Raw genomic sequence first — 144,179 nt, 5'->3', positions numbered from 1 at the left:
CGCCACCATCACTCCCACATCCCCAAGACAAAGCAGTCCCACCTCCCACAGCAACAACCGTTTAAGGGTCTCCAAGGTGATCCAGATAAACTGATGCCGGCCTAGCCCTGGGCTGAGGTGGGAGGGGAGAACAGGTGGGGCGTGGGCTATTTTGAGAACAGTTGAGGTGGAATCCACGGGGGATTGGCTGGAGGTGGAGGCCAAGGGGACCCAAGAGCAATTTCAAGCTCCCGGCTCAGGCACTGAAAACCCAGGGCCCATGGGTGGGCATCCCTACCACCCGCTGGAGTTGGACCACCCCTGTGTCTCTGTGCTCTACAGCCACGTACAGGGCTAGGGTGGTGACTCATCTAGGAGGGGACAGTCTGGTGATAAGAGGTGGGGATTAATGTTGGTGTGAGCAGAAGGTGGCTCTGCCGTGTGCAGTGGAGCACAGGCGGTCAGGTGGAGTGGACATCTGCTGCAGGAGATGGGCGGGGCAGGGGGCGTTTCTGGGCTGCTTTGGGACCAGGTGGCACAGTATGGCACAGTGTCAAGTGACAGCTTGGGCATGTCCTGAGAAGCACAGGGGCATGGTCCCTGGCTCTCCTCTGAATGTCCTGATGGGGGAGGCTGTCTTTTGGGAGGTCCTGGGGTAGAATATCAAGCCACAGCTGGCCAGCAGGAAGATGAGAGCCTTCCCTGGTGACCTCCTGCAGGTCGAGCTCATGCACAGCTCCTTGGGGACATGGGTCAACCCAAGTCATGATGGTTAATTGTGCATGTCAACTTGAGTCCATGAAGTAATTCCTAGAGAACTGGTCGGCGTTACTTGTGGGTGCGTCTGGGAGGGCGTCCACAGGGGAGACTTGAGTGTGGGTGGGACCATCTGCCCTAACTGTGGCTCACCTGTCCCATCAGCTGCGGCCTGGATGGAATGAAAATGCAGTGGGAAGGATCCCTTTGTCTGTCCTGAAGCTGGGACACCTCTTGGGCCCTCAGACATCTCTGACCTTTGCACTCCAGGACTTGCACCATGACCTCTGGATTCTTGGGCCTTCAGCCTCAGTTTACACCATCAGCTTGCCTGGTTCCAAGGCCTCTGGCATCCAGGATCTGCAGCCTGCAGGCAGCCTGTGGGCTTCTCCGCCTCCACGACTGCATACTGAGCACATATCGACATACATCTTCCATCAGCCTGTGCCTCAGGAGAACCCTGACTCAGGCACCTGTCATTGGAGTGGGGATTGCAGGTCCTGTGGGTACAAGTGGGGCAGGAGGGGAGACTTTGGGGAACTGCTGTATGTTGTGATATTTGGCCAAGCACGGTCGTCGTAGCTACTCATACCAGCCAGACTGGTGTTACAGTTTGAATGACAGTGTCCTGGCAAAAATCTCTGTGCAAATCCAATCATCAATGTGATAACGTTAAGAAGTGGGCCTTTCGGAGGTGAGTAAGGACTGGGGATGCAGTTTGGTGGCAGAGCATTTGCCCAGCCTGTGTGAGGTCCTGGATTCCATCCCAACACGGAAAAAAAAATGGGGACGAGGTCACGAGAGCCTCGTGAGCAGGGTCAGCCTCTGATGTCGTGGTCTGTTCTGTGGATTTCTTCCATGGATCCTGGCTCATCACTCCCTGCCCGTGGCAGGTCATGGAAGCTGGAGTGGAAACAGTCTGCCTTCGCCTTTTGCTGTCCGTAAAAACATTTCCAACTCACCTCATCTGCCAGTTAGCTCGCAATATTCTTCTCATGGCCCAGTGCCCAGGAGGGAAGGATGCTGAAGCCCTCCCCCATCGATTGGCACCAGATGTCCCGCAAAGACTCCGTGAACCCCAAGGACAGCCTCGGGAGCTTCAGGAGAGCTGAACACAGGAGGTTCTGACCTGCACCCCCATGCTTTGCCCTAGGCCTCTCTATCCTCTGTAATGTGCTTTGAAATCAATGGGTAAAAAGAAGTGTTTCCTGAGTTCTGTGAGCCACTCCAGCAAATTGAGGGACCTGAAGAGGAGATGTTGGCACTCTCCATTTAGAGCCAGTGGGTTAGAAGCACAACCTGGGACTTGTGACCTGCTTCTGCAGGCGGGCAGTCTTGGGGCCTATGGGCTCTGACGCTGTTCCACGCAGATGGTGTCAGAACTGGCCTGGATCAGAGGACAGCAGGTGTCCGCTGCTGCAGGGTCACAGAGCTCTTCTGTGTTGACTGCAGCATGGAAACAGCTGGCAGAGTTTGGTTTTCCTAACACGGGGGGCCTTACAAAAGGGCTGGAGAGAGGATGTTCTGTTCCTCTCCCACACAAGGACACCCTCTAAAACAAGCTGCCATCTTGGAAGTGCCACCAGGCTCTCACCAGACACCCAACTTGCTGTACCTTGATCTTGGGACTGGGTGTCCCAGTCTCAGAACTCTAAGAAATGGGTTTCTGTTCTTTATAAGCTACCCAGTCTCAGGTATTTTGTTATAGCAGCATAAATGAACTAAGACAACACCTTGTCACATACAACTTGTACCTGAGTTCTCAGCCTCAACACTACTAATGTTTTGAGCAAATCATTCTTATTCTTTTTAAAATATCTTTATTTATTCATTTTTATGTGGTGCTGAGGATTGAACCCAATGCCTCACTCGTGCCAGGCAAGCTCTCTACCACTGAGCTATAACCCTAGCCCTCTTTTTTTTTCTTACATTTTAGCATGTTTTAAAATCGTGGTTAAACATGTATAACACAAAATTTACCATCTTGGGGCTGGGGTTGTGGCTCAGCAATGGAGTGCTCACCTAGTATGTGCAAGGCCCTGAGTTCCATCCTCAGCACCACATAAAAATAAAATAAATGAAGGTACCGTGTCAAACTACAACTAAAAAATAAATATTAAAAAAAATTACCATTTTCAGTGTAGAGTTCATTAGCATTAAGCATATTCACATGGTTGTGAAGCCATCTCCACCATCCACCTCCACAACTCCTTCATCTTCCCAAGCTGAAAACCTGTCCCCACTAAACAACTCCCTCTCCCCAGCCCCTGGCCACACACACACTCCCCTTTCTGTCTCTGTGAGTTCAACTGTTCTAGAGATCTCACACTCAGTGGAAGGATGGAATATCCATCTTTTGGGTCTGGCGTATTCCACCTTGTTTTCAAATCCCTCCATGCCATAGCATTGCCTATTTTGTGTTGCTGTAACAAAACACCACAGTCTGGGTAATCTTTTAAAAAACAGAAATCCATTCGTCACAGCCCTGGAGGCTGGGAAGTCCAGGGTGAAGGTACTGCAGGTTCCGAGTCTGGTGAGGGCTGCTCTCTCTTCCAAGATGGCTCCCTTTCATAAAGACAACCCCCTCCAGGAGAGGAGCTCTCGGACTTACGTCACCTCAGGCCCCACCTCTCGATACCGTCACAGTAGCCTTCAAGTTCCCACATCTGAACTTCGGAGGGACACATTCAAACCATTCTGTCCTCAGAATGTCCTTCCTTTCCAAGGCAGAGTGATATTCTGAGCAAATGATGCTTTGCTCTGAGCCGTCCTGGGTCCTGTAGCATGCCCAGCAGTGCCCCTGGGCTCTGCCCAATGGATGGGATGCCAGTTTCACCTGCCACCTCCCAATTATGACAACCAGAAATGTCCCCAGACTTTGCCAAATGCCCCTGGGGGACCAACTCTAGCCCTGGTTAAGAACACTGCTCTGCACACACATCTGTGAAATCCTGAGTCTCCCCTGGTGTGCCTCCTCTGGCACAGAGAACAGATCTCCAGCTCAGGGCTCAACCAGGGCCAGCGCAGTCCGTGACAGCCACACGCGTCTGCTGTCAGCAACACTTAACATTGTGGAAGATTTTCACATGGCCAAACACTAAGGTGGGTTTTTTCCCTTTAATTAAAACACACACACACACACACACACACACACACACACACACACACCTCTCTGAAATCCCCATTAAGCTTACAGCAAGACCCACGCAGGCTGCACCGTCTCCTGCAAGCCTGATGAGGCTTCTCAGTTTGTTCCTCACATCTGGGGAGACATAAATCCTACTTAGAGTCAAACCTCAGGAGATCCGTGAGGCATGTAAAAACCAAAGATAAACAGGCCTGCTTTGCCACTGCACACACGTGAGCTGGATTTTCTCCAGTAATCCAGGCCTTTCACAGAAAAGCCAAGAGCAAGGAACTCTCGGCACAATCCACAACACACAGCCAGACCCGCCAGACCAACGGCCACCGCCGCAACCCGGGCAGGGTTTCAGAGCCAGCCTCCTCCCAGGCGCTGCCATCCACGCACATCCCATGCAGCTCCTGGGGCTCTGCCGACTCCCGTAGCCCTCAGACTTTTTTTTTTAAATATTGTTTTAGTTGTGGTTGGACACAATACCTTTATTTTCTTTATTTATTTTTATGTGGTGCTGAGGATGGAACCCAGGGCCTCACACAGACGAGCGCTCCACCACTGAGCTGCAGCCCCAGCCCCCAGACTTGTTTATTTCCTAGTAAACCTTGGCGGTGGGAGGTGAATTTGTAGGGGACTCAGGAGTGAACAAGAGGGCCCCTCGGGTTACTGGGATGAACTAGATTCTGTTGGCTGGCCATTGATTGGGAGTCACAGAACTTCAGAATTGGAATCAGAGAAACTCACAGTAGGAAAACGTCCCCCTTCCTGGGGTAGGAGGAGCAGTGGCCATCCAGCTTCTTTTGGAACATTCCAGAAAAGCAGCAGATTTGACCCAGTTCTTTGCCCCCTCTTGGTGGCCCTGCTCTCTGTCTTGTGACTTGTGGCTTTTGCCACAGAGCTTGGACATCATCCCTGACCCCTCAGTGCAGGCCTGTCCACTCCTGTCCAGCCTTGAGACCTGCTGCGGCCCACAGACATCTACAGGGAATGAATCCGGAGCTTAGGAACGTGCTGGCTGGGCTGGGCTCCCCCTCGAGCCGCTGCTATTGCCTGCCCACGAGCCAGGACTTGAATCAGAGCCACTGGTGACCCATCGTTATTGTGCCAATATCTGCCCCTCCAAAATGTGGCCGAGCTGCACTCAGCCAGGTGGCCTCTGGGAGCTCCACATGCCCTCACATAGAACCAGCTGGCCAGCGCACAGGGGAGTGCTGCACCGGGCAGTACAGGCCCCGTCCTCTCTCAACGTTCTTTGTTTGTGGACCGTGACCTTTCCTGTTGGGCCAGCCTTTGCCTCCTTCTCACCAGGGTGTAGGTGGACTTGAGCCCTCCACAACCTAGAATAAGAGTAAGCAGGTCTGGGTTTGGTTGGCCTCAGCTGTGCTATGTAGCCCTGAGTCTCCCCAGATCTGCCTGAACTTGGGACCAAGGAGGCTCCAGACGAGGGGAAGACTTGGTCCTGGCACCAAGGAACAGTCAGGTCAGGGACAGGAGGGGTTTTGGCACCCAAGTGACCCCATAAACAGTGAGAGACAATCAAGCCTCATTGCAGGGAGAGCAACTGCCCTGCTGCTCTCCACTCACCCCTACTGCCCCTCCAGCCCTGCACCCCTCCAGAGGACAGGTCTTCCTGCCCTCCACACCTTTCCCCTTCTCGGCGCCCTCCCAAAGTGGCCAGTCCTGGACCCACGTGTGCCCACCCACGTTCACAACAGCACTCTGCACAACCACCCAGATGTCCTCCCATGGGTGACTGGACACACAGACTTGGCCCATCCACACGAGGGGATATCATCCAGCCTTAGAAAGAAAGGCAGGGCTGAGGTGCAGCTCAGGGGCAGAGCATTGGCCCTGGGTTCATCCTTAGCACTAAAAAAACAGTGTGTTTTAGGGACCTCTTAAGGAGGTCCCTAGACTCATCAAATTCATGAGACAGAAAGTAGAATGGGGGTTGCCAGGGCCTGGGGGAGGGAGAATGGGAGTCATATTCAATGGGAATGGATCTTTGGTTTGGGAAGATGGAAGAGTTCTGGAGGCAGGTTGTGGGGATGGTTCTGCACAGCAATGTAAATGTGCTTCAAGCCACAGAACTATACCCACAAAAGGGACTAAAATGTTAATTTTATGTAACATATATTTTGCTTTGTTTTTAAAAAGCGCCCTGTCCTGTTTTCCAGCTCCCCGAGTCTCTCATCAGGCCGTTGGCTCACCAGGTAGCTAAGTCTTGTGTGGCCAAAGGCATGTGATGTGCCTGTGTCCCCCACCGTGGGACTCTCCAGCGTCCTCATGGCTTTAGTCAAGGGAGATAAGGCAGCGTGACACCAGGCCTTGGGGCAGGCTGGAGAAACACTGGGGACAGAGAGTGGGCCCAGGCCTCCTGTTGCCTAGAAAAAGCCACCCACCCTGCTAGCGGCAGACCTGCTATTGCACACGCTCAGTGACAGGAGCCTTGGTCAGCTGGAAGGTGGGCACTTGAGCAGGGAGGATGTGTCAGGGAGAAGAAGGAGGGAAAGCCAGTGAGCAGAGACAGTGGAGGAGGACCAGGGGGCTGAGGGGCTCCTGCAGGAAGGTGGCTCTCCTGCCACCAGATGGCCTGGATGGGACTCACCTGTCCTGTGAGGTGCTCTGTGCACCTACCTGGGACCCAGACTCAGGGAGCCCTCTGTCCAGCAGCCTGGGGAGCAGGGTCCTGTCAGCAGCCACACACATGCACTTGGAGGAAGGGCCTGGCCCTTGGAGCCCTGGGATCACGTGGCCTCGTGAAGGGCTCAGGGCCAGAGGGACCCATGTCACACTAAGATTCTGATTGACCAAAACGGTGAGATGACAAGTAAAAATGTCTTGAGTCACTAAATTTGGGGACAGTCTGCTCCAGAGCCATGCACAGTGACTGCGGGCAGCAGTTTCTAAGCCGGCAAGACAGTTCTCTCCCGGAACCCCACCGACGTCTCGGGCAGACTCCTCGATGGCTCTCTCCATGAGTCCTCACGTTCTGCACCCACCCCACGCCCAGCCTCCGACTCGCAACACAGAGCCCACGTGCAGTGGGGCCTCGCCACTCTCCACCACTCTGCCCTTCCAGCAGGAGGGTCCCGAGCCTTCGCCACGAGAGCACCTGCTCCCCGCTCCTGCCCCACTCTCCTGCCGAGCCCAGCCTGCCTTTCCCTGGCTGCTGAAGTGAAGAAGTCGGCCACCTGCTCTGTTTGCTTCTGGGTACCCAGGAATCACAAGTGTGTGCTGCTGGCACGCTGTCTGGTCCCAGTTCCGCCTCTAATTTGGTCCCCAGGGGACAGGCAGTCTCATGGATTCCAGGGTCTTCCAGCTAAGTTTGGGCCCTGAGTGCCAAGGCTATGGGGGCGGGCACTGGGCCACATGGAGAGGGAGGAAAGCTGGGAAGGAGTCCTGGACCTGAGCTCAAGTCCAGTTCTGCCTGGACAGTGAGCCTCAGCCACAGTCCCTCCAGCGCCTTCTGTGAGAGGCTTACACTAGGTCATGCATGTGCAGCTGTGGATCTTTGGACCTCCCCCACTACTGGACAGAAGCACATGGCTCAGGTTCACCATTCAGTCTCTTGTGAGTGGGTTTTTATGATCTGGTTCCCCACAGCCTTAGCTCCCAAGGCCTGGGGGTGCGATCTGCAAGGCAAACAGCTGTCACACCATGCTGGCCCTCAGCCTGCGGGCACTTCCCAGCCTCATCCTCAGTGTTGAGGGAGACAGAAATTCTCCCACGGGCTTTCCCAGAACTGGGGATACATCCGACAGGGCTCAGCACTTAGCATCGGGCCCCGGGCTCCTGGGGCTCCTGGGGTGGGAGCTTTCCCAGAGCCTCGTTACCTGCAGTCACACCAACGCCCCCAACCAGCCACAGGTGTTTGTTACAGGTGCCCTGGCCTTTGCCCGTCCCCCAGCTACTATTGGGAGAAGAGGCTGAGGGTGAATTTCTGAGGAGAAAATAAGCTGCCCCCGGGTCATACAGGGGCCACACAACCCCCTGGGCTGGGATTTCTTTGAAAATCAAGGTCCCCTCTGTCCTCCAGTGCTTAGTCATGGGTCTGGCAGATGCATGTAGAATGGGTGGGTGGGGATGGAGGGATGAAGGATGGATGGACAGGTAGGGAATGGATGGTTGGGTAGGTGGATGAATGGTTGGGTAGGTGAATGAATGGGTGGGTAGGTGAATGAATGGTTGGGTAGGTGAATGAATGGGTGGATAGATGAATGAGTGAATGAGTGAGTCAGTACAGGGGTGAATGTGTGGATGGGTGGATGAATAGAAATGTGGATGGTTGAATGGGGCAGAGGGGTGATGAGTAGATGGATGGGTCAATGGATGGATTGGTGGATGGATGGATGGATGGATGAACAGATGCATAAAATAATGAGTAGATGAATCCATGGCCAAGAAGCAGAAATCCATGTCAGGGTCCCACCACTCACTAGTTTTGTAACTTATTTTGTTAAATGGAGTAGGGGTAGTTCTTTTTCTACTAATCCCATAAGACTGTTGTGAGAATAAAATTAGATGATATAAATAAAAGTTCTTTGACTACCTACCTAGAATCATACCAGCAAAAGGAGCCCTTGTCTTCCTTCAAACTCACACTCTGTTTTCAGGCAAGCTCATTGATTCACGAAATCTCTTGACGGATCCTCTAGAAGGAAGGGCACTTTCTGGGTTCTTCAGAGGTGGGAACAGAACAGCAGAGGCTCTGTTAGAGAAGCCGTCCCCGTAGCCAGGAGGTGATGGTCGCAGGCCTTCTTCTACAGGTCTCCTCGGAGCCACAGGGTCAGGGGCTGCCCCTGAGCTCTGGACCCTTGTCCTGGATGAGTGGGTCACAGATCCGCTTGAAGACCTGCTTCCCTGATTCAATCGAACAACCAAGTCAGAGCATTGAGGGGCTGTTGTCCACACAACTCTACAGAGAGAGGACAGTGCGGAAGTGACCGAGTGGAACTCTGGTCTGAACCGAGCCTTTCAACACGTCTGAACTGAGAGATTGACATCTGACTTGGTGCTTTACCCACCGAAGCCACGTTTTTAAGACACACTCCGGGTCTAGTTGACGGAGAGAAGGGAACAGGGAGAGAGGGGAACAGGGAGAGGGGGAGGGCAGGTGGGCTGCGGCCTCCTACCTCACCCTCCTAGGTGACACCATCCATAGGAAGCATCCGACCTGGTGACCACTGATGGAAGTGCCCTGGACAGCAGATTACTGGGTGATCACTGGGATTCAGGCCTGTCACTTGGTGACGCGGGAAGCAAGCCCCAGGGGCCCTTCCCCCTTTTCCTTTCTGGGCCTCCTCTCCCTTTGGATGGGGGCCAGGAGGTGGTAAGGGTGGGGCCAGCTGGAGGAGGAGCAGGAACCCATGCTCACAGGCCTCTGTCCCCTTCCCCCCTTCCCACGCTGGGCATCGTCCAGCCCGACCACAGCGGCCTGCAGCTGGAGGCAGAGTGCTGCATGTCCACCCAGCACAGAGCTGACCCCCGCCCCGGGATGGGGCTCAGGACCGGAAGGAAGGGGGTGACTGTCACAGCAAGCACCGCCCTGCCCCACGTGCCAGCAGGCCCCACTGCAGGGCTCACTGGAGGACAGGAGGTGGGGACACAGTGACAGCTCTATGAAAAGGGCATAGCATTTACTTCAGTGAACCTGAGACTGGGGATTGGTGAACTGACCAAAGTGGGTAAATATCAAGGGTTAAAAAACAGGTCCCCACTTCACCAGCCCTGAGGCTGAGTCGCATACATCACCTTTTAGAAAGGACAGGCACCGGGGATCAGCAGGGACTCAGTAGCCTTCAGAATCCTAATATCCCGGTTTCGCACTTTGGGAACGCCATGAGACAGTTCTATTTTAGCCTCCCACAGCTCCCAGGAGCTGGACCCCAAATGATCTCTAATTATTACAGAAATCTCTGATTTCTGGGCCAGTTTCCAAACCCATTATTGAGGCTGTTCATCAAAGGCAGCCAGAGCTGGGGACCCACGGACTGGACATCAGGCAAGTTAGACCCAGATGTCCAGTGAGGCCCCACTGTGGGCTCAGGACTCCCCACGCCCCTCTCCCTCCTCTCTCTGTATTGAACCCAGGGCCTCCCGCATGCTAGGCAATTGCTCTGCCACTGAGCCTCATCCCCAGTCCAGTACCCACTGTTCTCTCGAGGACGGGGGGAAGCCGTCCCCTTAGCTTGAGACGTTCAACACTCGGCTGAGCAGAGAAGCCAGGCAGAGCCTAGGGTCCTAGGTGGACGCCAGGCTTTCTGGCCCCTTCATGAATGCCTTTCACCCAGGAGAGCTCTGCACCCCCAGAAGTCATGCAGAAGTGGGGTGGCAGCTTGTTTTTGATTGTTACATGATGGGGACACTGCTGGTACTGAAGAGGGAGGGGCCGGGGTACCAAATGTCCCAGAAGGAGCAGACGGCACTACTGTTAGGGTTTATTTTGTGTGTCAACTTGGCCATGATATGGTACCTAGTTATTTGGTCAAAGAGCAATCTAGAAATTTACATGAAGGTGTTATTTAGATGAATTTAACTTAAGTCAGTAGATTGTGTAAAATGATCCCTTTCTGTGTGGGTGGGCCTCATCCAATCAGATGAAGCCCTGAAGAACAAAGACTGAGTTTCCCAGAAGAGGAAGGAATTCAGTTGGCATTCGATCTCAAGACTGAAACATCCACTTCTGCAGATCTGCCCTGCAGATCCAGACTTGCCAGCTCCGTGACCAGGTGCGCAGGTTCTTTTTAAGAAGACCCATCTGTGTGTTGCCAGCGCACTGTTTTTGATTTCTCTGGAGAACCCGGACTAATGCAGCCACTCTGCCTGACAAGCCACCAGGGTACCCCAGAGAGCCACAGAGTGGCTGGGATTGTCCTTCCCAGATCTCTTGCTTTCTGTCTAAAATGAAGGGACAGGATGGACAGAAGGCCACCCTACATGAAAATTCTGCGCTTTGACACTGAATGGCAGCACGTGAGAAAAGCCCCAACCCTTCTGGACTCGGAGTGGCCGTTGCATCCCTTCCCAAGCAGGTCTGTGTGCCTGCCCGCCTGCCTCGGCCTCCCAGACGTGACTCCCAGGCCTGGGGAGGCTCACACCTCCTGCTCATCAGGAGGCTGCCTTGTTTGGGACAACAGGAAACCGGGGACTGTGAGGCTCCCCAGAGGGGTCTGGCCTGTGTTTGCTGGCAAAGCCAAGCCTCAGGGCACGGCCTCAGTGAGAAGCTCAGGAGCATCTGGAGCAGGTGGAGTTCCCCGTTTGTGACTCCTGCCGAGAGACCTCAGGTGATAAGGCCTTGCAGCCACCTGGGTCCCAGCCCCTGACGTCCACTGAACAGGCCAGCCCTCCCTCCGGTCTGCAGAGCCTGGCCCTCCTGGTGGCTCCAGCCCTGACGCTAGGGAAAGTTAATGTTTTCCACTGAATAACGTGTAAATAACGTGTGCTGGGTTTTCCCACTGCAAGCTCCACGTTCCCTTATTCACCTACAGAATGAAGAGGGTGTGCCGTGGCCACGCCTGTAACCCCACGGACTCAGGAGGCTGAAGCGAGAGGATGGCAAGTTCAAGGCCAGTCCAGGCAATTTAGTAAGACCCTGCCTCAAAAGTAAATAAATCAATCGATGGATAAAGGGCTTGGGATGTAGGTCAGTGGAGCGGGCCTCCGGGTTCAACCCCCAGTTTAAAAAAATAAAAATTGACCTGGTGGCGCCTGACGGCAAGGAATCTACAGTCTGTTCACTGCTCATTACGGGAGGTAATTGCCCATAACCCTCCAGATTTAGATCACTTTCTCTCTGAGCTTTTCTCTGTGTTTAATATTTGTAGTTGTGGTTTTGAGACAGGGTCTTGCTATGTTGTCCAGGCTGGCCTTAAACCCCTGGACTGAAGCCATCCTCCTGCCTCAGCCTCCCACCTTTGCTCTGAGAGGTGGGGGGAGAGAGAGAGAGACAGACAGACAGACAGACACAGAGAGACAGAGAGAGATGGGGGGGGAGCAAGCGAGCTTGAGCTGTTGGACTGTGGCAAAGCTGCTTGTAGCAGCGTGAGTGTGGTAAATGCAGACGGGGTCTCAGACACAGAGGGCTGCAGGCCTCTCAGAGCAACAGCCGGAGGGTGGAGGGAACTGGGGCGGCAGCTGAGGCCCTGCAGACGGGCCTGGGTTCTTGACTTGGGACATTTGGGTGCTGGCCATTAACTTCCTTGTGGGTGTGGACCCACCTCCCTGCCTGGAAATGGAGGCATCTAGGTCTGGGTGATGGGGGACCCCCAAAGCCACTGCGATTCTGGTCTCCAGGGCTCTGCCCACTGCCCTGGAGCACACAGCCTCCGGTGCCCAGCCCTGCCCCACACGCCCTGCCCCACAAGACTCACCAGGACTGGACAAAAGCCTGGGTATGAGCAAGAAGGTGATCCCGGAGGCCAGACCCAGGACAGAGGTCCCAGTTAGAAGGTCATCCATGGAAGAACTAAAAACAGAGTAATAAACTGAATGAGCAAAGTCCTCATCGACCACTGCAGGGAGTCAACAGAACATTTCTTTTTTTTTTCCTTCTGTGGGACTGGGGATTGAATCCAGGTGCTCTGCCACCGAGCTGCATCTCCAGCCCTTTGCTTATTTATTTTTATTTTTGGAGCTGGGGATTGAACTCAGGCACACTCTATCATTAAGCTATGTCCCCAGCCTTTTTTATTTTATTTTGAGACAGAGTCTTGCTGAGTTGCCCAGGCTGACCTTGAACTTGTTATCCTCCTGCCTCAGCCTCCCATGTTACTGGGATCACAGGCACCATTCTTCCTTTTTAAGGCTGAGTAATATTCCATTGTATGGATTAACCACTTTCCCCCCACCCCTTTACTGACGTAGAACCCAAGGCTTCTTGCATGCTAGGCAAGTGCTCTGCCCCTGAGCTGTACCTCAGTCCTGGGAAGATGGCATTGTGTTTATCCACTCATCTGTCAGTGGACATTTGGGTTGCTTCCACCTTTTAGCTATTGGGAAGAGTCCTGCTGAGGACAGAGGTGTACAAGTGTTCTTGGAGGCGGTGCTTAGTGCTGGAAGCCTCAGTTGTTCATATAACTGCCCCCTCTTCTCAGGCCCCTAAAATCCTAAGCAGGTTTTTTGTCTGGTTTGGTAGCGGTGCTTCAGATAGAACCCAGGGCCCCATGAAGGCTGGGCTACATCCCAGCCCCCAAGTCGTTTTTGAATCCAGAGACCCCCTTGAGCCCTTAGTAAGCAGAATGAATGCATGTCAAGCCCTGCCCAGCAACAGTGCGGGAATGCAGCGGACCTGCCTGTGCCTTTCTACACGTGCCATCCGCGCTGTAGAAATGAGGAAACTGAGGCAGAGAGGGGGACAACCTTTGCTCAAGCCGTACAAGAAGTATCCAGCCGGCAAGTTCTGAACCTCTGATGCCGAGCCTGTGTTCTGATCCACGTGGCTTAATGTCTTCAGTGATCCTGGAAAAAGTGGAGGGGCAGGGGACACGTCACCGTGTGGACAGACTCAGGCCAGACGAGCTGAGCGGGTCTGAGGGCTGCAGGCTGCTCTGATTCCCGTCCGAGTCTTAGAGTTGACCAGCCATCCTCCTGTTTCCCCACCACCCTTCAGACGCGACGTCCCTGGACGCTTCCTCTCTCTGAATCCAGTTCCGTGCAGCCGGCCACGGCACAACCTCCCAATCACACAGAGGCAGGACGTCTGCTGATCCCTGAATGAATCAGACAAGGGAAAGGTTAGGAGCCAAGGGGAGCTAAAAGCCCCTACAAGTTTAATGAGATCCTGCCAAATGGGTGATTGGCTCCCACTGAGATTAGTTTTAATCAATTATTAAGCAATAGTTTAATATTTTAAGAGTTTGTGCAATCACAGAGAAATGAAAACATCTCATAATTTCCCCTTACCTGGTCAAAAAAAAAAAAAAACAAAAAAACTAAAACAAGTACAGCTAGGTGGCGTGGATTTTTTAAATATCCCTTTGTTGATGTAATTTTATGCCTTCATTTTTGTTTCATTTTCCCCACATTTTTTAAAAAATATTTTTAGTTGCAGATGGACACAATATCTCTATTTTATATATGTATTTTATGTGGTGCTGAGGATGGAGCCAGGCCTCACACGTGCTAGGGGAGTGCTCTACCGCTGAGCCACGACCCCAGCCCTTTTCACGTTTGTGTTTTACCCTGGACTTGTTTTCCCCGCCAAGCCCGAGCCTGTGCGCCAGAGCAGGTGCCTAGTGGACCCAGGGGCAGACTGAGCTTGGGGACCAGCGCAGGAGCGTGGGCTTGTTGGAGGGGCCGCGGGAGACCTCCTAGCCTTCCACACGGTTCCCGGCAACCATCCTCCTCGAAGCCTCTGCGCATGTGGGCAAGGCCTGGCCCCTCCTCTGTGGCCTCCACTGTCCATCTTCCATGGGTCTGGGAGAGTCCCTCTCCTTCCCGGCTCCTAAACCCAGTCTTTCCAGAGTCAGGAATTCAGGAGCTGGGGTACCTCCGGCAGGAGAGGTGAGGATCAAACAGGTCACCACCTACCTGAGCATCATTGAAACCACAGTGGTGACAGCCCCCACTGCATTCCGTGACCGACTCCACCACCGCAGTCTAACACACACGCCTGTCCCATCGGAGCGTCCCCCCGAGGGTCCACCCAAGGGTCCACATGCCCACCAGCCCTCTGCCAGGCCAGCGCCAGGCCAGGGAGAGGAGACAAACCTGCAGCCCTGCATGCCGCCCAAGGTGCTGGCTTCTAAACCTGAATATCCTCAAGGTTTGCCGGGCACAGAGGGAGACGGTGGCCTCTCCTCCGAGCAGGTCCTCACAGAGGGGCCTCTGTGCTCAGTCCAAGGAAGCCACACGGGCCCACAGCAGGACAGCTGGGATGTAGGTGTCACCGCTTAGATGTGGTGTCCCCAAAAGCTCACCTGTGAGACAACGCAGGAAGGTTTGGAGGAGGAATGATTGCGTTATAGCCTTAACCCAATCAGCTAATCAATCCTGATGGGATTAACTGGGTGGTGGCTGGAGGCAGCTGGGGTGTGGCTGGAGGAAGTGCTCCTCGGGGCGTCCCTCTGGGGCACATATTTTGTATCTGGTGAGTGGAGTCTGACTCTGCTTCCTGATCATCGTGTGAGCTGCTTCCCTCTGCCACACTCTTCCACCCTGATGTCCTGCCTCATCTAGAGCCCGAAGGAATGGAGCCTGCCTTCTGCAAACTGTGATCTCCAAAAGCAGAGCCCTGAAATAAACTTTCCTCCTCTACAGTTGTTCTGATCGGGTCCTTTTAGTCACAGCACTGAAAAGCTGACTCAACAGTGGGGTTGTGGCTCCAGACAGAGGCGCCCACCTGAGACGTGGGCCCTGGAGCCTCGTGTGGCCCTCGGTCCTGGCCCAGCACCCTGTACCCCCAGTACCCAGTTTCCAGCCTCTCCAGCTGCAGAAGGAAGTCACCTGCAAGGGGTCTGCTTGCTGGGAAGCCCCCAGCACTTCCTGCCTGCCCCTGCCCTCCAGGGGAGGCCCCTGGCGAAGGAGGTGGGGTCAGAGCATCAAGATACATCTGCAGACAATTCAAATCCGTTTGACATTTCTAGATCATGCCATGTCCTAATTAGTTCAGACCTTCAAGATTGTTCTGTGTTTGCAAAGTTTTCTGAAATGGGCCAGTGCTGTGGACTCCCACTGCCTCTGCCTCCCACCCAGCGTTCTCCCCGCCCACCGCAGCCCCCAGACACCTGCTCTGCTCACGGCGGAGGCCTGATACATAGCAGAAACCCAAGCGCCTGCTTTGGACTTGTCTGGACTCCAAGCCTCACTAACCAAGGGCATTTTATATTCCATCTGCCTGCATAAAATGCACAGGTGACGAAAACGCCCGAGAATTTCCAAGCCGCTCCCGGCTGCAGGTTCTGCGGTTCCAGGGTGGCTGCCGCCTGTATCAGTGGTGGCTGCGGCGTGGGCGGACTTGAGCCAAGCTGCAGCCACAGGAACACGCTTGGCAGAGCTGGGCTAAGCCTTTCCTGCTTCCACTGGGTTCAATAACAGGGTTTGCTTTAACTCTTCAGTCAGGGAAACTGTGTGTCCTAAAGACAGTATGTAAAATATTTATTAAGAAGAATATCTATTTTTAACCAGGGATGATTTCAGTTCTATTATTCATGCCGCCTCCCAGGGCAGGCTTCACGCTTGTCTGCTTGCAGGAGACGTGGAACAGAGCAGGGGCGAACCTGAAATCAGAGACCAAGGGCCTGCGGGGTGGCAGGGGGATTCCAGGCAGGAGGGGTGGGGAGCAGCACTGATGTCACTACCTCGTTTCAGCCAAACCTCCACAGCGGGTCACTCTGCCTATGGGAGTGAGTAAAAAGCTTTGGCCTCGTTTTAAAAACCAAGTGGTCGGCACCCCTGCCAACGCTTTCCAGCCTCCCTCTTCCGGAGAGATGGGTGCAGGCCGCGTGGGAATCATGCAAACACGGCCCCTTTCAACCTGCGAGCCCTGAGCCATCCCTGGACAGGACAGGGGTCTGTTTCCCTGGCAGGCCTCTGCTGACATGGTCTTGAAAAACAACGCTTGCCCCTGGTGTGAGTGACAAGGAGGGTCTCCAGGGTGTGACCCCTTGCCTGCATGGTGGGACTTACCCTGGATAACGTGTGTCGGGCAAGGTGCCCCAACTCCGCCAGTGGCTCACCTTGTCTCAGGTGTCCCTTCTTTTTCCTGAGATGGGACTAGTGGGGAGCTGTGCCTCAGATGGTCCTGGAGAAGCACGGGCACGCAAGGTGCCCAACCTGTCAGAACCCCAACAAGAGCATTCATTGCCCACTGAGCCAAGAGCAGGGCAGCAGGTGGCCAGCAAATGCACAAGGGTGATGACCACTGAGGGACAAGCTTGGGACACCTTCTGCTCCCCCTGCACAACTGGTCACCTGGAGGGCAGGCCCGGGGGGGCGCAGGCAGACCAAGTATGGGTCCTGGGCCCTTTGGAAGAGCTCTGGGACCCAGGGCCAGTTCCTTAGCTATTCTCAGGCTCGGTGCTCTTGACTGCAAATGGAGACCCCAACAGCCCCTGCTTCCCAGAGGTTTTAGAGTTCATGGAAGAGCCAGGCATGTCTGTAGTGGGCCCACGCTGTAAACTCCCACTGGCTCTGCCTCCCACCCAGCTCTCTCCCCTGCCCACTGCAGCCCCCAGACACCTGCCCTCCCTCTGCTCACAGTGGAGGTCTGATACATAGCAGAAACACAAGCGCCTGCTTTGTGCCCCACATCTGTGACCCCAGCAGCTTAGGAAGCGGAGGCAAAAGGATCGCGGGTTCCAGGCCAGCCTCAGCAATTTAGGAAGGCCCTAAGCTATTCAGCCAGACCCTGTCTCTAAATAAAATGTAAAAAGAGCTGGGGATGTGGCCCAGTGGTTAAGTGCCCCTGTATTCAATCCGAGAGAGAGAGAGAGAGAGAGAGAGAGAGAGAGAGAGAGAGAGATCATAGATACTGTGCCTGCGTGTCCTGTTCCTCTGTCCTGCACACTGGGAGGTGGCAGTGGTCAGGAAATGGACAGGCAGACAGATATTTTCATCGGGTGCCACTCCTTATGTGACACACGTTATCCAGGGTAAGTCCCCGGTCTCTACAGTTTCCAGTGTTGGTGCCACCATGCAGGCCATCCTGGAGACCCTCCTTCTCACCCACACCAGGGGCAAGCATCAGGGAGGAGGCTCCCTTCGGGTCAATGCTCATGGAGGCAATGGGACACCTTGTCTCAGGTGTCCCTTCTTTTTCCTGAGACGGGACAAGTGGGGAGCTGTGCCTCAGATGGTCGTGGAGAAGCACAGGCACGCAAGGTGCCCCAACTCCTCCACGCCTGCCTGTCCTGGCCAGTGGAATGGGACAGCTGATGGGGGTGGGAGGAAAGGGGGTGCAGGCTCTGGGGGGCAAGACCTTGGGGCGGACATGGGGAGGGGAGGGGGTTGGGACATGGAGTCCAGCGCCAGAGGCCTGTGTAAAACCCCATTAGATGTGCTGCTGGAAGGGAGCCGAGCATCCTCACGGCCTCGGGGAAGGTGGCCCGGACAGACTGGCTCTGGCCTGTGTCCCAGGCTCTTGCGACTCAGATCCTCTGATAGCCTCCCGGGTCCTTGACTCCATGGAGAAGCAGGAGGAAGGAGGGTCAGAGAGCCCCCTTTGTCTCAGCACTACCTAGGGAGGTAGAGGCACTTGACCTGTTCTGGGCACTGCAGGGCTGCCCCCCAAGTCCTGCTCCTCCCTGCTCTGTGCCTGGACAGCACACAACTGCTTGAGCAAACCCATGCACAGGGGAAACAAGCCCCAGCCCGGCCTGAGTCTGGGACATGAGGGACGAGGTCAGGATGGCTCCCTGCACCTCCCTCGCTGCTCCTCACTGTTGCCTGCACTGCCTTCTGTCCCGCAGCCCCCAAATTCCACCTGTGTCCTGGAGTGCCTTGGAGCCACAGGGTCACAACTGAGGGACCTTGGTGAATGTCTGTGCGGTTTCAACTGTTTTACATGGGCGTGTGTTCTGTTTTGTTTTATATTACTGGGGACTGAACCCAGGGGCGCTTCACCATCTAGCTGCACCCCACCCCTTTTTTAAATTCTATTTTTTTGAGCCAGGGTCTCATTAAGATGCTGGCAATAAACTCTCAATCCACTTGCCTCAGACTCATGAGTCACTGGTAATTACTGGTATACACCACCAGGCCCAACTTGCATTGTCTGTTTTTTTTTTTTTTTAAATTTGTTATTAAATAGTAATGAAAGTGTACCTGTAGGCCTTTTTTCTTTCTTTTTTTTTTAGAGAGAGAATTTTTAATATTTATTTTTTTTAGTTCTCGGCGGACACAACATCTTTGTTGGTATGTGGTGCTGAGGATCGAACCTGGTCCGCACGCATGCCAGGCGAGCGCGCTACGGCTTGAGCCACACCCCCAGCCCCTGTAGGCCTTTTTTCTAATGTATTTTTTACCTTTATTTTATATAGTTGTCAATGGACCTTTATTTGATTTATTTATTCTTTTTAATATTTTTTTTTATTTTTTAGTGGTAGTTGGACAAATACCTTTATTATATTTTTATGTGGTGTTGAGGATGGAACCCAGGGCCTCACACGTGCTAGACGAGCGCTCTACCCCTGAGCCACAACTCCAGCCCCTATTTGATTTATTTATATGCAATGCCAAGAATCGAACCCAGGGCCTCACACATGCAGGCAAGGGCTCCACCACTGAGCCCCAGCCCCAGCCCCACCCCCACCTGAAGGCCTTTTAAAGAAGGGAAGACAGAGGCCCAGGACTGGGTGAACAGTGTAGAAGAAGTGGCCTGGGCACTCAGGGTCTAATGAACCTCAGCTTGATGCCAGGTCCCAGGCACACCCCACTGCAGCTGCCCGGCTGCCCGGCGGCCCACCTCCGCATCCCTGCCTCTGCGGAGCTCTAGGTCTCCCTCCTGTCAGGAAATTAAATGCTCCGGAGCTTTGCAGGCAGGTCAAGGGTTCCCTCCCATCTCTGTCCTAAGGCGGCCAGGGGTCCCTCTGTGTTGGGGTGCAGGAAGGAGGGCCTCCGGGGCACAGGGCTGCACCTCTGTGCAGAACAATCCAGACAGGATGAAGCTGAGGGCTGCGTGCCCAAGACCCTGTGTCAGGGATTGTAGGCTGAATCTAGCTCCTCAGATCAGGGACAGCGCCGTCTCTGCTTGGCACATGGCATACTGAGGCTCAGAGGTCAGGGCAGCTGTCCAAGGCCCAGGCAGCGGGCAGACCCAGGACTGGAGCTAAGGTCGGTGCTCTCCCTCAGCTGCGGAACCTAACTTGGACATTCCATCCTGGGGCTGATGTGCAGCAGTGGGGGAGGAGGGAGGGTATGAAGCATGTTCTTGTCCACGTCACGTCTCCCTTGCCTCCCACTGTTTCTGTGTCCCTCCCAGGGCTGGCCCGCCCACTCCTTCCCTGGCACCAGGCTGGGCACATTCCCAGAGGGAAGAGGCACCTGACCACAGTGGGGAGCTTGAGTCTCAAGGGCTGCCTCGCAGAATGCCAGGTCCCGGATGGAAGCGCCACGTGGGCCTCCCGATGGCCAAGTTATTGCCTTTATTTATGTCCCTCTGAGGAGCCGCTTGAGGCTTCCCAGCAGCAAAACACTTTAAAGCAATCAAGAGAAGCCAAGATCCTGACCGCGGGCCGCCTGGAGGCCGAAGCCTCCAGAGCCCTCAGGGGGCCTGTGGAGAGGGTCTGCAAGGGCGGCAGGTGGGAGTAGAGGAGGGGTCTCCGGCAGAGGGCTGAGCAGGTGGCATGGAGGAAATGGAGCCCAGGGCCGTGGCTGCAGGGTTGCCGCACCTTGTTGGGGGCATGACCGGGGTGAGCTGAGTGGCTCCTGTGTGTGACACTGTGCCAGGCATTGTGCAGAATCCTCTCGGGCTTCCCAGATCCTTTGTGCACTGTCACGGCCACATCAAAGACATGCTCACTGGAATCTAGACAGGCCAATGTGCAGGGACCCGAAGCTGGGAATCGAGGTGTTAGGAGCCACATCCAGGCTTGGGGCAGAGGCAGGGGAAGACTGTGCCCTCGACCATTAGGCTACCTGGCCTTCGGGTGTGGAAGTTCCTTTAGCACTCCCCAACACACAGCCGCATCACTCCTTCTGCAGCGGCCTTCAGTCTCAGCCCCTGCGCCCCTGCCCACGCCTCCTGGCTGCGGCCCACAACCTGCGGATCACATTTCAACAGCTTCCTCCTCTGGCCAGGCTGTCGTGCAAAGAGCAAAATCTCCTTGGGGTGGACTTGGCAGAAGAAGAGCCTGGGAAGGGCACTGGTGGCCTTCAGATGAAGCAGAAGCTGATCTACGGTGCTTGGGCAGGACCCCAGTGGGCAGGCGTGGCACTGTCACAAAAAGCCCAGAGACAGCTGCTTTAACTGCAGCCTTGCTTTCTGGCTCCTTCCCACAACATGGTCACATGCCCCTCGGATCAGCAGGAGGCTGCTCAGGAGTAGACCTGGAAGGTGTTAAATGTTCCAGCCGGAAGTGACCAATTCTGTGGCTCCAGGGAGGGGTAGGGTCTGGAGACGGGGCTGCTCATCGAGGCCCTGGATTCTCCAGGTCTTGCTCTTGTCGTGGAGCCCAGGGAACCCTACAGGACAGGCTCAGAGCCGCAGGCTGTGGACACACCAGGTGCAGAGGAGGGCGAGGGAGCTGGGCGCCTCTGTGCCTCGGAGGTTCCTCAGTGGGTTCTTTGTAACCCGGCGGTGGCAGCTGGCACAGCTCTTCCCTGCGTCCTGTGGCCCATCCAGCAACCTGTGGAACCTGAGGAGGGGGCTGTGGGACCCCTCGACTTTCAGCCCAGTGACAACCTTGGATTTGCAACTGGGTCTAAAGTGAGGGTTCCTCTTGTCACAGAACAGAGCCCTCGATGGGAGGTCTGCAATGACTCCAGGGAGTTGGCGTCAGAATTAAGGGGACTGTGGGACACCCGGCTGGGGTCCCAAGAGGTGGAGAACTGGCTGGTGTAGGGGGGAAAGTCCACGTATTTGGTGACAGAAGTATGAATCAGAACAGTGCAGAATGGCGATGACACTCCCCTGGTGTCTCTGTCAAGGCTCACCTATTCCAGAGAACTTTCTGGAAGACCTAGAATGAATGGGCACAGAGAAGCTGGGGCAGGGGAAGGCCTGGGTCCAGCAACCAGCAGGCTTGGGTCAGAGGTGGCTGCTCCTCACTGGTGAGGCAGGGCTCCCAGGCAGGCCTCGGAGCCCTCCCGGACAGCCACGAGGTCTGCATCTGTGGAAAGTGGGGAGACTGTGGACCAGCAATTGTGCTCTGGAGGTTCACCTAAAAGAAGTGAAGCAGGGTCTCCCGTGTTCACAGAAGCCTAATCACAGTAGCCCAAAGTGGACGCACAGACAAGTTCTATAGGACTCCACTCACGAGGTCCCTGCAATAGTCCTAGTCTTGCAGACAGCATGGCGGCACACACCTCTAATCCCAGCAGTGCAGGAGCCTGAGGCAGGAGGATCAAAGCCAGCCTCAGCAACTTAGCAAGAGGCTGTCTCAAAATAAAAGAACAGAAAAGGGGAGGCGGGGGATGTGTCAGCGGTAAAGCACCCCTGGGTTCAAACCCTGGCACGGGAGGAGGAGGAGGAGGAGGAGGAGGAGGAGGAGGAGGAGGAGGAGGAGGAGGAGGAGGTCCAGCAGTTCATGATGAACAGGGACAGAGTTTCAGTTTGGGAAGGTGAAAGGTCTTGGGGATGGGTGGTGGGGATGGTGCACCTCCCTCTGTGCCTCTGGACCATCACTGAGACGTGAACAAGGGGGGAATTTTTATGCTTTATGAAATTTTAACTGAAATTCAGAGGGGGCTGGTCACGCCAGGGTCCAGCCTGTGGTGCTGCTCAGAGAGCCCTCTCTCCCTCCTTCCTCCTGGCTTGGCCCTGACAGCCCCCAGCCCTGGGACCACTGCCACTTGCCCCTGGTCACTCCCCTCTATCATTGCTAACCTTGGAGCCCCTGGGAACGGCAGTCATCATCGACCTGTACGAAGTGCTTCCTGGGGCCAGCACCGCCCTAAGAGCTTTGTGGAGCTGTGCACTTCACCCTCACCCTGGCCCAGAGAGGTGAAGTCACCAGTCCAGAGTCTCAGAGCAGCTGGTAGAGGACAGAGGCTGGGGTGGCTGCTCTTGCTGTAGAAAGGCACTGAATTTATCAAGACCTTTAAGAGAAAAAAGGAAATTATGAAAACTAAGTATTTAAGTATCCACTGGTCTACCAGGTGATGTCCCAAGTTTAATTAGGGTGACTCTCATGAAATTACCATTTCTAACTGTTAATATAGCAGTTACAAACTGGAAACGTCTCAATCTAATAATTGACAACTGAATCAGATTACATTTCCCATTATAAAGAAAGATAAACTAAAACACTGATTTTAATGAACAAGCTTTCCTTAAAATATGTTATCTCACATTTAGACCACAACATCTATGTTAATATCAACATCATAAAATCATTATACATTTGGGAGCAAAAATAATTAAGCAATTAGAAATATTAAAATGAAGAATCTTGGAAAAAAGGAGATAAATTATGTTTCCAGAAAGTCTATTATTTATCAAGCATTGTACTCTATACTGTGTCGAGTTTACCCTCAAGACTGGCAGGTAATTATTTTACCATTCATACAAATAAGTAAACTAAGTTTCAGAGTGTTTAAATGACTTGCCAAACATGAAGACTTTTTGTAACAACTCTATAGTCACAGCTACACTAAGAGTCATATACCATTCATCTAACACATCTTGGAAATCAGTTTGTTATTTCTTTTTGAAGCAGCCTTGCTTTTCCAAATGGCTATGACTGTGATTACTGTGTACCAACACCTGGCAAATCATCCTTCATTCTGGCAACTCAAACGTTCATGGAGATCACATAGAGACATTTAATCTTTGCTCTGAAAACTTTTTAAATTAGAAAAGCTATTTTATCACTATGCTGGTTTTATTCATCAATGGTTATCTCAAGTCAGAGCACAAAAAGTTTTTTTTTTCTTATTCAGTAGTAGGGACTGAACCCAGAACCACATGTATGTGAGGCAAGCACTCTGCCATTGAGCTACATCCACCATCCATTTTATTTTATTTCATTTTGAGAGTGGGTCCCATTCAGTTGCCCAGGCTGGTCCTGAAATTGCAATCCTCTTACCTTGGCCTCCCATAGTAGCTGGGATTACAGATGTGCACCACTATTTCCAGGTCTTAAATGTTTTTAAATATGCCTACTTAAAACTACCATGCATCAGATCTATGTGCATGGGCTTTAATATATTTTAAGTTGTAGAAACAAAAAATTTTATATGAAGCTCTAAAAAGATTAACACTTAAAATTCATGACATAAAGTATAAAAGTTAATAACAAACATCATTGTAATAAAAAAAAAAGCATGCCAGGCATGGTGGCATATGCCTGTAATTCCAGTGTCTTGGGATGCTGAGAAAGGAGGATCATGAGTTCAAAGCCAGCATCAGCAAGGGAAAGGTTCTAAGCAATTCCGTGAAACTATGTCTATAAATAAAATACAAAACAGGGCTGGGGATATAGCTCAGTGGTAGAGTGCCCGCCTAGCACATGTGGAGCACTGGGTTTGATTCTCAGAACCACATGAAAATAAAATAAATGTACTGTGTCCAAATAAACAAAAAATTAAAAAATAAAAACATTAATTGAAATCAAATTTCCCATTATTCTCACAAGTAGTATTACTGTCTTTAATCTTTTAAATATCCTCCAAACAGAAAAGAGACTCATTGTCCAAAATATGCCAACACAGAAAACCCTTTGAAAGCTTTTCCCATTATCTTAAAATGCAAAGGTTTTACCATGTAAATTAAAGTAATCCATGATCTTATCCCTGCTTACCTTACAGTATCACTGCTGACTAAAAACATATTCAAATCGTTAAACCTTCTATTTGGTATGATAGGTAGGTGTTCAGGGAATAAGTTGCAGGGAGGAATATAAAATGTATGAGATAAAAACATAAAATGTAATGTGGGTGACAGCTAAGAAAATGTTGCAGTAATTCAGTGACAAGCTAATTGGAAAAGGTTAAGTGTAGTAACTGGAGTTAATAATAATGGTTCACTGTTAAAAATATCATTTCACATGGAACAGATTTAGCATATTGGAATAGTAAAATAATGCTTTACAAGTTTTTGACATGGGAAGCTGGTGTTACAAGGACATGTATGAGACATCATTATAACAAAACTAGCAAGAGTAGCTTACCATATTTAGTAGCACTTCTATAATTACTTCTTTTGTCATTACAGTTACTATTGTTAACCTACTAGATATCAGGTTCTATACTACCTAGTACACACTGTATACCAGGTTGCATGCCATTCACTTCTATATATGGTCTATAAGCCACACAAATCTCTATAAAGAAGTTATGGAAGTTTAAACTCACTTTACAGAAAGAAATTATTTTACTGAAATTTTGCCCTATCTAGAAAGAATTGTGACCAGGAATCAAACCCACATTTTAAATTTCATAAAACTACAGAAAATATAAAACTAGAATTCAGCAGTGTTGAAAGCTAAAGAGACAGGATAAACAAAGGAATAAAGGTAGAGAAAGATGAACAGAAGATAAGGGAAAGGAGGAAAAACCAGAGATAGACATATTAGATTGAGTTTTCAAATAAGAATGGGTGATTAAGAAAATCATTAAAATATAATTGAAATATATTGCTTTCATTCTGTTACCATTAAACTATAGAGGGTCCACAAGATAAAGGGCTTACAAGTATAATAAAAGGTGTTAAAACTCTATTGAAATATTAAAGTATCTAATTTATACATATGTATTTCCATACTTGAATTTCTTTTCTCCAAATATTTTAGCACCCTCTTCAATATGTGTTCCTGTGTCTGCAGCATTGTTTTCTCTAATAATCTTATAATTTTTCATCCATGCCTAAATCAATTCTTTTTTTGATATCTTGCTATACAGACTTACCTAAATTTGGGGCAAGTCAAGTAATTGTTAATCTGACTGAATAAAATTAAAAAGGAAAAAAAATTGAAAACAGAGAAGGTGGTATCTTCAGAATTGTATTCTACTGTGAATTAATTCCTTCTCTGAATTCTCTGACATTTCAGTATTAACCACTTCCACTTATATGACCAAAGTATCAGAAATCACATTTCCAATTCTGGAGTTCCAATGAGTGGCAACCTTAGAGTAACAATATTAGGAGTATTTTACATACCTTAAAAGGTTTTATGCTTGACATACAATATATCGATAATTCTAAAAATAAATTTATAAAACTGTATACTCCCATTTTATACATAAGGAAACTGAAGGTTACATAAATAACCTACTTCCTCATAGTAAAAAAAAAACTGGTAAAGATAGAAGTTGGATTAAAATACTATTGTCTCTGACTTGAACTATATGCTCTAGGAAGAATTTACTGCAAAGTTTGCCTCTTGGCTATCCAAATATTAAAGACTAAATCCCTTATTTCGGGGCTGGGGATGTGGCTCAAGCGGTAGCGCACTTGCCTGGCATGCGTGCAGCCCGGGTTCGATCCTCAGCACCACATACCAACAAAGATGTTGTGTCCACCGAGAACTAAAAAATAAATATTAAAAAATTCTCTCTCTCTCTCTCTCTCTCTCTCTCTCTCTCTCTCTCTCTCCCCTCTCTCACTCTCTCTTTAAAAAAAATAAATCCCTTATTTCAAGGAAGTACTGGGAGGATGAGTTTTAATGATGTCTTCTTGAAGTAAGAATACAAACTTATACAGCTTAAAGGTATGCTTTCTCATAGAAGTGACATCTAGGCCACATCATTTAAAATTTTCTAGTAGCCACATTAAAATAATTAAAATGGATAAAATTAATTTTAAAATATTTTACCCAATGTAACAATAATATTATTTGAACATGCAATCAATATGAAATTTGAGATTTCACCTGCATCTAAATTCAGAATAGCCACAAATGCCTAGTGGATATTGTAAGGGACAGTGCAGAAAAGAAACAGTTACCTATACATGAAAAACTTTTGTTTTGGTACTTTGGGTTGAACCCAGGAATACTTATCCACTGAGCCATATCACCAGCAATTGTAAATTTTAATTTTGAGACAGGGCCTCACTAAATTCCTGAGGATGGTCTTAAAGTTGTGAACCTCCTGCCTCAGCCTTCATTCTCTACCACCTTTCCCAGTACTCACTTAGTCATTGTATATAGCAGCACATAATAATCACTAATTTTTGGAGGAAATTTTCTTTTTTATTTCTTTTCTTTAGAGAGAGAGAGAGAGAGAGAGAGAGAGAGAGAGAGAGAGAGAGAAGAGAGAATTTTAATATTTATTTTTCAGTTTTTGGCAGACACAACATCGTTGTTTGTATGTGGTGCTGAGGATCCAACCCGGGCCGCAGGCATGCCAGGTGATTGCGCTACCGCTTTATCCACATCCCCAGCCCTGGAGCAAATTTTCAAATATAATTTTCTAGCCTACTTTAAATCAAAAGGTTTAGATAAAGAAAACTAAAGTCGTATACAATAGTGAATAAAAGTCACTGGAGAAATGAAATGAAATTAGTATTTAACTGTTAAATAATCTACAAGTACAGAAAACACAAGGTTTTCATTTTAATAAAATTATTAACAAGCAATTATCTATAATACACCAATATCACTATTAACATATTGCACAACCCTAATTTAACTCTTTTTGGAAGAATGTTCTGAAAGTTACAAAATGAACACATTTTCTTTAGAACAGGGTCATCTATTCCACAAAACCATGTTTGTTTTTATGTTGTTTATGTGCTTGAAGTACCATGGGAAAATACCATATGTAATTTATAAGAAATAGTTAGGAAATATATCAAAGATGCCAATTATAGCCTATGTTGAAGAGATCACTAACAAGTCAATGTGAAATATTAGTAAGTAGGTTCACTATTCTTCTCCATTTTGTACTATGTACTTCATTATAAATAATGGCAAGTAAGAATATATGCAATGTGTAAGGACAGGCAGAAGAAAAAAATGAGGGCAGAATAAATTTCTAGGAAAATAAGAATAAAAAACTTGATTTAAAAAATAGCATCGTATCTCTGATTGTATATAAGGTATGCTGACACCAAATTCATGTCTTCATACATGTATTTTGTATAATGATTAGGGAAGAGTTATGAAAAATGGTGTTGTGAATGGATAATTGTAATAGTAATGCATTCAACTATTGTCATGTATGTAAGAAATAAAAACAAAATTAAAAATAAAAATAGCATCACTTGTTTCCTGATGGCAAAAAACGATAGTATTTAAAGACACTTTTACTATCAAATGGCCTGCACTTGTCATAAATCTCTACTCACCTATGGGATTTACACTCAGTATCTTCTCATTTTCTAAATTCATTTTTATACTGTTTTTTCATTTCACTTGCACTGATTAAACAAATTACCAAATAGAAGACTTCCTTTAGTACCTATTTTTTAAAACACAAAATTTTAACATTTTCTAAACTGATAAAATAATGTAAATCCAACATATTTAAGAACATGGTAAAGATTACATAATTCTATTTTGGGGGCTCACTGATGATTGAATTCAGGGGCACTCAACCACTGAACCACATCCTCATCCATGTTTTGTATTTTTTTTTTTTTTAGAGACAGGGCCTCACTGAGTTGCTTAATGCCTTTCTTTGCCTGAGGCTGGTTTTGAGCTTGTGATCCTCCTGCCTCAGCTTCCTGAGCCACTGGGATTACAGGCATACACCACTATGACAAGTTCAGTTCTATTTTTATGAGTTCAATTTATATTCCAAGAAACCACGAATAAATTAATTAACATTTGATTCAAATTTTCTCGACAAGTTTAACTATATGAAATACCACAAGATTTCAGTGTGTGGCAGTGCACCCTTTAAACTTGGAATTAAAACATACATTTTCTGTATGTATATATTTCAAGTTAAAGACATACACATATCCCAAATCTTTTAAGAATACCAAGCCCCAAAACCTGATGTTTTCATACACACACATACATAAATATGGGGAAGCTCTCTACCAATTACTTACAAGAACTACTCATTATTTTAAAGAAAGACTTTACAATTTTGTTTCTTGGGAATATATTTTAAAATATATTGCCAGATGTCAAATCTGAAGTAAGATTTCAAAATTTCTGGATATATTTTTTTAAAAAATAGTTTAAAGTACATAAGTGTTGTATACTGTTTAAGTCAAAAATTCTGGATATAAGTTCTTCCAGTAATTTGCAGTGATTACAGTTGCAGTGTGCTTATCTTTCAAAATAAAATGCAACAATTAGTGAAAAACTAACTTCAGAATTTTTTTTCATATACAATGACTTACTGTTAGATGTCATTCTAGGATAAAATGATATATGATGCTTCTAGGAACACAAAGATGAGCTGACTTTTTAATTCCTCAATACTCCTTAAGTCCATAGCTCTTTTCTCAAAATAAGAGTCTATGAAATTGTGAAACCAACACAAATACTGAGTATGCTAAAGTTATAAACATATGGTAAACCTTAGTGTAAGATGTTATCATATTATAGATTCAGAAATTAAGAAAACAGAAATATCATTATCTAAGTCTATTCGGAATAAACTGGCATATGTGATTCTATATAATCACTTTTCATTATAATTCCAAGCAACTCTGGATTTAGGGGAAAACTGAATCTTAAAATATGAATAAGAGGGCTGTGGTCATAGCTCAGAGAGCTTACCTAGCACAGGTGAGGCACTAGGTTCCATAATCAGCAACACAGAAAAATAAATAAAGGTATTGTGTCTGGCAACAACTAAAAATAATTTTTAAATGCATGTACACTGATTCAAACACATATGAACAAAAATAATCTGTAAACCAAAACATTTAGCCCTTTCCATGTCTAAGAATGCCACACACTGTTTAATTTCAGTATATTATAGGAAAGGGATAATGTGTTATATTTGTTATATGGTATATGTTGAGTTTTTTTAAACTAAAGTTATATTTTAAAGTGTTTCACTCTTGATGCAAATATAATCTATGAGATTTTTTCCTACAGAACCTTAGAAATAGAAATATAAAGCTCATAAAGAGAAATATAGAAATATAAAGCTCATAAAGCCTTTATATTTCAAAATCATTTTACATTCTTCATTTCATGCACCTCACAGGACAATTTTGAGGTAGTTTATTCTGCATTTCACACAATTAAATAGATTGAGAGAAGGTAGGTAATCAGTCCAAGGAGAGACAGCTGCTCAATGGAATAACCAAGGTTAAAATTCAGACCTAATAAATGAAGTAAAAGATTTTATAATATTCTTCATGAAAATTCTCTTTAGAGTTAATAGAGGGAAGCTTATTAAAGCATAGACTTCTATTGTTAAATCAAAATTTTAAGTACTGCTTATTGAACAACAAAATTATTTTAAAATATTATACAGAAGACATTGAGTTAGATAAATAAAATTATCAGGTTTTGCTTATTATCTATAACTTACTAAATTTGTTCTTATTAAGTAATTCTTTAGACAATGATAACCTTATGAAGAAATCAAGAATTCAGCCACACATTTGGTAGCAGCAAAGTAGTTGAAAGGATCAAGATTAAAACATTTTTAAATAAAAAAAGAAAAAAGAAAGGATAAAAAATCCCACATTCCCACTCTTCAAAGTAGATTTTTTTTTATTTAACAATCTTAAAATATTCTCAACTTCAAATTAAGAAAATGTATAGGGAAAACCCCTAAACCCTAGTTCTTTCATACTAATCTATAAAAGTTAATTTTCAATGAGGAAACAAGAGGTGGAAAAACATTAAGTTGGAAAATATTAAGGCTGAAATTGAATATTTTTTTTGTCTCCAATGTTCTTCCTGATATTTATCCGATAAATTACTCTGCCATTTTTGGAAGTCATTTTTTAAATAGAAAATTACATGTTTTTTAAAATATAAAATGACATTTTTGCATTCCCTGGCTCCAATCGTCCTTATCAGCAACATAAAATCACCCGGAAACACTCTAGGAGTGTAACGCAAAAGTTTAGAAATTATCCAAGTAGCACTATAGAAATTATCCAATAGCACTTATTTTTGAATTCCTATTTTCCCTTGACCTTTACTACTACATAAAAACAAAGTATATCTTCACACCTACTGAGATACTTAGGAATTAAATTAACCATAATGAAACGTCATTAAAGGCATACATAACAATAGTTAAATTTAGAACATATCTGCTGTGGGCCCTTTTTTAAAATGTATAAGGCGGCTTCCCAAAGAGTATCCCTTTAATAAAAACACTAAAATTTCTGGAAAACAACAGTAACAATTTAAAGTTAAAAACAGGTGGCAACGTTTCATCCTGACCGTCCTGACACACTGCATTGTTAATCACCTGTGGATCCTATGGATGCTGCTTATGCAGCCGGTTGGCACAAGGGCAAGAGGGAGATGGGAGACACAGACGACTGCAGAGCGGCTCTAAGCGCTTAAAAAATATCCTGCATCCTACAGCAAACTGATATATGCATCAAAACAAGGACCCCTTCCGTCCTGTTTCTTTGAGATTATATTTAATTTACCCAGACCCTTTTCCAGTGGAGGGACACAGGACAATCAGAGCGGGGCTGGGCGGTGGGCACGTATCTGACTCCCCATGAACGTGCTGCAATGCAGCCGCATGTTCTGGACTCCCAAGGCCCCCAGCCCCGAGACTCCTGGAAGGTGCCTGGGCTTCTCTGGGGGAAGGAAAAAGGTGGGGACCGTGTAGACCATCCTCCCAGAATTTCAGCCTCACGGAAACACACTTTGATCCTTCTCCAAAATTAAAACTCTTCTGCAAATATAACTCTTGATTCAAATATAATCTGCATCCCTGACAAAGCGCCCACGCCCACAAGCGCCCCGTCGGTGGGGAGAGGTCTTGGGAGAGGGGAAGCGCCAACCGCCTGCAGCACAGGGCCATGGGACAGGCCAGCCCGCTGGCGGGTTTGGATCAGGTGGCGCGCCCTGCCTGCCAGGACCCTGCGCCAGGACCCCGCCACATCCTCCATGCCCCTTTCCCCTCCCCACAGCGTGGTGTCCTCCGAGGAGGCTCCAGGACGGGGTCAGAGGACATGGTCTTCCCGAGCCTGCAAGCGGTGCCCAACATTACTGACCCCTAAGTCCCACCGCCACTAGCCCACGCGGGTGGGTTTGGAGGGGCCGAGAATCCCTGTCCACCGGCCAGGCCAGGACCCCGCCTCCTCCCCAGGTGCTGTGGCCTCTGAGGAGGGTCCGGAGCTCCGGGAGAGGGCAAGGTCTTCCTGGCCCTACAAGCCGTGCCCACTGTACTGACCCCTCAGTGTTGCCACCACTCCCCAGGTACCTGGTCGTCCGGCCTAGACCTGGCTCCTCAGCCTCGGCTGCCACCTCGGGCCACCAGGGCCCCTCTCACAGTTTTTGTATTCTTCTACCCAGTAAAGGCTGTGCACACAGTGGAGTTTATTGGCCAAGACACAGAGGTCCTCTGGTCAATCATAGCTGTGGAGCTAGTGTGCTGAAGGGAATTGGGGGGAGGGGCACAGCGGGGCACCTGCGCATTTGGCTCCTCACAGTGGAGGCACTGGGATTCCAGGAGCTCGGAATTGTTGGGACACTTGTCTGGATGAAACCTGGGCAGAACCTGGGATGGGAGCTAGGGCAAGGCTGCCTTGCCCCAGCTCACCCATTCTCTCCAGAAGGCGTTCAACAGACTCAGCTGAAGCCAGGGTTTTGGGCTTCCTGAGCGCCCAAATTTCGTTCTGAACTGCCAACTCTCCAGTTCCTTCTCTCAGTGTCCCATGCTCACTCCTTGGCTGTGTGAAGTTCCCGTGCTAAGAAGTTTCTCTTTGTGAATATCCACAACCGTTTGATATAGAAATAGTTCCCATTTCACAGATAAAGAGACTAAAACAAGCTTTGAAGTCCCTTGGCAAATTAGGCAGGTTGCTGGAATTCAAATGCACCCATACAGAATTTCAAGGCTGTGGTTCTCCACCATGCAGGCGGTTTTTGTATTGAAACAGTCTCCTGTGGCTGGTCTCTGTGACTTTTCCTCACAAGCTGTCTGATGGACAATGTTTGCGTGGTGTGTTGGTCTCTCCAAAACTAACTGCCTCCTCCCCTACCAGCTGGCTCTTTCTCCTGTCTTTAAACCTCACCATGCCTACATATCACCTCTAGTGCTACTATTTCTCTGCACAAAATAAAACACTCTTCACTAGTTTCTCATCAATTTCTGGAGTGTCAGAACCTCAGCTAAACTTTCAGGAACCGCAGTGAGGTTGAAGGCTTTCTGGCCATGTCTCTATGCTCTTTCCAGTACATACCCACCTTGACTCCAACCCACTTGCATCAAACACAGCTACATATGCTTCCCCATTTTCTTCATCATATCACCTTGAAATGGGTCTGCCCTACTCCATCTCTACCTGGTGCAATCCTATCCACGCCTCATGCTGCACCCACTTAGTCTTTATTCTGCCTCATAATTTTCATGATCTGTTTTCCTGTTCCCTGATTTCTCCCAGTACCACAGGCCCTGATCAAATTTTACCTAGTTTTATTTTATATGAGTCCCTGTCTGAACTCTTCTCCCTAACAAGAATGTAACCTTGATGAGGACAAGATTTGTCTCACTCATTATTATTGTGGTGCCTAAGAAATTGCCTCATCAACTTAATACACCCATGCAATGAATACATCTTGATACGAGTCCATAAAGGTTCTCAGCAGTTGGTAGTCTTCCCCATCATTTAGACAAGGGCGTCTGAATTAGCCTCATGGGTCATGTTTGCATGTTAAGATCACAGCTTCCCACTCAGTTTTATGATTTTTTTTAATCATCTGCAACCATCCTTTCTTCTCTCAGTCTCAATTCCATCAAGAGGCTATTTTTCCCCAACCCTCTATTCTTTTCATGTTTTTTCCTTCTCACTTGATTTCATTTCTTGACCCTTTCCTTCTTCCTTCCTGTGATCAACCTCCTTTTAAAGCCCTTCGAGGAGCTTTCACTTCCATCCTCATTTAGCATAAATACTAAGTACCAGTGTCATAGCCATGCTGTGTTGGGCAGATATCCTAAGATTTATTATATAAGAATAGGATATAGATACCATTTTTAAAAGAACATACAAAAAACTCTGTTTTAGCAAATCAACCCAAGAAGAACTCATAATGGAGTAAGAGGTTCATAGCACTACCCATGATGCCTGGCATCCTAGGACCCATCTTAGGGTACAGATGACCATTTAGGCCAAATAGTCAAATAGGAGATGGGGTTCTAGTTTCAACTTCCCCTCTAACAATATCTAAGAACTTCAGCCCCTCTCAGGTGTCTGTTTCTCCATAAGTAAAATTCAGAATTGGGGTTAGGTCAATAGTCCCCAAGGTATTTTCCAAAGAACACAAATTTTGCAGAAATTTAACAGATGTCATGCAAAAATGGGGTAGGGATTGTTCCATGTCCAAAATCTTGGGAAAACCTCTTTCAACAAACTTAAAAACTTTCTTTTCTCCTAACTCTTCACAATACTTTTATTAAACTATGCACCTTAAGACTCTTGGCGGACAAGGTAGGAAACAATGTGTTGACTGGTAATTCTCCTTTTAATTATAGAAATTATTTCCAGAAGCCATTTCTGTGCATATTGGAGACAATAAAGACGGATATATCAGAAGATTTTGAACAAGGAATAATCTACAAATTTATTTCCCCTTTCTAAAGCCTTATTGAAACTAACAATTTAGAAAATTTTAATGCATCAAAGATAAGGGAGGAACAAAGGAAGAAAAAACTTTCTAAAACTGAGTAAACCAGTTTGAGAAACATATTTTTGAGTAGAAGAATTTTGCAGGTGACACTGAATTTTAAGTAGGAATCTTGGAGAATAAGGTTATTCTCAAATACAGAAGAATTAACAAAAAATAAGAGGAAAATATATAAAAATACACTTAGAAATGTCATGTTTTCTAAAGAAATCTTAGTCAAATGGATATATAATAGGAGAGATTAATTTAATTGACTTTAAACTTAATTATATGGGCTAATTTAAAATGCAATGTCAGTCCATATTTTGATGTGTTAAACTGATTTCTCAATGGTTCTGTTGAAAATCAAAAGGAAACAAAATTAGTTCACACCATTAATTTGGCAATTTGGGGGTAAAATTCACTTTTTTAGCAGAGATACACAAAGCAATGTCGTGAAACATCCTCAAAAACGTGTTCCAACTGGAAAACATGCACGTATATTTATATATGTATGTATTCCAATAGAAGCATATATGTGCATTATATATGTGTGTGAAAATGTGTTTGTACACATACAGATGTCATGGACATGCACTGGGACTTAAGAGGTTAAGCAGTTATAATTTGAAATGGTGATTTTAAAATACTTTAAAGCATAAAAAGGGACCTATGTCAATAGGAAGGAAAAGACACAGAGTCTAGGGTATGCAAACTGCTATTCTCTTTGGTTGTTGAGTCAATATGTAGGCAAAGCTTTTATGTGGAACATTGTGCAAACATGAAACAAAGTGATTACTCCTTGGTTTGCCTTTGGACTGTACTATTGTCAGGGTTCAGAGAACACATTCTCCACACCCAGGGTTCTTTTATGAGTCTTAATTATGAACCCCTGAGGAACTCAGTGGAGCCTGGGGTTACTGGAGATGATGTCTTTCTTGGCATATTTATCATCTACAAATCATCTTCTATAAATATACCTCAGCAGGCTCATCATCAGGCCAGCTCAGGAACCTGTGATTTATGAAGGTTACAGGAAACAGTGTGAAGGCTGAAACACTTTATGAAGGGTAGCTTTCTTTTCTGATCCAGCCCTGCACTCTACTTGAATAGAAATGATCCTGAGAATGAGTGTTCTTTTCCATTTAGAATTAAGCCTTTTAAAATTCTCTTTGGATGTTATTCTTACATCACTGAGTTTTGACATTTAAGAATTTCTTAGAAACATCAAAATCACTATGTTAAAGGATAATGTGAGAAACCACTAAATGTAAAATAGAAGCATATTTAAACCTTACTTTTCTTTCATTTTTTTAAAGTACAAACTGTGCAAAGCATTTTTTCTTAATTTTTATTACATATCTATCATTAATCTGTATTTTTCTCTGGATAAAATAACAGAACTGACCAAAATGTTTTGTAGATACCATGATTTCAATCTCTGGAAGTTGAAATAAATAAAATGTGTACCTTCTTTGTATTGCTGAATGTTCTTTATTTTTTAAGAAAAATGTGTTTGTTTTATAGAGTTTGCCCTGAACATATAAACCATATATTCTTTGCACATTTGTTTCAATGAATTAAAATTGTTTTAATGAACCAAAAATGACACAAAACAAAAATGCCACCCAAGTTTCTCTCACTGGTGATTTGTTCCTGCAAATACTCTTAAAGCCAGCCAAGAAATGATTAACGTTTCCTTTGCAGGGTTTTTCTTTAAACACTTATCCTAGAAAAGAAAGCCTTGAAGAGGGTCATTCTATTAACATGTATTAAGAAGCAAAGGGCCAATTTTAATATTTCAAACCACTATGTTGTTTTCACTCAGCTGTTTTCACTCTAACATTTTAATAAAATATTTTTTTCTTGGCTACACAATCGCCCCAGGAGAGAGGAATAAAAGAATAAAAATGCAGAAGAGCAAGGAGACAAAATGATAGTAAATTGCTTTATTCAACTTTACCTGTGGCTCAAGCAACTCACCCTTAAGAAGACTCCACACTTGAAATGAATTACCCTTTATGGCCTCCTCCCACACATCACTGAACTATTTGAGCACTTGTTTTGCAAACCACCAATTGAGTCTACAAGCAGAGACATAGTAAGGAGTCCAATGATATTTTTGCAGCCCATATTTGAAGCTAGTTCAGCAAATACTTCAAGAGCCTACAGTTTAGGAGGCTAAATAAATAAATAATAAAATATGGGGCGGGGCAGTGGAAATTTATCTTTTCCTTCCCTCTTACATGGAGAATCAGGTCCTTCTCTTGGTTTTCCCAGGTTTCTTCCCACTTGTTCCCCAAGCTTGTTACTAGGGAAAACTTGAAAAAGAAAAAGATACATTAAGACCACAAAACAAAACAAAAGTTTAGATGTCACAACCATGATCCCATTCCCATGCAGAAATCAATGCAAGATTACCAACCTAGGTCTCTGCACTGCAGTCCCTACATAACCTGTACCGAACCTGAACAAATTAGATGTTAATTGTGTCCTTGCTGAGAAAAACTACTATTTCCAGGCCAAGACCCACAGCAATGGAAGCTGAGATATAGCCCCTTCTGCGCGGCCTGGATCAATTCTGAATCCTGATGCTGAAATGACGTGCTGAAAGACAGAGAAGGATGGTCAAGTCCAGCGTTTACTTCCCACCCTTCAGAGTCGCCTTCCCATTCACCATACGCTCCTCACCCCACCGGACCCCCGCCTCACAGTTTCTCTTACAGTTGGTCGCTGCCAGCCCGAGCGTAGGAACCAAGCACACAAAACATTCCCAGACGCAGAAACTACCCCTTTTGGCACTTGCCTGGGTTTGAGTAGTGGTGACCTGCAGGCATGGCCCTGGCTGGATCTCCATGGCACACTCCTCCAGCATGCTCCCTCTCTCACCGGCCCGCCCCTCTCCCTCTCTCTCCCCCTCGCCCCTCTCTCTTTGCCCGCCCCTCTCTCTCTTTGCCTGCCCCTCTCCCTCTCTCCAGCTCACCCCTCTCTCTCTCTCTTTGCCCACCCCCTTTCTCTCTCCCGCCTGCCCCTCTCCCTCCCGCCCCTCTCCCTCTCTCTCCCGCCCCTCTCCCTCTCTCTCCCGCTCGCCCCTCTTGCTCTCTTTGCCCGCCCCTCTCTCTCTCCCGCCCGCCCTTAGGGCCCTCCCTCTTCTCCCACCCAGCTGCTCTCCTCACATGCTCTCACACACACCCGCCCTCTGGAGACAGAGCTCCTAGAAGGTTCCCCAAACGCGCGGTGCACAAGGAGCCTCAGGCCAGCTTTTCGGCGCACAGACTGAGTGCTGGCAGCGGGTGCGGGCGCTCACTAGCACGCAGGGGGACATCTTGCGGGCGCGAGCTTGGGGAAGGGCAACTCTCTAGCGTGTACCCCGGGGAGATGGAGCGCAGCTCGCCAGCGCGCACAGCCAATACTGAGCTTTACCGTCTCTCAACGTCTCTCGCCTCCCTCCTCGCTGAGAATTCAAATAGCTTTCTGATATCACCAGCCAAAGATATTTTCCCCACCTCTCCTTAGTCACCTTTTGTCCATCAGTACTTATGGGAGATGGGTGGGAGGAGGTAGAGAGAGGAAAGCGGAAAGAGGGAAAAGCATAAGCTTGAGCCTTTCCATCCAACCAGGAGTACTCCTGTAATAAATCCACCAGCCCAACAAATCTGCCTCAGCAGCTGCCACCACCACCACTGGTCTCAGTGCTTTCTTTACTTCTTGGCTATTCGGTTTTGGGGGGGATAGATTTCGTAAAGCAAATCTTTGTTCTTAATCCACTTTCATTTTTTTTTTTTGTGTGTGTGTGTGTTTATTTGTTGAGAGATTTATATCTGTGCACAACTGGGAACATATCTGCCACTTAATGATATAAAAAAGCTAGGGTAGACTTAGGCCTTAGTCCAGCCTTAGACAGTATGCTACATAATTGAAACAAAAACATCAACAGCCAGTGTCACCCTGAGAAAAGCAAGATTGGGACCATTTATATGACACCCTAACTAAACAGTTTTCTGTGCTTTGTATTTTAATTTACATTGTGCTGTGAAAGGATCTACACGTTCATAAGTGCTAAGATCAGAGAAAAAGTGATAGTTGTCTATGTTCAGGCAAGGACCCCCATGGACTTTAACTCCTGGGATCAGGAGAGAGAAGTTAAATCTAAAAGAACTTGGCTTCTACCTTAATGAGTGTTCAGCAAACGAAGAGCTCCAATCTTGGGTTTTCCCCTGTAAAAATCACAAGACTGCCAATTATTTCCAGAAGGAAAAATTTTCATCACTGAATGTATTCTCTCTTAATAGCTTCTGTTCAATGAAAGAAACTAATTGTCTCACATAAAACAAAGATTCCCAACCTATGTGGCAAAAGAATAGTGAGAGGCTTAGGCTGAAGGACCCCAAATATAAAGCCATTTTAAATCCTCAAGCGCTGGGAGTAAGCTTACTGAACACGTGCAAATCTCCCCTAGATCACAACCCAGTCATTTCTCATTGCTGTACAAGTTTCTCAATGGGCTGCTAAAATCCCAAGCAATCGTGCAGAGAAGGTGTTATAAATAATACTTGCCCATTAATCCCCCAAAAGGTTTGTAACACACACTTTCTTTGGCTACATGACAGACTGAACTCTACAATCTTTCATCAGGGATTTGATACACAAGTCAAACAGTGGACAATTGTATACAAAGCACCATTGTTAAAATAACTTTTATCACCAGGCATGGTGGTGCATACCTATAATTCCAGCAGTTTAGAAGGCTGAGGCAGGAGAATTGAGAGTTCCAAGCCAGCCTCAGCAACAGTGAGGAACTAAGCAACTAAGTGAGACCATGTCTCTAAAGAAAATACAAAATAGATGTTGGGATGTGGCTCAGTGTTTAAGTGTCCCTGAGTTTATTTCTCAATAGCCTTCCCCCCAAAAGAGAGAGAACAGCTTTTGTCAATAATTTAATAATAACCAAGACTCAAGAAACTACGAATATGGGAAAAAGAAAGCCCTTGTACACTGTGGGTGAGAATGTAAGTTTAAAAATGTCATTTTTGAAAATAGTGTAAACTCTGAACCATTTAAAACACAACTAAATATAACATGCTTAAATTGATTCTGGGTGTAATTTCAAGGTATTAGAATCAGGAAGATAAAGAAACAACTGCATGCCAAATTTTATGTACCAGAATTGTCAGTAGTAAAAAAAAAAAAAAAGAAGAAATAAAGTTTCTTCAAATGAAGGTTGTACCAGGAGATTACTTGTAACTGCAGGGCATCTAACTACTCCCCTGTTAACCCTTACACCATATTTCAGACCATTTTCTCTTGGCAACAGAGGACACTGAGACTCAAATTAGCTAGACACTCCAAAGTATATAGACATGAGAGCTGTGGATAGCTCAGAAACCTCTGAGCCAAGAGAAAGTATAAAAGTGACACGAGGACACATCATTCTGTCAAGTCTACAATGGGGAATCCCCACTCAAAGACTTTCCAATAAGGTATCTGTATCTATGGAAGACAAAGAGGGGGCAGAAATGAGCATTGTTTTACAAATGAGCCAAGTGATCTTCTCTTTTTTTTCCCCTCTCATATAAAGTACAACAGAGAAAAATCCCATAAACAGTGCCATCTAGTGTTGGAGAAAATAGTTACACAATACTGTGTCTGTCTGAAATATAATAGGAGAAACTGTTTATTATACTGTGGAGTAATAAAGTTAGCATTAGGAATGTGAACAAGAAAATGAAAATATAGGATATATTCTGAGATACGAATATAAAGCTAAAGATCAGTTCCAGCATTCTGAATTTGATGTTCTGCTTCTCAGAAATTTCAGGAAGAAAAAACAACTCAATCACCTATATACCAGCAAAGCCTTATGCAAAGAAACAAAAATCACACCTGGATTTGGGATTCTCTCCTGAAAATCACAGCAATCATTAGCATACAGTCTGGGGAAATGCCAGGTTGCCAGAACAAAGCTATACACATGGGTTGGGGCCATGATTGAAGATACCATGAATGGAGAAAACAGAATTTCCAAAATTTCAGCTGCTGGTATATTTCCCACTTGATTTCCCAGAGGAAACTCAGAAATGAACTGCTCCATAGGAGGATTTATTTTGTCAGACACTAGAGACTAACTGTAATGGATCCACAATTTTTTTTCATATGTAAGACCATTTTATTTAAATGACCCATAGACACATTCCAAATGTTTCATTAAACTCCTTTGTCCTCCCTCCCCTTCCCCCCTACCTCATGATCCTGGAGATTGAATCCTGGGCCTTATGCTTACAAGGCAAACACTGTACAAGCTTAGCAATACCTCCAGGCCCATTTGAGGGAAGGAAACAAGGGAATGAAATCAGGGGCACTCCACTGTGAATGACTTTTGTTTTCATTTTTTTTTTTAGAGAGAGTGAGAGAGGAGAGAGGAGAGAGGAGAGAGAGAATTTTTAATATTTATTTTTTAGTTCTCGGCGGACACAACATCTTTGTTGGTATGTGGTGCTGAGGATCGAACCCGGGCCGCACGCATGCCAGGCGAGCGCGCTACCGCTGAGCCACATCTCCAGCCCTTGTTTTCATTTTTAATGTGAATAGTAGAAACTTCAAAATTATACTTATTGAGTCACTTTTTTTGAGGGGAGGAATATGGGAACATTGCTGACTCAGGGAATTACTAATGAGTTTAAATCTTAAGCTGTTTTTTATAAGAGCAGAGAACAGAAAAGTTAAATAATTTTTAATGTAACTGTGATATAATTTCCATAAATAAAAATATATACATATTTATTCACAAATTACTTTAACCATATATACAGTGATAAGTGTCAATGCACTTCTCTATGGGCTGAACTCTAGCAGCAGCTGGTCAGTCTCCTTGAATGCTGAGAGCCATTAGCCAAGTAGGTATGACGCATGGCAATTTCCTTGTCAGCATACCCCATGTTGCTTAGAAGGACTCTCCATTGTGGAAATGGGCTTGCCTTGGTCATTTGCAGTGACATTGCATGTAAGGTGACCTTGCTCAAGGACCAGGGCAGATCCGGGTTTAGGGCGGATTGGGGTTTAGGGCGGTTCCAGGTTTAAGGTTATTCCTGCTGGGAATAGGGCGTATCCTGCTGCCTGAGTTCCCGTTGAGTTCTCAAGGGATTCAGAGAGTGGAGGTGGAATTTGGCCAGAATGTGGATTTCCCCAGAATGTGTCTGTAGAGTGCCAGTGAGAGTTTCGAGAATAAAGAGTTGCTGTTTGAATCTACAAGGTGTGAGTGGCTCATGATTTTGTGCCCAGCCAGACTGTAGCACTTGAAGCCTCCATCCTGCTGCCCTCGTTTTCTTTTTAAAAAATATTTTGTTTTTTTAGTTGTTGATAGAACTTTATTTTTATTTATTTATATATGATGTTGAGAAACAAACACAGTGCTTCACACATGCTGGGCAATTGCTCTTCAACTGAACCATCACTCAACATCTCATTGTTTTCTTAAGTGAATGAAATTTGACACAATCAACCAGACCTTGTATTTTTTTTTTGTAACACATGTGATTTTATTTATTGCCCATTTATTTCATCTGGAATCTAAACTTGGTTTACCTGTTGATTTGTGTGATAAATTTCACAAGGCCTTAGTTGTCACTCCTGCTTTGTATGTAGTTCATTGATGGAAACCATTCTTATTTGCACTAGTACATAGATCTCGGATCTGAGACTAGAGATAATAGATACAAGATTTTGCTGAAACAACTAAAAAATCCATATTCATCTTTCTCTCTGACATATAGGACATATATCAGCATGTGGAAAAATAGGTTTTTGAGATGGTAAGCAATGGCAATTTTTTGTTCACCATCTGTACTCCTCTGGGGCTTCATCGGGTAGTTGGGGGAGGGGAAAAAAGGGTAAAATCTTTGGCTGCGCTCCTAGTTTTTTCCTCTACTTTGCATAATCAATTTCTACAACATAACATTTTCCCCTGCTTCATCTTCCCCATCCTTGTAGCTTTGATTCTCACTGACATTGCATTTCCTGTTGCTAAAGCCTGTTATTCTTTATTCCTGGCTTTCCTATACTGTTGGCCTGGAAGAAGGTACAAGGTTAGCCCAGCTGGAGAATGACTTGGTTTCTGGACATTTCCTCACACTAGGTTAGATTGTGTGGCCTCCTATGGAAAACTACTTGAGAACAACACAAGGTGTGATATATTTGAAACTTCTTTATGTGATACTAATCATCACTCACTATTACTGAGGTCTTCTATGTGCCAGGTGCTGGGCTAAGTGGCTTGCCGCAATGCTACTATCTTGGGTGAGGATCACAGCAGCCTTTAAAAGAGGCAAGCCCTGCCATTCCCATTTCATAACGGAGGGAAGCGAGGCTCCCAGAGGTGCAGTAACGGCCCAGGTAGCAAGGTAAAACCCCCTCACCTTGACTCACTGTGCTCTCCCTCTTTTGCCTGGGTAGTGCCCATTCATCTTTGGGAGATGTGTCCCCTCCCCTAGGCTGCCCTGGGAGCCTCAGACGCTGCACTGCGGTCACACACTGGAATCTCTGGGTTCAGTCTCAGTGCTTCTCAAGGCAAATCTGGCATACGTCACCAAGACTCGGGTCAGGTTCTTCAAACTAGACCACTGGACTGACTCGCGGCTCCCAGAAAAGAGGAGATATCAGCAAGCACCACAAGTCACTGCAAGCCAAGAACTTTTATGACAGGTGTGTGTGTGTGTGTGTGTGTGTGTGTGTGTGTGTGTGTGTCCGTGTGTGTGTGTGTGTTTGTTGGTGCACACACACTTGCTTGTGAGGGGTGCTCAGGGCATGGGGGAAGGGGCTGTCTAACCAAGAAAAGAGTAGTTTGCTCAAGTTGTGGGGAGGCCTCTTCCTTAAGGAATGGGGGAAGCAGGTGGGGGGCTTGGCTGTGGGTGGGAACATGGCTGGCACTCTCCCCAGGGCATCCCCCAGCCCAGGCCCCTCCTACCCTGGCCCCCACCCTTGACTCCCACTCTCCCCAGGGCTGAGTATCTTCACGGGAAGCATGGGGTGGACATGGAAGTCCAGGGGCCACAAGAAGCACAAGATGAGCAGCTCCTTATCTGCCTGGATTTGAACCACAAGGAGGTGCTGACCCTGAGGCTCCTGAACAGAGGAAACAAACCTGCTACCCTCAGTCACCTCTTTCCTCTCTGCTGGACACCCCAGTTTGCCTTCTACTATGGTGACCAGAAGCTGCCCTGTCTGCTGGGCCCTGGTGAGTAGCTTTCCAAAGGAAAGAACTCTGGTAGGCAGGGCTTGTCCTTGCAGGGCTGCAGCTTTGGAGCACACGCTGTGGCTGTCCAGTGGTCTCCTCTCAGGATGGGTCCGGCTGCGGAGTGTCGGGGTCAGCATGTTGGTGGGAGGGTCTCTTCCTTCCCTCCCCCATCCCATTCACTCAGCCTTCTTCCTGCAGGTGAATGCTATGAGTTGCATGTGCAATGTAAGACCAGCTTTGTGAGCTACTTCCCAGCCACGGTGCTCTGGGAGCTGCTGGGACCTAGGGAGTTGGGTTCAGAAGGAGCTGGCACTTTCTACATTTCCCGTTTCTTTGCTGCCATCGCCCACAGCCCTCTGGCTGCACAATTGAAGCCCACGACTCCCCTCAAGCGCACCTGGATCACTGGAAACCCTGTGTTGACCAACCAGATAGAGGAAGGAGAAAGACCTGACTTGTAAGCCCTCCGTCCAGACCTGATGGGTCTTGGCATGTCCTTATCACAACAGTGTGGGCCCTTGGGAAAAGCCCAGACCTGGGAACCAGGGGCCCCTTTATTCCCTCCTCTGGGCTCAGAAAAATTTTTCTGCCTAGGAAGCAAATTGCAGGAGAGTAGCAGGAACAAGGACAGTATGAAAACATATTTTAAGAAGTGTTTTCACTGTGTAATGAATTATCAGGCAGCCCATTATAGACAGACACACCTCTCTCTTTCTCTCTCTCTCTCTCTCTCTCTCTCTCTCTCTCTCTCTCTCTCTCTCTCTCATAGCATTGGGGATCAAAACCATGCATGCTAAGCCCATGTTCTACCCAGCCCCCTCTCTTCTGTTTTTAAATTAAAAAAAATGGTAGTACTGGGAATTGAAATCAGTAAAGTAACACTTTACCACTGAGTTAGAGTCCCAGTCCTTTTTATTTTGAGACAGGATCTTGCTACCTTGTTGAGACTGGCCTTTAACTTTTGATCCTTCTGTCTCAGCCTCCTGAGGTGCTGGGATTATTGGCATGCACCACCGCACCCAGATCTCTCTCTTTTTTAAAACAACTTTACTGAAATAATTCACATATCATACAGGTCAGTGATTTTTTTTAGTATGTTCACAGATATGTGCAACCATTATTACAGTCAGTTTTAGAACATTTTATTATGCCAAAGAAGAGAGACCCAATACCCTTCAGCTACCACCCTTTTATCACTCACCCACCTGCTCAGTGCTTAGCAGCCACTCACTCTGTCTCCATAAATTTCCCTATGCTGGACATGTCATGCGAATGGACTCATGTGTAAACATCTTTTCGACATAGTTAGCTAGTTACAAAATACTGTAGGACTTTCACAGTTAGATAATTGTTCACTTTTATTTAACAATATATAGGTGCCAGGTGCAGTGGCACATGCCTATAATCCCAGTGACTTAGGAGGCTGAGGCAGAAGAATTACAAGTTTGAAGCCAGTCTCAGCAACTTTGTGAGGCCCTACACAACTTACTGAGACCCTGTCTCAAAACCAAAATTAAAAAGGGCTGGCTGGGGATGTGGCTGAGTGGTAAAGTGCCCCTGGGTTCAATTTCTGGTACCCCAAAACAAAAACTATATATATATAAATTAACCTGGAAGCCTGAATACCCCCCAAAATTAACATTGGCTGTCTCAGGATGGTAAAAATGTTATAATATTTTGCCAGATTCTTTTTTAATAATGAAAATGTATTATAAATAATATTTTTAAATATTCCAAGTATTGGGCTTTCCAAAATTGGTCCAGCCATGGACCGAGCAGCCACATGAGCTAGTGAGCTTCATGTCCTTGGGCAGAGGCTGCCGACCACCCTTTGGCAATGGCATCACAGGGGTCCTTGTGCATCCTCCACGGAGGGGCATTCCCAGAGTCTTGAAGGTCACAAGTTCAATGTTTATGACAGCTTTCCCCCCACTTCTGCAGTGCTAAAGGCTATGACTTGAAGCTAAGTATGGAACTGGAGACCTACTACCTACCCCCACGCCTCAGGCAGCTGCTCCCCATCCTTCTTCAGGGAACAAGTATCTTCACTGCCTCAAAGGAGATTGCTGAGATCAAGTAAGTACCTCCCCTCGGTACCCCACTCCCATCTTCTCTCTCCCTGCTGGCCTCTGCCTGTTGCTTTGGATGTCTGTCCAGCCTCCCAGGCTCTATTATTTCACCCTTGCTGAGCATGCCCACTTGCCAGGTGCTGTTCCAAATGGGCCTTGCCCATTATGGTGGGGAACAGTGAGCACTGATCATTTCTTTTATTTTATCTTGTACATTCCATATTCTGGTGAGTGCTTTGAAGAACTCAAGTAATGCTAAAGTAAAACCAAAGCAGGACAAGAGGATGAATTGGTGATGTTTTACAGAGAGCAGTCAGTCCTGACCTCTTTGAGGAGGTGACATTTGAACAGAGAATGACTTTTGAATGAGGTTAGGGTGTGAGTCATGGAAGGAAGATCTGGGGGAGAATGTTTCCACCATAAGATCTACCGCGGATACTCAAGTCAGGTCTGAGGTTGGGTCAAGGACATCGGAGGAAGCAAGACTTGGGGCTCCCTTCTTCAAGGCCTCTGACCCAATCCATTTCTCTGTCCTTCTGGTCTTCTCTGATTCCTCGTGTGTTCCTAGTTGCAAATGGGAGAGGGTAGATGCTCCTGGTCATGGGGGTGCTTGACCTGTCCCTTTCCTGCCCTTCCCACTTCATCCCCCAACCATCACTGCCAGGGCCCAGCTGGAGACAGCCCTGACATGGAGGAACTATGAGGTGAAACTCTGACTGCTGCTGCACCTGGAGGAGCTGCAGATGGAGCACGACATCCAGCACTATGACCTGGAATCGGTGCCCATGACCTGGGACTCCATGGACCAGAACCCCAGGCTGCTCACTCTGGAGGTTGGGGCTCAGATCAGGTGCATGGAGGGCAGACTCAAGTCAGCCAACCTCTATAGGCCATTCCTAAATACAGGGCAAACTAGAAGGATAAAATGGTTCCTGTCACAGAGGGGCCAGCAAGGGGTAAGGTGGGCATCCCTTGCCGAAAATGGTGTCAGAGCAGGACATTGGGGTTTTAATCTAGACTTTGCTACTACTAGCTGTGTGATCTTGGGCAAGATCCTTGCTTTCTCTGAGCCATAGGTTCCTTATCTAAAAAGCATAGAGCTGGACTGGATAATTCTTGGGCCCCTTTCTAGCACACAGATTTTGAATGTGTGTACCTTAGACCATAATTACCCATGAGAATGAATTTCTCCACACAAATGCAGGTGGGAAGAGAGAACAAGGATGATCAGGGCAAGATGACTACAGGAGATGAGTTTTAACAAGATTTTAAAGGCAGAGTAGAACGGAGCTGGTGAGAGGGCAGCTGAGTAGAGTGGGAAGCGGCTGCCAGGCCTTAAACTAGCACCCTGGAGTTCTGCACCTGTGAGCAGCTGGGGAAGGTTGTCTCCTTCCTCTCCCCACAACTCCTGTCTGGTGGGAGAGGAAGGGGGACAGGGAAAACGCAGCTCTCTGAGTCTTGGGTTAGAAGGCCAGAGCCTCAGTTTTCATCCCTCAGAGGTCTGGAGAGCCTGGGGGTTGGGTCCTTCAGTGACCATGCTTGGGACAGAAGTTGGTTAAGTTCACACCCTGTAGGTTCCTGGTGTGACCGAGAGCCACCCCTCAGTGCTGCGGGGGGACCACCTGTTTTCCCTTCTGTCCTCTGAGACACACCAGGAGGACTCCATCACCTACAAGGGCTTCATGCACAAGGTGGAACTGGACCGTGTCAAACTGAGCTTTTCCATGAGGTGGGTGTTGGGGAAACCCTTCTTCAGTCTTCTCCCTCAGGCCAGGGGAGACGAGAGGCTTTCTCCTAAGATGAGTGGATCCCAACCACAGGGCAGGGGCTTTTCTTCCAGGGAACTCTGAGCTACTCCAGCAGCTACCTCTCCTAGGGAGCTTTTATGGAAGTCTTGGAAAGAGGGAGTGGAGCAGATTGAGGTGGAGGGAGGTCCTGGCTTTTTACTGTCTGGCCCATCTAACTGGAGCTCCTCTACCTTTCTCCCTATCCAAACCCTCCTGAGCCAATTTGTGGATGGGCTGACTTTCAAGGTGAACTTCACCTTCAACCGCCAGCCCTTGTGGGTCCAGCATCGGGCCCTGGAACTGACAGGGCGCAGGCTGCTGTGGTCCATGCTTTTTCGTGTGGCCTCCCGTGGGGTCCCGCTGCTGCCCTCAGATGTGAAGCTCAAGTGAGACGGAGGGCAGGGGACTCCAGTGCTGGTTGGAGTGTGGGGCTTGAGGATGGAGTCCTAGAGGCCTCTGGGATTCTGGATAAGTTGAAGTTCGGATTCCTATCCTCCCTGCCAGGCTGTATGACCGGAGTCTGTAGTCAAACCCAGAGCAGCTGCAGGCCTTAAAGCACATCGTTATGGACACCACACGTTCAGCCTCCTACATCATCTTTGGGCCTCCAGGCACTGGCAAGACTGTCACATTAGTGGAGGCCATTAAGCAGGTGAGGCTTGAGGATAAACCTAGGACCTATATCCTTGACTCCCCCAGATGGAGCTTTTTTCCCCAAATTCTGATTTCCTTCATCTCCCTGAAAGTTCTTGTTTCTCAGCAGCCATCAAAAGGAGGTGGGGAGGGCTGGGGCTGTAGCTCAGTGGCAGAGCACTTGCCTAGCATGGGTGAGGCACTGGGTTCAATCCTTAGCATCACATAAAAATAAACGGATAAAATAAAGGCATTCTGTCCATCTACAGCTACTTTTTTTTTTAAAGTGGGGAGCTAGAGTCAGTGTGGCTGTTGAGCACTGTTGAGTAGGTTGGGCACTGTGTGGCTCTTGCAGTGACTTTTTTCATTTCAGTATTCATAGACTTGTGTGTTTTATTGCAGTTGTTGTCCCACGTCAAAGTGCTAATTGGACTAGCAGGGCTCCAGGATAGAACTTGTCTTTTATATCACTGCCTCCCTTGGCTGTGGGAGGCAGATGCTGCACTGCCCCAGTGTGAGTCACCAGAGTTTGGGAAACTGCTTCCCACACTCTACCTGTCCGCATCTCAGGTGGTGAAGCACTTGCCCAAAGCTCACATCCTAGCCTGAGCTCCGTCCAACTCGGGTGCTGACCTTCTCTGTCAGTGGCTCTGGGTCCACCTTCCCAGCTCCATCTGCTGCCTCCTGGCCCCCAGTAGGGAGATCCGCATGGTACCTGAGGACATTAAGGTAAGGGAAGTGCAGAGGGTCAAGGGATGGCAGATGTCTGGGAGACTCTAAGGGTAAACCAGAAAACTAGGGAGACTTGGTTACTCACCTTTGGGTGGGTGAGAACCTTCCCTGGGCCTCAGTTTTCTTGTCTATAAAGTGGCCCAGTGCCAAAGTGAGGGGGGACATGGGTAGAACCAAGCTGATGCCTCATGTTGCTTCACAATCCATAGCCCTACTGTAACAGGGATGCGAAAAATGGGGAGTATGAGTTTCCTGCCAAGAAGGAACTGCAGGAATACTGAGTCTTAATTACCACTCATCATGGCCAGCAGGTGGGGAGTGTGTGTGTAAATAAAAGTGTAGTGGGCTGGGAAGATGGGGAAGGGTTCTCAGTGGGTGAGTGAGGGACCAGATTGGATGAGCATTCAGGTTTGGTAGTTGGGTGCCTGGGGATGACCCTGCCTGGCCTGACACCTCCCAGGTTGGTATCAGCCCAGTTTCCCATCCATCTCTTCACACACATCTTCATTGATGATGCTGGCCACTGCATGGAACCTGAGAGTCTGGTGGCCATAGCAGGGGAGTGGCTCAGGGTGGGGTGCAGGTGTGCCACCCTGCATGGGGAGATCCCATCATGTAGCTTTCTCCTCATTCCACCCATGCCTTCTAGGACTGATGGAAGTTAAGGAAACAGGCAATCCAGGAGGGAACTGGTGCTGGCTGGAGACCCTCGACAGCTGGGACCTGTGCTGCAGTCCCCACTGACACAGAAGTATGGGCTGGGGTACTCGCTGCTGGAACGGCTGCTCACCTACAATGCCCTGTACAAGAAGGGCCCTGATGGCTACGACCAAGTTCATCACCTCAGTTAATAACCAAGCTACTATGAAACTACAGGTATGCCCACACCCTCATCTCCCTCCACTCCTAGCCCATGCCTCCGCACCCACTGCGCAGGAGGCTCTGGTCTGCATTCCTGGTGCTCTGCGCCTCTGTGATGCAGAAATGACTGTAGACTGGAAGGTCGGAGGCCTCCTTTAGCTAGTGGTTTCATTCTGGACTAGTGAGATTATCTAGATATGGGGTGGTCAGACACCAGGATGTGTCTGATGTCTGTCTCAGATGGCATTTCCAGGCAATCCAAGGAGAAATGAGAAAATGAATAGTTTTTCATAAAAATATTATCAAATTAGAGGGCTAGGCAGGGTTGTTTGTTTTGCAGTGGTGGGGATTGAACCCAGGCTCTCACACATGCTAGGCAAAAATTCTACCACTGAGTTACATAGCCAGCCCTGTTTTGTTTTGTTTTTTTTTAAGAGTCTCTTTGTTGCCCAGGCTGGCCTCAGCCAGTCTCCTTTCTCAGCCTCCTGAATAGCTAGCTGGACCTACAAGCACACAGAGCCACACCCTGTTTATATACTTCTTTTAGTGAATAAGTTTAGACATTAAAAATGCTTGGATGAGGGCTGGGGATGTGGCTCAAGCGGTAGCGCGCTTGCCTGGCATGCGTGCGGCCCGGGTTCGATCCTCAGCACCACATACCAACAAAGATGTTGTGTCCGCCGAGAACTAGAAAATAAATATTAAAAAAAAATTCTCTCTCTCTCTCTCTCTCTCTCTCTCTCTCTCTCTCCTCTCTCACTCTCTCTTTAAAAAAAATGCTTGGATGAGTACCAATAGGACAGTTGCAGAAAGGAAATGTTATTGTGTTTTTACTACTTTTATTTTTGGATTTAACATATTATCTCAAATAAGGGTAATGGGAAGTGATACATTGTTTTCATACTGACCTTCCTTGGCAAAATTGAAAGCTGAGTCCCTAATTTCTTAGTTTTTTTTTCTTTCTTTTTTTTTTTGAGGGATGGGGTGTGCCAGGGATTGAACTGGGCACATGACCACTAAGCCACATCTCCAGGCCTATTTTGTATTTTTTAGAGACAGGGTCTTACTGGCTTTGAACTGGTCATCCTCCTGCCTCTGCCTCCAAAGCCACTGGGATTACAGGCATGCACCACCATACCTGGTAAATCTTAGTTTTTAAAAGTAATTTGAAAAAATAATAATAACTTCGCTGGTCACTGGATCCCTATGGACCCACAAGTTCTGCTTTATGTGGTGTGAAATGCCTGGCAGGAGAACTTGCAGGTGAATGTGTCCTGCTATGCAGGAAGCAGAAAGCAAGACGCTCGTGTGTGGGCCTAAAGCCTGTCCCCTCAGGGGACAAAAGTAATCCAGGCCTTGGTCTAGCTCTCCCTCCCTCCTGCCTCTCAGGTCCCATTCCACCATCCTGGACATTCCCAACCAACTCTACTACGATGGAGAGCTGCAGGCCTGTGCAGATGTGGTGGATAGAGAGTGCTTCTGCTACTAAGAGGGTCTGCCTCAACAGGTGAGGCTGGACAGAGCAGGACTCAGGCCCCCACCCCCATATCTTGATTGTTTACTGAAGGTAGGAAAAGGCTCGACTGGACACAAGGGGTCCCTCCAGTTGTCACCTTGGCCTAAGCTTCCTTATTGCTTGCAAGGGTTTTGGAGTGGGAGGGAAGGGAAGCAGGGAAGTCCAGCTGAGGGTTTCTTCTAACCCTGTGTCCAGGGATTTCCCATCATCTTTCATGGTGTGATGGGCAAAGATGAGCGTGAGTGCAATAGCCCATCCTTCTTCAACCCTGAAGAGGCTGCCATGGTGACCTCCTACCTGAATCTGCTCCTGGCCCCTTCCTCTAAGAAGGGGAAATCCCGCCTGAGCCAATGAAGCATTGGAGTCATCTCACCATACTGGAAGCAGGTAAGGCCCTCAGTTCCCAGCAAGGATGGGTCCTCCCCCAGGTGATACCTCTCGAACAGCCCTGGCCTCTGCTGGCCCTATATCTCAGAAGAGTGCAGAGGTCAGCCGCCTCCTCCCTCTTTGCTCCCCAGCTCTCTGGCCTCATTTCTGCCTGGTTCCTCTTGAATTGAGGTGACTGCATAAGAGAAAGATGCCTTTCCCTTCATTCCAGGTGGAAAAAATCCATTATTGCATCACCAAACTTGACAGGGAGCTTTGGAGACTGGATGACATAAAGGACTTGAAGGTGACACACTACTTCACATTCACTCTCACCTTCTTTGTACCCTTCTTTTTCCCAAATCAGAGACCTCAGCTCCTGTGCCACTGCTTCAGTCTGGCCCATGTCTGTGTCCCACCTCCACTGCCTTGGACAGAACTGGGTTTTTCCCCATCCTCTTGCTCCTCAAAGCTCCAGCTTATAGTTCTGGCATGGGATCAGGAAGCCTGCATGTTTAACAACTTCCCATGTCACTGTGATTGGGCAGTTTTGAGGTCTTTGCCCTAAGAATGAAGTCCAAATGCCACAACCTACCCCCGCCTGTCATGTGATATTATCACCTCATCTCCACCCTCAGTAGCTTAACACTTGCTCTGAGATGGTGATTTGAAACTCTTAGTACAGAGAAAAATCACCTGGAGTGCTTTTAATACTGCCAGGGCCAATTAACACTGATATCTCTGGGCAGAGCCAGGGCACTAGTATTTTTTGCAGCTCCTCAGGTGCAAGCCTGAAACCTACTCTTTTGAGATTTGGAGACATCTGCCTTGGAAAATTCTGATCAGGAGGTCTGGGTTAGGGCCCAAGGTTCTATAGTCTTAACAAGTACTTGCTGATTATCTCCAGGAAAGTTTCAGAAACACTGTTTGTAGTTACTGTATTCTTTGCAACACTGTTTGCTTTGTTCTGATGGCTTTACAGGCTCGATCCCAGAGTTAGCTTCACTCTTGAGGCTTGTGCTTCCAGAGAATGCCTCCTGTCCCCTGTAGCAGCACTCACCCACTGATCGACAATTGCCCAGTGTACCCTCCTTGCAGCTCAAGCGCCATGGGGCAGACGTTCCTTAAGTTCCCCTTGAACCCACCTATTCTCAAGCCCTGCCTCTATCTCTTCTAGGTGGGCTCTGTGGAAGAATTCCAAGGCCAAGAACATAGCGTGGTCTTTATCTCTACTGTGTGAAGCAGAGATTTTTGCAGCTGGGTCTGCACTTTAACCTGGGTTTCCTTAAGAACCCCAAGGTTGGAGGGCTGGTGGGTGTGGCAGTAATTCTTCCTTCCTCTGGCCCTTCCTTCCCATGACCCCACCACTTCTTCCTTCCAGAGGTTAAACGTGGCTGTGACCTGGGCCAAAGCTTTGCTCATCATAGTGGGCAACCCCATTCTCTTGGGCCATGACCCTGACTGGAAAGCGTGAGCATTCCTGCCCTGTAATCCTTCATGGTGGCCACAAGCCCCAGCTTAGGCAGCTGTATCTTCATTACTACCTGCTTATGGCTCAATCCTCAGGATCAGTTAATCTTCATAAAACCTCCATCATATTTGTAAGTGAGCTGACATTTAGAGCTTGAGCAACCAAAGCTCAGATGTGGCAGGACCCAGGCCTGGCCTCCAGCCTATGCTGGTACTCCTCATCCAGGCCTGCACAGCTCTGTGAGCCAACACCTCTGTACCCCACAGATTCCTGGAGTTCTGTAAAGAAAACATAGGGTATACAGGGTGTCCTTTTCCTGCCAAACTGGACCTACAGAACGGACAGAACTTACTTCAAGATCTGAGCAAGCTCAGCCCCTCTACCTTAGGTATGGTTGGGCCAGGGTGGGCCAGGCAGGGGACAGTGGTGGAAGAGAAGGTAAAGAAGACAAAGCATACCTCCTTTCTTTCTAGGGCCCCATGGTCATGACTACCTCCCCCAGGAGTGGGAGAGTGAAGGGGGCCTGTCCCTGCAAGTGGAGCTCGAGTGGAGGAATGAGCTCTGAAGATACAGCTGCCTGCCTTCTCACACCAAGCGAAGCCTTAGCCCGCTGCACCCAACCCTGAACCAGAACCCAGCTGGGCTGCCCCTCTAAGGGACAGGAAGGCTGGGGGAGGGTGTTTACAACCAAGCCATTCCACCCTTCCACTCCTGGGGAGAATGACACATCAAGCTGCTTGTTAGCATTGTTATGGGGGAAGGGGAAGGAAGAAAAACTCTGAAAACAAAAAAATCTTGTTCTATGCAAAAGTTTCTTGATCGTGTCTCCTCATCTTGGCCCCAGCTTCCTGTATCCCCAAGCTGACCTGCAAGAGGGTGAGACTGTCACACCCTGTCCAGGGCCACATCTCTTCACAGCCTCCATGTCCAGGGGAGGAAACTCAGTGGGCAGGGAAGCCACCCACCGGTTTCTAAGTTTAGTCCAGGCTAGAGACCATGCCCATCACCCGCCTCCCAGGCTAAGCCAGGCATGACCTCATCTCTGCTCTAAGACTCCACACTTCCACTTCCTGCCTTTGCCAACAGGGAGCCAGTCTGGCAAGCAACTTGGAAATGAAGAGAGAGATGGGACTCTGGGCTTGTAGCCAAGATAGGAACCAGACAAAGGAAACAGGAAGCTGCCACACACATGTTGGAACCTGTGGCCTTTATTCATGCCCCCCACCAAGTGCAGTCAGAGACAAGGCCCCTGCCCCAAAGAGAAACCCCAATCCACCTACCCTAGAAATGCTCCTCTGAGCCAGAAGTATATAAAGTGCTAGTGTGTGACCATCCTCTGGGGAGGGCCAAAGGGAGCAAGAGCCCTACCCCTGGACCAAGGCAGCAGGGACAGGGACTGCTCAAGAAGGGCAGGCCACAGGCCCAGCTCCCAGAGGACAGGGAGGGAGGGCAGGCCTGCCACCACTCTGGGGGCTAGGGAAACGATGCAGTCCTGGGCATGAGGGAACTGTAAAAAGGAGCCTTCAGCATGGAGTCCTAAGGGTGGAGCTCAAGGGCAGGTGGGTGATCCCTAAGACCCTGTGAAGAAAGGTGGCATCAGGAGCCGTGGGGATCTCAGAGAATGGGACAGCCCCTCCGGCGCTTATTCTTGTGGACCTGGAGGCCAGCTCGAGTGGCCATCTCGAAAACCTCTGGCACTCCCTCATAGGTTTTGGTGGAGCACTCAAGGCACTGATATGATTTGCCATATCCCAGCCTTCCTCAGATCGGACGGGTTTCTGAGAAGACAGAAGATAAGGCAGAGGAAGCTGGTGGCTAGGTGCACCTCTCACCACATGACCTATAAGTATAGTAACTATAACAAATACCTCCTCCAGCCTTGAGCCCACAAAGCATCCAGACCCCGGCTGCCCAAGGCAGGGATCTAAACCTCATATTTACATTCAAAGTTGTCCCCAGACTAGCCCCTCCTCTCCCACCAAATCGCAGACCCTATGGTCCACATATGTTTTGCCTAAATGTGTGTCGGCTACCTCCTTAATGACCTACCTTCTCCATCATCCCTCCAACCCATCCTGTGCCTGCTGTTTCCATTTTAAAACCTTGCCTTATATAATTATCCTCTCAAGATAGTCTCTATTCCATACCCTGGCAGCTTCCTATAATAAACTCTTCCTCTGGTCAGTGGACCGCTTAGTGAGACCCTGAATAAGCCAGCTCCCTTGCCCTCTAAGCCTTTTTTCAGCCATTGATGATGCCCTTCCTCCCCAGGTACACTGATGGTGCAGTCTGCATACCCTAAGTGAAACATAAGCTGTCTCCCCGTGGACAAGGACTTCCTTATTCATCTTAGTAGCCCCAATTCCAAAGACAGAATAATAAACTGGAATAAATGAAAATGCCAAGTGACCTTGGACAAGTCACTTCATTCTATGATCATCTGATTTGATACTGAGGTTCCTTCAGATTCTTAGCAGGGCACACACATGGGAGAGGAGGAGGTAGATATCACTATGACTGCTTAACACAGGACAGTCAGCTGAAGAGAGAGCTCATTTCTGCCCCAGCCTGCAACCCCTCAGAGGGCACCTTCCTCCCCAGGGTTCCCCATCAGGCAGCCCCACCCACCTGCTTCATCTTGGCCAGCTCTCTCCTGGTATGCTCATCTTGCCCGAGTCCTTCTTATTCCCCACAAGGATGATGGGCATTTTGGGGCAGAAGTGCTTCACCTCCAGGGTCCACTTCTCAGGAATGTTTTCTGCACAGACATGTCCCAACAGGTACCTTGGTTTAAGCATGTGAGCACTGGTCTTCCTTCCCATAGCAGTCTGAGGCTGATGGTCTCCTTCATACCTCAAAACCCCATCCCTTGTAGCATATCCTCCCCCAAGCTCTTCCAAACACTGGAGATGCCACAACAAAGGAGCCAGCAGAGAATGTGTGGCCCTTGTGACTCCATCCCCACAGCCTCTGAAGATGGCTGACTCCAAAGCATCTCCACCCCCTCTCTCCAAAGTCCTCACCCAGGCTGTCAGGGCTGTCAATGGAGAAGCACATGAGGATGACATCTGTGTCCATATAGGAGAGGCGCTGCAGACATTCATAGTCTTCTTGCCCTGCTGTGTCGCACAAAGCCAGTTCCACCTGACAAACGGGCAATGCATAGCTGACCCCAAGGGCCCCAACCTACTACCCAGAGATCCTCTCAAACCACTGGTCCTGCTGTGTGCAAGGCACCATATTAATCACAGTCATAACAAACTCAATTGAGTTTTTCTTTAAAGTTCTAAGATGTAAACTGGGTGTACTGGTGCATACCTATAAACCAGCTATGTGCGAGGCTGAGACAGAAGAATCGCCAAGTTCAAGGCCATCCTGGGGAACTTAACAAGATGCTGTATCAATTTGTTTAAAAAAGTAAAAAGGGCTGGGGATGTAGTTCAGTGGCAAAGTGCTGCTGGGTTCAACCCCTAGTAACCCCTCTCCCACAAAAATCACTAAAATGTGTTTGATTTTTGTGATCTCAAATGAATAGCTATCGTGAATACCACTTTAATTCTCACACTCCTTTAGGGTAAGTCATGCCATCATCACCATTTTGTGGTGGTGGGGAGTTTAAACCCAGAAGCAAAGGGACTTGGCCCTGATTACAAAGCGAGTATGTGGTAGAACCAGAGGATATATCCAGGTTTTCTTTGGGGTACTGGGGATTAACTCAGAGCCTCACACATGCTAGGCAAGTACTCTACCAATAAGCCACACTCCAGCCCTTTTTATTTTAGATAGGGTCTGGATAAGTTGCCCACACTGACCTCAAACTTGTGATCAATCTTCCTGCTTCAGTCTCCTGAGTAGCTGGCATGATGGGCATGTACCACCACACGTGAATATATCCAGGTTTTCTAAAAGTGCAGTTTCATTTCTCAAATTTTACTTGTTCCCACAGGAAAATAAAACAAAGATGTGAGAGAGTGGTAAGGAAGGACATACTACATGACCAGGAACAGGGTTCCAAGGCAGGATAGGAAAGGGCTCTTGGCCTTACCTGCTTGCTGTCCTCCTCAATGTCTGTAATATAGTTCTCAAATACAGTAGGGAAGCAGACCTCTGAAAACTGATCCTTGCTGAAGACAATGAGGAGGCAGGTCTTTCCACAGGCACCATCCCCCACAATCACCAGCTTCTTTCTGATTGCAGCCATGGCTGGGGCTGGCAAACAAGAGGCAGTAGGGATTTGGGGGAAAAAAAAAAAACTAGTACTACAAAAACTGCTCTGTGACTGCCAAAACCTCTCCACAAACCTGGGCAAAGGAAGAGAAAACAGAAAAGGGGGCTTGCTTCGGCACATTCTTGCCAAGCACCAATCCTGTAAGAAACAGAGTTTAAGATTTTTAATTTCTGGGGCAGGGACAGGTCTTCTCCAATGGGTTAAAATATAGCAGTGGGAGGTGGAAGAACCCACTTGGGAACCAGAAAACGACTTTCAAAGTTATACACTCAACTGAAGGGAAACAGTTCAGGGATGCCTCCAGAAAAGCCAGCCTTTATCTGCTTTGCATATTGGAGTCATGAGACAGATTTCATTTGTAACAAGATTTGATACATTTAAGGTTTAATAATTGCTAAGGTATAATCTAGAACAGATTGTGCCTTGGCTTGAGTCACGCTTGCCTAGTCAAAAATAAGGAGTCCCTCTACAAAACCAGATACTAGCAGAACCACTTACTGGGAGGCTGATAGGTAAGAGAAGGAATATTTATAAAGCCCCAAGGTACCCACTCTTTGTTGGGTATTTTGACAAAAATTATTTACCTCAGGTTCCAGTGGCTTGTTAGGTGAATGGTGCACTTCCCATTTTGACAACAAGGAAACTCTCTGAGGGTTAGATAATCAGAGTGTCAAGGACAGCACTCAAAGCAGGGCTCTATGCCTCCAGAGTCTCTGCCTTTCTACATGTCACCTCAGAGGTGGAAAGGAGAGCAGGAGGAGGAAACCCCAGACAGAGGACAGAGGCAGCAGCCAGCAGCCTCTCTGACCCACCCCACCCTGTCCCCAAACCCCGGGTCACACAAAGGAGGCTCAGTCCAGGCAGTACCCACAGGTCACATTAGGGCAGCCTGCCTTCCTCCCCTCTTCCTGCTGGGCCTGGCGGCAACACTAGGTTACTCAGCCCCCAGTAGGGGACAATGACTACACTGTAGGGAATCACACATCCACCACAGCAGAGGGACAGAATAATCCACTAGGGAATCACCTCCACCCACTCTGGAACAGCCCCTTCCTCCCTCTGTCCTGCTCACTTTTATGCCCTGCCCACCCCTCCCTGTGACTCAGGGCAAGGAGTCAGCTTCCCAGGGTTATCATGTGTCCCTCATCACCAACACACATGAAGGAGCAGTTCATCACACCTGCAGTTCGTCACACCTTCACAGCTCCCCTCACTTCCTCCTTCCCCAGGGAGGGGAGCCAAACTCCACCCAGCTAGATTCCCAGCCCTGCAGTCAGGGAGAAAGAGAGGGTGTGCTCTGGAGCTGAAATGAAATCTAGGCTGTTGGGAAGAGGGAGGGAGCTAGAGCCTGGGCTGGGAGGAGCCCCAAAAGAAATGACAAATGAGGACCAGTCCCTCCACCAACTAGGCAGGGAGCACAAGGTATGGTAGGTAACCTGATCTCTGCCTCAAACCTAGGTTTTCCTCAGTCCCACATCCTGTCATGCTGGGCTGAGCTCTTCTAGTCCCTGCATTCCACCACCTCACATTATATAGCCTGGGTCTGCTTTTTAGGAAGCAGAATACTCCAGCCCCAGGCTGTTTCTCTTCAACAGTGGGATGCTAGGTGGCCCCTCCCTCTCCTCCACTTACACCTTCAGAAAACTGGGATGTGGAGGAAGAGGACATAAGTCACTGAGAATTTATCCAAACCACTCTCCGGATCACAAAGGGGCTCTTGCTGATACCCCAAATGACAGGGAAGATGTGCCCTGCCGACACATCCCTTCCAAACAGGGGTTCATTGAAGTCTACCCAGGTGACTGACACTAGGATTTCTTCCAACTCCCCCACCTACTCCCATTAGTTCAACTCATGCAACTGTGTAAACATGGGCTGGGGTAACTCCAACACAGGCAGTGCTGATAGAGAGCAATAACTACTGATCTACCAGTCACTTAGGCAAGAGTGCGCCACTGCCATCCCCTAGCAAGGCAACTGGCACCAGATGGTGGGAGGCAGAGGCCAGAACTTCAGGACAAGGACATGAATTAAGTGACCTGAAACCTCCAGCTCAGAAGACTTTCCCTCCAGGCTCTGGTTGGGCCAGAAGAGCAAGCAGCCCAGGCCAAGCCAGGACACAAGGCCCAATGCCAAGATGGCATGAACAATAGTTCCCTGTGAGAGGAAACCCCAGAGGAACTGCCCCACTGACCCTAAAACGGGCAACCAAACCCCACGCAGAGACTGAAGTGGAGCTGGAATGGAGCCTGGAACTTCTGGTGCCTCCCCTGAGACAAGATATGTGGGATACCTAGCTCATTCTCTTGATTTTCCCGAAGATCCAGTGGGCCTCCTACCTGGCTCACTTCCCCTGAAGTTTGGGAAAGACTCACTCTTCAGTTGACACCTCTTCCTCAACTTTAAAGTCAGAACTGAGAGAACTCTTTGCCCCGGGCTCCCCAGCTGACATCCCTAAAATAAATCTTTAGCCTAGATGGGGAGTGTGGAGGGTAGATTCCTTCACAAACTCGCATGAATGAACACACGAACACACAAGGGCTGGATTCTTCCAGGTCTCCCCTACCCCATGCCCCAGGCAGTTTCCAAGGACTGTCGAGGGCAGCGTCCAACCTCCGTCCAACCTCCGCTGAGCAGTGGCAGCCCCCAAGGGTCACACCGCACCCTTATTCCCGCCATTCCACCGTCGGGGCCTGGAAGAACTCCCAGCCCATCCCCAGCACCCCAGGCCAGGTCCGCGCTGGGCCGTCCAGCCTGGGGCTAGCCAGGGCGTCTGGGCTGGGTTCCCTTGCGGAGGGAGATCAAGGCTGCTCCCTTGTTCCACGGGGGAGGCTCGGAGAAACCCGGAGGGTAGGGAAAGGGCTCCTTTCAGGGCCTCAGCAGGAGAGAGCCCCTGCCAGGCCGCTCCTGGGGCCCCTCGCTGCAGTCCGGGGAGGAGCCCAGCAGGCCGGACCCCAGTGCAGCCCGGACGCTGCGTCCAAGGGGAGGGAACGGGCCAAAACCCCTCACTGGACCCGCCTGAGTTCTCGGCTAGTGGAGAGGAGGAAACTGTTCTCCCGGGAACTGGGACGCCCTTCTTCCCCTGCCAGGACCTCTGTACCTTCTGCTCCGTTGCCTCCAGTTGCGCGGCTGGTGCAGGAGGCTGAGACTGACCCTAGGGGCCGGGCCCTGCCCTCCTTCAGCCCTTGGCTCGGCTGGCCTCCGGCCCAGCCCCAGGCGGCCAAGGGTCGCCTCCGCTGTGGCGAGGATTGGGGGCGCCTGTCCCTGGCTGGGTGAGAGGCTGGAAGGAGAGTCGCTGTGAGCTGCCAGAACTGCAGAGGAGTGGGTGGTGACCGGAGCGGGTGGGACCCCGGAGGACTCGGCCTCTGCCCGGCCTTCCAGCCCCTAGGTGCAGATGGGCGTTGAGAAAGTTGAGAGGCTCTGGGGTGGCGTCAGGAAGGGCCGCTGCTGCCCTCCTGCGGCCAAACAGCACCCGCTCCTGCCCCACCAGGGCGCTCGCGGGAGGCAGGACTGGGAAACCTGGGTGCCCGCGTGGGCGATGGAGTGGGACGTGGTGTGTGCAGAAGACCACTCTCTGCCGCTAGAATCCTTGCGGAGCAAGCATAGCCTGACTTCATCCCTAGTCTGAAGGCCCTCCAGAACCTTCTGGGACCTGCAGAACCAGACCACCGTTCTGCCTCGTATTCCCTTCCATCCATTGCCTGGAATTTCCCTGAGACCAATTCCTACCTACTTCTCCAAGGTTACTCTTGGAAGTGCTTCTGGATCCCCAACCAGGAATACAGTTCCCACTCCTATTGTATTACTGTGCCGTTAGCGACACTAGCCCCTTCTGATGTGTTACATACCGTATTTCCCTACATGTAGATCTTCCTTGTAAAAATGATTGAGGAGGTGGACAAAGAAGGAGGAAATCTATCAACATTTTATTGACTTGTATATTCTAGGAACTACATAACTCAACCTTTTAAATACTTGTCACAATCCTTTCGGGGGAAGTATACCCATCTTCTTTTGCCTGTAAGGAAACTGAGATTTGAAGACACAGCTTAGCAAATGTTTGAGATTTCTGATAGCAAGAATTCGTATAGTCAGTCCTGTGTGACTACAATGCTGGTGCTGTCTTCTGATGACTACCGTGCTCCTCCAGTCTTCCCCTCCCCTTGTCTACCACAGTGTGTGTCCCATGATCGGTTTTCAAGAAATATTTGCCGAATAGATGCATGTTAGAAGTCTTACAGACTTTAAAGATCTAAGTACAGCCAACACATTTGGTAAATGAGCAAACTGAGTTCAAGAGCAGTTTGGTCCCCAGGCCTCTTAATCCACTCAGTAGTTCACTCAGTATGAAGTGAGAGTTATGTGCTGAAGATTGATTTATGCCTTCAAATAATTTGTAGTCTAAATGAGGAATACAAACTATCTCAAGATATCTAACGCTTATGGAACCTGACTCTATATACATTAACTATTTCAGTCCTCACAATAACCTGATGGCCTAGTAGTGTTATCTCCTGATCTCCTAGTAGTGTTAGCTCTGAGGGAAGTGTTACCAGCCAGTTATGTTCTGGTCCCAGTAGAGCATCCTCTGCCCCAACTCCTTGGGCTGAGCTCTGCAGGGGAACTCAAGATGGGTGAATTCACCACCTAGCAGCTCTGGTTTCAGGAAGCCCTGGGGTTGAGAATGGCCAAACAGAGCAAAGGGCCAGGGGATGTTACACTCACAGCGTACCCTAGTATAATATATAGATAATGTTAATTTTTTTCTTCTTTTGAAGTAATGGGGATTAAACTGAGGGGTACTTTACCACTGAGCTACATCCCCAGCCCTTTTTAATTTTTATTCTGAGACAGGGTCTTGCTAATTTTTTGAGGCTGTCATTGAACTTATGCTCTTCCTGCCTCAGGCTCCCGAGTTGCGGGAATCACAGGTGTGCCACACTGTATCTGGCTAGATGATATTTATTATAGCAGACCTTTAAGTAAAGGTCTACATGCTACACCCTATTCTGATACACACATTAACTCAGTTACTCTTCAAAACAACCCATGGGGCAGGAACTATTACTGCACAGAGAGGTTAAGGAATTGTCAAAGGTCACATAATTAGCAGAGAACAACAAATCAGGATTCAGTATCCAGGCAGTCCAGTTCCAGAGCCCAGGGGCCTTTTCTGTTCCCTCCCCTCACCTCTGATTTTACTTCCTTCCTCAGCTGGGGCCACAGTGGGTGCTGCAAACCATCTCAGGCTCCTTCCTTTAGCATTATCCCCTGGGCTCAGCCCTGCAATCAAGAGCCCACACAGCTTCCCAAGAAGCTCCCAGTAGGGATTGTTCTGTGTTTGGTGGTAGTGGTGGTGGTGGTGGTGGTGTGTGTGTGTGTGTGTGTGAGAGAGAGAGAGAGAGAGACAGAGACAGAGAGAGGGTAGGGTTGGGGGGATGTTCTCAGGGACAAGAGTGCAGAGAGGCACAAGAGCCAGTAAACGATGTGGGTAGGAAGTTTGGTTTCTACTTACAAGCAGCTGAAGATGCTGGCGCTCGGTCTCCGGGGTAAACTCCGGGAACATTGGAATGATTTCACCATTCCGGACAATGATGGCCCTGCCCAGAGACAGAAAAGGCCTGGCTCTCCTCAGCCCCCTTCATGGATAATTCCAGAGGGACCAGGCCTTCTGCTTAGGATTCCTTACCCAGGACTCCATCTTTCCTCTCCTTGTGGATATATCAGGCCTTTCTTTATATCTATGGTCCTCCAAGCTCCTTCAATCTTTGGGGTTTCTTTAAATATTTTATTTTTTACAGTACTGGGGATTGAACCCAGGGCAGCTTTACCACTGAGCTATATCCCCAGCTGTTTTGATTTTATTTTGAGACCCAATTTATTATAGGGTCTCACTAAATTTCTGAGGTTGATCTTGAGCTTGTGATCCTCCTGCCTCAGCCTCTTGAGTTTCTGGGATTACAGGCATGTGCCACCATGCCAAGTCCAATATTTGACTTTGAACCCCACCACCTCACTCTTCTATCCCCCCATCCTAGAGAGTATGGCCCCTTGTAGCCACTTTTAAAGCCCTTCTCCTTCATACCTGCTGTCACCTGCATTGGCCACATACACCTTGCCTAGCAGGTACACCACAACCAGTGCACAGCAGCCCCCTTCTACTTGGTGGCCAAGACACTCCTGCTCCCGAGCCATCTGCTCACCTGCCAAGTGAGGAAGGGTCAAGAGTGAGGAGAGTAAAAGAAGAGTTTGCAGACACCGAGTCGCCCTCCCCACTCCCATCTGCAGAAATTATCTGGCACAGCCAAACCACAACTGGAAAAATAGTGAAACACATGGGGGTAACTATCCCTTCTGCCTCCCCTCAGAACCAAACTCTGCTCTGGCTCTCAATAGTGTTGTGGGTTCTCAGGGTAGGTCCCTGAGGCCACCTGACTCTCACACAGAGTTGGCCAGAGTGTCTGCCTAGCCAGCCTTTGTCCTAGGCCACCCACTCACCATGAGCTGGAAGGCATTCTCAATGGCCCCTACTACCAGGCTTTCATGGGTCACTTCCTTCTGTGAAGACCAGCAGGACTGAGGACCAATCAAGTGAGTAGAATCAGAGGAACCTGGGGTCCCTGAGGTGCACGGGAGGCAGAGGGGAGGTGGTGAGTGGTCTTGAAGTGTTTCTACTAGGTCCTTTAGTTGCTCCCGGATGTGGCGATGCAGGAGCCGTGAGGCCATTTCAGCAGCTCCACCACCGGCATGTCCATCAAACAGGCCCCAATAATAGAAGCAGAGTCCCTGGTGGGGGAAAAGTTGAAGGTGAGTAAATCTGTGTGTGTGTGTGTGTATGTGTGAGTGTGTGTGTGTGTGTGTGTGTGTGTGTGTGTGTGTGTAGTATAGTATAGGAAAAAGAACAAGACTGTAGGCATCCAATAAATATTAGAGAGGTTGACATTACAGGCAAATTAGATTTATTCACTTATTCACCCAGGGCACACTATGTGTCAAAAGAAAGGAGACCCTCAAAAAAGCCAAATTCTGAGGATAAAAGATGCAAAAATCAGTATCAGTAATTAATTAAATTATCCATAATACACGAACATCTACATTTGAAGTAGAAAAGTAAACATTCATCTGACATGGCAGGAATCAATGCCACATAAGGGTTCTGTGGCAAACACAGAAAGCTAGTGAGTTAGGAGGCAGTTTTTCCCAGTCTCAGAAATAAAACCAGATGCCTGATATCCCTCAGGATGAGTGTCTGTGACTCTGGAGGCTAAGAGAAAGGGTGAGGTCTTACTGGGCTTTGGCTAGGCTCCCTAGGGGCCCCTGTAACACCCCTCCATCCTTCCACATACACCACTTCACAGCAAGCCTGGTCCTCATTGTGCCGGCTCTTGCCAGTGTTGATGACACTGCCAGGCCAGAGTGACCACATCAGGTTGGACACCAGACCAGGTCCTGGAATAACCCCCACCTTAGACATATACACATCCTCCCCTGTGGGCTGGCCAAGTTGAGAAAGGTCACAGCCACCTGGTATCCAGGCTAGAGAGAAAAGGAGCAGGGAGAGCTGACGAGGAATACTGTCTTGGTGGCAGGCCCTACTTCATAGAAAGGTAGACAGTAGCACCTGCCTGCCTCAGATTCCCCCTTACTTGGCAAAAGAGGCTCCCTCAGGGGTTCTGCTGGAGGAGGCAAGATGAGGGTAAGAAGCTTTACTTCTCTGCTCACCAAGACCCTACATTTCACCTCCAACCTCAATCAGTTCTCCCAGTACTTTGTGCCCAGCGTTCCACAACTCATGGGCACACTCACCCTCACCCTAAAACTACCCAGCAAAAGTTTCTGCCTGTTTGGCAGTGAGGAAGTGCTTCAGCCCAGATCCTGAAAGAGGAATTGAAAGTAGAGTAAGAGTATAGGCCCACCTGGACTGGGAAGGAGCCACTTAACCACAAACTTCTCCCTTGTAGGAAGTTAAAACAGGTGGTGGTGGGGACATGAGACCACCAGCCACCTTTCTCAGCGATCTCAGTGTCCCCATCTCCCTCAGGGTTAGGTTTTCTGGTAGATGCATTAAAAATTCCATGTAGCCTAGGAGCATGCCCGCAGTCCTGATCAAGGGGTGTATTTCCTTTATCAGCTGCACCAATAGGTCTACCCAGAGAACGCAGTCCAAAGGGTACCCTCCCACTGCAGTAGGCTGCCCAGTCCCCCACCCTGGGAGGCCGGCTGCCTTCTGGTGTTGGGCTATTTCTGGGTGTGGAAGGGGAGGGGAAAGGTAAGAGGGACAGGGAACTGGGGCTCTAGGGCTGGAAGCTGCTGATAGTCTTTCCAACCCCTATCCCCTGGTTAGAAGGAACTCCGCTCCTTTTTGAACAACCGCCCTCACCCCGAAGTTTCTTAGCCTTTAACCTGCAGAGCTGCGATGAGGACCTGGCCAACTCATCCTTGGCAGAGCCCCCCCACCCCCTCAGCTCTGGGAAAAAACGGGGTTTTGAGGGGAGAGAGTGAGGGTTATCAACAAGTTACAAGGTCCTGAGGAAGGTGATTCAGGCTGCACCCGATTGAAGAGAGGGCCCGGAGCGGGTGGTGCCCAAAGCTCAGACGATAGCAAAGGTCCCAGGAAACGGGGGTTCATGGCTCTGAGCGCTGCACGGAGCGCATCCCTGGAGCGGGGATGCAGAGTTGGGGAGAAGTGGTAGTCCCATCCAGGTTTGGGTGCCCTGGGAGGGCGTTCAATCAGTGTAGCCAGTGCTCCAGGGCAGGCGGCGGCCCCTGTCCGGAGGGCTTTGCACAGCCCAGCCCGCGTGGTCCTCGGCGTGTCGCAGCCCCCTGGGACTCAGCTGCAGAAAGGTCGGTCTGGAGAAGCTCGCTGGAGCCTCTACGGTCTTCGCTGACGCCCAGCTCTCGCTCCCTGGCCTCGCTGGAGGGCTTTTGGGCGTTTCTGTAGCAGCGGCCAGTGGCGCGGAGGTCATGCTGGGCAGGTCTGGGGATTTGGTGCGCAGAGGTGAAGCACCCCCGGAGCTCACCAGGTGAGCCACGGCAGAGCGCACCAGTTTTAGCCTGGTGCTTCTTGGCCCCTCCCTCGGCTGTGGCCCCGCCTCTCTCAGGCCCAGACCCTAGGGCTCAGCGTGGGCGGTGCTTACCCCTGTTGGTCCTTTGAGGCCATTGGCTCCCTGCCTGGTTGGGACTGTGCGGGGCAGAACTTCCCCTAGCTCTAGGCCACCCCGGGAACCGCCCCACTGGCTCCCTATCTCGTCTCCATCTCATTCTGTCTTCGTCCTGCCGCAGTTTCTTAGAGGGAGATGGGTTTGTTGTGGGAAAGATCTGAGAGAAGGAAATTTTACTTCAGTCGTGCTGTAGGAGAGACATCAAATAGACCTTCCCTATTGTGATGAGGGTCGGGGAGGCTGTCTCCCCACTCCTGGTTCAGGGTGGTCAGGCTGCCTTCAGGGCAACGAAGCTGATGACCTCAGATTGAAACAGCTGCTTCAGGGCCGCTGGGTGTGAAACAGCTGGTGTGACAACACCTCTGGAGCTACTGGAGTGAGAGTGAGAGCAGTGAGCTGGTGCAGAGTGGAGGCAATGGTAACCATGCAGGTCACAGCTGATCACCTTGGATCAGAGAGCCGGGGTAAATTCCTGAGCTCTTGATGGTACTGTTATCTCTGAAGGCCACTTCCACGTGTGGGAGAGCGGTTGCCACTCCTACCCCACTTACTTTCTCAGAACCTTCCCCGTACACTCAGATTTAGACGTCTCATCAGTTAATAAGGATAACAACGTAACATAACAAATAAATACCATTTATAGAAGACCTACTGGGCAGTAGGCCTTTTACAAAGCACGTTCTATACACCAATTTATCACTCCCGTTTTACAAATGAGACGGGACTGGATGTACCTGTCATTTAATATGGTGTGCCACAAGAGATCATATGGCCATTGAGAGATTCATAACCACGTCAGTCTCCTGATACCAAAACCCGGTTCTGACTTGAGGATCAAGTTAATTTCTCTGAATCAGGGAGGGAGAGTTAGGGAGAAGATGACAGCAGTTAGAGGGATGAGGTTCCTCCTCTGCCTTCCTCCTCTTTGCGCAGAGGTTGGGGAGTCCTGGAATGCTGGGCAAGTTCTCTGCCGCCAGGGGGAGACAGAGGCCAGGTTAAACTCCTGCCTGGGCGGATTAAAAGCCCACTTGCTCCAGGACTGAAACTAGACCAAGTACCAGGTGGGATGCTTATTCTTTCTGCTTTCTGCCTCCTGGGGGAAGGTGGTACTGACCTGACCTGGGAAGAGCTCTATTCCTACACACGGTATCAGGGAATAGATCATTTTAGGTCCCAGGTACACCCACCCAACACACAGTTCAAATGAGGTCAAGGTCTTGGTGACCTAATGCAAGTTGGGCTAGCCATCACCGGACACTGGAATCAAGTTCATTATAGGGACCCTACCTCTGGGCTCTGTCCACTGAGTGCTTCCTGAAAATAGCATACTCTGTCCCCCAGGCTAAACTGTGCTCCCAGAAGCGGTGGCTTTCCTGGCCTACAATAGTCACTCAGGTGTATGGATTTGCTGTAATTATGCCTGAGATTTGGGCAGAAAGCCAGATCAAATGAAGTCACAAGAGGGAGAAAACATCAGACCCCACAGAGCAGCAAAGACAGGGACAAAGATCACGCTGCTGCTTGTTATGGGTGTTCTCCTTCTGTTTGAGGAAAAATGGGAATCAGCTCACTGATAAATGACATAACATCACTGCCAGGTCAAAGACTGAAGAAAATATGACTCCTAGCTATTTTTATTATTCAATGTTTCTGGGACAGTTTACTTATCACTTCTCACTGTCACACAGCTCCTTATTCCCTGCTCTTCCCAGCATCTATGGAGTGGCTGCAAAAATAGGCCACAGAGCTAGGGCCTGGAAACCCCTTGCTTCTGTACCAGATGATCCCCAGGGAAGTTGGCAGCGTCTGTGGGCTGTTGCACAGCACTCCAGCCTACCCAGACCCTAAGACTTTCATCTCCCTGAGCCACCCACCCATTCCTGACATGATCGCACCTCCTCCATCCTCAGACTGTCCCAGACCTGGTAATGCAGTCATCGCCCCTACCCATCCCAAGGTGGCAGAAGGTGAGAGGAGAAAAGTAGCAGGCTGGGAAGAAGCAAATCGGTGGGATGTTTTCCTTAGTTCAGATTGATAATGTCTAGCCATAAAGGGGGACTGGAGAGCCTCAAGGCAGGCCCCTTTTTCACAGTCCACATGCAGGGGTTCAGGGCCTATTATTTTTATTATTTGGTGTTTCAGGGATAGTTTGCTTACCATTTCTTCCTCCTTGCCTTTTCCCTCCACATTACCCCAACCCCAGAGCCCTATTACAGTAAGAGGTATGTCCTTCATATGAAGAGAAAAACTCACATAATCTCTTTGCCTTTATTTTCCTAGTACTTTTCACATACAAAACATAACATTACAAAGAATTTTACCATTGCCAGGCATAGTGGTGCATGCCTGTAATCCCAGTGGCTTGGAAGGAAAATGGCAAGTTGGAGGCCAGCCCCAGCAATTTAACAAGGCCCTAAGCAACTTAATGAGACCCTGTCTCAAAGTAAAAAAATTAAAAAGGACTAGGGATGTATCTCAGTGGTAAAGCACCCCTAGGTCCAATCTCCAGTACCTAAATAAATAAATCTACAGTGGAAATTATATTACAATTTTTTTTTTCTGATGCAGACACTGGGTCCCAGAATTTGGTTCCCAAGTTGAGACTCACACCCATCATCCATAGGGACCATTCACCAGGCTATTATAGCCCTCCTGCCTGTCACTAAGGGTACCATTTCTGGGGTAGAAATATTGCCTTCCAGATATCATGTCCAGTCATACATAAAACTAGACCACTTGTTATTGTTCCTCAGGTCAATGAGGTGCATTACCATTATTTTTTTTCAGTCTTTTTTGTCTCTTTGCTTCTGATTTTTTTTTCTGTAGTGTCTAACCTGTTGCTCTTCCTATCCAATGTCCTTGTCAACTCAGCTATTATAGTTTTCATTCCTAAAAGTTCCATTTGAATTTTTTATACTATTCTTTCTCTCATCTTTATGTTCTTCTTGACCTAATTAAGCAAAGGAAACATATTTATGATAGCTATTATAATATTTGTGACTGCTATATACATTATTTTTGTCATTTGAGGGTCTATATTTTTCCTGCAGTTTTGGAGATCAAACCAAAGGGTACTGCATCACTGTTACATCCCCAGCCCTTTACATTTAGAGGTAGGGGGTTGCTGAAGTGTCAAGGTGGGCTCAAACTTGTGATCCTCCTGCTTTGGGCCCTGGAGTCACTGGGATGACAGGCGTGCACCACCATGCCCATTTATGGGGATCTATTTTTATGGACCAATTTTCATCTTTGGGCAAAATCAACCAATCAACCAATCTTGATTGGTTGCTGTCATAGTGAATTTTTTGCCTTGTTTTGGACCTTGCTGGCTTGCTGCATTTTGTTGTACTCCTTTAAAAACTGTTGGTTTGTTACTGGTAGATAGTTAAGTTACTTGTGAGTTAGTTTCATCCTTAGAAGAGTATTTTATTGGGGTCCTTGAGAAGCCTTTATTCCAGGACTTATTTAGCCATACTTTAAAAATTAGGCCTGTGCATGGCTGTCTGGAAAGAAGTTGAATGGCACACAGCCTGGTGTCACCTTTGCATATTGTTGGTTTTCTAGCTCCTAGGAAGGGGTGGTCCTACTGATCTCGGAGTCCTCAATTTTGTGAGATTGCTGAGCTTTCTTTGGGTTTCTTCTCCACTGTACCCTGAAACACTGTCCGGGAAGTCAGTGGATGCAATCACAGGTCTTACTCCATTTGTTTCATTTTGTTCTGGGCTCTCTATTGCTCTGTGGTTACCCCACTGGGGCAGATTCAGTCCCCATCCCAAGTGGATTTGGATGTCAAAGTGAATGTCGCCACACATGGACCTAGAGGGTATGAAAACTTTTATTGCTCACACAATAAGACTTTCTGGGGATGAGCACAGCAGGCTAGTGCTAAAGCTCTTGGGATAACTTGAGCAAGAGGAGGAGTGAATGACCTTGGTATTTAATGTGGTTGGAACCAGGGTAAAGATTCCTTCACATAAACCATGTTTTGTTTTTCCAGTGGAGATCAAACCAAGGGCCTCCCACATACTAAGAAAGCACTTTTCCATTGAGCTACATCCCCAGACTGAGCCATGTTTTGAACTGCCCCTGCTGGTCCCAAGGAAGGAAGCATGTGTCCTTTGGGGTTTGCTTAGATGGATCAAAAAAGGAGAGAGAATGAATGGGGATTAAAAGTTGTTAGCAGTCAAACATCAAACTCTTTTTGCAGTTGACCTGCACTGTTACCCAGAGTCTTAAAATAGTTATTTTATATATTTAGTCTCTTTTTCTAGGTTTTTTTTTTAGCATTAAGTCAATTGACATAGCAGTTAATTCTTCACAAAGGAAGCAGAAGTTTTCTGTGTTGCAATAAAACCTGGGTTTGCAGTGATGTGCTTATCCAGGCCAGGAGACTGGGGCATACATTATTTTAAATGGTTGACATTATAGAGCCTGGAGTAGGTGTTGCGCAGATCAGAGGCCCAGGTGAGGTAGGCCTTCTCATGGGAGGTCTCCAATCTACCTCTGGCAGGGAAGGCAAAGAGAGCTCATTGATTTCCTGAAACTCCTCATAGAAAAGGCTTTATACAAGTCTAGGTATGTGTTCAACATTTGCAAAATACTTGGCCATTGTCAAAGCAATTCCATATACTTAGTCTCCTTTACCCTCTAGAACAAATGGAAGGGAGGATGGGTAGAGGGTAGGGGAAGTGCTTTGTTCTTGGGTACATTAAAAATGACAACTGCATCTTAGTTGACAGGCCAGTGGAAATGGAGGAGAAGAGAGAGTCCTGACCCAGGAGAAGAGATGGAAAAGACTGGCAAAACTAGTGATCCAGAGTGAGTGTCAGCACACAATTTTCTTTGATATGATTCCATTCTTCTGATAATACATATCTATTAAGCATCTGGACCCAGACCCTGGTGCTCAGCACTTAGCTGGCCGGATCTTAGGGATAGCTGTAAACTTGAGCCTTGTAAAAACCAGACTAGGACTTTATGTCTCCAAAGAACAAGGCACCCAGGATATCCATTCAGCAAGTGACTCTTTCTCTGTACCCCAATTTCCAGGGCCTTCTGGGCTGGGATCCTACCAAGTCTTTGACTAATAGCTTGTCTCCCCCTGATACCTCAGATCCCAGCTCACCTCCTCTCCCTGAGACGTCAAAGTGGTGCAGGGGTGGAGGCTAGAGGGTGGAAGGGAAGTTGTCTCACATTGATAGAGCTGCTCTCCAGGCAGAGAAAGCAATGTGAAGGGAGAAGAGAGCAGTGATAAAGAGACTAAGGGTCAGAGAGGATCCAAACAGCCTACCCTACAATTCATATTGTCCAGAGTCATACTTTCCCCCTGCATTGTCTCTTCACAGGTAACAGGCACACATTAAATAACTATTGTCATGTTTTTTTTTCTGTTTCGTGAACTGAACACAGGCCTATCTATGAGTAGGAGATTCCTCATGTACATGTGTGAGGGAAGGAAGGTCTGACTTGGGAGGATGCGTGTGTGGCAAGCGGCTGTGTGCAGATGGAGGTCCGTGGGGCTCTGTTTTTTCTGTGGGCTAAGAAGTCTGCATTTCAAGCATGTGGTAGTGTGTTCTGTGGCCCAACTATTCAAGAGGCCAAGGCAGGAGGATGGCTTGTGCCTAGGCATTCAAGACCAGTTAGTGACACTGGTCTCAAAAAACAAAAACCAAACAGCTTAAAATGTTCAGTCTTATTGTAGAGGTCTCCAGATAAGTGTGGGCAGATCTATCAGAGGGGGTTCCTCAGGGGTTGTCTGGCAGCAGTACCCGCCCCTTACAGCAAAAATAGTTCTTGGGCTCCCATTGTTATGCCTCTATCAATCCCTAGTGACCTGTTAAAAGACTTCGAAGTAGAAACTTCAGATTGGGAACCTCACTTACCATTCACATCTTTTAACATGGTGGACTTGACCCTGAAGACCATGTCTGTCTGTGAGTGCTAATTAGCCTCTAGAGAGGAGGGAGGAGAGAATAAAACACAGACCCAGATCTGTAGAAGGCCAGAAAAATGCTGCTGAGGCAACGGGGAAAGGGAGTTACTCCCCAAATTCTGTAAAATAACCTCAAGGATCCACATGCTTCATGAAGGTGAGGAAGACTAGTGGTGAACAGTTACAGAAGGATCTGGGCCCAGAGAGGAGTAAGTAGGAAGAGAGGCGGAGCCCAGCTGGGGATATCCCTGTACAAAGAGGCTCAGGGAGTGGCCTGGGCTGCACTGTCCTCACACAGAGAGGACAGAGGCCCCACAAAATGGGAAGCACTAGCCACTGCAAATGGAGGGCACTGCAGTCCTCACCCCTAACCTTTCTTACCTATATCTATTAACTAACCACAGCCACTTCTGTCTGAAGTCCTACTTTATTAGGAAGAAAAAAATAGCACCAGGAACATTCGCAAATACTAGGCTTATTTAATTCTAACACTGTCAATAGTAAGTAGAGAATTAGGTAATAAGACCTCCACTTTAGAGATAAGCATTTTTTTAAACCAAGGATTGAAACCAGGGGCATGGGACAAGAAAATTGAACACCAAAAAGTTATGTCTGGGAGCTAGGGAGATAGCTCAGTTGTTAGAGTGCTTGCCTCAAGTTCACAAGGCCCTGGGCTGAATCCCCAGCAACACACACACACACACACACACACACACACACACACACAAAAGTAATGGCTGGGGTCATGGTTCAGTAATTGAGCACTTGCCTAGCATGTGCGAAGCACTTGGTTCAATTCTCAGCACCACATGTAAATAAATAAAATAAAGGCCCATTGACAATTTTTAAAAAAAATGTCATGCCTGGTCGGGCATGGGGGGGCACTCCTGTAATCACAGGAACTTAGGAGGCTGAGGCAGGAGCATCACAGGTTCAAAGCCAGCCACAGCAAATTATCGAGGCCCTAAGCAACTTAGTGAGAACCTGACTCAAAATAAAAAATAAAAAATAAAATGAGCTGGGAATGTTGCTCAGTGGTTAAGTGTCCCCTGGGTTCAATCCAACAACAAAAATCATGCCTGGAAGTCATGCTTGGAAGTCATGCCTGAGTCTGGCTCCTAACAGTGAATTAGCCTGCTTCTATGTTAGTCATCTTTCTATTATTGTAATAAAATACCTGAGATAATTAAGTTATAAAGAAAGAATGTTTATTTTGAGGGTTTCATTCTATAGTGGCTCTCTATTGTTTTGTGGCTGTGGTGAGGAAGTACATCATGGTAGAAGTGCATGGCAGAACAAACCTATACACCTTATGGTTGGGAAGAAAAAGAGAAAGAAAGAGGAAGGGGCCAGGTTCCCACTATCCCTTTTGAGGGCATTTTCCCAGTGACCTAAAAACCTCCCCTCAGTCCCCAACTCCTAAAGGCTCCACTGCTTCCCATATTATCTTGCTGACCACCAGTCCTTTAACAGTAACACGTGGCTCTCTGGAGGTCATTTAACTCAAACTACAGCAACTTCTATCTTTTGGGTTTTGAAAGTTTAGTTTGTTACTATTCAATTATTCAATCTTCATTTCCCCCTGGTTTCCAGGTAAAGCATGCTTACTGAAAGGCATTTTTAAAATACTGAAAGTTACAAAGAAGTATATAAAAATCATTTGTAATCTGTAGTGATTTCTATTTTCTTCTTTATACTTTTAATAATTATTAAAGATAGATACTGTTAGGAATGTTTTCAGTTGAAATACAACTTGATCACCAAAACAAAGATAAAAGGTATTTTTAAAATAGAGATTTGTTTTACTTATGTAATAGAAAGGCTGTAGGTAAATAGCTGCTGCTGCTGATTTAATGGCTTGGGAACAAATCAACATGTTGAAAATGCTTTTGGTTTTTGCCTCATACTTAATAAATAACTGTTGAAGCAACTCCAAAAATCATTGTCACGTTCAAGTGTAGTAAGAAGAAGGAGGAAGCACTGCCATGAATTTTCCTTTTCTTTGGTACTTTCCAGAGATACTTGACAGACTCCTGTTTATAACCTACTGGCCAACAGTGGATCATGAAGCCACTTTAAGTGTATTAAGGAGAAAGGGTTGGGAAGGGGAGTTGCTTGCCTATCAATGATGTCTCCCATAGATTGTCCAGGTCTGATTCACACCCACCTCTGAAACCGAGTCACATGGACTGAAAATGATGAAGGAAAATGTGATACTTTAAGCATAAAAGGAAAAGGGATGCAAGGGAGGCAAAGATGAAAGATAATGGAAATTACATTTTATATCACACTTACTGCACAACAAATCACTCCCAAACTCAGTGGCTTAAAGCAAGCATTTATGATTTCTCACACCTCTGTGGATCCATTGAGCAGTTACTCTGTTCTTGAAAGTGAACTAATAGTGGCTACTATGGACTATTGTATCTGTCAGCTTTGTGTTACCAAGAGAAATGCCTGAGGCAATTAATTTTATAAAGAGAAAAGATTTATTTTGCCCACAGTTTGGGAGATTCAAGGTCCAAAGAGCCTAGCAGAGTCTTGATCAGGGGTGCTCTTGGACTTCATCCATCTCATGGCAAGAATGGCAATGGTGGTGAATGAATGCTGGAGTAAAAGGATCACATGTCTGATAGGAGCTGAGAGAGAGAGAAGGGACATGTGAGGTCCCACAGTCCCTTTCAAAGGCACAACCTCAATGGCCTAAGGACTTTCCATAGGCCCTATCCCTGAACAGCACTATCCTGGGGACCAAACTCTTTTTGTGTGTGTGGTGCTGGGGATTGAGTCCAGGGCCTTGTGCATCGGAGGCAAGCACTCTGCCAACTGCGCTATATTTCCAGCCCTCCAAGCTTCTAAATATAGACCTTTGGGGGACATTCAACATCCACAGTATAGTGATTGAGTACCTGCTACTTAAATTCTTCCTTACACTTTCCCCGCCTCCAACTCCCAGAATCTGTGAGCATGTTTGGAAGGATTTGTATTCTAGGGCAGATTACATTCAAAGGTAGTTAGCAATTCTTGGCCATTTAGCATTATGTGCTGTACAAGGAGTGTTTATAAATTTTCACCCTGACCCTGGGAGGCTTGAAGCATATGTATTTGAAGCCCATTTTTTTCATGACATAATTGCCAGTGTATAACAAGTTAACAAATGAGGCATTGGGCTAATATTGTCTTCTAGATGGTTAACTTAATGTGAGTGGAACAAGATTTATTTTGTATCAAAATAAAGAATGTCAGCTGTTGTTGAATATTGTTATTGATTTTGTTTCAGAGGAAAATCACCACTATTATATGAAACTTCTGAAATTAAGATAGATAATTCAAAAGGATCCTCTAATTACAAGGTTTATAATATGGCTATGATTTACAACTATTTATTTGTGGAATCAGAATTTTTGTTCTGGGTAACCAAAATAAAATTAATAAACAGTATACATGGGGTTTCAACTATCAATCAGCATCTCAATTTCAAACTTTGTATTTATGAAAGCAACCTCCTTATTATTATAGTTATTAAGATGTTAATATTGGAAATTTTAACTTATAAAATGTATTTATCCATATAAGCATCATTTTAATCTGTTTTAGATATTGAAGTTCTGCATAAAATTGGATTTTGGAAAAGTTGTTCTGTTCTCCCCTTATGTCACATGATCTCACAAAAACCCTGGGAAGTCAAGATATGATTATTATTCTCACTTTACAAATAAGGACCAGACAGGTTAACTGATTGGTCCAAGATAAAACAAATAAACAAGCAGGTGGCAATTCTGGAATTGGAAACCAGTTCTTCCAACTGCAAATTCCAACATCTTTCCATTGCACTAAGCTGCTCTGGCTCTTCTCATTTCCAAGCTCTTAGGAATAATTATAGCTGGTCCTCACCCAAAGAGCTCTCAAATCCGCCATTGGCAAAATGGTCCCTTTGAGTGGAGGGTGGAAAGATGCAAAATCAGCAGAGGAAGAATAGCTTCTGGGCCCTGAAAATTCTCCCCAGGCCCATCAAGGCTATTTAGGATGTGTTAACAGGTTTTCTCCTGAACCTAGCAAACCCAATATTCCATCCAGAACTCTGCAGGGGTGAACTCAGAGGCATTTCCACCCTGCCAGGAGCTGACTTGGAGGGAGAGGTACCCGGACTACTCTCAAGCAATTCAGCAAACACTGCTCATCCTCGCTTTGGCTAAGTGTCCTGAGGCTGCTGGAGAGAAACTATAAGGAGAAACCTCTTTTCCAGGGTGGGGCATTAATGCTTCCTTTGGTTTCAGAGGTTTGCATTGAGGTAGGAAGATATAACTTCGGTCCCATGAGCTCTTTGAAATTTGCACACTACTTATCTTCCAGGATGAGAACCATTAGATGAGTGACCAGCCACTCCCACGCATGTTTATGACGTCCAGCCATTGCCAGGGAATTATTTGTGGGTAGTAATTAATGGGTATGCGCTGCCCCTGATGATTCCTCTTCCAGAGCCTAGGGCCCCTTGGCTGGGGGAGCGAACTGAGCAGCAGCACTCACAGCCCCAGGTCTCCCAGCACTCGCTAAACCATTGGGCTTTCCTTCATTCCCCTCCCACTTTGCCTCGTGTGGCCTCACCACTTTTGGCAGTTAAAAGTCACCTCTTTCTGGCCCTGAAGCAAAAACCCAGAAAGCCACACCTCCTCTCCAATCCAACTAGCTGTCAATTAATACTCTCCTTCCCTTGGTGCTTCCTTCCCCCAGCATCTCTCTACTTTCCCACCAAATGCAGATGCAAGGTTTTTGCATAATCACCTCCCCCACTGCCACCTGTGAAGGGACCAGAGGGCAGCAGTCCCTGGATGTCCCCCTCCCCGCCCCCCTGCCTGCTGTTACAAATTGGAATTCATGCTTGGAATAAGAAGCTCTAATATTTAGGGAGCACTGTTCTGACACTTTACTGATATTAACTCACTATCACAATCATGAATTAGCCACCATTATTAGCCTAATTTGCAGATTAAAGAAACTGAGGCACACAGAGTTTAAGTAACTTGCTCATCTTGTTTAGAAAGTGATAGTCAGTATTCAAACCCAGGTTGTCTCATGTGTACCCTCCTCTCTCCTTCCTCCTCTCCTCCCCCTCCCCTTCCTCCTAATTCCCTCCCCCTCCTCCTCATCCTCTCCCCCTCCTTCCCTTCCCCTCCCCCTCCTTCACCTCTTCTCATTCTCTCCTTCTTTGTTCTTCACTTTTATAATGATTTAAACAGATAGAATAGCATAATGAATCCCCACACCCATCACCTCAATTTAACAATTGTTACTGCCATACTTTTCATCTATTTTGTAAATTCTCTGATAAACAAGGATTTTTTAAAAAATAGTATTGCTTCAATATCACAATCACAGCCAACTACATAAACAATTTCTTCATATTGCCTAATATTCAGTCCATGTTCAGTTTGTTTTTTTTTAAGCAATATTGCGAGTTCAGGCTCATTTGTGAATTGTTTTTTCATGGGTATATAATCACTAGTTCTTAATAAATTATAACATGGCTGATTACTCATAAAAGACATTATAATCTTCCTTGTTATTCTGTCTTTGCTTTAAAGGGCTATTGAATTTTACAGTAATACTGAAAAGCAATTTTAAAATGCATTTTGAGAGCAAATATGAATAAAAACTCTAGTCCTAAGAATGCATTCTAAAATAATCCAACAGAAGAATAAGAAAACGATGAATCATTTAGGAAAGTTTAGCAGCCACAACTTAAAAATAACCTTAAAATAAGCATATTTTTATCTCACAGAAAAGACAACAGTCATTTGTTAATTAAATGGTTCATTAACCTGTCTCTGTCCCACATTTCTGTTATTTCTTCTCCATGTATACACTTAACACAGAAGACTGGGCCCGTGGAATCAAGATGGGATTAACATGACTGCAGGCCCTTCCAGGAATCGCATGCAGGTAGCAAAAGAGGAAAGCAACAATTTTTGTTATGTATCTTCATTCTAAAACTAAAAACTTTTCTAGAATCCCCTCACATGGCCCTTCCCTCTCATTGGCCAAAATTTCTTTATATCCCTGCCTCAAATATTTATTGCAAAAGAAATGATCAGATGCATTCCCTGCAGCTGGAGATAGACCCAGCCTACTGTGAAGGACAAGATTACTCACAGGAGGGCACAGAAATTAGAGATCTGTTGGAGAGTAAGAAGATGGGCACTAGATTTTTCTTGGGTAAGAGCCACTTTCCAGCCATGATGCACTGCCTAGGTAATGTCATTGTAGGAATCTTCATTGTTTATGGTAATATTAACTTGTCTCATTAACCTGTCTCTATATATTTCACATACATGAAAAAGAATTAATAGGATTGTGAACACATGAGTACTGAATCACTCAGCTTTAAGTATTAACCTTGGCTTGGATATCATTAATATATTTGTGATTGCTGGGTGTGGTGGCACATGCCTGTAATCCCAGCTGCTAGGGAGGCTGAGGCAGAAGGATCACAAGTCCCAAGCTAGCGTAAGCAATTTAGCAAGGCCCTGAGCAACTTAATGAAACCCTGTTTCAAAATAAAAAATAAAACTGGCTGGGGATATGCCTCAGTGGTTAAGCACCCTTGGGTTTAATCCTTGGTACAAAAACAAGAAACAAATAACAAAAACCTCTGTATTCAGCTTTCCAGAATTCATATGATTCCTACTTTTTACCCAGGTATGACTATTAACTGAATTTCTTATTCATCTTTCTCATGCTTAATTATATATTTATGTGTTATAAAGACACTTTCAAAATTCATTTGTGATTTCCCAATCATGGGTAAGGAAAACATAATAAATATTCAGGATGCAAGAATAACATTATATTCCTAGGAACTGCCAACTACAAGAAATTTTAATTCTTTATGGTCTTGATTTTGGGTTTCACCCAGTTCATTTAATCAAATGAATCAATAAAAATTGGGATCACATACCACAAGAAATTATTTTTATTTTTTTCATTTATTTATTTTTATTGGTGCATTATAATTATATATGATATGGGTTTTACCGTAATATATTTGTATATATTGTATAATTTGGTCAATTGGAAAGGTCAAGTAAATAAGCCAGTGATAAGCAATCCCTTATTTCTGATGTGGAAAAAAAAACTGAAGAAATTTATGAATGGACTGCAGCTTACCTTATCAATGGGCAACACCTACTATCTTCCTAAGTTCCTGTATTCTTCCTGAATTCTGGACACTGTCCAGAACAGGCTCATGGTTTTGTGTCCAAGATGTGTACCACCTCCAAGCTCTGTGACATGGCCAGGTACTGGATAGCTGAAGGGATTTCCGAGCATCTCAGAAAACTCAGATATCAGTGTGACCAGGAAAGTCTCAGCGGAGAAACTTTGCTTAGGGCCTTTTTCTTACCTATTGTTCTGTTGCCCTGAATGTCAGGAAGGTCTTTGCCTCAGGCCACCCCTTTGTGAAGCCTGAAGAAAACAGTTTCCAAATGGAAATGAAGGGGCATCACGTGTGGCTCTTTGGTTAACTGCTTTGTAAAGGGATGTGTCTGAATCAGCCTCTTGGCCCTGTGTGAGGCGGTGGCTTAGATTCTCAGCACCTGATGAAACTAAATAAAGATCCCATGTGTGCATCCAAAACAAAAATGGCCAAAAGAGCGGTCATTGTGGATGAAGTCTCTCGCATTCCTCTGTAAGGTTCCTGACCTCCATGAAGTGAAAATAGGGATCCTTTGTGTCAAATTAGTTCTTCAAAGCCCTGCAGAGGCTAGCCCATGGGTTTTTGGGTTTTCTCATGACTGCAATTCACATAAAGAATCAAACCCGACAGTCAGTAGGCCTCAAATTTGAGTAGCTGAGCAGTATTAAGGACAGGCCTATTTGATCTCTGCTGGTTCTCAGGAAGGTTGTGCAATCCACCCTGACTTTAGGGAAATGAGGGGCATGAGAGCATATTTTGGACATTGTCTTGGGCTACACCCCTCATGGAAAATTCTAGCCAGAGGTTATGATGAATGTGTATGTGGAAGAAGATGAGGGCCATGTGGGAGTCTTTGGTTTTAATTGTTGTCTTTTGTGTGGCAGTTGGAAGACATGACTGGGTCAACCACATCTTGAACTCTGGTGTGATCCCCCTTAGAGACTGAGTTCTGGAACTTACCTCAGAGAAGTATTGCCATGATTGTGTTGGAGTTTTAGGAGGCCATTCATGAGTCACCCTTGGAAACTGAGATCTAGGCCCAGTGTGGCTTTCCACAGAGCACTGGGAATCTCAGACAGGATATCACATAATTTTACTCTTAAGACTTGGCAGGCATAGTTGAGAGTCAAAACACACATGTACCTCACATTGTAGACCTCAATGGGACTGGCTTCATGTGACCTTTTGGCCACTGTTTGGGAAGCCTTGCCTGCGAGAGTTCTCCAAAGCTTTCATTAAAAGGAGATTCCTCACCATTTAATGGTTCCTGTATGAATTGAAACCCACAGTGCCTCCTCCTTCATCCTTGAAATATGTCTAGATAAATACCATGAAATTTTTGATATTCCCATGAGCAGGTGGCACTGGAGAACCTTTGGATGTCCTGTTGCTGATCATGAATGTATCAGACAGTGCCTTGATTGACTGGATTTCATCAAAACGGTGTAGAACAGAGATTCCAGTAAGTTGGAGCCTGCTAAGAAGTGGGCCTGGAGCATTGGAGTGGAGGTGTGTGATAAAACATGTGCGGTGGGGCCATGGGGATCTGCCATTGGCTTCCAAATGACTTGTGACTGACATGGTGCAGCCAGCAGACTTTTATATGTAACGACATCTTGTTATGTGGAGAGGTTTCAGGTCAATGTTCAGAATCAGGTTGCTATGGTCAAGGGGGAAAGCTGTATGGAAAAGCAGCCCGGTTGGTGTATTCTTTTGTAGACTCTGACCCAGCACATGTGAGAGAACTTCCTGAAGCCCTGTGTTTCTTTTGTACTCCTTGTATTTCGTGAAATAAATTCAGCACTGCAGCTTCATGTTAATTGGAAAATAAGAAACCATGTACTTCAGGTCACATAGATGCAGACCCAGCTTTGAGGGTCTCACTACAAAGGAAGCTAAAGCTCCTGACAACAACATATATTTCAAGTGCCCAACCTCAGAGGCAGTTTCTCAAGAAGTCAATAAGCCTGTAGAGCTGCATGTTTATGGAGTGTTTACCCTTTCCCTTACTTTTAAAATCTCCTCTACCACCTCCAAGGTTGTGAACTCCTGAGAATTTTCCATTCCAGATATATCTTCACAGAGTTTCTTCCTCTTTTCCTATAACTTTGTCTTACTTGGGGTGATGTTAAGGTCAAGGAAGTGTTCTGGATAATACTTGGAAGATTTTTGTGTAGCACATTTTTGCATACACATTGGGTTCATTTTCCTCTTTTACATTTGAAATACTTAATCCCTGACACCAACCCATACCGTATTAGACTCTGAATACTAATCTTAACATGATGGAGAAAAATAAACCTAACAGAAAAGAAGTACAGGCAGTTCATAGGAGGCCTGGTGTATACTTGGACTTGCATTTTGCTTTATCAAGGTTATGTGTTATAAATCTAGTCAACTTTTCATTGTAATAATTCTGCATGAGATTTGAAAGTTAACAAATATGTAAATTCCTGTCTCCATTTTTCTGTAGCCTATTCAAAACATGTATTTTTATATGCATATATAGAATCCTACCTGGTATCCCACGTACATTCTTGTGAGGTCACTGAATTTGGCAGATACAAATTGTGAGATCACCTCCCCTAAATGCTTATTGAAGTGAAAATTCAACCTATTGGTGAACTTCCTAGTTGAATAACATTATACATAAAACCATGTTCAGAAAAATGAAGAGCAAAAGTCATCTTCCATGGCAAAAAACCCAGTCAGGATGAAGGGATGTGTCTAAATCAGCCTCTCTATTTTCAATGTAGGGAAGATGGTCCATACCAGGCCTGTGTTGTTAGCTGTTCCCTGGAGCCTATGGTTTATATACCATTCTAACTTGTGAATGTGTCACAGGAAGATGGGGCAGCCTTTATCTCATGGGACACTTGGAAACAATTGTTAGGAAAAAGTGGTTGCCAAGGCAGTGACCTCATTCAGTTCCTTGAAGGCAGTGACCTCACATCACTTCCTTGGTGATGGAAATCTCTTAACTTGGGATCCAGGTAGCGAGGCGCCCAGAGACAGTCCCAGTCCTAATCCCATTGGGCTCACTTGTTTGGATTTAACAAGGACAGTGTCAGTCTTTCTCGATACCTACTGATGAGAGGATGGACAAATGCCAGGAAATTTCTGAACAGTGTCCCTTCCTGAGAATGAAGGTATTGGCTCATCACTGGCTCCTGACGACTTCACAGATTTGGCCAAGGAGACCAGATCTGAGACAGCACAGGCCTCTGCTCGGAACATAGTATGGCCCATCAGTCAAAGGGCACTCCAGATAGTCACACACCTACTTGGGGGAAGGAGGTGCCTTTGTAGGTGTGTGTTTGAATTTATGGTTTTGTCTCATATTCTGAGAATATGTAGGAAAGTTGGTTTGTTTGGTTTGGATTGGACTGTTTCTAGTAAGTCGTTTGCACATGGCATGTTTTTCTATGTCTATGTATCTCACTGTGTCTGTTGATGTAGACATTAGAAAACATGATGCATCAAGGGATGTGTCCTGTCTATTGGAAAGGTTCCAGGATTCTTCCTGCCCAATTTATGAATGGACTGAGGATTGCTTTATCAATGGGCAATACCTAGTATCTTCCTAAGTTCCTGTATTCTTCCTGAATTCTGGCCACTCTCCAGAATAGGCTCATGGTTTTGTGTCCAAGATATGTACCACCTCCAACTCTTTGACATGGTAATGTAATGGATAGCTGAAGGGAATACCAAGCATCTCAGAAAACTCAGATTTCAGCGTGACCAGGAAAGTCTCAGTGGAGAAATCCTACTTTGGGCCTTTTACTTACCTCTTGTTCTCTTACCCTGAATGTAGGAAGGTCTTTGCCTCAGGCCACCCCTTTGTGAAGCCAGAAGAAAAGAGTTTCCAAATGGAAATAAAGGGGCATCACTTGTGGCTCTTTGGTTAATTGCTTTGTAAAGGAATGTATCTGAATCAGCCTTCTGGCCCTGTGTGAGGCTGAGGCTTAGATTCTCAGCACCTGATGAAGCTAAATAAAGATCCCATGTATGCATCCAAAACAAAATTGGTCAAAAGAGCAGTCATTGTGGATGAAGTCTCTCACCTTCCTCTGTAAGTTTCCTGACCTCCGTGAAGTGAGAATAGGGATCCTTTGGGTCAAATGAGTTCTTCAAATCTCTGCAGAGTCTAGCCCATAGGTGCTTGGGTTTTCTCATGACTCGAATTCACATAAAGAATCTATACCCCAGAGTCAGTAGGCCTCAAATTTGAGAAGTGGAGCAGTATTAACAGCAGGCCTATTTGATTTCTCCTGGTTCTCAGGAAGGGTGTCCAAGCCACCCTGACTTTAGGCAAATGAGGGGCATGGGAGCTTATTTTGGATACTGTCTTGGGCTGCACCCCTCATGGAAACTTCCAGCCAGAGGTTATGATGAGTGTCTATATGGAAGAAGATTAGGGCCATGTGGGAGTGTTTTTTTTTTTTTTTTTTTTTTTTTAATTTTGGTCATTTTTGTGGTGGTTGGAAAAGATGACTGGGTCCCCCTCAGCTTGAACTCTGGTATGATTCTACTTAGAGATTGAGTTCTGGAACTGATCTCAGAGAAGTATTGCCATGAATTAGGTTGGGATTTTAGGAGGCTACTAATGAGTGTCACCCTTGGACACTGAGATCTAGGTTCAGGGTGGCTTTCCACACAGCACTGGGAATCTCAGCCAGGATATCACATGATTTCATTCTTAAAGATTTTGCAGCCATAGTTGAGAGTCAAAACACACATGGACTTCACATGGTAGACCTCAATGGGCCTGGCTTCATGTGACCTTTGGGCCATTCTTTGGGAAGCCTTGCCTGCGAGATTTCTCCAGAGCTTTCATTGAATGGATATTCTTCACCATTTAATGATTCCAGAATGAATTGAAACCCACAGTGCCTCCTACTTGAACCTTGAAATATGACTAGATAAATACCATGAAATTTTTGAAATTCCCATTACCAGGCGGCACTGGAGCACCCCTGGATGTCCTGTTTCTGATCATGACTATACCAGACAGTACCTTGAATTGACTAAATTTAATGAAAATGGTGTAGAACAGAGATGGCTGTAAGTTGGAGCCTGCTCAGAAGTTGAGAAGTGCAGTGCATTTGTGTGATAAAACATCTGTGGTGGGGACATGTAGATCTGCCATTGGCTTCCAAATGAATTTTGACTGAAATGGTGCAGCCTGCAGACTCTTATATGTAAAGGCATCTTGTTACGTGGAGAGGTTTCAGTACAATGTTCAGAATCAGATTGCTACAGTCAAGGGGGAAGATGTATGAATAGCAGCCTGGTCGGTGTATTCTCCACCAGACCCTGACCCACCACACATGACAGAACTCCCTCTAGCACTGTGACCCAGTTGAACTCCTTGTATTTCATGAAACTAATACCAAACTCCCATTCCAGCTTTAGAAGCACCATGAAAAGTGGAGGATGACCAAATGGCTTCACAGTCCACAAGGGGAGACGCTAAGCCCCCAGTGGCCACTGTTTACCTACAAAGAGAGGATTCAGCACTACTGCCTCGTATTCATTGGAAAATAAGAAACCATGTGCTGCAGGTAACATAGATGCAGACCCAGCTTTGATGGTCTCAGTACAAAGGTAACTAAAGCTTCTGACAACAACGTATATTTCATGTGCTCAACCTCAAAGGCATTTTCTCAAGAAGTCATTAGGCCAGCAGATGTTCATGTCTGTGGAGAGTTTACCCTGTCCCTCACTTTTGGAATCTCCTCTACCACCTCCTAGGTTGTGAACTCCTGAGCATTTTCCATTCCAGATATGTATTTACAGATTTTCTTTCTCTTCTCCTGTAATTGTGTCTTACTTGGGGCAATGTTAATGTCAAGTCAGTGTTCTGGAAGAGAGTTGGAAGATTTTTGTGTAGCACATTTTTGCATACAGATTGGATTCCTTTTCCTATTTTCCATTCAAAATACTGAGTCCCTGACACTAACCCATACCCTACTAGATTCTGACTACTAATCCTAACATGATGGAAAAAAATAAACCGAACAGAAAAGAAGTACATGCAGTTCATAGGAGGCATGGTGTATACTTGGACTTGCCTTTTGCTTTATCAAGGCTATGTGTTATAAATCTAGTCAACTTTACATTGTAGTACTTCACGATGAGTTTTTAAAGTTAACAAATATGTAAATTCCTGTCTCCCTTTCTCTGTAACCTATTCAGCACATTTATTATATGCAATATAGAATCCAAACAGGTATCACAGGTATTCTTGTGAAGTCGCTGACTTTAGCAGATACAAATTGTGAGAAAAGATCACTCCCCCTAAATGCTGATGAAACTGAAAATTCAACCTATGGGTGAGCTTCCTAGGTGACCAACACTATACATAAAACCATGTTCAGTAAAATGAATATTTTTGGGCCTGTGGATGATATATATATATATTCCATGATGAATCTCAATTGGCATATATACTGATGCTATTTAATATATATATATATATATATATATATATATATAGCAGATTTTTCAAAATATGAAAAATATGTGTCCTTTTATACACCCCTAAATTCATTCATTTCATGTATGCATGTGGATTTATAATCAACTTTTCACAAGATTATTCTCAGAAATATTCATTTTCCTGAAATACATATTTATTTCCTAGTACTGAAAACTAACTTCAGTGAATGGTGCATACAAATTCTAATATTTATACAGTAACTGACCTCAGTTTAACATCAATGCAAGTAGATTCCTATGGGTCATGATGTGTATTTTGATGTTAATTTTTATTCAACATTGGTTCATTACTATTTCTTCAGTTTATGCACATCATAGGATATATGCTTTCATCCACAAGTTCACAAATTTTTAGGCATTTCATTCACATTCTATTACTTCCTGCTTCGAAACTCATGTATTTCTCCATGTTTCTTGACTGGCCTTTTCATGAGACTTCTTTTTAAACACATTATTTTCAATTTGCATAATATTTTTTGAAGCAAAACCCACACAGTCTTCATGATAACCAGTAACTCTAATATTACTAAGAGATGTATAACTGATTGGAATGAATATATGTATATCAATATGAGATTTCATGTATATTTTCAGATATCAATTCATTCCATTATTTAAAGTTTGAACCAGTTATATTATTTATTGATAGTATGGTCTATTTATGCATCATCGCTATATACATAGACACAGTATACACCTATTTGTAACCCCAATACTAATTTAAAGGTCTTCAAAATATTGCTCACAGAAATGGTGGAAGATATACTCATGTCACCTGATCTACATATTCATTTCATCACAGTAATATTCTTCACAAAAATGCAAAGGTCACACTTAGGATTGTACCAAAGCCTAAATTGAAGGTGAGCATGGATTACCAAAAACATCCATGTCCATGTTGCCTAATGCTTTCAAATTTCAATCCTATTGGTGACTACATATTTGTTTCTTCATAAGATTATATATTCAACCTCCCCCTGTTGTAAATGTCTAATCCTATCACTCATTTTATACTTTGCCTTATTTCCTAATGTCTGTATTGATATCTGCTTTCCTACATATATTCCCCAGTTCATCATTGTGACTGACTCTTCACATGTGCTGACATTTACATTCACTCCATAACCGAAACTCTATTGCAACAGAACTTTTGGTCCAAATTTTATACACACTCTTCTTCCTAAACCTACCAACTATCTTCCGACTATCACTTTTTGACTGGATGTTCTCTTCTACATTCAATAATCCGAGGTACAAAATCCTATGCCATTGTATATTGATTTATCTGATACAGCTGTGCAGAATATAATTCAAACCTATGTATCCCAATCAAAGGCCCAACACCCTTCTGTGCTTCAAATCTTACCTAGATTTCTCTTTTCATACTTATATTTCACCTATATATTCTTATAGATATCACAGGTTTCCGATACCAGTATTCATCCAGCAGAATGATTCCTAACCCAAATCCAACATGTTATTAACCTAACCATACACTGTCCCTCAATCTAACTTTACAGAAGAGCAGGTACAGAGTTGATCTTACAATACAGTAATGTAGGGGATTCTTCACCCGATGAGAACCTCACAGGTAGATGCAGGAATGATCCCTGGAGAAGATCAATGTGACCAGTAAAGTCAATGTGACCAGTAAAGTCTCAGTGGAGAAACTCTACTTGGCTACATAAAGACCCAAGAGGAATGATCAAGAGGTTTCAGTGCCATAGTATTAATCTTGTGGAAAAGTCTGTCCCTGGGCCTTTTTCTCACCTATTGTTCTGTTTCCCTGAATGTCAGCAAAGTCTTTGCCTCAGGCCAAAACTTTGTAAAGCCTGAAGAAAAGAGTTTCCAAATGGAAATGAAGGGGCATCACCTGTGGCTCTTTGGTTAATTGCTTTGTAAAGGGATGTGTCTGAATCAGCCTCTTGGCCCTGTGTGAGGCTGTGGCTTAGATTCTCAGCACCTGATGAAACTACTAATCCTAACATGATGGAGAAAAATAAACCTAACAGAAAAGAAGTACAAGTAGTTCATTGGAGGCATGGTGTCTACTTTGACTTGTCTTTTGCTTTATCAAGGCTATGTGTTATAAATCTAGTTAACTTTTCATTCTAATACTTCTCCATGCATTTTTAAAGTTAACAAATATGTAAATTCCTGTCTCCCTTTTTCTGTAGTCTATTCAGAACATGGCTTTTTATATGCATATACAGAATCCTATCTGGTATCACACATAGATTCTTGTGGAGTGCAGGTGTGTGATAAAACATCTGTTGTGGGGCCATGTGTATCTGCCATTGGCTTCTAAATGACTTGTGACTGACATCTTGTTATGTGGAGAGGTTTCAGGGCAATATTCAGAATCACGTTGCTACAATCAAGGGGGCAAGCTGTATGGAATTATTGGGACAAACGAGGCCAGGCACCAAAGATAGCAGGATACAGTTTTATTTGGCTGCAGCCAGGTTCAGAGGGTACAGCCTTTTCTGTAATCAATCAATCCCCTGAACCCCGAGTTCAGGGAGTTCCAGAGTTTTATACCCAGCATGTAAGGGGAGGGGCTCAGAAATTCACAGTCTGCATAAGTTCACATAAAAGCAGATTTTTCTTTCACTGTTCTGGGAAAGTTAACTCTTCAAGGACAACACCTGAGAAGGGGAGAGCTGCTTCTCCCCTTTCTTTCCTCCCCCTGCCAGCTTTTACCATGTGCACATTTGTAACTTATCTTAAAAATAGACATCTCTGTGAAGCCCAGATCAAGGCCATAGGCCTTGTATGCACATTTCTTCAAAGTACTATACTGGATATGTTTGTGAAAAACTAGTAAGGGGAAGTCCAGCACCTGGAATGCTGGTATCTTCTTGGCCAGTGGCCAAGTAAACAGGGTGACATGAAAATAGGAAGTTTATCTACAATGTACTCTTTTGCTGACAGTCCTATAATTAGCCATGGTTAAGAGGGCTTTTCTGTGGAAAAAGGGGGTGCCACTTCAATTCCCCCCTTTAATGATGCTCCCTATAATTTAATCCTTTAAATTTAAGATCATCATTACTATTATGTTGGCTTAAAGTCTTATAAAATGTCAAAACCTTAGTTGTTTCCATCCTTTTAACAGCAGCTTCTATAGTGGACCCAATAGTTTTAATGCATAGTGGAGCCAAACATGGGAGCAATGAACAAGTTAACAGCAGAGTACCCATTACACCAGTTAAGGTTTAACCAAGAGTTGAATACCATCTCCTAAAAGCATGTTTGGGACCCAAAGTTTAATGCCTTTCTTGGTATCAATGAGCACATGTGCTAGTTCATTTGTGTTTTTGGCTATATTCTTAACTGTTTGTCTATTGTCATCCATTTGGATGCAACAATCTGAGCTCTTGAACTCTCCACATATATTCCTTCATTAGCCACTCACATCTGGTCTGTTGTGTGGCTAGGAGGTCAAAGGCTATGGCAGTCTGATTAATAATAATTTCTAGTACATCTTGTAAGTGAATAATTCAGTTTAACAAGTAAATAGGAGTTCTATAACTCCAACTGCCGTTTTGTGCCCAGATATCTGGAGCATAAGTGGCAATAATCCTCTGGGGTGGCCAGTTACTTTCACCCCAAGATTGGTGACCTCCTAAATCAAGTTTCTTTCCAATGGACCTCTTTTTTTCTTTAAACAGTCACCCAACTATAGCATTTCTCTAGTGGGACAGGTCCTAAATATATGTTTTACCACCTTTTAGTTATAGTGGATTGTCTTGGCACATGGTTCACATGATTTCCATGGTTCCAATAGGAGTAGGGCAGAATCCCTTTTGGTTATCAAAGGAAACCAAACTAAATAATAGGTGAGTGTTTTGGTTAGCATAGGTTAAACAGCATAAATTAACAAAGCCAAACTAATAACACCAAACAAATCCTAAAAAACTTATATAAGCAAGATAAAAAGAAACTATAAGTTAATTTTTTTTACCCAGAGTCCAGTCAGTAAGAGTTACTGTTATCAAAGCAGTTGCAAAAACCAAACAGATTACTGTGTATATATATCCAGAAGCAAGGAGTGGCAATGAATTACAGTATAGGAATTATCTCAGAGGTTGAAAAGAGTTCATTAGTTCTGGTGGGAAGTTTATCTTTCATTGATCAGCCAGTCCCTTCTGTGTGGCTGAAACAGGGTCGTAGTCTCCTCAAGCTTCGGCCATGTGTAGAGTCAATCTCCAGGCTTAAAGGAATGTACACCTGGATCAAACTTACTGGCAATCTTTCTCTAACCCATTGGTTGAGAACCTCTAAAGTTTTCCCGAAGACCTGAAGCTGTCATCTCAGGGTTAATTTTCCTATCTCTCTTAAGTCTCCCTGTAGTCCCCTAATAAGAGGGGGGTCTCCCATATATTATCTCAAAAGAAAAGAATCCAGTCCTCCTAGTTGGAGTGGATTTAATCCTCAGCAGTGTAAAAGGAAGAAGTTGATGAACAATGTGAGTCTCCTGACCAGCTTATCCAATTGAGCCTTAAAGTCCTGTTTATCCTTTGAACTTTACCAAAACTCTGCAGCCTATAGGCAGTATGTAACTTTCATCTGATATTTAAACTCTTGATCAGTAATTGTATCACTTCTGCCCAAAAGCTGGCCCATTTTCTGATCCAATAATTATTGGGACACCAAATCTGGAAATAATTTCCCAGAGAAGCATCCTAGTATCTCTTTAGCCTTTTCAGTGTGGGTGGGAAAGGTTTCCACCCATCAGAGAATGAACACATAAAAATCAAAAGGTACTTATAGCCCTGTGAGCATGGCAATTCAGTGAAATTTACTTTTAAGTCTTCAAATGTGCTCCTCCTATAGTTTGTATTCCTGGTGGGAGCTTTGGCCCCTGACAAGGATTGTTGTGAGCACAAACCTCACATTGTTTGCAGATCATCCAGGTGTTGCTTGTGAGCCAGGGGACATAGAAAAGTCTGCTCAGAACGGTTTCAAGTGCTGTGTGTCCGACATGTTTTCCTGTGAAACTGTCTTGATAAAGGCTTGGGCTAAAATCTCTGGGATGGCTATTCTGGCTATCAGAAAATCTCCACCATCCACCTGGGAGAAAATTTCCTTTTTCAGTCTTAAATCACTTACTTTCATGTTGGGAGTATTTTGGCTCCCTTTCTGTTAGCTTGTCAGCCAGGAAGAAGGGCAGCATTTAAACCTGGGACGGGATTTTCTTCCCATTTCTTCCAGACAGCTAACCTGGCCTCTCTTTCAGCTCTCCGGTTTCCCTGAGAAACCACAGTGTTTCCTTTTTGATGACCTTGGCAATATATAATCACAACCTTCTTGGGAGCTCACAGTGCATCCATGTTTAAGAATTTCTTGTCCATACATCATGCCCCCCCCTTTTTTTCTCCTGAGTTATTTAGCCTACATAGGCCCTATGAACATGAAGGGTAGAGAATGAATATTTTGAGTCTGTAAATATCCACACAGATTTCTGCTGTCAACTGAGGTGCTTGAGTCAAAGCAATAAATTTTACTTTTTGTGCTGAAGTTCCTTGAGGCAGAGGTTCTGCCTCAACAGTAGAGTCCATAATGACCATTGCATATCCAGCAAAACATACTTCATCTTTTATAAAACTGCTTCCATCTGTGTAGTACTCTGCATCAAGGTCCTTGAGAGGCTAGTCTGTTAGGTCTGGTCTGCTGGAGAACACTTCACCCATGACCTCAACACACTTGTGATCAGGTTTTTCACGTCCAATGGGCAGCAAATTTGCTGGGTTTAGAGTTCTGACGACCTCAATGCGGATACGTGGGTTTTCATATAATATGCCCTGATATTTGACCATTTTTTCATTAGTCAACCAATAGTGTCCTTTATATTTTAATGATGTCAAAATTGAATGAGGAGCTCTGACAATCAGTTCTTGTACCATGGACAGTTTATTAGCTTCTAAAACCAGAAGAGCTGTGGCTGCAAGGGCCCATAAAAAAGGTGGCCACCCCTGGGCTACAGAGTCCAGCTGTTTGGACAAATAGGCCACTGGATGGTGCCATGTCCCCAGCATCTGAGTCAAAACTCCTATAGGTATTCCAGACCAATCATGGACATACAGAAAAAAAGGCTTTGTGAGGTCAGGGAGCCGTAATTCAGGTGCACTGTTGAGTACTTGTTTAATGTCCTCAAAGGCCTTTTGCTTAGTTGGCCCCCACATGAGAGGATCTCGTTTTCCCTCCTTTGTGGCTTCATAGTGGGGTTTTTGTCATAACTGAAAGTTGGGGATCCATACATGTCTGAACCCAGTAGCCTCCAAGAATTCTCTAGTCTGATGGCAGGTTGAAGGGACTGGAATTGAGCAGATCTCCTGTTTCTTTTGAGGCCCAGTTGCTATTGTCTGTTCTGTTGTCGAGTCAGATGGTAACCAAAGTATTTGACCTTTTTCTTGATAGATATGGGCTTTTAAGTCAGAGTTCACTGCTCTCCCAAGGATGGTGTACTCAAGTCCTTGGGAGGAACTGTCACTTAGGGAAGGGAGGTGTACATAGAGCATCCGGAGCTTTAAGTTGCAGGAAATTTTTTTTTTGTTGTTGTTATCTCCCAGTACAAGACCTTGGCTGCTGGAATTTTTCAACTCTTAAATCTGACGTAAATCTTAGCAGAGACTGATGACCTGGGACATCATTTGTATAAAAGGCACCTATGTCAATCTTGCCATGGGCCGTCTGCCAAGGTTGGAGGGCAGCAGTGCGGTTCCGTGCAGGTCCCAGTGTGGCAGCCACATTGTGTCCACCTAGGTGTTTCTCCTTGTCTGTGTGGCTTTTTTCCTTTTATCAGGTGACAGCCTGCTCTAATTGTCTATAGTAGATGCCCGCTTGTGTTTTTGTTCAATATGCCTGGGTGCATGGGGCTCTGTGGCCCTTTCTGCTGATGGCTCACAACATGTGGCTTGGAGCCAGGGTGGCATGTCCTTTTGGAGTGAGCATCCTATGTCCCACTACTGGCTGTTAACATGAACATATTCCTGGTTCATTTGGAGGCTTGCAGCAGCTGAGCCCTCCTGAGGTGCTGGGTTCCATGCATCTGATGCAGTTTTGTGTGTCTATTGGATCCCTACCATATTCGTCAATGATTGACTTACAAGCACGTGGGAAGAAACTGAAAGGAGGGGCTGGGGCCAAAAAATTAATTCCTTCTCTGTTCAAGGCTTAGCATTTGAGCATGGCAGTGGGTGCTTGCCGGCCATGGCCACTGGAGGCTTTCCATTTTATCTGGCCACACTTTATTTTTTTCTTATAAACATTTGGACCATTGGCTTTGTTCTAGTGAAAACCCCCTTTGAGTGACCTCTGGGTTTGTGGTGAGGGGTGCTATAAGAAGATCCATTCTCCACTTCATCTTTTTGGTCTCCCTATCTTTGAGTCTCTGGATCTCGATTGATGAAAACTGTGGTGGCCACCTTCATCAGCTCACTGGCACACTTCTCAGTAAAGCCCTCTAGGATTGAAATTTTGGCAAATGGCTCTTTGAGCCTGTCCCACAAAGGCTGCATTGGTCACCTGTTGCTTGAGCCTATGCATTTCTTCACTGATGAACTTGCACTGTGGCTACTACACTTATATGTGCCCTTCCTCCCCTGGGCACCTCTGGGCAGAGAGAGGGGTGGCAGCAGCAGTGGCCTGGACATTTAGCTCTGAGTCAGTTGGGCACATTTCTTTTGATCATCGCTGCCAGTTTGATAGGGAAGAGGGGCCTTAGGAAGATGTGGGGCCGAGAGAAATATTCAGGATTATTGAGAGTGTGAGAGGGAGATGCTAGAGCAGTGGGAGGCTTATCTCGGCTGTTTGTCTACAGATGCTTGACTTAGGCTAGGGCTCAGGGCTGGCTCCAATTCCTTCTAACTCTTGGGAACAGACAGTGTGTTTTATTCTCTCTCTCTCTTTTTCTTTTCTTTTAGACTTTCTATGAGGACTTCTTGACAACTCTTTATTTTAGACCTTCTTTGTTGGGGCCCCATCCTAGGTCTGAATAATGGGCTGCATCAGATCAGTCATGGTCCAAGGTTTCTCCATGTAGGAGGAAGTATGATTTTCCCAGCTTATGAGCTCAATGGTGGAGAAAGGCTGGCACACAAAACTGGCTTGTTTCCCCTTAGGCATTTCCCTCTGGTCAATATGGGCAAGTCCTTTGGTCCCTTGCAGGAGCATCTGGAGAGTTCTCATCTGAGTTATGGCTCTCATATTGGGACAAATCTCCCTCCTTAATCTTGGGAGGTGAAAGAGTCTTTGGTCCTAGGAAGACTTTGGCTCTGAGGACATCACAGAGGAAAGAATAGCTAGTATTGGGGGATTGGGGGGGTCATCATTTTTTGCCTCTGAGGACAAGGGGGCTAGGGGACAATCTGTTGTCCCAGTGGTCTCGACAAAGTTGGTCTTGGGTCCTCTTCTGGCTCACAGGAAAACTGTTCCCTTTCCTGCCTTTTTTAGTCAGGTTTTCTGTTTAGCTGCTTTCCACTGGGTCTTAGAGACCACTATGCTTCTGGCTAACATCAGCTTTGACTATCCATCTAGACAGGCTCTCAACCAAGGGGGTTGTTTCTGTACTATCTCTTGCCAGCATTCAGTATAAGAGAAGTGGTTCAGGGTCCCAACAACAAAAGGACCTCAGCAATGACTCTACCATCTAAAGATCCTTCTGGTGGCCAGCCCTCATCTTGGGTGAGCCACTCTAATTCACAGAGTATGCAACCTTTGTGGAGTGAATCTCACCCCACAGTTACCAGGAAAACCTTCCTAAAGGTTTCTAACACACATTTCAGAAGGCTCAGTTTCCTTAGGTGCCTCCTATGTTCCACCCTGCATCAGTGTCGCACACTTAGAACAAACCACAAGACTCGCTTCGTCCATCTCCGGCCATTCCCTTCCCGGGGACTTAGGGCCCTCTTAGCCTTGTGGGTCAGTGTCAACACCCGAGCTTTCACCTAGACGTTGGTTGGTGAAATTCCACCATAGACTGTATGAGGTGCCAAGGAACAGAGGATCAGGACTCTGCACTCGCTTCAGCCCTCGGGTTGAGTCAGAACCCTTCCCTTTGTCCATCTCATTCACACACTTTCACACAGACATTGCCAGGACAGAATTTCTATACCACCCAAATTCCAACAATTCTAAACCAAACAAAAAGGGAGTCACGGGTTCCCGTCTGCTCGCTGACCCAGAACAGAGACTACTCAGGTGTCTCCCTGGGTCTCTTTCAGCTCCAACCACTTTGGAGGGTACTAGGGACCCAACAGAGGTTGATCAAGCCTCTCTTCCACTCGCTTAGGCCTCAAAGGGGAAGTCAGGTGGCTGCAAAACCAAAAGGACCCAGGTACTACCTGTTCAGATGGGCCGTGCTCCAAAACCCTAATTCTGGTTGCTGCTGCCTGTGGGTTCTGTTGTGCTCTGGGGTGGCTGCCCCAGGGTGCAGGATGAGTGGATCATCCTTCAGGCCAAGAGTGGCCTGGGCACGGCAAGGGGACCACTGTCCCCCATCGTCCCAGGGAAGCCAGTCCCCAGAGGCAAGAGAGGCAGAATAGCCTTCCTTAACTTCCTTATCTCCTCCTCTTTAACAAATTGTTAAAGAGATCACTCCCGTTAAATGCTGATGGAACTGAAAATTCAACCTATGGGTGAGCTTCCTGGTTCAACAACATTATACATAAAACCATGTTCAGTAAAATGAATATTTTTTTTTTTTATCTGGGGATGACATATATTCCATGGATGAATTTCAATTGGCATATATATTGCTACTTTTTAATGTGTGTGTGTGTGTGTGTGTGTGTGTGTATACTTTCCAGATTTTTTAATATATAAACTATATATGTCTTATTATACACTCCCTAAATTCACTCATGTTAATGTATGTGGATTTATAATCAACTTTTCACAAGATTATTCTCAGAAATATTCATTATCCTAAAATACATATATGATTCCTAGTACTGAAAACTAACTTCAGTGAATGGTCCATAAAAATCCTAATATTTCTACAGTAACATCAATGCAAGTAGATTCCTATGGAACATGATGTGTAATTTGACATTAATTTTTATTCAACATTGGTACATTACTATTTCTTCAGTTTATGTACATCATAGGATATATGCTTTCATCTTCAAGTTCACAAATTTATAGGCATTTGATTCACTTTCTATCACTTCCTGCTTCAGAACGCATGTATTCCTCCATGTTTCTTGACTGGTCTTTTCATGAGATGTCTTTCCAAACACATTATTTTCGATTTCCATAATCATTTTTGAAGCAAAACTCACACACTCTTCATGATAAACAGTAACACTAATATTACCATTAAATGTATAAGTGGTTGGAATGAATGTATGTATATCAATAACAGATTTCATGTATATTTTCAGATATCAATTTAATAAATTATTTAAATTTGAAATGAGTTATATTATTTATTCACAGTATGGTCTATTTGTGCATCATCTCTATAGTCATAGACGCAGGGCACACCTACTTGTATCCCCAATACTAATTTATAGGTCTTCAAAATATTGCTCACAGAAATGGTGGAAGATATACTCATGTCACCTGATCTACATATTCATTTCATCACAGTAATATTCTTCACAAAAATGCAAAGGTCACACTTAGGATTGTACCAAAGCCTAAATTGAAGGTGAGCATGGATTACCAAAAACATCCATGTCCATGTTGCCTAATGCTTTCAAATTTCAATCCTATTGGTGACTACATATTTGTTTCTTCATAAGATTATATATTCAACCTCCCCCTGTTGTAAATGTCTAATCCTATCACTCATTTTATACTTTGCCTTATTTCCTAATGTCTGTATTGATATCTGCTTTCCTACATATATTCCCCAGTTCATCATTGTGACTGACTCTTCACATGTGCTGACATTTACATTCACTCTCTGACACCCTGTTGCAAAAGTAGTTTTGATCCAAATCCTATAATCACTCTTTTTCCTAATCCTACAGACCCTCTTACTAATCCTACCCACTATACTTTTTGACTGGATATTCTCTTCTACATTCAATAATCCGAGGTAAAATATCCTATGCCATTGTATATTGATTTATCTGACACGTATGTGCAGAACATAATTCAAATCTATGTATCCCAATGAAGGGCCCAATGCCCTTCTGTGATTCAAATCTTACCTAGATTTCTGTTTTCATACTTATATTTCATCTATATATTCTTATGAACATCACAGGTTACCAATAGCAGTATTCATCCAGCAGAATGATTCCTAACCCAATTCAAACCTGTTATTAACCCTAATTATACACTATTCCCTCAATCTAACTTTACAGAAGAGCAGGTACAGAGTTGATCTTACAATACAGGAATGTAGGAGATATTACATCTGCTGAGAATCTCAAAGGTAGATGCAGAAATAATCCCTGGAGAAGATGTAGGCAGCTATAGAGGACCTGAGAGAACAAAAGTCGTCTTCCATGGCAATCAACCTGGTCAGTATGAAAGGATGTGTCTGAATCAGCCTCTCTCTTCTCAATGCAGGGAAGATGGATCAAACCAGGCCTGTGTGAATAGCTGTTCCTGGGTTCCTATGGTTTATATACCATTCTAATTTGTGAAAGTGTCACAGGAAGATGGGCCAGCCTCCATCTCATGGGACCCTTGGAGGCAACTGTTAGGACAAAGTGGTTGCCAAGGCAGTGACCTCATTCAGTTCCTTGAAGGAAGTGACCTTACCTCAATTCCTTGGTGATGGAACTTTCTGAACTTGTGATCCAGGTAGTGATGCATCCAGAGCCAGTCCCAGTCCAAGTCTCATTGTGCTCACTTGTTTGGAATAACCATGGACAGAGTCAGTCTTTCTTGGTACCTACTGATGTGACAATGGCCAAATGCTAGGAAATCTCTGAAGAGGGGACTTTCCTGAGAAAGAAGGTAGTGGCTCATCACTGGCTCCTGACAACTTCACAGACTTTGTCAAGGCGACCAGATCTGCGACAGGACAGGCCACTGCTGGGGAACATAGTATGGCCCACCAGTCAGAGGACACTCCAGGTAGTTGCAACCTAATTGGGGAAAGGCGGTGCCTTTGTAGGTATGTGTTTGAATTTGTGGTTTTGTCTCATATTCTGAGAATATGTAGGAAAGGTGGTTTGTTCAGTTTGGAGTGAATAGATTCTAGTGAGTCATTTGATCAAGGCGAGTGTTTCTGTCTATGTATCCCACTGTGTCTGTGGTTGTAGACATTAGAAAACAGAATGCATCAAAGGATTTGTCCTGTCTAGTGGAATGCTTTCCAGCATTCTTCCTACCTAATTTTTGAATGGACTGTGGCTTGCCTTATCAATGGGCAACACCTACTATCTTCCTAAGTTCCTGTATTCTTCCTGAATTCTGGCCACTCTCCAAGATATGTACCACCTTCAAGCTCTGTGACATGGCTATGTACTGGATAGCTGAAGGGAATGCCAAGCCTCTCAAAAAACACAGAAATCAGTGTAACCATTAATGTATCAGTGGAGAAACCCTGCTTTTGGCCTTTTTCTTACCTATTGTACTGTTGCCCTGAATTTCAGGAAGATCTTTGCCTCAGGCCACCGCTTTGAGAAGCCTGAATAAAACAGTTTCCAAATGAAAATGAAGATGCATCACCTGTGGCTCTTTGGTTAACTGCTTTGTAAAGGGATGTGTCTGAATCAGCCTCTTGGCCCTGTGTGAGGCTGTGGCTTAGATTATCAGCACCCCATGAAACTAAATAAAGCTCCCATGTGTGCATCCAAAACAAAAATGTCCAAAAGAGCAGTCATTATGGATGAACTCTCTTGCCTTCCTCTGTAAGGTTCTGACATCCATGAAGTGAGAATAGGAATCCTTTGGGTCCAATGAGTTCTTCAAAGCCCTGCAGAGGCTAGCCCATAGGTGCTTCGGTTTTCTCATGACTTCAGTTCACATAAAGAATCTATACCCGACCATCAGTAGGCCTCAAATTTGAGAAGTGGAGCAGTATTAACAGCAGGCCTGTTTGATCTCTCCTGGTTCTCAGGAAGGTTGTCCAGGCCACCCTGACTTTAGGCAAATGAGGGGCATGGGAGCTTATTTTGGTCACTGTCTTGGGCTGGGCCCTCATGGAAACTTCCAGCCAGAGATTATGATTAGTGTCTATATGGAAGAAGATGAGGACCGTGTGGGAGTGTTTTGGTTTGAATTGTGGTTATTTGTGTGGTGGTTAGAAGACATTACTGTGTAAACCTCAGCTTGAACTCTGGTGTGATTCCAGTTAGAGACTGAATTCTGAACTGACCTCAGAGAAGTATTGCCATGAATTGTGTCGGAATTTTAGGAGGCCACGCATGAGAGTCACCTTGGAAACAGAGACCTAGGCCCAGGGTGGCTTTCCACACAGCACTGCAAATATCAGCCAGGATATCACATGATTTTATTCTTAAAGAGTGGCAGCCATGGTTGATAGTCAAAACACACATGGACCTCACATGGCAGACCTCAATGGGCCTGGCTTCATATGACCTTTGTGCCACTTTTTGGGAAGATTTGCCTGCGAGAGTTCTCCAGAGCTTTCAATGAAAGGAGATTCCTTACCATTTAATGGTTCCTGAATGAATTGAATCCCACAGTGCCTCCTACTTCATCCTTGATATACGGCTAGATAAATACCAGGAATTTTTTTTTAAATTCCCATAACTAGGTGGCACTGGAGAACTTGGTGGAATATAAATTGGTACAATCATTTTGGAAAATAGTTTTGTGTTACCTAATGAAGTTGAAAACGTGCAAGACTATAACTCTCTGATATATTCCCTAGAGATATTCTTTCACATGTGTATCAGGAGATGTGGACATGAATGTTTCTAACAATTTAAAAGAAATAACTTCAACAAGAGTAGGATATTAACTGGGCATGGTGGCACACTCGTGTAGTCCCAACACTTAGGAAGCTGAGGCAAGATTATCACCTAAGCCCAGGATTTTGAGGCCAGCCTGGGCAACAGAATAAGACCCCATCTCAAAAATGAAACAAAACAAATGAGTAAAATATATTACAACAGTATAAATGAAAGAACAACCACACATAATGGATGAATCTCAGTTTTGATGGTCAAGATAAGGACTAAAAGCATAGAAAAATACTTGGATTATTATTGTTTTTATATAGAAATTTTAAAAGGGCCCAAATATTGGTAGATGATAAAACTAAAAAGACCAAAGGAAGGATTATAAAATAACTCAGGATGTATTTATCTTTAGAGATACATGAAGTGCATTAATAAAGGGATACCTGGTGATTTCTAGTGGTAAATTTCTACTTCTTGGCCTGTGTGGGTATATGGATGTTTTCATTATTCTTTAAATGGTACAGATAACTTTTGTATACTCTCTTTGATGAATTATATGTTTCAAAGTACAGTAATTTTTAAAAGCAATAATGTTAAAGTTCTACAGATGTACACATGTGTATAAATTTGGTATTTTCCATGAAGTAAAACAATAGGAATCTTTAGTAGAAAAAATGTCAGTAGCACTTCAGTATATTTGCATTTTCTCATATGACTGGCTGGTTGAGAGAGAAACTAATATCAAATATAAGTTTACCATGAAAGCCAGATCTTTGTACATATAGCTTCTGTTAAATATATACTTGGAAAAGTGTCATCACCTGCCTCATTTAATCTATTACTTAAAATATACTTCTCCAGGCTGTCTTACTTAAATCTTATTTGGCAAACAAAAAATTTTTAATTTTTTAAGTATAAAAATCCATTTGAAATCTGTTCATTCTTTTATTAACCTTTATTTGTTTTTTCTTAGCCTTTCTATGTTAGCTATATCTTCCTTGAGTAGAATCAGAGAAGAAAACTGTACCAAAATTCTAAAGCCTATTTTCATGACTGATATTGTGAAGATACTAAAAATGAAAACAAAACAAAACAACCTTGTTGTTAGTTTGGTTGTATTATTTATATTAATTCAAGTAAGACTGGGTTTGTTTTCCATGCAGTAAACATATCACTGAGTTAAAGACCTGGAAAGAACCTTCAGAAATTACCTCGTAGTCATCTTCTGTAAGTATGACTCAGATTATCTCAGTCAAATAAGTTACTATCCTAATCTTAAAATTTCTCCTGAGAATATTTTTAAAATGTGTTTGTCTCAGAACACTTTTAATACAATGTCAGCCTACAGTTAGCAGCCAGTAAACAGTAAGCCAACAGTATAGATTTACCTAGGGTACAGTGGAGTCCTAGCAGTACCCAACTCTAAAGTCTCTATGCAAAATGCAAGATAAGGGGCTCAGAGCCCTGCCTGTTCAGCTCCTTTGGCTGCAAACCCAACAGCTCCCTGGTTTTCCCCAGTGATCTAGCCCCAAAGCTTGTCTCTCCACATAAATGAGTGCTGACATTCTGTTTTCACTCTGATTTGGTTTAATCCACAAACTTTCTTTCTTGGCTCCTTCCCACTTGATTATTCCAGAAAATAAAGAGCTGATTTGTACTTGTATTTGATATGAATAGACACCTAAAATATTTGTAAGTCCTAAAAATATATCACTTATTAAAATTAGAAATATATTGGGAAATATTTTTCTCCTAATCATGGGCAATAGGCAATTTCATCTAAAAACATATTTATTTCTTAAGGCCCGGACTTTTTTTTTTTTTTTTTTTTTTTGGTACTAGTGATTAAACCCAGGCGTGATTAACCACTGAGCCATATCCCCGGCATTTTTTTGTTGTTGTTTTTTTATTTAGAGATAGGGTCTGTCTCATTGAATTGCTTAGGACCTTGCTAAGTTGCTGTGGCTGGCTTTGAACATGTGATTCTCCTGCCTCAGCCTCCATAGCTGCTGGGATTACAGCTGTGATTAACCTCATTTGTCCTGGCTAGGACTGTACTTTTTTAGAATAAAAAATCTTTGATGTCAAAACTTGTTTTGTTTCAGTTTTTATACCTGGCATGCTCCACTGGAATGTTGTTACTGTGACATGACCTGTTTGCAAAGTGAAAAATGTCAGTTGTATTTAACTGAAGAATTGGAGACTCACTAAAACTTGGCCTCACTTGATTTTTTTTGTAAATTTATTGTAATTAAATAATTTTAATTTAAAAATTAATATTTATTTACTCTAAGAAAAGGAGACTTCAAATTATATAGGTAAAGCTCCTGACTTTTCCACAAACCAGCACTCTCCCCATCATTGAAAAGGATTGTTCCAGAGTTTATGCTTTTGTGTATACACATATACAAATACATATGAATATACATATATTTACTTTATTTAAAAATATTTTACTTAAATAGTGTGGTTGAATATTTCTTTCTTTTTTTAAAATTTTATAATTTTTTTTTTATTGGTTGTTCACAACATTTGTACTCCCCTTCTTCATCATCACAGTCTAGACCCTGATGGGCAACTTCAGTAGTATTATTCTCCTGAAACAGATTGTTCTCCAAATCAGATACTCTGGCTGCCTCCATAGTGACTTTTATTTTCATGCTGTGAAACCCTGTGGAGACCAATCTCACTTGCAGATTGACAGGTATAAACATCTAGACATTTTGGAGACAATTTTTAGAGTATAAATTAAAGGAACAATTATAAAATTTCAATGAATATACAAAGGACTTATAAATAATACATTCACCTAAAGCATTTGAAATATGACTTTATTTTTTAAAAATGTGCTTATTACAAATAACCATATGTCATAATAATGAGAACACTGGATTTGGAATTAGATATCCTGGCATCTAATATAATCTCTGCTGTTAACTAGCTGAATGTCTTCAGTCAAATCATTTAGATACACTTTTTTGGTAATGTCATTTGTAAGATAAGCTTACAGACATTTCTACAACTTCCTAACCATAAAATCAGCTACTAGCTCTGTTTCTACCATCTGGTTATCTCTCAAAGGCATCCCATCCTCACACTTGCAGGGATTACCCCACTGGGAATCTTAACTATTCTTCCTCTTTCCTTCATTTACACATTGCAAACCATTTTGCATACCACAGACAAAATAATAACCCTAATAGAAAAATATGCTCATATCCCATTCATGCTTAAAATGCCTCCATTAAATTAATAAACTTTAATGTTCATTTATACTCTTTAATGTCCATTTATACTCTTTAATGTCCATTTATACTCTTCTCTACTCTCACCAGCAACTACTGTCCAATTTCCTCTCAACCATGTGCATTTGCTGTTCATTCCACCTGTATTGTGCTTTTCTATTTCTCTTCTAAACCCTAATGCAATGTGTCATCTTTTCAAAGAAGTCTTCTCCTATAATCCCCACAGACTCTGCACAGACTTAGGAGAACTGTTTGTCACTCACTAAGCAGCAAGTGACTGTATCTTTCATCAATATCTTTCATTCAGTGAATATGAATGAACAAGTTGGACTAAATTATCTTCCAATTCTAAACATTTTTCTCTCTGAAATTTTCTTCTCCAATTAGTCTCATATTTGAGTAGTTTTGGGGGAAGAGCTATGATTATTAGTATAATTGCACAGTGTTGAAAAATAATCCTAAGTAATTGAACTATTGAGTTTTCCCCTAACTGATCTTTAGAGGCAGTGTAAATTTATAAAGCAAACCTTTATTAAGCTTTTCTATCAATTTCAAACAACTTAGCTTTGTCTGCCAGAATTTAACCAATTTAAACACGATAACCTGAGTGAAGGGCTACAGCCAGGTGGCCCAGGGGATCCTCCAGGATTCATCAGTAAAATCATTCAAAACTCTGATGTAAACAAATACTACTTTTTGGCTTCTAGGAAATTCTAATATGTATTATTTTCTTGCCTCCCTAATATCTGCAAGATTTGGCCATTTTTTATTTTACTGCTTACCTCTTGGCATATGTGTCTTTATAACCAAAGAGATTAATCTGGTTGCCAGGGATACTTATATTTGAGTTTTAGAGAGTAAAAACAACAGCTTTATGTGAGAAAATATGTGTAAATGTGAATATAATCTGTAAAGTGCTATACAAACATTAGCTAGTGATAATTAAAATTTTAACTCTCATTTTTGGAACTTTGTTCTCACATTTGAATATTGCCTAAAAGTTTTATAAATGATAGAATAATTAAGGAAGTGAGTATTAGAGAGAAATCATCAAGCCCCAGAGAGCTAATAATAGAGAAAAGGGAGAATTCTGCCACATTTCTCTTAAATTCATTCCTGTCAGAGATATCCATCTCCCTTACTTGGAGCACTCTACTACCCGGGGCTTTTCACTATCATTTTCATCTTCCATTTCGATTGTATCAGTAAATCTTTAGCTCTATCTACCTCCTGGATAATCTGAAGCCAAAAAACTACTGAAAGAAGAATAAATATTTCTCCTCAACAAACATCTTCATCTGCATTGGGCCCTTCTGAACTACTATTTAATCCACTAGTGTGCTATTTAATGCACTAAATGTGTTTAAAACTTGGAGTTTTAGATTTGATAGGACAATAAGGTGTTTTCCAGTCTTTTACATACAGAGAAGCACATAGAAAATGCTATTTGTCCATCATGGTGGGGTAGGCAGATGACAAAAGTTATGCAGGTAGGCAAACAGTCCAGGGTTTTTTATCTAACCCTGGCCCCAACTGACTATATAGCATGTGTAAAAGATCAATATCTCAATATAGCAGTTGAGAAACATTGGGTTAGTAGCTAGACAGGGCCTTATGGAGTTCTTCAATCAACATTTTGCAGACAGCCTTGTTAATATAATGGTGATGCTTATCATGTCCTCTACTCTCATCAATTAAATCCATGGATTTCAGAAATTTAATTATTACAGTTCATTTTTATAATAGTGAAGTTTTATGGGAGTTATGGAAAAATGATAAAAAAGTATAAAACTTTTTTTCTGGCTTATAAAAATTTATGTTTATCTCACTTCTATATATTTTATCAGGTTCATTAAATAATTAGATTCTACCTGTCAAAATCCATAGTGGCTCCTTCTTTTGTATATTTGAATTTGAACTGGTATATCTCAGTCACTTTCTAGAAAAACCAAAGGTTATAAAGAAATTAATTTAAAAAAGAAATCCAGAATTTTACCTGATAATAAGGCACATTTTCATTGTATACCTACCATGCTTCCTATATACCTGTTTATTCCACAGTATTATATTATTTAGGAGTAATATTTCCAGATATGAAGATACTTTTTCTCCAAAAGTGAGTTAGATGATAAATGCTTCCATTATAATTGAAGTTGGAAAAACTAAGGCACAGTCAAGTATCTCACCCATTAGGTTCTGACAGGGGAATCAGTTGAGAAACTATTCTTCACATAATACCTATTTTAGTGAATGTCTGTTTTGTATCAAGCATTGGAGTCACAGTGATGAACAATATTTTGGTCCCTGTTGTTCTTGAATTTACAGTCTGCTCAGGAGATAATCAATAAATAATTTCACATAGTACAATTGCCGTGAACAATATGAAGCAGATGCTGTGATAGAAAGAAGATGAAGGGAGAAAAGTACTGATTTGGCTTGAAAGGGCCAAGGAAAGCAACCCCAAAGAGGTGATATTTGAGTTGAACCTCAAGATTGAGGTGAGCCATATGCAGTCCTTGGGTGTGATGATCCAGGAAGTGCAAACAGCAATACAAAGCCTCTAGAAGGGATGTTCCCCTCTTCCAAGATGTGAGAGGAGGCTAAAGGTGAGAGAGCAAGGGGGGGAATGTAGGAGATGAAGTTGTAGAGAGGGTTGTGATGTTTTGTTGGTCATGGTAAGCGGCGGTTGGATTTTATTTCATATAAATCAGAAGGGTTTTAAGTTGGGGAGTGATTTGTATTTTTAAAGCTCACCCTGCCAATCTTAAGGATGGTATGGAAACTGACATGCTAAGAGGCTACTGCAAAAATTCAGGGAAGACTACATGAACAAAAATAAGGGATCTATCAAATAATATTTTTTTTTCAATTCTACACTAAAAACTGGATATTACTGCTATCTACTCTTCTGTTAAGAAAGCTAGAAATACCAAGGGACAGATTTCAGAACACACAGAAGTGCCCCTCATTCATCTGGTTGAATATTTAATCCTTGATAATGTGGGGATGAAAACGTTAGATTGATCAGAAAAAGTCTCAGTGCTTCTATTACTTTTCTCTACTCTGAAGTTTAGTCTTCTGGTTCTGCAGATCTTACTCCTTAATATACACCTAATCACAGGTGACCGTGTACTGGGAAAACTTTCTCATGTTGGTTTAAACTCTAAAGTGAGAGATTTATCATGGAGTTAATTTTAATACAAGTATTTTTTCTAACTAGACAACCTACTAGAGAAATGAAAGTTCAGAAGGCTGCTTATGGCAACATTAGGAGAGATGGGTGAGATTAGAAGCATCTACAGCTGCCCAACAGCAACAGGTTCACTCTGGACAGGCTAGATACACACAGTATCTTCTCTTAACCAATGCTGGATGTAATTGCCCTGTCAAACAATGCCTACATCCTGCCTGCCCATGTTTCTGAGTCAACTATAGCTATTTAAGGTTGTGAGCTTTTATTTTTTAAATGAAAGAAATCTTTCAGTAGCTGATAATTTTACTTGCATTTTATTATTTGATCACTGAACCAATAGGTTTTACATTTATAATTGTTTTATAGAAGATGCTAATTCTTTTAACTTGAAACTAATTTATCAAAGAAGGTATATTATAACTCACAAAATGTTCTCCCACTTTTCAGGCTGTCTTGCCTGACAAAGGTGATATTTAAATTGATCATCAATTGTTTCTATCAATCATGCTGATCACATTCATATAGACCAAAGCAACAGCAACACATAAAGCCTCTTCTCCCTCCACTTTCCAATCCATTGGTAAGACTTTTCAGGACTATCTTCAAAGTGAATTGCAAGACCATCTAATATTCATTCTTTATTCTATAGCCCAAAAGATCATGCAATACCGTTGTGTAAACCCCTCTAACTAATGGCATCCCCTTGTCCTGACAACATTTAATTTATGAATTATTTTGGTCAATAAGACATTACTCATCTGTCCCCTACCTATTTCTCCTGCACTTTCCCTCCCATTCACTAAGTGATAGGATCATGGCACCTTTTTTTTTTTTCATAAACATCCAAGATTCCTTCCCATCTTAGGGCCTTTGTATAGTTATACTCTGGGACATGCTATCTCCGGTTAATGATAATATTTGGCCACTGCCCAAAATGTTGTAGCCATGAAGTAGATTTCAGTAGCCCTCCCTACTCTGAAGTACATATTATTATTCTCATTACTGAAGAAGCTGGTTAAGTGGTAGAGCTGAGATTTGACTCTAGTACCTGTAATGTTAATTAGTATATTATTCTACCTGTTATATGCCATTACCTCTCATAGACCTGCAAAGGCTGACTCCTTCTGGTCATTCATTCTCAGCTAAAATAGTGGTCCGGCAGAAAGGCTTTCTATGAACTGCCAATCTAAAAAAGCGATTCAATTCTTCCTTTTCCATCTCTACCTCAGCATTCTTTAGTAAACTACATTTAAAATCTTTTTTTCATACACAGTATTATGAATATTGAAAGTTTTTGCTAAATTTTGCTTACTTATTCATTATTTATCCCCCACATAAGAATGTAAAGCTTCAAGAGGGCAGGGACCTTATTTATTCCATTTACTTTCATGTTTTTGTAGCTTGAATAATGCTAAGCACATAAAATGAGCCTAATTCATATATAATATGTATATATCCTCTCTCTCTCTCTCTCTCTCTCTCTCTCTCTCTCTCTCTCTCTCTCACACACACACACACACACACACAAACACACACACACATTTGGCACTTAATCATTAAGTCACATCCCCAGCCTTTTTTACATTTTTTTTTATTTTGAGACAGGGTCTTGCTAAGTTCCTGATGCTGGCTTTTAATTTGTGATCCTTCTGCCTTAACCACCCAAGCTGCTGGGATCACAGGCATGTTCCACCATGTCCAGCCCCAATTTATGTTTGCTGAGTGAATAAATATTCAGCCCAAAGTTCATGCTCAGTTAGGGTTTCATCTTATAAACATTTTATAAAAAAAAAATTTCTGAAAGCATAATGTGGTTAGAAACAGGGACCACCTATAGTTCAGTTCCTGAAGGAGACTATTATAATTGGACATTGACTACCTCTAATAAGCACAGAGGAATAGATGATAATATCATAATATCTGTATTCTTACAATATTCATATATACTAATTCTTCATGTCATAAATTAAACCTTTATTTAACATATTTACATACAGCTTACATATCTTATTAATACCCATCATACTTTTTGAAGTATGTGTCTATGAAAAGCTATCATTCTTTACTATTTCAGCTGCCTTTGTCAATTTCTCTTTCAAAAGACGGAGCAAGCAGAACAAAACTTAATGTGCAGAAATGCCAGAACTTTGTGCAGTACCCCAAACTTTGTTGGCCTTTGAACTAGGGAAGCACAATTTGTCTTAAGTCAAAGTCTTTCACTGTTGTATCATAACATACTTGTCATAAGAGTCCTGCAAATTTAAATTGATGTGTAAAGTATATTTTTGCTGCTTTAGTTAAATATTAACATTGTTATTGTTTCTGATATTTTGTCTAGGGAAGGATATATTTCTAGGGATATGACTCAAATGTTTGGCACAATATAAGATAAATGCCAAAGACTGTTTAAGTGAGAATGTTGTTTTGTGAGTACATAAAAGAATATGATCACGGAACTAGACAGTAGTATCAGTGACATAATGCTAAATAGCAAGTAAAACAATGTAATCTTGTGGAGGAATGCTTTTAGGCACTATGAATATTGTTATGCTATAGTAGTAGTTATACTATAATTATTGCTGACTCTGTTATTCTTTTGAGTTTTTTTTTTAATATCCTCAAGGAACCATCAAATCTTTTAGTAATCAGAAGGGTGCCTTGAACATCTAGTAGTTAGGGATCATCACTATAGGGAATAATTTACAAATATTCAAGATATTTTCTTGGGTCATAAGTGATAGCTTAGAACTTACCATATAATAAGTTTTTGTTTTATATCCTCATTGTTGTATGTGCTAGCATTGAAACGTATTTAACAGTTTTTTTTTCCATTCTGTAAGATTTTTCTGTATTTAAGGGTAAGTTAGTCAGCATTTCACTACTCACCAAATTACTGATTTATCACTAGGAATTTTACATTCATAAGAAAATATGATAAATGCTGTACCAAGAAAATAACCAATTAACAATTTATCAGAAAGTTGTAGTTTAGAAAACTTCTGTTTAAACCTAAGAAAAAAGGACAACAAGAGACAAAGGCAGATAGGGCTGTAGCTCAGTGGCAGAGAACTTTCTTAGCATGTGTGAGACACTGGGTTTCATACTTAGCACCACAAAAAAATAAATAAAATAAAGGCATTCTGTTCATCTACAACTTCAAAAAAAAAAAAGAAGGAAAGATAAAACTAGTTTGGACATTGAGAAATGGTGATCCATTTGTATTCAAAGTTTGCTTCCCCTATGCTTACATAATTATTCATAATTTTGCAGAGAGAATTTTAAGAGTTAAAAACAATTTTGTCTTTAATATGAGCAGTTAGACAAAATACATTGGCTAAGATAAGAAAAACTGAAAGCAAGGAAAAAGTAAAGAAAGCTAGGAAGTAGATAAAGAGAACAGAAAAAAAGGAGAGAACAGAGGGCTTCTCCTTCCAACTCACTACTACAGCCACAGAAGCCAAAGGGGCAAAAGTAACTATTATGTGTCTAGGACTATAATATTCACTATGGAAGATAGAAAACAAGACAATAACCTTGTTCTCAAGAATTCACTGTCTGCTTGGGAAAATAATCTGCATGAGTCAATTGAGAGTGTTAAATTGTGGGGTTCTTCTGGAAAATAAATTTACAGAAGAAGTTAGTTTAGACAATCTAGCCAAAGAGGCTTTTATGAAAGATTTGAATTTAAGTTGGCCATGAGGGTAAGTAGCAATCACTAAGGAAAAGAAAGAAACAGATAGAGAAGTAAAGAGGTAAAAATTCTGAAACTCTGTAAAGGTCAAAATGGGAGAATTTTGTTGGCAAAAAAAGTTTAGAATTATGCCATGCCTGGTTTATTTTACTAAAAGACCGTAAGCAATTTTAAGAATCAGTTAAAATAAATAAAATGTGTTTTTTACATATTTATATATCAAGAGAGTCTTTTAGTGTTAATATGTTATAGAAGAGGCCCAGTTCTACTCAATGCCTTTTTTAAAAAAAATACCCCTAGGTAATATTTGAAAATCTCATACTAAAGTATTGGTCACATTTATAAGAAAATATGTTGAAAGAGCTCACTCTTACTGTTCAAATAGTAGTGGAACAACATAGTCTATAGTCTCAACTCAGGTAAACATACTTAAATACAATACACATATACTATCCACCTATACATTTGTCTTCTTACCTCAGGTTTCTTTGGATTTGTGTAAAGCTTTTAAAGGAAAAATAAACAGCATATAATTTCTGAAATTTACTAGATTACTCCTCACAGAATACATTTTTTACATAAAGAGGACAATTTGTACTCTATTGAGTACTGTATTGATACATATTTCAAGCTGGAGATAGGATAAGCTCTTGTTTTGTGAATATGGATCCATTACAATACTTTATGAACACTGACTATTAAGGAAATTCCATAAAAGTAATATAAGGTATTTATACCTACTGTTAGTGAGCTACAATAAATTTTAAATAATTGGCATGTTTTAAATGTTTAAACAAATTATATATCTAAGAATCTTAATGGCATATTCTCATTTTTTAAAACTACATATGCCATGTGATAATCAGGAGTATATAAAACTTCAAAAGAGTCTATAAAATTTCAAAAACAAAAAACTTTGAGCCTGTAAAGTAACTTTAAAACTATAAAAATCCTGATAGTCAACAGATGAAGAAGATAGTATATCCCATATGTTTCCTCATGTCTATAATCTACAAAATATATAATAAATGTTTTAATAAAACTTCTGATGAACTATTTTTTTAAAATTCCAAAATGTAATAATATGGATAAAAAAAGGAAGAGGGAGAATACAAAAGTCAAGTAAGTAGAGACAGAGGTTTAGTCTTTAAGTGTGTACTTACTCTAAGTACTGCCATATGTAGCTTCAAGAAAAAAAAAACTTTGTTAGAATATAATTACATCTATATCATTGTTATTTTCAACAAAAGCTAATTAAAATATTATTTTAGAGAAAGTAGAGGAAAGGAACCAAGGGGAGGTAAAAGGAGATGGAAAGGGGAAATATTGAGGAATGATATTGGCCAAGTTAATATTGTTGTGTTATATGTATGTATAACATACATTTATGTTCAACTATAATGCACAAATAAAAATATGGAAAAGATAGCATTTCAGTCATATTACAAATATTTAGGTAGAAAAAAATTATTCAAAATTCAGATAAAGGAGTACTAATTATTCATTCATTCAAATAGTACCTATTACATACCCACGACTGCTGGAAAGAAAAGGGATACAAAAAAAAAAATGGTAACAATCCTACTCTCAAGAAGTTACACTTGAATTTTGGAGGCAATAAATGCATAAATGCATCAAGAAATATGAAATAATTCCTTGTTTCTAAAAATTAAAGACACCCCAAGTATCTTTAAAGAAAAAGGATCTCTTTTGAAACTTATCTCCTAGAATAAAAATCTAAGGCTGATGTCTATAAAACTCTTGCCTCTCTCTATATACACACTACTATTAAGAGATTCTCTCTGATTTATAGAATAGAATATATAGACATAGATAGAAATAATCAAGCTTTTTTTTTTTTTTTTTTTTTGTTAAGCCTAGAATTCAGGGCTGGAGATGTGGCTCAGCGGTAGCACGCTCGCCTGGCATGCGTGCGGCCCGGGTTCGATCCTCAGCACCACATACCAACAAAGATGTTGTGTCCGCCGAGAACTAAAAAATAAATATTAAAATTTCTCTCTCTCTGTCTCTCCTCTCTCACTCTCTCTTTAAAAAAAAAAAAAAAAAAAAAAAAAAAAAAAAAAAAAAAAAAAAAAAGCCTAGAATTCAAATCGGAAAATTTTAGGAGTGCAAATAACTACAACTTTAGTGACACCCTGTGGTTATTTTGGTTACTGCATATAATTGATTGGCATGTATTAGAATCTTTGTGTTGCTTGAACATGGAAATTAGAGCAATGCTTTGGGAAGGCAGATAGGTATAATACAGGTCTTGCAGGTCATGTGAAGGACTCTGAGCTTTATTTTAAAAGCCCTGGATATTGTTTAGGTAAAAGAATTACATAATCAGATTCAGGTTTCTGAAAGAATGTAATGGCGACAGGGATTTGCAATGGTTGGGAACTGAGAATGGGAGTAAAGAGATAAATATATAATATTTTTATAATAATTATATAAAAAATTTACATAATTACTTGAATAATTCAAGCACAGTATACATACAGCACAAGGAAAACAATGTAAAAAGCACCCAATATCTCATAATTGTAAATAATCATCTACTAGCACATATTCTAGGAATCTTTAGGTAATCCAACTTGACTTTACTTAAACTACTTTAAAAATCTTTTTTCCTACAAGCACAAAAATCACCTGAGAGAAGTTATAAAATATTAACAACTGAAAAATAATGTGAATACTATTTATCTAAGAGCTTAAGTCAATTTCTGAAACAATTTGCATCAGTTATACACATAACCATTTAGTATAACAAATGCATCAAACTAGTTAAGATATTTTTGTACATTACGTGTTATTTTAGTACATAGAATGTTAGATTTATTTTACTTAAGGAGTAACTCACTAGTACACTGTGACCCCCCCTGGAGAGGAGGAATCACATCTTCATCTCATTTGTATATCATCTCATTTGTATCCAGTGTCTCGGCACAATGTCTGGTACAGATTAAACAGTCAAGGATAAAGAGTGAAGGCATAAATGGTCAACATCTACATAGAGTATATTATGTGCCAGGCATTGTTCTAAATATTTCAGATCAGTGTTCCTCAAAGTATGTTCCTAGAGCAGCAGTGAGAGCATCACCTCAAATTTGTCTAAAATACAAATTCTCACATCAGAAATTTGGGGATGGGGCTTGGCAATCTGTGTTTTAACAAGCCCTCCAGATGATTCAGATATGAACTAAAGTTTGAGAACTATTGTTTTCAATTATTAACTCACTGAATTCTTAGTTCTTAGATAACCCTAAAAAGTAGGTTCTATTAGTATTCCCATTATATATGTAGTACTAAGAGGCAGGTTACTAGAAAAAAAAGTCACACAGGTATTAAGTGATAAAACTGGGATTCACTTAAGACTGTTTGATTCTGAAATTCTAGTTCTTAAATATATTGTATGGCCCTTTAATGATGAACACCCAGAAGATGTTGCTAAATGAATAGATGAAGGAGAATGCTCTTTAGTATGCCAGTGATGACCTCCTTTTTTAAACCTGTCCAAAAACTCAGGGTCTCAAAAGTTCAAAAGTCTTTCAAAATTTCCCCTTATGTCCTTATGGAGTACAACATTTCCTTTTCAATTCCTCATACTGCAGCTGATTAGTAGCTCTCCTTTGACATCTATCACTTTTTTTTCTTTTCAATATTGGACTGAACTTAGGGATGCTCTGCAACTGAGCTACATTACAAGCCCTTTTTTAATTTTGGGACAGGATCTTAATAAGTTGTTCAGGCTGGCCTTCCAACTTGTGATCTTCCTATCTCAGTCTCCCAAGTAGCTGGGATTACAGGCATGTACCATCACACCCAACTTGGCACTCATCATTTTCTTTTTTCTTTTCTTTTTTTTTAAATTTTTAATTGTAGATTGACACAATATTTTTATTTATTTATTTTTATGTGGTGCTGAGGATTGAGCCCAGTGCCTCACATGTTAGGCAAGCACTCTACCACCAAGCCACAACCCCAGTCCCACCATGCATAATTTTCTGAGTTTTATAATTACTTATACTTGTTATAGGGGTGATAGTCAAAAAAAAAATATATATATATATATATATATATATCCATATTTTTAAATAAAAATATAAAACTGATATGAAAAAAAATCAATATTTGAAGTCCAATATGACACAAGAATTGACCAATCAGAAGGGATGCTGACTTAGTCTAGAGCTGGACTTGTAGACACAACTTTTGGACTACAGATGTTAATCCTTAGTTGCTGGATTTGAGAAAAGTCTAGACAGAAAAAAAAAATGGTGGGGCAACAGGAAGGAAGTTGGTGAAGGTTCACATGGGGCCTAGGAAAAGCAGAGATTTATCATAAAATACAGAAGTACAACCAACATTTTCTCAGCAGGTAGAGCTGGGCCAGTATGTAACCATTGATCATTAGCCCTACATATAAGTAGTGTTCATCTTCTACTGTGGCAATTTGGACCACATGAAAAAAAAGAGTCAAAAATATTGCCAAGTACAGAAGTAGTTTACCCTTTCCCTGCTTTTAAATATTTTGAATTGATAACCATTATACTTTTCCTATTTAATTATTTTTAAATCTCCCAACATCTTTTAAATGCTTTTAGAACTTTAAGCAATTCTAAGGCAGTGGAACAACTTTTTTTTTCTCTCATAATGTTTATTACACTGAGGTACAAATGATAACAAACAAATCTTGATGTTTTTCTTAATACAAGTTTATTTTCTTTTGAAAACAAATCAGTATTTTAAAATAATCTTAAAGTATTATTGAAGAATACAACAAATTTCTAGAAAAAAAAATTTTTTTTTAAAGAGAGAGTGAGAGAGGAGAGAGAGAGAGAGAGAGAATTTTTTTTTTAATATTTATTTCTTAGTTCTCGGCAGACACAACATCTTTGTTGGTATGTGGTGCTGAGGATCGAACCCGGGCCGCACGCATGCCAGGCGAGCGCGCTACCACTTGAGCCACATCCCCAGCCCTAGAAAAAAAATTTTAAAGAAAGAAATGGTTTTAAGGAAATGATAATACTAAATCAAATCTAATGGGCAATTTCAGCTATTATAAAAATTTGTTCAATTTTTGAAATTTCAGTTACCATTTGATAATGTGCAGTGACCCAGGACATTTTTGTCTTCTCAAAAAATTTTTAAACTGAGATCTATAAAAATGGAACAGTCTATTTTCATCTTCTGAGTACAGTACTGAGAATGTCCATGCTAGGATTTTTCCATTATTTTAGTTAAATAACTTATTTAATTTTATGGCCTATAAAACATTTTGAATCTCCAAATATCATTTTAAAAATAAATCCTATTTTGATAATTATATTAGTCCCAATTTGATGACAGTTTAGCAGTCTTTCATGTTTTCAACACAGAAAAACTAGATTGCAAAATTAATTTGTTACTTCTTTACTTCTTTTCAATTTTAAGTAATCATAGTATTGAGATTAACTCTATTTACTAATTTAAAACATACACCTCAATCTCATTTCTCTCCATCTCACTTAATAAAAAATGAAAAATATTTGCATGGATTATTCTCAAGATTCTTTTCTTCCCTAAATACTTGGGTTTCAGATGGAAATAATGTTTGGTAATAAAGCAAGTGTTTAGGGAAGAAAATAAATATCATATTAAAAGTGTCTTGATTAAGATCAGTCAAAAGTCAATCACTGATTTGTTATAATTTTGTATGAGTCAATTACCTTTTCATATTGTTTTCCTACCCTAAAATAGACATCATCTCTTCTTCAATTGAAGGATATGAAAATCATTCCAGGTTGGCATAACATTTAAAAATTATTAGAAAGAAAATGACATAGGAGAATTGAGCATTTTAATAATGTGGGTTACTTTAAGTACAAATGGTGAGAAGGAGACAAAATTTCTACTATAACTGTCAAAGGAATGGTTTTACCCCCATGTCTAGGATAGTGACTGACATATAGTAAGTGCTTAATTACCTAAAATATGTCCTTCACAATTCCATATTATAAATACGAGAAGAAACAGTAATGAGATGCTATATATAAACATTCACTACTACAGATTTATATACCATATTTTTTAAAAAAATATCATATAATACAAGTTATCATGATCACAATATCATGCTGATATTTTTACAGTGCATCTGCATTTCACTGATGCTTCCATAGAGAATTGAATACTACTTAAAAATTCAATTGGGATGAGGCTAAGTTATGCCATAAAATATGAATGTGAGAGAGTTAAATTTAGATTTAAAAAATAACCTCTTAACAAGGAAACTTGTGGCTCTATTAATTTTCCAAATGACAGTTCCCATTTTAATAACAAACCAAAAAAGATTCAAATTCCAGCTTTTAAAAAAAAGACACTAATATTTTGAAAAACTGAAGAATCCCAGGTACATTTTTTTTAATATGAAGGAAAGAAAGGAGCCAGAAATAGCTTATGATACAAGGCAATAAGGTGATATGTTTAAGGGCACAAGAAACAAAAGGAGTGAAATTGGCAATTGAGAAAAAGACAGAACTAGTAAGAATAGTAATTTGTCTAAATATCCTTAATAATCAACAAATAGATTTGCCCTTTTCCCCCAGCATAGTTATATATGTTAATAGGGAAGAGAGTTTTTCACCTGATTCCTTTGAACTTTCTCAAAGAACAATTTCAAATAAAGTGAAGACTAAAGTGAATCTTTAGCATTCAGATTTTGTTCTGGCTATTATTTTACAGGTATAGCTTAGAAATACTACTACACTTGTCCATACAGATTTATTTTTTTCATTTGTGACTTGTCAGAAATTAATGTTTCTTTTAAGAAAAACCACTAAAATAGTGAAATTAAAATGGAAAATGGATTAGCAACTTAGTCTTGTAGACTCATGAGTTGCAATTAGTACATTGTGAGAAATGAATTTACTCCTGCTAAATTGAGAAAATGGCTATAACAACCAAAGCAACTATTTTAATTAAATTTTACCATCCAAATGGCTTTCTCCATAAGAACTCTCTGGGAACAGGCCCCTTAGGTATCTTATGCATGAGCTAGAAGTAGCAAAATGTTTCTTCACCGTTATCAGTGTCTCATGCTCATTAGTAATTTGGGATGGAAAAATTGTTTCCTAGAAAAAAATAAGGTGAAAAAAATTAGTATTTTTAAATATATTCATCCCACCAACCATACTATTATCATAGCTAGGATAGAAAGTTATTTTATTTCAAGTTTGATACATTTAGAGGTAATAAAATGGAAAAAGGGCTTTATATTGCATTATATTATGTAGTCAGTGCTAGAGCACTTGCCTAACTTGGGAGGTTCAATCCCCAACATCTCGAAAGAGGGAAAAAGGAGCTGGGGCGTGGTCAGCAGAGGAGCACTTTTCTGGCACATGTGAGGCACTATGTTCGATTCTTGTTATTAGTAGGTTGCACATTTGTGTACTTTATTAGTCACTACAATTTATTTGTAAATCCAGAACCAACAATTTTTCATTTTTGCAATCATTTACAGATATGCATAGGGCAGCAACAAATTTGTCATCTGAAGCTCATATTTCCATGTTTACAGTATGATAGCTGAAATAAATCCACTCTCTTTCTTCTCAGTTCAGCTATCATAGTGTAAACATGTGTACTTTTCTTACTCTACTTAGTGTTGAATCATTTAACCCTTTTGGGCTTCCTTTTATGATTTTGCTATTTAAAATGGCCCCATGCATAAGGAAATGCTGATTGATTCCTACGTTCCTGTGATATCCCTTAGAGAAAAAAAATGCATTTGTTAGATAACTTTCTTTTAGGCATGAATAAGTGTGTGTGTGTGTGTGTGTATATATATATATATATATATATATATATATATATATATATTCACAGATAATTGTACACATTTGTAACAGCAAGGAAAAAGGTGTAGAAATAAGAAGGTGAAGTTCTTAACAGCATTTCACCAATTTTCCTTTAAGGTCCTGTTTCTGTCTGGGAGCTTGGGTTGCATTTATTCATGATGACTCCTTACTCTCTTCAAATTTGTGGCAATGCCTCGGTCTCTCCTAGTCTTTTATGACCATGACCCTTTAGAAAGTTGCTGGTCATATGTTTTGCACAAAGTCTCTCCTTTGGGGTTTGGTGTTTACTTATGACTGGGCAGAGTTATGGGTTTTATAGGGAGATGTCACAGAGGTGAAAGGTCCTTATGGAATTATTTGGTGGGAAGAGGGACACATCAGCATGACTGGTTAGGAGTGATATTAATTTCAATTATTTGATTAATGTGATGCTTTTTGGATTTCTTACTATGAGCTTACTATTTCTTTCTTTGTAATTAATAAATATATTTTGGGAGATACCTTGAGAATATATTATTTCTCCCTCAATTTTTACTCACTTAGAGGATGTGGCTCAGTGCTAGAAAACTGGCCTGTCATGGGTGAGGCCCTGGGTTAAATTCCCAGTACTAGAGGGAAAAAAATAACTTTGCTTTTGCTCACTTAAATTTTGGCATTTATTCACAGATCTTACCAATAACAATTATTATTATGGTCTCCTAAAAGTTATTTTGTTTTAATTTTTCTCATCATTTCTTTATTTATGAACTGTAATTTTCTTTAAGGAAACAACTTGCTCTTTCTCTATTCTTTCATTTCCTATTTTTTACTATTCATATGGGCTATGGTTATATGTTTAATTCTATAATTTATAATCAAATACTACCATTATGTATTTGCTCAAACTGTTCTAACTTGGCTGTTGGGAACTCTTTCAGATTGTTTCCTGAATCCTTTCAATAAGTCCCTGTCAAATTGACCAAGTTATGCTGCATGCATTCCAAATATGTCACAATAAATCCTCCTGGTATATGTAATTATAATGTACCATTTAAAAAAAAAATCAATCCCCTATTCCTTATTAAGCATCTCTCTATTTTCTGCCACCACAAGGATTTCCAGGATTATTTTACATTTTCCCTGCTCCAGTTCTGGGATCAAGCATTTCTTAAAGAGCCCTGGTCTCTATTATTGGAGAATAGTATTTAGAAGCCAGATCTGGGTGGAGATCTGTCCTGCTCATTGCTATGGAAAAAAAAGTTCTAAGTCCTCTTAGTGTTCAGAATTTGGAACTATGTTAAACCTATAAATGCATCCATACACATACATCTCTTTTTCTTTGTTTTCTTTTTCCTTTCTTCAAAAATCTTTAGTTCATATTTTTACTACTAATTTCAATTCATCACCACAGTGTTCATCCTAACGCCATCTTTTTTCTTTTCCTTTTTCTTTTTTTGTACTGGGGATTGAACTCAGGGGTACTCTACCACTGGGCTACATCCCCAACCCTTTTTATTTCATTTTGCAACAGGGTCTCAGTAAGTTGCTGAAACTGGTCACAGACTTTCCATCCTGCTGCCTCAGCTTCCTGAGTAATTGGAATCACAGGCCTGCACTACTGCACCCACCAAATGTCCTCTTTCCTTACTTGGAACTGTGGAATTTGTTTTTCCTTTTCTTTTTTTTAATTAAAAGGCTGGTGTTTACGTATTCCTAAATTGTGAAAAAAATGTTCCTCGATTGTGCATGACACAAGAACACAAGATAGGTTGGTAGATATTGTTGTAAGAAGCTACATAAAAGAGAAGCCAACTGATTTAATGGTCCTTCTTCATGCAAAAAGAACTAATCACACTCTTTATGCTTTATTGGCAGTGGAGTGCAGAAGGGTAAGCCCAGGATGTGGAATGTAAGCTTGTTGTTCCAGCCAAATGAGACAGATGATATGGGATTGAAAATTTATTTAAGCAGTTGTTTGTGAACATAGTTCTGAAAAAAAAAGTTATTTCTTGCTCCAGCCCTCTGGGGAAAATTTCCACTCTGAGGTCCTCTCACTTTGGCCACTGGCCTGCCTGGAGGCAACCTGCCTCTTGGGACACCTCTTTATCTCTTCATTGATTTCTGGTCTCTTCTTTCTTCTTTTTTTTTTTTTTTTTTGAGAGAGAGAGAGAGAGAGAGAGAGAGAGAGAGAGAGAGAGAGAGGGAGAGAGAATTTTTAATATTTATTTTTAGTTCTCGGCGGACACAACATCTTTGTTGGTATGTGGTGCTGAGGATCGGATCTCAGCAAACACCACTCAATCAAATTGGGTCTTCAGAATATTTTTAATCAGAAAGCCAAATTTACATTTTTCTTTATTTTGTGGCTTGAGCTTTGGTTTCCCTCATAGGTTGCCTGTTCTGATGACATTTGGGGTGTGGGAAAATTAACTCTTTTCCTGTCCTTTTATAATAGCCCAGACTTGTTCAACAGGCAACCTCAACTGGAATGCCTCACCAAAACCCCAATTTGGCCTACTGTGCTTCAGATATCTGAAAAATGAGGAAGGAAGGGAAACAAGATTAGATCACTCTGAGGGCCGATGGAGTATTATTATTCCCAACTGAAATCCCCATTCTTTGAGTTCCTTCTAGTAAGAATGAAAATAATCTTGGTGCAAGTATTATTCCTTTTAGAGTTATCAATGATTCCAGAAGTCCACAGGACTGTTTGACTGCCACCCTGACCCTCCTGCAGGGAGAGGTAGGGGTCACCTCCACAGTGGCCTGGGCTGACCATAAATGAATTGGAAACACCCATAGTGGGGAGAAGGTCAGTGAAAGTGGGAGCCTAAGGAGAACCTATGTTTTCTTAGCCATATCCAAAGAGCCTGAATGGAACTGTTTAGCAGCCACACACTTCCTGAGAATGCACTGGGCAGCTTTCTGGAGGTACCAGGGAGATAATTCATGATTGGGACACTGAACCATCACAAGAATGTGAAGAACTCATTTTTGAGGATTCTGAGAATACTATACATTCTAGGAAGGAATGTTTAGCACAGCCACTTAGACTTGGTGGGATGTATGAGTGATAATATTAATGACGATGTCTTTAGGGGCATGCTGAGTAGGGATAATACCAGTGGTTTAATAAGAAGATGCTCATAACAACCAATGTGGTTGGAATTTAGTTCATGTCTCCCTTATGAACAGGCAAGACACTTAAGTTTTCATCTTAATAAATTCTTACAACTGTGAGGCAGGTACTCCCATTAGTCCATTTTACATCTGACAACTGAGATTCACAAAGGTGGAGAATTGTACAGTGGTTGCAAAACTACAAGAAAACAAAGGCCTTTCATAAATATCTTACTGTGTGTTCTTGTTGGAAGGATCAGTCTTGTGGGTTGCAGCGATTTGATTTAGCCAAGGTAAGCATTCATGTGGCCATCGCTGATGCTTTAGCAGTGTCCCCAATGCTACTTACATGACTCAGAGAAAAGAAACTGAGACCCAACTGCAATCTAATTATAGAGGTGCTCAGTGAGCCAGTAAAGGAATGTGCTATCGATGGGGGCAGTCATAGCACCAGGGATTGGGCCACCCAACCCCGTATTCAATGACCTGGCTGAGGTTCAGAAACAATGTGGTGAGAATTGAAGTAGGGCACGCCAGACAGACATGGCAGCAGGAGCCAAAGCACTGTAGTGTGCAGTAAGTAGCATGGCAGGGAGAAAACTGGAAGAGAAGCAGGGGCCTTAAATGAATCAGCCAAGGCCTTGGGCCCTAGATAGATAAAAGCCTGGATCTGGAGTCCAATTGAGCCATGTACTAACTATTTTGACCCTGCACCACATCTTTAGAGGTTTTCTAAGCTTTGTTTTACATAACTGGAAGCATAGTGACAGATAATAATCTACATGTTAAACTGACAGCTTGGGTACCTGCTCTGGATTCACAGAGTTGATGAATGGATTTGTCAAGAAGAATATCTAATTTCTACTACATGTGATGAATGGATTTTCCAAGAAGCATATCTACTTTCTATTACATGTAAAGCTTTATTATTCATCAATTGCTTCTATATTCTTACTTACTTTTGCATATTTCCGGTAATTTACCCTCTTAGTAGTGTGATTTTTCTGGCTCTGGGCTTGTCCTCTCAGTCTAGGTAGCCCTCAAGTGTAGACACCATATTTTAATCTACCATCACAAGATGTAGCCATGCAGGAATCTCAGCCTTGCTAGACCATTAGAATCACTTGGGAGTACCAGAAAGCTGCACAGGTCTGTTCCCCATCCCAGATGTATTAAACTAGGACCTTCAGGACTTTGGCTTAAGCTTTTACTCTTGACCAGCTGGGCAGAAAAATGTTTGAATCAATGAGTAAACAATCATACTGTATGTACAGTTGTCCCTCAGTATCCTTGAGAGTCTGGTTTCAGAACCTCTCCTGGACTCCCAAATCCATGGATGTTCAACACTTTATACAAAGTGGCGTAATATTTGTATAACCTATAAATATTTTGGTACATTTTGAATCACCTCTAAATTACTTATAAACATAGTACAATGTAAATTCTATGAAAATAGTTGTTATAATGTATTGTTTAGGAAATAATGACAAGAAGAAATGTCTATACATGTTCAGTAAAAATGCAGTTTTTAAAATATTTTTAGTTACATATGGACACAATACCTTTATTTTATTTGTTTGTTTTATCTGTTTTTTTAAATGTGGGACTGAGGATCATACCCAGTGCCTCACATATGCTAGGCAAGTGCTCTACCACTGAGCCACCACCCTATCCCATAAATTCAGTTTTTAAAAAATATTTTTACTTTCATTTTTGTAGTTGTCAATGAAGAGCATGCCTTTATTTTATTTGTTTATTTTTATGCAATGAAAGGATCCAATCCTGTGCCTCACACATGCTAGGCAAGCACTCTGCCACTGAGCTATAGCCCCAGCCATCAAAGCATTTTTTTAAAGAAAGTTTTTGATCCTCAACTGGTTGAACTATGGATATAGGAGGCTAGCTAAATCAGTCAGGATAGACTAGAGCAGGCTATGATAGTTATTAACCCCCAAATATCAATGGCTTAAAATCAAAAAGATCTGTGTTTTGCTCACATTTTGCAACCATGATAGTTTGGTTGAGGGCTCTGCTCAATGGAGAAAACACCTTAAAGGGCATTATTGTTTGTCCTATCAGAGAGACATATTTCAGGCTTGTCTCTCACTAGCATTAAATGCTCCACCCAGAAATGGCACAAACTCCTTCCATGCACACTCTTTGGTCAGGACTAGTCATGTGATCTGGAAGTGCAATCCTGCACGTTCCCAGAAGATGAAAAGCCAGAAATCATTGGTGAGCAGTGCAAATCACTACCAGACTACAAAATTGGCACCATCAACTTTATTTCTCAGCAATACTTACAAGGTGTGTTCAAGGCCAAGTGTAAAATATGGAGTGGTATTTGAATTTTTTTTTTTTTTTTTGGTTTGGCTCAGGGCCCTATTTTTTTTGTTGTTGTTGTTTTTGTTTTGCTTTTTTTAATTTAATGAGGCTAGATGGTATATGGCATTAAACTTGGTGGTTAAAAGCCTGAATGTCCAAACCTTAAGCTCTGCCATTTACCAGATGTGTGAGCTGGGCAAGTAAAAGACAATTTATACCCATCAAAGAGATAATCAAAGGATGTGAGAAGCCAAGGAAGGAGGTTCTTTGTTAAATTGAGTGCTTAGAACCAGACAGCATTTACCTGAGTAGGACTGATGGGGAGAGGGCTACTTTAGGAGGTTTCACAGGAATTGGGGTGGCTCCAGATGGCAGGGAGGACGCATGTTTATCCCCCATAAATTGCTGCCTTCCTGCCTGATCCAGTGTGAATGTTTGGGCTGAAGAATCAGAGAAGCCAACTGGAGTTGGTTTAACCACATGAATTAGCTAAGGAAAGGGGATGTACAGGCTTCCTGCAGATTCTCTCTCTCTCTCTCTCTCTCTCTCTCTCTCTCTCTCTATATATATATATATATATATATATATATATATATATATATATATTCATTTTGCAGTATGGGGATTGAACAAGGGTCTTGCATGTGCACTCTACCACTAAGCTACATCTCCAGCCCTTTTGAAAAGCATTTATATTGAGATATGGTCTCACTAAGTTGTATAGGCTAACTTTAAACTTGCCATCATCCTAGCCTTGTCTTCCAAGTAGCTGGGAATTCAGGCATGTGCCACCTCATCTTCCCGGGGCTCTCTCTTAAAGCAGATAAAGTTTCTTGTACCACTGTCTCTAGCAAGTTTCCCCAAAATATCCTGGGCTCTAATGGGCTTTGGCTTATGAGAGGCCAGTGTTTTTGGGTAGAAATACTAGCTGCTTTAAGTAGAAAGGGTATTGCACAAGAGGATGTCAGGCACCCCATAGAACCATTGGTAGGGCTGGAGAAAACATTGACCAAAAAAACTGTTTTAGATATGACAGTTTGGATTATAGCCCTGTGCCATTGCACCTGGCAACAGTTTTACTTTAAATTACAGTATTATTATGAAACTTTATATATACTTGATTTGCATCCACCTTTCTTAAGAGACACCTCATAGAAAGGGAGAAACTTTGTGGTGTATCTTTATGATCATTTTTATGAGCTTTACCAGAGTGTTTAACATAGATAAGGTTCCTAGAGGATAAATGGTCAAGACTAAAGTATATGATACTTAGACTTTTCTGACTCACAGGTTGGGGTTTTCAAAGATTAAAATGCTTTTTACAAAACAAAATTATGTCTATGAAGTTGCTACTCAGGGTGTATTTTACAATTTTTTCTCCAGGTCTTTATCAGTACCATATGCTTATCAGTGCTGTGCATTTTGGGGCTATGAATCTTATGCAAATTTAAACATAGAAGATAACAGGCTTCAAGACCATAGTGTGACAAAGGAGAAAGGCAAGTACATGAACCTTTAGAAACAGAACACTCCCTAAGACATTAATCAAAATGTATGTGTTGTAATCAGTTTGGGAAGGGTCAATATGAAGTCTGTGAGAAAAATGGCCTTTCCTCTTTTACTGGCATTTTTAATGTATTATCAAGCCACATTTGTATACACTGAACTTTAACATCATGCAGGGGAGAGAAAATTGTGGGAACATTTGGTTCTTTTGAACTGCCCACTTTTAATTCAACGTACTTTGTTGTATATTCGGGTACCACTGATGCAGCAAATGTCACCAGCACTGCTGAAAATGAAGAGCGTAGTCAAATAATTATCCATTGTACACCCCCAACAGGTAATGCTCAACCCATTTGGCTGTAATATTTTACTTTAAGTAAACATTGGGCAAATATATCTAATCTTCCTGGCGATGGATGTTATTTCTATTTTATAAGGGTGGGACTAGATGATCCTGTAAGGCCTTCTGATTCATAGTGTGGTCAGTGTACCAGCATTTCTTGCAGAATTTCAGGCTCATACCACTGAATCAGAATCTGCATATTAACAGCTCTTGCTCTTTTATATTATTCTTTATTTATTGTAGTGCCAGGGATTGAACCCAGGGCCTCCAGAATGCAAAGCTTCTGCTTTATTAATGAGTTTTGTCCCCAGTCGTCTTCTTCTTCTTCTTCTTCTTCTTCTTCTTCTTCTTCTTCTTCTTCTTCTTCTTCTTCTTCTTCTTCTTCTTCTTCTTCTTCTTCTTCTTGTTCTTCTTCTTGTTCTTTATTATTATTATTATTATTATTATTATTATTATTATTATTTTATTTCATTTTATTTTTTGGTATTGATTGAATCCAGGATTGCTTAACCACTGAGCCACATCACCAACCTGTTTTACTTTTTCATTTTGAGGCAGGGTCTTATTAAGTTGCTTTGGGCCTCACTAAGTTGCTGAAGCTAGTTTTGAACTTGTGATCATCCTGCCTTAGCCTCTTGTGCCCCTGGGATTATAAGCATGAACCTATAATTGTTTTTTAAATGCAATCTTGTCTACTCTTTCTGATTTACTTCATTGAAGTTGTAGTTTTAGGAAAGTTATTAAATGATGCCAATATTTACTTGATTGTAATGTCATATTCTGCCTGCCTACCAGAGAACTTGGATTTATACTTTTACTATAAAGGCAAGGTTTTAAATATTTTTTGTTAAATCAGGTGCTACCAAAGAGATTCCTATTAGTATGATGTCACAGGATGAACTGGCCATTAATTTTGGGGGTAGGGAGGGTGACGGGGTAACAGGGATTCAACTCAGGGGCACTCGGCCACTGAGCCACATCCCCAGCCCTATTTTATTTAGAGACAGGGTCTCACTGAGTTGCTTATCTCCTCAGTGTTGCTGAGGCTGGCTTTGAATTCACGATCCTCTGGTCTCAGCTTCCTGAGCCACTGGGATTGCAGGTGTGTGCCACCATGCCTGGGTTGGCCATTAATTTTATAACTTAGAATCATCAGTGCTGTGAATTTACTAATAACTGATGCTGAATTGTGAGCTTCTTAAGGGCCTATGTATGTATGCTTTGAATATTTAACCCATTTCCTTGTGTGGAGAATGAGAACAAACTTAATTTTAACAGATGAGTAAGTGCAACTAGCAAGAATCATTTATGTAATTTATTTTATTGTGCAGATATTAATTTTTGACAGTTAGGAGTGCAGTTGACTCTCTTCCCCATGAAGGATTCAGGTGTTGGAGATTGTACACAGAACTGATTATCAGTGAGAAGTAAACATCATACTTTTTGGAGGAGACGGTGGTACTGGGGATTGAACCCAAGGGTGCTTAACCATTGAGCCACAGTCTCAGCCCTTTTTATATATTATTTATAGAGGCAGGGTCCCACTGAGTTGCTTAAGGCCTTGCTAAGTTGCTGAGGCTCGCTTTAAACCCATGATCCTCCTGCCTCAGCCTCCAGAGCCTCTGGGATTATAGGTGTGTGCCACGTTGCCTGGCAGGAAACAGCATTCTTTTGCAGTACTGGACACACCTATAATCGGATCCATTCTGGAGGCTGAGGCAGGAGTACTGCAAGTGCAGGGTCAGTGTCAGCAACTTAATGAGACCCTCACCAATTTAAAGAGATCCTGTCTCCAAATAAAAAATAAAGAAGGCTGGATATATACTTTAGTGGTAGAACACCCCTGGGTTTTGTCCCTGTACTACCCTCCTCGAAAATAAAATGTGAGAAAGAACTTCCATTTTAGCACTTCCTGAGGGTTCAGAGTGAAAATAAATTTGATTAAAAAAAATTGTGTTCATTGAAAATCAGATAAATGGTGCAGAACTGGAGTTCCACTGTATATGTCAAATTTCATGACAGTTCAGAAAGTTAAAACATCCTTTAGGCAATCATAGTTTTCTTGTTCTTTATAGTCAAACATTTTCACTCCTTAATTATAAATGAAATATTTTTCATTTGTGAGATTACTAGCATGTCAAAGTCAGTTATTAGAACCAGTAATTCAGCTACTAAGTGCATTCTTGCGATCCTATATATATATAGGGGTTTTACTATTATAGAGGGGTTTTGTTTTGTGCCAAGCTTTGTATGAATAGTTAACATTGATTATCAACCATAACCAACTTCAGCAGGTTGCTGTGAAATGCCATAAGAAATTGGGTTTAAAATGTTACAAATCTGTGTATATACATACATATCAGTTATAAAATATATAGAGATCTGGGGTTATGGCTCAGTGGTAAATGGTAAAGCTTTTGCCATGTTTGAGGCACTGGGTTAGATTCTCAGCACCACATATAAACAAACAAACAAACAAATAAATGTTCATAAACAACTAATACAAATATTTTTTAAAAAATAAAATACATAGGGAAAAGGAAGGAAGAAAAAAAAAAAGCTAATATTTACTAAAGTTCCACTATGTGCCCAGCAGCCTGCATAAGTACTTATGTATGCAAATTTACTTAAGCCATCAACTGAATTAAGTAGGCATTATTATCTACATATCAGAAAATGCAACTTATTAGGCTTAAGTGGCTTTTTTAAGGTAAGAATAGCAAGTTATAAACCATCTGATTACAGACCCTCAATATTTTAAGTACCTTTTATATGCTAAATTCTGTGCTTTGTATATTTGGTATAAGAAAAAGTAGAGGGCTGGGGTTATAGCTCAGTGGTTGAGTGTTTGCCTGGCATGCGTGAGGCACTGGGTTCAATCCTCAGTACCACATAAAAAATAAAGATATTGTGTCCATCTACAACTAAAAAAAATATTTAAAAAAGAATAAAGAAAAAGAAAAAGTAGAAATTTTCTTGGAAATATCTCTATATGCCCTTACCAAATAATAAAAGAAACTAATCCTGGTTATGTTTTGTTTCAGTACTAGAGAGTGAACCCTGGGGAGCTTTACTACTGAGTACCCTCCCTTGAGGCCTTTTATGTTTTTAGTTTGAGACAGGATCTTGCTTAGTTGATGAGGCTGGCCTTGAAATTGCCATCCCCTCCTGCTTCAACCTCTTGAGTCCCTGGGATTATAGGTGTGTGCTAGCTACACCCAGATATTAAGCTGCTTAATTTTTAAAGTAGCCTAGTCTGTGACTGAAATATCTTAAAAGCAATATTTTTTTTTCAGTTTGGTTCAATTCAATTAGGTAACTCATTTATTCTAGAATCAACCATCAATAGTCATTCTATCAAGCATATTAAATGAAATATGGTATTTTCTAAAATGTCTTTCATGTTTCTGTTTCTTTTTCATGTTAGGTGCTATTAAGCCCTGTGGGAAGCTGGATGACATGTCTCACCATGTGGTTCATTTTCTTGGTTGCATTGTTTTTCAACCTGCTAGTCATTTTAACAACATTCACATCTTGTACATCACTGCCTTCCTCCAAGTTGTTCATAGGCTTGATTTCTGTGTCTGACTTATTCATGAGAATCTATACTGGCATCTTAACTTTTCTTGATGCCGTATCCTGGGGCAGATTTGCTGAATTTGGCATTTGGTGGGACACTGGCAATGGCTGCAAAGCAGCTGAGTTCCTTGCAGGTTTTTCCTCAGAAAGTGCAATATTTTATTAATGTTTAGCAGCTGTTGAAAGAAGCTTATCTGCAAAAAATATCATGAAAAATGGGAAAGCAATCATCTCAAGCAGTTCTGGATTGTAGCCCTTTTTGCTTTTCTGGGTGCTGCAGTAGCAGGCTGTTTCCTCCTTTTCCATAGAGGGGAATATTCTGCATCACCTTTGTGCTTGCCATTTCCCACAGGAGAGAAGCCATCATTAGGATTTACCGTGACTTTAGTGCTGTTAAACTCACTAGCATTTTTATTAATGGCCATCATCTACACTAAACTTTACTGCAACTTGGAAAAAGAAGACCTCTCAGAAAACTCACAATCTAGCATGATTAAGCATGTTACTTGGCTAATTTTCACCAACTGCATCTTTTTTTTTGCCCTGTTGCATTTTTCTCATTTGCACCATTGATCACTGCAATCTCTATCAGTCCTGAAATAATGAAGTGTGTTACTCTGATATTTTTCCCATTGCCTGCTTGCCTAAATCTGGTCCTGTATGTTTTCTTCAATCAAAAATTTAAAGAAGACTGGAAGTTACTGAAGTGACACATTACCAAGAAAAGTGGATCAGTTTCAGTTTCCATCAGTAGCCAAGGTGGTTGTGTGGAACAGGATTTCTACTATGACTGTGGCATGTACTCACACTTGTAGGGTAACCTGACTGTATGTGACTGCTGCGAATCATTTCTTTTGACAAAGCCAGTATCATGCAAACACTTAATAAAATCACACAGCTGTCCTGCATTGGCAGTGGCTTCTTGCCAAAGACCAGAGGGATATTGGTCTGATTGTGGCACAGTCAGCCCACTCTGATTAGGCAGATGAAGAAGACTCCTTTGTCTCAGACAGTTCTGACCAAGTGCAGGCATGGTAGAGCCTGCTTCTATCAGAGTCAAGGATTCCCTTTGGTGTGCGACGCTTACAATCTACCAAGAGTTAAAGACCGAATTACTGTGTTTGTAACTATTTCCCCCATCAACCAAATTCACAGTGTTTATAGAGTGAACCATATTCTATTCTTTCATCTGGGAAGCACTTCTGTAATCACTGCCTGGTGTCACATAGAAGGGGAAGGTGGAAGTTTATTTTTCAAACCTGATATTTTTCAAAGAACAGGTGCCTAAATTATTAATTGGTGAAAAATGCAATTTCCAAGGAATGTGTGGTCTATTTGAAACAGAACTTGAAAAGGATTTGAGGTGTGGTATAGCAATATAACTTTTAGGTTTTTTCAGATTCATAAGGAGCAAATTTATACCTATTTCTGAATTAAGCACAAGATAAAGGACAGCTGTTAATATTTTTAAAAAGGTAGTTCAAATGTGACTTTATATAACTGACAAAAGAGTCTTGCTAATTTTACCTAATATTTGATCATTATTCTCAGGACAACTTACTACAGGGCCAAAAAAGGGCTTGTCTTGATTGTCTCCCAACTAGAACTGTGAGAGTACACATAGGTGTCATTGTTTTCTATTTCCACTTTTACATGAGAATCATAGATTTTGTTAAATTGCTTTATAAATCTATATAAACCTGAAGATGTTTTAAAAATCATATTAACAGCTGATAGAATAAAAATATCAGTACATTTGTTTGGGGTCATTTTACATTGCTTTGTTATGCTCACCATGATTTTCAGTGTTTTGCAATTATATTACTAGTACAAAATAAATGGCTAATTGATGTGTGAGTTGAAGTAGTTTTGGCTACACTACATACTAATGAGATTTTAATAGTACCTAAGGGATTTGATGGCTCCATGTAATGTTCCCATTAATAAATGCTTCTTAATATCATTGGTTCTACTGATATTTTCCAGTTTTGTTGGTATGTCATCTATTAACAGTATGGATTACACAAAAAGTAAACTGGGGTCATTTTTTAATTGGAGGAAGCTGAAAATAAATATGACACAAAGCACATAATTTATTTCTTAGTGAACTGGATTCTCCTAAACTTATGTTATTACTTGTATGCTTCTATAAAAATTTCCCATACCATGACTTACAAAAAAACCTATTCAATAGTTCATATGCTGAGTTCTGGTTAAACTAGACAGACATATCATTAAGGGGGTGGGGGAGAAAGGATAAGGTTTAATCCTATGTCTTTGAAAATTAAAAATTTTACCTGATTCTCATCTAGGGTCTTCTGCCATGTTTTTTTTGTAGAGTCTTAAAGTTATGATTGCCCAATAAGTTTTTTGAACAATGTACTAAATAGCAAACCTACTGCCATATTATTATACTGGATATACTAAAAAAATTAAGCTAGATTACAGGTTAATAATTAAACTGTACATACTGTGCATATAAAGAATTTTTATCTTATGTAAATTATTTTTACAACACAAGTAGGGAAACATGGCTTCTGTTCAGTTCGTTTAATTAAAGCTACCTCCTATAGTGACTGCCAGTAGCAGAATGTTAAATTGTGGTTTATATACTTTTTTCATTGTAAATAATCTCGGTTGTACATTGTCAGTGTAAAAACAGAATCTTTGTATATCAAAATCATGTAGTTTGTATAAAATGTGGGAGGGATTTATTTACAGTGTGTTGTAATTTTGTAAGGCCAACTATTTATAAGTTTTAAAATTTGCTATCACGGTTTGTATATTTACACATCTGATAAATATTAAATCATAACTTGGTAATAATCTTAATTAAACTTGTTTTCTCAAAATTCAAGTTATTGAAAACTTCATTCATTTAAAAAATAGAATAGCAGATATACAAAATCTGTGGTAAACTGTGCTATATATTGTATGAAATACAATATTGTACTCTATGTTTCAAATTATTAAAGTTTCTAGAAAGCAATATATTTTGCCTTAATTTGTAACTAAGTATGTTAAAGCATTTACTATCTATTATGGAGACAAATTTAAAAAGTTTTAAATAGAAAAGACATTATTAGAAAAAATGTTGGAAGTAACCATTAGAAAATATTGTTTGATAGTTATCTGTCAATATTTAAGAACACTTAAACTTAAAACTTTTATCCTGTCTTAAATCTGAACTATATTGTGGAAAACATATTTTGAAATATAAGTGAATATCACCAATTTAATCTTTATTTAAAAGCAAATGATTAAAAATATCTACATGATATTAATTGTAGTCAGTTGCCTAGAAATGTAGTATTACAATCTCCAAGCTCTCTTTGGACAAATGAGAAAACAAAGGGTTTAATAAAATTTAAGTGAATGCCTGAACCACAGCAAATTAGATCCCAATCAAAACTTAGTTCCTCTTAATTTTGGCTATATTTTGTAGGTGTTAGTAAATGTGTATGCCTCTTCCTGTTTTAAAATTTATATGTGTTTGAAATTTTCACAATAAAAAGAATGGTTTAGGTACCCCTCTCCCTCTCCCCTTCCCATGCCCACCACCAAAACCACAACACACAATAAACCTTGTTTCATCTTTACCTTATTCACTAGCCCCTCAATCCTTCTGCCTCTTAGATTATTTGAAGAAATCCAAGACATATTGTTTCATCTGTAAATTTCTAGGAATAATTATTTTTAAAACTAACTAAAATTGGCATGATTTTTGTTACAATGTCATACAGGAATTTGTAAGGAAAAGTCATTCTTCACTTACAGGTTACAGAACCAGTAAAAAAAATCTCAAATATACCATGAAAGTGAAAATAAATGAGTAGTAAGAAAAGACATTAGTAAGTAAAACATATGGGAAAAAATCTTTTAATGCTTTTTATACCCTTCTTTATGACTTCTTGGCCCCAATAATGTAAAGGCAGTATAAGAGACCCCAAGACTTGACTACATTCAAATATGTGTACACACAGCATGGAATTGCCCCATAGTCTTTGGGTCTCCAGTATTGTTAACATATAATGTAATTGTCATAATGATGACCCTGAAGCATGAAGGAAAGGGCTTTCTTTTATAAAGCATTTTTTAAAAAATAAAACATCTAAAGGAGGAAGGGAAGTATATGACATCTTAGATTCCCATACCAAAAAGTTACAGTGCAAAAGCTTTGGCATTCAAGTGATACAATTTACTCTTAAATCTGTCAGATCCTGAACTAGAAATTTTGAGGATTAATTAGATAATATGACTGTGATGTAGATTATTTCCTTAATATTATAGAGGAATAAATTAGGATCAGAAAGGTCAACAGCTTATTTATGGAAATTTATTAAGAGAAAAACCATTGATTAAAATTCTTTTTCTTTCATAGATAAAACCTGTGAGTTTTCCACTATGCTTGCATTAGGTTATGTCTGTTGGGAAATTTCTCCTAAAGCTTTCTTCCTTATGAAGTCCTAAAACAGTTTAGGGTCTTTTGATATTACTGATTCTCAAAATGTTCTAATGAAAGGTTTTAGCCAGACATGCCAATATTGAATTATTGGGGTAGAGAATGAAAAACTCTACTAAATAAATTTTATTCTTTGATCAATTTATTACTCACTTGGATTGCTCTGATTTTCTTCATTTCACTGTTGTTACTAAAATTTAAAAATATTCCATTTAAGAAGTTTTAAGCATACATATTTATTTTTTTGTGGTAGGGGAATCAAACTCAGGGTCTCCCATGCTCTGTGCCTCTAGCTGGCATATCATATTTTATTATAGCTTCTGCTTCCAGAATTGTCTTTGATTGTTAATATTTTTATCATATATCAATGTCCTGTGTCAAATTTTGTAGATCTAAACTTCATCAAGGATGGTGTATTACTCTTTGATCAGTAACAACTTTATGTGCTATTTTTAGTCATTGTCTGTTTTCACATGATACTTCTACCAGTTATACAAATTTAGACAGAGCTAAATTTACACCAGTATAAATAAAGCATCCAGCTTTATAATGTCTGTCATCTTTCTTGCTACCTTTATCCCCATCTCCAATCTCCGAGTTCCCACAAAATATTCTTTCCCCATAAAATACACATAACAGCATATTTTAATTACATTTGTCACCACAAAAAGATGAGGAATTTAGAGTAACAGCAGTTTTTATCCCAGTGCTTAGCAAAGGTTAGAGGCTTAGCACATAATAGAGGCTTAAAAAAGTAAAAACAATTCACAGGTGTAGACAGACTAGATGCCTTAAGACGCCAGGCAAACAAGATGTATCAAAACACTAAAAGATTGTCCTAAACCTGCATTATTTTTTGGTAGCAGGGATGGAACCCAGGACCCCATGCATGCTAGGCAAGCACTTTACCACTGAGCTACTTCCCCAGGCCACCTAAACCTGCTTTCGTGGATACACTTGTAAAGTTAAATTAAATCAGCCTCAAAAAAAGCATGACCTGTTCAAGGAAATCAAGACTGGTGCATATAATCCTGACCTTATGTGTGTGTTGGGGTGGGGGGGGTGTGGTGGAGGGGTGGATGTTAGTCCTTAATTCTGCCTCTTTCCCTTTAAGAGGAGTTGCTTTATTTAGTAATAACGTTATTTCAAATACCAAATGGTCTGCAACAACACCTCAAAAAAAGCCCAGGCCCCCGGAAGGTGTCAGCTGGAAGAGACACAGAATTGAATAAGTTCACAAGCAACAGGCACCTTCCAGACACAGGAAGAAGGGCAGACAGAGAGAAAGCCAAGTTCTACAGGCCCAGACACAGCCCTCGCGTCCTCCTTGCGTCGCCATGGCAACGCGGCACCCAGGTGGCCCGGATTGGCCGGGCCCAGCGCGCGGGGGGCCTGCTGGGAGATCGTGTCCCAGCTGCAGCTTGGCGGGTTTGAACTTGGCGGGCCAGATGTGGGCCAGATGTGGGCTGTGTGGCGGTGGAGTGTTGCTTCTTCCCCTCCTGGCATCCTGTTCTCTGCGGACTGCAGTTCTGAGTCTGAGGCCTCCGTGGCCTCCTTCTCCGTCCTCATGACGGGTCTCCGGGGACAGAGGCTGGGGGCGGTGGCGACGTCTATCTGTTGGTCGCCGCTGCCTCAGGGCTGCAGCAATTCCACCATGTCACTGTTGTCTCCCCTCGGCCACCAGAGCTTCTCGTTTGACGATGAACATGGTGACAGAGAGGATGAGGAAGATGTGGACGAAGATGCCCATGACTTAGAGGCCGAGGTGTTGAGCCTGAGAGGAACGGAGTTACTGGGGCGCGCCAGGTAAACCTGAGGCTGCCCGACCGATAAACCGGTCCCAAGGTTCCTTGGACCCTTCCAAGTACCTTCAGCAAACCAAAACAATCTCCTGTCTTCCACCTTAGAGGCTGAGCAGGCGCCTGCATCCTTAAATGCAGCCCTTTCTGCAGAGAGTCCTGGGCCATTTCTTAAAGATGATATGTTTTCTGATTCTTAGCCCTTAAATTGCTGCTATCTCAGTTTCCTTAAAAAGGACCCGTATATAGTCTCGAACACACAAAACTGCTTCTATTTCAGGAGTTTTACGAATCCTCAGAAATCCAGATGGTGAACTGAAGAACTCTTGTCCATAATCTTAGTTCCAAAATGTGTTTTATGTAGTAGGTTGTAATAGTGTAAAGAGCTGAAGCATAGAAATTAGTCCACGACAGCCGCATAAGGACACAAGTGCAAAATACTATCTAAGAACCAGAAAGTCTTTTCCAGAAACTGAGTCTGCTGACATCTTGCTCTTCGACTTCCCAGCCTCCAGAACTATAAGAAATAAATTCCTATTGTTTTATAAGCCATTCCGCTTATGGTATTTTATTATAGCAGTCTGAACATTCTAAAACAGGCACAAAATCATAAAATTTCTATTATGGAAAAGAGTAGGGTAGGGAAAAATTAAAGGTATGGGAAAATTCATATTACATACTACAGATCAAGAATCAAAATGCCAACACCACACCCTAGAGATCCAGGGGAAAGGCCTACCCCACATATGCACTGAGAGCCACCCTGTGCTGGGGTTTCCTATTCACCAAAGTGTGGTTCCACAGCCCAACATCAGGGTACTTATAGGCTTGAGGCTCCACCACCACAAAACTTGGATATCGCCACTACTATCAAGGGACAACAATAAGGACCTGGCGTCACCAAGGTCCCTGTGGCCTGGCTGCACCACAAATTTCTCTATTGGGGTGCTAACAGTTATCCTGCTACTGAGTTAACAGGGAATTTTGCATGGGGTTGCCTATCTCTTATTTCTCCTACTAACATCCAACTTCTTATTATTATCCTCACTAATCATATAATCTAATACCTCCATATTCTCACATCCTACCTCATAAACATCTCAGCCAACCTCTAAGTCCCCCCTTTTACCACTAGAAACTGTAAACCTCTATGCAAACCTATTTACTATATGGTAGAAGATAACTGAATTCATCATTTCTGATTATAGTGACAAATGTGTAAATGTAAAAATAGAAACTAACTGATATATGGCTGCATATTGGATACACTAAATGCTGTAATATTGATCTCTTCCTTTAAAGTGAGGTATTGGTAACTTATAGCGACACTATAAGACAATAGGGCAGAAGCTGCAATACTTTGGATCCACACTGTGAGAGAGGAAGACACATAGACATCATGAAATTAACTAAAATGATTTGGAAATTAAAGAACAACCTAACACGTTCATCAAGTTACAAGGTTACTAGAAACCAAGCGGGAGGCCATAAGAAGTTTTCTGGGCCAGTAAATATATAGAGGAAAGAGGTTCCAACAACACTAGCGACTGAGTCTAAAATTGAATTGGCTTATAAAAATCTTGGAGTATTTATTATTGTTATTGCAACAAACCTCTTCATCTGAATCTGAATGGCTACATCCTCCCCACCGCCCACCTCCAATCCAGGACTGGGAAGCAATTCTGTCAGCTTCCTGCGCACAGAAGAGGCTGCAGTTCCCAGGTGGCCGGTGCAGATCCTTGGCCTCTTTCAAAAGCAAAAGATTATTGGCCCACCTGCTACCCTACCTCAAATATGAAGGGAGGCTTCTATGCACAGAAATGACAGGATTGAAGCAGAGTCGGGGCCGAGACCTTGGAACACATTGCGTGCCTGGACTCGGTGCTCTTCCCAAGCCTAAACTCTACTCCCTGGTAAAAGGCAAAACCAGCCCAATCCCCAGTGCAGCAAAAGGACAAAGGGGCCAGTGAGCCTTTCCCAAGGAGCCCCATCATCAACCTGCCGCTGGGATTAGGGCCACCGAGCCCTGGAGAGCATCTGCCCTGATACTGCACCAGCCCAGGTACCTGTGGAGGGGGCAGAAAAGCGCTCTGCTACAGCGTGGGGAGCCCTGGGCGCGCGGCGCACAACTCCATCACCCGTTGAGATCCTAGGCGAATCCTGGAAGGGAAGAAACTGAGAGCTGTCCCTGGGGAATTGTGTTTCCCAACCCTCGCCTCAGTCAGTAGAGAAAAATAAAACGCTGGCAATAAGTGGGAGTCGAAGCCCCCCCCCCGCAACCCGAGTGGGCTGGCAGAGCCGGAGGGGACACACGCAGGGTCCCGAGGCTCTGTCACTCCTGCGCCCCCCTAGCCCAGCCCGCGGGGCTGGGGACCAGGGAATCAGAGCCCCATGCGGCCCCAAAGAGCCACCGCGGAGACCCCGTGCTGCCTGCCCGCCTGCGCACTCACTGCTGCATTTGTTGTCTGCACAGAGTTTGTGCTTCGACAAGCGCTGGCCTGGTTGGCCGGGCACTCGGCAGGTCGGCCACAGCACGAACAGCCAGAAGAGCAGCACTGGCGCCACAGCCATGTTGTGGTCACCTCGGGGAGCTGGTGATGCGGTGGAGTAGGCTGCAGCGGGCGGCGCCGGAGGCGGAGCTCAGGGGGCAGGTGGGTAGTGAGGCGGGGAGGGGTGGCCCCCGGGAAGGCTTAAGCCTTTCCCGGGTGACACGTCAGCAGGGATATCTGAGGGTGGATGCACAGACTCTACTGGAGAAAGGGAGCCAGAGCTCTGTCCTTCTCTAGTCAAGACCTTCTCCTACACTGAAGACCTTCTCCTCTAGTCGCTGCCTTGGCAACTAGAACTCTCCTTCTCGTCCAATCACCTGCCTTTGCTTCTGTGCCCTCACAAGTCATCACCCACCCATGCCCCCCACTCCGCCAACCAGTCCTTTCTGGCTTTCCTCAATGTCTCATTTCTGGTCCATCCTGAACTAGCCCACTCCACTTCACCATCACTCCCATCCCCCATTCCTGGTCTGGTACCTCCGTTTCTGAACTACCAAATCCCACCCCTGACTTGTCACAGCTAGTCTATGGTTCCAGGCTCCCTCCCCTTCAAACTCCTAGAGGTTCCTTGAAGCCCCACCTCAAGATCCCTCTGATTAGGAAAGGGGAAGGTGAATAGAACTGTGAGTGAGGGTGTAAACTGGAGACTGGCCTGCTTTATTTTTTAAGGCGGGGACAGGTGGGGACAGAGAGATGGACATTAGTCTTTGGGCTAAGATCTTAAGATTCTTATCTTTATCCATAAGGGAAGAAATCATTTAATTCAACAGCATATATTTATCTTTCATTTTGTGCTACCATTCATGCCAGACGCTGGACAAAGCCCTAGCATGGTGTGGGAGTGGATGAAAATCAAAAGACAAGATATCTGGTCCTGATCCGAAAAAGTCCACAACTTAGTGGGAACCAACTGATAAAACCGATTGTCAGAGAAGAAAGCTAGTAGCTAACATTTCTTGAATGCTTTCTTTATGTCCAGTTGTTATTCTGAAGGTTTTATACATATCAATTCATTTAATCTTCATAACAATAGTACCTTACAGTAGTAGTAGGTTGTATTCCAATCCTTACTTTAGAGTAAATTGAGGCAGTCACACATCCAGTGAGTAATGGAGCTAAGTTTCAAGCCCAAGAAGTAGACTCCTTTTCATCACAACCTATCAACTAACAAGCAATTGTACTTTCTGACAACAGGAGCAAAATCTGATTTAAATCATAATATAGCTGAATTATTGATATTTACAGTTAAGGGGGGGAAAGGCACAAGCTAGCCAGCCCAAGGAAGAGTGTCTGCAATGCTCCCATCCTGGGTGGAGCCATTCTCATTTGTCTGTGACCAAGGCCTTGTTACTATAGTCTCTGCTAAGGTTATTCATCAACCTCCAACAATGAACCCATCAGTTGTTTCCCCAAATTAACTGAATCTTTAAAACTTAGAGAAAAGAATGTAGTCCACCATGTTCATAATGTTAAATAAAGAAAACGATGGGAAAAAAAAGGTGTGCACAAACATTTGTCTACAGGGACCATGAGAGGTCCCCGTTGGTCCATTGTACTTCTGCGCTTTCTGGAGAACCAGTGGATCATACAGAGAAACTGTCTATCTGAGTCATTCTTCATTTCTTTTCTACCATGTATTTATTATGTTATAAAAAGTATCTAGTAGGCATCTCTAACAACATGTTGAAAAAACTGAACTCATTTTTCCTCTCAAAATCTGCTCCTTTCAGTCTTCCCTATCTCAGAAATAAGAATGACAATTTGATTCCCATTATCCAGGTGCTCAAAGCCCAAAACTTACAAACCATCTTTGATCTCTTTTCTCTCACATTCCAACTCCAGTCCATTAGACAATATTATGTCTTTATTTTTATAATTTTATTGAGATATAGTTGACCTACAATAAATTGCACATTTAAGGTGTACGATTTGATAAGTTTTGACATGAATATACCCATGAGACTATCACCAAAATCAAAAGAGTATTTCATCCTTCTTTGTAATCCCTCCTCTCTCCTTTTCTGGGTTGTCTCCAAACATCTCCTGTCATTATAGATTGTTTTGCATTTTCTAGAATTTGATATAAATTATACAACATTTTATTTATTCACTTTTCTGACTTCCTTCTTTCCAAATAAACATTTGAAACATGCCCAGAATCTGACCACTCCTCTGCATCTGCTAAGCGAATATACAGGCCAAACCCACATCACAAGTCACCTTAGTGATTCCCATAGCCTTCTTCTGTCCTTGCTTCTGACCTCATTTTCCCCAATATCTACTGTCCTGATAGCAACTAGAGTGATATTCTTAAATATAAATTTGATTGTGTTACATCAGTGACTAGGGAAATGCCTAGAATGTATGAGAGTTAACAAATGATTTGTTGGATAAACTCATGGTTCCAATGATATTATAAATATACTACACTATTAACCTAAACACATATATTAACTATTAAGCCCCCATATATAAATACTACTGAGAGGAAATAAGCATTTAAGAGGAATAAGGCATTTAAGGTCCACCTCTCAGCAGCATGCATCCTCAACTCCAGGAATGTACCCCTGAATGTTTGTTGTTGAATAAAAACATACTTGTATGAAGAGTAGTTGTTTGGTTACATGATACTGGAATATTTAAGTAGATCTTTTAAAACTAGTTTTAATTTTTTCTTATTTTTCTTATTATAAAATATGGTATGTTGTAGAATTTTTCTTATTGTAGAATAGAAATTAATGATAATTCATTGGTGGAAAAATCAGAAGAGCAAAATGATCTAATTGCATATTATCTTCTTGATATTTACTATGACTCATAATCAGATATACTTTTATATGCATAGTAGTGCTTCCAGTTACTGAAGAACTAGCTGCTTAGTCTGTAGAGTTTTCAATATTTTGATTTATCAGTATTATTTTTTAAACTTATTGCCTTAAAGACATATTAACTAGTCTGGTGGATAATGAGAAGAAAATTTCTCAACTGGCCACAAGAAGATAGTGGTAGTTCTTTCTACCAGGATACATACAATTAGTGGATGAATCAGCATTCACTTTTACTCATAGCATTTAAATATCTGGCATTGATGTTTAACATGATGTTTAATATAAGGTTATATTAAAAACCTTCAGAAAAGGAACAGGATAGAATGTGGTGGTGATTGTTGGCATGGAGATAAATAATATCAAGTGAATTATTCTTTAATACCTCAAAGGGAATTCTTAGGGGGTAAGGGTTGAGTAATTGTTAAAGGTAAATGTGACCAGTATGGGTGGAGGGGACATAAAATTCTAAGATATGAAGGGTTCCTAATGTCAGAGTACAATCTAAATGAGACAAGAAAAACATATCTGAAACAAATAATTGGCAGCATAATAACATATACCATTGGAAATTTGTGAAGGCACTTGCCTAGGAGCATTCAGTAGGCCCAACGCTGCTGTTACCAGGAAGAACCTCATCTATTGTAAATGATGTGCCAGAGAATAGTGTTAAACATTTATGGAAGACTAAATCTCTCCAAGAGGGGCAACAGATTTACCCTCGCATATGAAACATTGGAAAAAAAGTGGACAAAATACAAACAACAGTTCTCAGATATTAGATAATAAGCAGCATAAGAGTGACCTCTAAGATAAAGTTAAGCATGAGAGATGACTGCTAGGATTATCCCAATTTACTCCTTGGAAAGAATTTTTCAGGCCACATCCAGAGAAGGGAAACTCAAATAGAAAATCTCCTGAGTTGAAGAGATGGATTTTAAAGTCTGAAGAGACCGATGCAACTAGAAGTCCCAGAGCAGAATAAAGGAGAGAGTAGAGAACTGCAGAGGGAGGGAGAGTGTGTACATGCACTAGCTCTCTAGACATCTATGGAGGGTTCCCCTGAAGTCTGTGGCTATGTAACAATGGGCATACATGTAAGGCCAGAGAAAGAATCTTCAGAAAAGAACAGAATGGAAGGTGGTGGTGATTGTTGGTATGGAGATCAATTTTTGTAATCACCAGCTAGAATGGAAAATCTATAATAAAAGGGCATCAAGTAACATAGTCAGTAAAAGGGAAAAATTAGACCAAGATTGAAGGTATCTCCTGTCTAGCAGAATTTTAAAAAGATAAAAATGTTTCCAAGATAGTTCAGAAAAAAAGCCGTACACAGCTCAAGAATATTTAAAAGAATACAAAATATGTTTCCAAGATAGTTCAGCAAAAAGCTGTACACAGCTCAAGAATATTTAAAAGAATACAAAATATCCAGTACTCAACAAGGTAAATTCACAATGTTTGGAATCCAATAAAAATGTATGAGGCATGCAAAGAGGTAGGAAAATATAACCCATGTTGAAAAGAAAATTAATAGAAATGATCATTAATTACACTGTGATAGAGTTATTATACAAGGACATTAATACAGTTGTATACCATATGTTCAAGATGCTATGGAAAAGCACAAGCATGTAAAGGAGAAAAAAGAAGATATAAAAATGTCTGAATTAGATAAAACAGATAAAATTAGATAAAATCAGATAAAACAATGGCTAAGGTGAAAATTACACTGAATGAGATTAATAGCAGATTCGACATTGAAGAAGTCAATATCAGCAAACTGAATATGCAGTGATAAAGACTCCAAAATCAAACACGGAGAAAGAGACTGAACTGAACAAAGCATCAGTATGCACAGCTTCAACCAGTCCAATATATATGTTATGGTAGTTCCTAAAAGAGGTGGGAAAAACACATTTGAAGAAATAATAAAAATGTTCTATATCTGATGAGCACTCATATTCAAAAAGCTCAATGAATAAGAAAAATTATAAAGATGACACAAATATACACTAAATGCTTAAAACCAGTGCTAAGAAAAAAATTGAAAAGCATCTACAGAAAACAGATACCATTATGTACAAAGGAGTGAAAGTAAAATGTCAAAATTCATTCAAGAACCATGCAAACCAGAAAACTGTACATCAACATTTTCAAGTTCTGAAAGAAAAAAAACACTGACATCCTAGAATTGCATTCCAAATGAAAATATATTTCAAAATGATGTAGTCTTTAATGCAAAAGAATTAAGTTAAACCCTACCCCACATAAAAATTACCTCAAAATGGACCACAGACATAAATGTAAGAATTCAAAATGGACAACACATATATATGTAAGAACCAAAACTAAATGTAAGAAAGCATACGTAAATCTTGGAGTAGACAATGACTTTGTAGTTAAGACACCAAAGGCCCAAGCAACAAAAGAAAAAAAAAATAATAAAGTATTTAAAACTTTTAAAGGCTACCATCGAAGAAAGTGAAAACACAATCATAGAAGGAAATATTTACAATTCATGTAGTTAGAATATAACTACCTAGAATATACAAGCAATCCTTATTGTTCAATATGAAAAGACAAATGGCAAGAAATTAGAATAGACATTTCTCCAAAGAAAATATGCAAAAGCAAATAAGCAAATAAAAGGATACCCAGCACCATTAGGGAAATGTACAACCTCAGTGAGATACTACTTCACATCTATTAAGATGGTTATAATCAAAAAGATATTAATAAGTTGGCAAGGATGTGGATCAATGGGAGCCCTCACACACTACTGGTAGGAATAGACTACAGACCTAAATGTAGCAGCTAAACCTATACAACTTCTGGAAGAAAATATAAAAAGCTGCTTGGCAGAGACTTTTAAAACTAACTAGCTCTCTCTGCCTCATGCTCTCTTTTTTCTCTCTCTCCTCTCAGAAATAAATCAGACTTAAAAACTTTGTCTCATGCTGGGCGTGGTGGTGCATACCAGTAATACCAGTGGCTCAAGAGGCTGAGGCAGGGGGATTGCAAGTTCAAAGCCAGCCTCAACAAAAGTGAGGCACTAAGCAACTCAGTGAGACCCTGTCTCTTAATAAAATACTAAATAGGACTGGGGATGTGGCTCAGTGGTGGTATGACCCTGAGTTCAATCCCCAGTACCAAAAACAACAACAAAAACAAACTTTGTCTATTCTATATTCATTGTTATGGAAATGGAAAGGTAAGCTGACAGACTAGGACAAAGTATTGGCAAAACATATATCTCTCAAGAGAATGATATCTAGGATATACAAATGATTCTTACAACTTATTAATAAGAAAAATCACCCAATTTGAAAAGATGGGCAGAAGATTTTTTTCTTCACCAAAGTAGATACAAATATGGTGAATGTGCACATGAAAGGATATCCAACATAAGTTGAAATGTAAATCAAAACTGCAATGTTATTACACATACAGTAGGATGGACAAAATTTAAGACTCATCATAACAAATGTTGACAAAGATGAAGACTATGGTATCTCTCTTAGAACTGCAGACTATAACATGTAGTATAAACAATGGCACAAACTGTTAGAAAACTGTTTGGCAGTTGCTTTAAAAATTAAATCACATCTGTCGAGATATTTACTCCAGAGAAATAAAAGCATACATCCACCTATTCATGGTGGTTTTATTTGTAATAGTCAAAAAATCCCCAATGTTGGACTGTGGGAACATGTCTGTCTTACATGCCTCAGAACCCTTATACTCATATTAACCATATAGTAGGCATTTGATTACTAACTATTACATGAATGTAGAGATTGATTTTTTTACTGTTAATAGAGCTTCTCTTTTATTAAATATAACAGACAAAAGAAAATCACGTATAGCACAATGAATTATCACAAAGTAAACATATCCACTGAACCCTAACCCAGGTCAAGAAATTGGACATCAAATGCACCTTCATGAGACCTTTCTCATTGCTCCCCTAATTATTCCCTCCGCTCCCCCAGAGTTAGGCACAATTTTAACTTCTAATAAC

General features: G+C 42.9%; 4 pseudogenes; 2 read left to right on the top strand and 2 right to left on the bottom strand.

The window, feature by feature from the left end:
• The first annotated feature begins 42,462 nt into the window (after positions 1-42,462).
• On the top strand, positions 42,463-53,414 carry LOC144252535 (helicase MOV-10-like; annotated as a pseudogene).
• Positions 53,415-54,463: 1,049 nt separating this feature from the next.
• LOC144252527 (rho-related GTP-binding protein RhoC-like) lies at positions 54,464-57,050 on the bottom strand (annotated as a pseudogene).
• Positions 57,051-61,626: 4,576 nt separating this feature from the next.
• Positions 61,627-66,664, bottom strand: LOC144252534 (protein phosphatase 1J-like; annotated as a pseudogene).
• Positions 66,665-68,018: 1,354 nt separating this feature from the next.
• On the top strand, positions 68,019-134,792 carry LOC144252533 (leucine-rich repeat-containing G-protein coupled receptor 4-like; annotated as a pseudogene).
• Positions 134,793-144,179: the final 9,387 nt, after the last annotated feature.

Source organism: Urocitellus parryii, unplaced genomic scaffold (assembly GCF_045843805.1).
Source record: "Urocitellus parryii isolate mUroPar1 unplaced genomic scaffold, mUroPar1.hap1 Scaffold_45, whole genome shotgun sequence".
NCBI classification, from domain to species: domain Eukaryota; kingdom Metazoa; phylum Chordata; class Mammalia; order Rodentia; family Sciuridae; genus Urocitellus; species Urocitellus parryii.
This window is presented reverse-complemented; position numbering and strand designations above follow the sequence as displayed.